Here is a 130811-nt window from a genome sequence, read left to right as displayed (position 1 = left end):
CACGTAAAAAATACTTAAGTAAACAACAAAATTACGTCAAAAAATTTTTGCAAAATTTTTCCTGAAAATCCATGTTTTCTTCTCTAGCTTAGCGCAGCCGTTATATACCGCTTCGCTAATGTGAGCATTTTGACTATGAAAACATAATCTTAAACGATAGCTCACGTGCGGGTGGCAAAGTTGGGCGGGTTGCTTGTTATTGGTGTACACAGAGTTTTAAGAATTCATCTATTTGAATAAAAAAATGCGTCTGGAATTTTTTAAGTATTTTTACTTACTCAGCGTATGCAAAACTATAACCTCCTTTGAGCTTAGTATACCAACAGTGGGACACCCTTTATATTATCGTATATTAACCGTTCGGGGCTCAATGGGTTAAAACGGCAACGGTCGTTCATAAGTGCACCCTTTTACTCACAAAATTCCTTACAAAATTCACATAAACGAGTAAGGCAATTACCTGCCTTTCGTGTATTATAATAATGTGTTTTCATATTTCCCAATTTATGGAACCGTATGAAATCTCCTAAATTTAATACGATCGCATTACCTACTACTAGACTTAGTATATGATATTGTGATTTATTGGAATATACCTGAATTACCTGAATAGTACAAATAAAACACAGTGTGCCGATTATAACATTTCTAGCTTTCTGGTACCGATCGTACTTTGATACAGTCCCAGTCTTGCTTTTTTTAATAAATTGATGACATTTATTTTAGGTTTAACAGCGGGTTAGAAAGAAAAAACGACTTTACGAAGCTAAAATTAATACGACGACGTGTAAGTCTAACGTCAATTTCGAACTTAATTTTAGGACTAAAAAATCGGGAGCATAACCTTTTACTCTCCTCTATGATCGGGAGTTTTGAAAAGCGAAAGAAATTGACATCTGGCAACTCTTGACCAGTTTGGCAGATTATAAGGCTTATTAGACCACCCAATTTTTAGGGACCCTAACCCTAACTAAGAGTGGTGTAATAAGACTTAGGGAGTTAGTGTCCCGATTAAGGGCGATCGGGTCTGCCCGATCTGCCTAGCTCCCTAAGCGCCCTGCAGATTGGGTGATGTAATAACGTTTAGGGCGGTTAGGGAGCTCAGTTGCCGCGCGACTGTTGCGTGGAGTGGCTGCTTTTGTATGTAAGGTGTCACCAAACTTCCCTACTACAGGTTTATATAACTTAAAAGGGAAGTTCCAAATGTTTGTGATCACACCGCCATGTTAACAAATAAATAAATTGTTTAAATCAATTGTTTATTTAATTGTTTTAAAACTCAACAAGTGTTCAAATTGTTCTGCACCTACTCTAATTAATTCATTAAAACTCCCGGTTCAAGCACGCTTAGTATTTGCATATTTGAAAGCTTTTCACGTAACCGCAAATACTCTTTCACCCAGATCTTTCTCTTCTTTTTTAATATTTGTTATTGCGTCAACGGTTGCCACTGCTACAGCAACTTTTTGAAGTTTCGATACTGACGGCGGCATAATGTAAAATGCAACAATACGTTTATCTCTCTAGACATTCGCGTATAAACTGAGTTAGGGCCCAATTCGCAGAGAAGTGTAATAAGCGCCACACTAACTAGGGAACACGCCCACCCTAGATGCAGGGCCCTTCATATCGGGTAGTGTAATAAGCCTTTATGATATGACCCTTAGATCATTAAGTAAATGACCCTATGTTCCCAGGTGGTTCCCAGTGGCTGATGGGGTCACGGAAGAATTCTACCTATACCCGTGGCCCCGTCGTTGATGCGGCTTGACGGAACACAGTGGGGTTTTGGTCGGTAGGAATCCGACATAACCCACGGCCCTTTCCCCGGAGGCCGTGGGTATCTATGCAAGATTTCCCCACTTAAAAAAAAAGGTGGTTCCCAGTGGGAACATAAAAATATTATATTATGATCCGATGATGAATATACAAGTTTGTAAATCGAGATTCCTAAAAAAAAATATGATAATATCCATACTAATATTATAAATGCGAAAGTAGCTCTGTCTGTCTGTTACTCAATCACGCCTTAACTACTGAACCAATTTGCATAAAATTTGGTATACTTAGAGATATTTCGATACCCAAGAAAGGACATAGGATAGGTTTTATCCCGGAAATCCTACGGGAACGGGTTTTTCTTTGAAAACGCGGGCGAAGCCGCGGGCGGAAAGCTAGTTATGTTATAATAATAATTTAGAAGTAGACCTATTTTAGTAGCTTTTCTTTAATATCCTCTCCTTTATTTCAACATCTTTCTTAATATAATATTCTACACAAAAATAAAACAAATTTATATTAATAAAAATTATTTATTTACGATGGTCAAAACGCTACAGGAGCAACGCAACCCGTCATCCGTTGTAAGGCACTAGTCGAAAAACGGACACGCCGAACTATATAATAAATTATTACATAATTAATAATTACATTGCTTGTAACAGATTGTTCATTTAAAATTGTACCTTTGAAAAAACCTGTTTTCAAATAATGTATAATGAACAAACCGGTACTACTTTAAATGAACAATGTGTTACAAGTCCATCCTAATAAATAAGATTTAAACACTACAAAAATAATCTGTTTCCTATTAATCAATACAAATAGATTGTAATTTATAACAAAAGCGACGTTTTGGCATTCAAAGTTCAGTGGGTAGATTCAAAATATACCAAAGCGCATATACAATTTAGCTTGTTTAAATTTTTTCTGTTTTTTTTAAATCTAATCTGATAGCGTAATAGAATATGATACTCAAAATAGTTAAAGAACAATTCGAAGTTAGGAATGATGCCACACTCTTGAGTTTGTGTTTATAATGAGCATAATACAAATCTTATTCTTTTAAATTATTTAAAAATTTAGATACATACAAGATTTGCTGGGTCGTTACATTTGAAAAGTAACGGTTGCGAATCGCGAATACACATTTGTTTTTGTTACTATAAAACTATACAGCCGTACAAATAAAAACTTGCTTATTCAAACCTTATGCAATGCATAGATATGATAAGAATAAATAAAGAATAAGGATGTCATAATTTCTTACAAATAAATTTGGAATAACGTCGATGTATCTATGCTCACGCTATGCAATAGGCGCGAAGCGGCAACGTCGCAATTCATTCACAAAATTATGAAAAACATTGAAATTGTCTATGGTTAAGCCTTGGTGCTGTCATTTTGCTGACGCTCGTTTGACTTCGTCGAATTTGTTGTGAAGTTTCATCGTAGAGGGAGAATGTACTAGAGACGACATCGGCGTATACCCGAACGAGATGGCGAATCCTTACGTCAATGTTGCCAACTATTACAAAAACTTTTTATCCGAAAAACTGGCAAAATATCTATAAATGTTTGGGTATTTTTTTGTAAGATAGGTTTATGAAGAAAAAGACAGATTTGAAAAGATTTTGTTATTTATTAACTTAACTAGCGACCCGCCCCGGCTTCGCACGGGTGCAATGCTGATACTAAATAGTAAATACTCTACAGAAAAACTGTGAACGTTGTATATAAAAACATAGCGGCCCGCTCCGGCTTCGCACGGGTATAAAATATATAGCCGGGCGGCCGGCCGGTACGAGCGCGGATCCAGGGGGGGGGGTCATGACCCCCATGACCCTCCCCTGGATCCGCGCCTGGGCCATGTGCACGACCTAAGTGGACCACTAATTTAATATTAACTTTTGAAATTAACAAAGTAATATTGTTCAACATGATTTTTTATTAACTTTTGAAACATAAAAGTAATATTATAGAACAATAAAATCAATTTCAAACGGAAGAGAATATAGGTAACAAAAATTAGAGGAAAAGTTATTTACGATCGATCTGAGATCGGGATTAAAAAAAACTATAACTGCGGAATAAAGTTTAATGGTAAAGTTGTGGGCATTTAAAATATTTATTACAACTTTTGCTTTTACACTTCTCGCAATTAACCACAAATATCGAAATATCCCAGTTCATATATTTTTTATAAAAAAACAAGGCTAAAGTTTAGATATCATTTCAATCAATGGTAAATAATAATAGAAGATACAGTAAAATTAGTACAAAAAAGGTCAAGTGCGAGTCGGACTCGCGCACCGAGGGCTTCGAACAAACTAATTGTTTTATTATGTTGTATCTTTAAATGTTGCTTGTAGCAATTTTTTCTTTGTCTGTGCTATAGGACGTGGGGAGTACTAATATGCTGCACAGTTCTGCATTCTTTTTCTTTAACCGCCACGCCCTTGTCCTCAATACTGCAATTTTCTTTTTTCTTTGCTCGGCTACACGTTCTTTATTTATTAATTTTTTTCTTAATTTGATTTTTCTCGGTGTTTCCACCTGGAAAAAAAATATTAAGTTATTTTTTGCAAACTTGAAACAGAAATATAGAATAGAAAAAAAATCTTTAATTAAAAAGTATTACAATAATACAGTTTATATATTTGGGGAAATTAAAGCATGTATTAGTTCAAAACTATGTTACAGGCTTTAGATTCCCCTCACAATTTTAGTAGATTTGATACCTTTTCCAACTTAAATAATTTTACAATTTAAAAAAATATAAGACCACACAGATGTACCTAAATAAGACAAAATATACTACTTATACAAATAACTCTAAACAGTTACAGTGCTCCCACGGTAACTTTTCTAAATATATTTTTTGGTCACGCTATAAAACCACGCTGTGGCAACATTTCCTATACGCCATTAAAGATATCACTTCGGCTGTTCTTTAACATTTGCTACGGTTTTAGTTATTGCGCGAGCACTATATAATTTCACAACGGCGGCTCCTGCTCCTGGCTCCGTGATCGGCCACAAGCGCTGTCACCATGCGCTGGCACCGGCGTGATGAAATTATTACTATACTCTACTTCATTGTTTCAGAAATAAATGTACTATTCATTAATTTATTGTTGTACTCTTATGAAATAATGATATACCTCAAAACATGGTTCAGGGGCTTTCGACTGTTTCCTAGTACTAGGTAGCTCAGTAATATCCTGAAAAGATAAAGTTTAACTTCGGTAAACCAGAAAATTCAAATTACATAAATGTACAAAATGTACCCAAATGAAATTATTACTAACTAGCTATGTCCCGCGGTTTCACCCGCATTGCTCCGCTCCTGTTGGTCTGTTGAGATAATATATAGCCTAAAGCCTTCCTCGATAAATGGGCTATCTAACACCGAAAGAAATTCTCAAATTGGACCAGTAGTTCCTGAGATTAGTGCGTTCAAACAAACAAACAAACTCTTCAGCTTTATAATATTAGTATAGATATATATTTCACCATAATTTTATAATATAATCAATTTACCTCAAGACTTGGTTCAGGGGTTTTCGACTGTTCGCTTGTATTAGGTAGCTCAACAACATCCTGAAAAGATTAAGTTAGTTGAATCAGATAATACTAAGAACATCCATGTACAAAATAAAAGGTGTAAAAAAAACCGGTGACTCATCCAGGCTTCACACAGTCATATGAGCCGTGTACACACACAACAACACCACATAAACTTCCTCTCCACGGTATGTCGTGCAGTTCTAAAATAGTGCAGTGTCATTGCTCGTGGGAAAGTGCAATGAAATTATTAATTTACCTTAAGACCTGGTCCATGGATTTTTGATTGTTGGGCAGTACTCAGTCGCTCAACAATAATATCCTAAAAAAATAAAATTTGCTTAAGTAGAAATAGAAAATATACCTCTATAAAAATAAATTAATAACTTGTTTTGTTTATTATGTAGACGTAGCAACAAAATCGGTCTATGAATATTTAAACTACAACATTTAAATCCAAACTAAACGCATCACAAAAATTACTCACTGTTGTAAAAAGTGTTGGAATTGCATTGGGCATCAAATAGGTTTTTTTTTTCGTTTTTCAAAAATAACGCGACTCAAAATGTATAGAACATATTCTGTGACTTTTTCCTGGTAACCAGTTCTTCCTTCCGGTAGCTCGAATCCATCTGTTTAATGTACTTGTTTGTTTTGGAAACCTAAAAAACATATTTAATATTAAAAAAACATTTCACGATTTTGGGGAAAATTTTACCCTGTACTGGTATCCCTCATGTTAATCACATGATTATACCATAAATTTGAAACTACGTAAAAACAAATGGCGTCCTGAACAACAAGAACACTTCGTAATTTAGTCGGATAACACAAAAAAATGTTTACGTCTATTTCGATGAAAATATTATATATTTGTAGATAATTTCACATTAGAGTTAATGAAAATGTATCAACTATATCCAGTTCTATAAAACAATATACTTCAAATAAGTTTACTTACGTGTGAAAGGTAATATTTGGTAATCTTCGTTCCGGCCGATTTTTACATCCAATCACACTACAACGCACCATATTTTCACTTAAAGTCGGATTAAAACAGATCACTGTCAACGTTTATTAAACTTTGAAGTCACTTAACAGCGAGAAAAAACAGAAAACTAGCAAAACAATGGACTGTAGCCGCTTGTTTGGGACAAACTGCCTTTGTCCCCAACAAAAGAAATCGCATAACATGAGAGAAACAAAAAACAATGTTTCTGTCTCGCTTGCTCTTAGCTTTATAGTCATAAGTGTATTTCTCTCACGCATTACTTGTCATTTTAGTGCCTCCTCTAGTTCATTCTCCCTCTACGAGTTTCATCATACGATGTTCTGTTTATTTATTTTTTAAATATTTATTGGAAATAATTTAAATATATCATTAAATATGCAAGCAAATGATAGATAACGCTATCAAATATCTGGAGAACAGAAGATAAACCCACCTTGAGATAGAGAGTTGCCAAATAACTGGTACTCAAAACATACAACTCCAGGCTTAGAAGATTTATATTTTCAACGAAAGTGTATATTATTGTGATAAGTTTAGAAATAAGTTTTATGTATGTATGGTTTGGCGCATTTTGTAAATAAATAAATTATTATAAATATCAAAAGGGTTTTTCATAATTTCGTATATTTTGACATTTCATACAAAATTTTCCATTTCAATAGGTTCGTAATGAAATTATTAATTTGCTCAACTTTTTCTACTTCTCGTATACTCTTATTGCTATTATCTCAAATTTAGATTGAAAATTGCTTCTAAAACTTGTAAAACACAGCACAATGTACTAAAAGATATGTTATAACTCGGTTATGTCAGACTTATACTAGGGTGGTAGCCGTAATAAGGTCGGAATAGCATTAGTATGAATGCTTATTACGAAGTTATACTAGGTTACATTTATTTCGTGTTTATTTGTATGATTTTTCCTTATTCTTAGTTTATTCTTTGCATAAAATGTTATAACTCGTTTATTTGTACGGCTGATAGAGTATAGATTCTACCCTATAGTAATATACCTACTATAGAGCAAACACGAATAACATTCGAATTCGTAGGTGAAATCGTATCGAAGTTTTTATACAGGAAGATGATCATGTTCTTTTACGTACGACAGAGGCAATTTCCATACCTCTCAATGACGATAATAAATAAGAATACTTTTTCGATAGTTTTCGTGCTCGCCCTACTGAAGTATTGTACTAAGTCCTTTGTATATGCGTTGTTATATTTATACAGAACAAATTAGTCGACACTAAGAAAAAATATTTCTAATCAATAAACTACTATAAATATTCTGTAAATACCCAGAGCAGATATGTTACGAACAATTTAATGATATTATATACAATGCAACTACGCATTTGAAAATTTGGTTCTTTTTTTAACAATAACACTACTCAATATTTAAGCACATAGGAAAATACTATTGTCTTATTACTGAATTCCTAATTATCATAAGAAAAGAATCGTCTACTAACATTATTATTACCCCACTTTCCGCTACACCGGTCAATAACCCTATCTTAAATAATGTGTGTATAACAATAAAGATTATCACGAAGCAATAAACAACTTCACATTGGCATTTAGCTCAAAGGATTGTGCAATAAATAGTGATTATTGGCACATGTTTTTCAGCGTTTTAAACAAGGGATAGTTATCCCAATAGTTATTTTATTAAATATTAAAGCAATTCCTGAATTACTTAAATAACTCGTCTCATTAATTTCAATTATTCGAACTGTCCAGAGTACAGATAACATATATCGAAAGAAGTATTATGACACGCAATAAATGTTAAGAGAGGTTCAAATAATGTACCTTTTTAGGGTTTTTAAAATAATACAAAATAATAGTAACTTGGTGCCCAATTCACAGCATTTTTAGGAATTGAATGTTTAAACAATTCAAAATTAAATAAGGCGGATCATTTCAGGTTCCACTTCTTTCTTCCTCGCTTACAAATTATTATTATTTCCTAAGACTGTAAAGCTAAAAGCACATAAGAATTTTATATCACATTTTGAAAAGCCTGTTACGCACTTAATATGTATAAGGAATTTAAATGTTTTGTTGAGCCTTGTATGTGAGATCATTGTGATTGTATGAAAAAATCTACTTTTTGCATCTAATAAATTTAACGTGATTCCAAAAATTGTTTAATCATAAGTACTTATTTAAATAACGTTCTCAATACAGTATAATAAGAATTCAACTATATTACAAATCACAATGTGTATGTTATCAATAAGATTTCGAATGTAAATTGTAATACAAGTATATTCTACTGTATCGCTGTTATTGAAAAACTTTAATTACCTATAAGTGCAATAGTAAAAAAGCATTTTATTTTAATTAATTGTCTATTACTTATTGATTGCGTCAACAATTTTGAAACTTATTTTCCTAAGTCATTTCCTAGTCAGGTAACAAAGTGTTCTTTATACTCTTAAGCGCGTTTCCACCAAAGATCTGCGAAGATCGTAGCGATAGTCGGTTTGTAAAGAACCAATAGTATCACTTCAAACGCAAAATGAAGCGATATGATTGGTTCTCTTTTCTCTAGTGGAAAAGCACCCTTATTGATGTATTTGCAAGTTATAATATACTGCACTTTGAGTAGTGCTTTGTACATCGTTTCATACCATTATACTGATAACAAGGGATCCCCTTATGTTATACTCATGTTAAATTAATCACTTTTTTCTTTACTTTTGGAACCATTGTAGCACAGACTCACTATATTTTCGTCCTCTTTATGTCTTTTTTCTCATTAAGATCTTTGTATAATCTTTCTTTCTATGGAAAGTAAGTGCCAATTTGTATCAGACAGTTTTAAGTACATCAACCCCCCGCCCCCACAATACGTAGTGGAGTAAGTCCAGTCGATCCAGCATCTAGCCATCGCTGGTTTATCGATTACGTTAATTCGTTGTTACGTAATCGAAGTATAGTCGACATATCGACTACGAGAAGCTATCCTGCTCGCACTCGTTATAACTATCACAATCTTAGCCGTAGTCGTAGTTGTAGTCAAGACCTGGACTCGTCCCCACTACCGCAGTCGTAGTCGACATATCGACTACGAGAAGCTATCCTGCTCGCACTCATCCCAGCTATCACAGTCATAGTGATCGCAATCGTAGTCGATATCACACGCCGCATGGCCGGTGGCGTCTGAACTGATGTCGGTTAATGTGTCAGATACCGGCTTCGAAGATATGTCGAGAATCTGGAAATGGTATTGGTTTTTATTATTGCTGTAACTGTGCTTATAGATTTTGACTCTATTGCGTTTTTCAGTTAAAAATCTCGCGTTCAATCTATAAAGCTGAAGAGTTTTTTGTTTGTTTGTTTGAACGCGCTAAACTCAGGAAGTACTGGTCCGATTTGAGAAATTCTTTCAGTGTTAGATAGCTCATTTATCGAGGAAGGCTATAGAGCCTATAGTATAGGCTATATATCATCACGCTAAGACCAACAGGAGCGGAGCAATGCGGGTGAAACTGCGGAGCACAGCTAGTTTTTTATATTTTATGACGTTTGATAAACAACCTGAAATCTGAAACTGAAATTTTTGTATTGAACATTGTGTATATACTAACATCAGCCGAAGAGCGCAGGCTATAGTTGTCGGAGTGCGGGTCGGCGGGCGGCGCGTGCGAGCGGCGCACGGACACGCGCCGCGCGCCCGACACCGCCGCGCACGACGACGCTTGCGAACGCTCTGCGATATAGTGCATTCCATTTATTATAACAATAACAATAAACAAAAATTAAAGACTAACGGTTTTTAAACGCGATTTATTCATTATATTATTTTCTCGACGTTTCGAACACTTCACAGCGAGCGTGGTCACGGGGAGACTGTTCGAAACCTCGGGAAAATAAAATAATGAATAAATCGCGTTTAAAATCCGTTAAAAAGTCTTTAATTTCTAAATAAACAAAAAAATTATTTTACAAAATATTTGATACTGTATGTTTAATTGAAAACCCTTGTTCCCACACTAGGATTCCCTGTGGAATTATATACGTTATGCAGCACAAAATAGCGCAATACACCATATTATGTTATATTATTTTTATAAGTTAAAGCCACGGAGGACACTTGTGAACGCTCTGAAATACGACATATTTTTTTTTAAATAGTTGTGTGAAACCGCGGTATGAGCTTTTCCTGCAAATCTTAATATTCCTATGGAAATATCAGTATTAAGAGCAGTCTAAACTACTTCTTATTACATGAACTATAGTGATTTATATAACTGACAGCTCACTATCAGCAGCTATCAATGAAAGTCCCGTCAGAATGATATATTAATTGGCCTAGCCGTTCCAAAGATCAACCGGCACAAACGAACAGATAAAAAATGTTAAAATTACTATTTTCGATCCATGCAAATGCATTCGCTAAATAATAGTAAATTTTAACATCACGAACAAATAATCCAATTTTATTATTGGTACAGATGAAGATTTTAAGTTGTTCCGTTATTTTTAGCAATAGTGGTTATAAAAAAGGGTATGTTTATATTTTATTTATCATACAAATATTTAGAAATATTTTTCTATTCTTTATAAATTTATATCTAAAAGTAAATTTGAACCTTTGGGGACAGTTGGAGGAGGCCTATACCCTACCATATAAGGGACCAGGACATTTAACCGAATTGCATTATTAATATTTTCATGTACTATGTATCTTTTATTGTAATTTGTATCTAAATGTCATGGAAAATAAGGGCTAAATGAATGAAATTAATGAAATTTAAACCTTTAGCTGCCAGTGATATTGGAGAACCGCTCCTCGGTGATCCCAGACTCCCACTGAAGTACATTTCTGGGTTAGCTTCGTGGCCATCTGCAAAGTATTAGTATAGAATATCTAGCGTCTACTTTAGCCCATATAGAAATTGATTGCTTGTATTCTAATGTTAAAAGAAATTAATAGAAACTTAAGATTCATTGAACTTCATTCATTTATAATTTAGTTTTCAACAAAAAAATGTGTGCGTGTACCAGTGTACACACGTAAGAAGTGAAACTTCTTTATGACCTTATTTTTCAAAAAATAATTTACTATATGCACCTTTACAGAAATACGTCTAATCACGCGTGGTAGGGATAAGAAAAAGATGGCGCGTAACGGAAAAATTTCATGCGTAACGAAAAAATGTTACACTACATTTTTTTACAACCCCGATAAAGAAGTTTCACTTCAATAAGAATTAAAAAAAAAATTATATGATCCACAGACATAAATCTATACACATAAATATAATTCTAGCCACTATACACTGCATTTCCTAGTAAACGACTATATTTAAACCGGTGATTGTCCCGGTGATCATTTACGTGCGCATTTAGCGAGAGATGCTTGAAGCAGGGAGTGGCAATACTGAACGCAAGTGCACATTATCATTATTTGGCTATATAATATAGTGAATAACTAGCGGGCCGCCCCAGCTTCGCCCGTGGTACCTACATGTTTAAACTATCCTATCTCTCAAGTTGGATCGAACTACACATGGTGTGCGAATTTTATTATAATCGCTTAAGTGGTTTAGGAGTCCATTGAGGACAAACATTGTGACACGAGATTTATATATTTATTAAGATTACACTTTACACTACAGTACACTTACCGCAATCAACAATCTCGTGGAACACATAGTGCGTAATGGCTACGGGTTGCCGAATCCACGCGTGCGCCATTAGTTGAGGAACTGTACAACGTTGTGATGGCTCCTTGCATAGCATCCAGCGGAGGAGTTGTTCTAATTCTGGAATTAAAGGTATTAATATTATTGGAAAACTAGCTTCCGCCCACGACTTTGTACGTGCATCCCCGTTTTTCCCCGTTCCCGCAAGAATTTCGAGAAATCCTTTCGTAGCGGATGCCTATGTCTTAACATCTACCTGCATGCCAAATTTCAGCCCGATACGTCCAGTGGTTTGGGCTGTGCGTTGATAGATCACTATATCAGTCACCTTCGAGTTTTATATATATAGATTATATTATTAACATGGACTATCAGAAATATACTCGTGAAGTACAAAAGCTTTTGCAGTCGTCACTTTGGCAGCTGTCGTAACAAAAAAAAAAAAAAAACGAGTGCATACGCTGCACTCGTTTTTTTTTTCGGAAATTGGGACAAACATGTGACTAATTTTATTACATCATAAAAATGGGAATCAAGAACAGGGAAATTTCATTCAGTTCGACGATCTTTATTTATAAAAGACGTGTGGCACTCGGGGACTGCCTATAAAAGTAAAGCTATTGCATGCCTTCAAGCCACACCTCCGTGTCCGTCGGAGTGGGGAGCGTGAGGTTTTTCGTTACGGAATTTCTCGATTCGGTCCCTGAGCTCAAGGCCCGCGATAGAAGCTATGCAATAGCTTAATAATTTCTGGAAGAATTATTGCATGATAAAACTCAAAGAATAATTGTAATATCACTCAATACGTGCCTTCAGATACAAGTTGCGGAAACGTCAGCGGCCCCTGTATAGTGTCCTCGATGTCGGAAAACGGGTTAACGAAGAATGTCAACACATATAGAGTTATTCCCATTGACCACATCTCCAACTCAGGTCCTGCGTACCTAAAATTACATATCATGAATAGTAAAAGTGTTTTCTTAATTTTTAAATGTATTTTATTTTGCACTAATTGACTTAATGCCAACAAAATAATGTCTAAAGTTGAACAGGCATGCTAACCAAGCGGACCGCATTTGCGCTTAACATCAGACGAGATCGCGGTCATATCTGCATTTGGTACAATACTCTTGATTATTTAATTCGTACTGGTATTTAGAAGTTTTTAAAGATCTTTTATTATAGGAAAAAGAAAATACTGGTCATCTTTTCGACAGCTGTGTATAAACTGAAAACCAAACATATCCAGATTAAAAACAAATAGGCCAACACTTACTTATTCCCCGCCAACACTTCAGGACTGCAATACTCTGTGGTACCATAGAACGTAGAAAACAGCGTGTCTTTACTCATAAACGTCGCTGAACCAAAGTCTATGAGTTTTACGTGAAACTTGTTGTCAATTATAATGTTCTCGTCTTTGATATCTCGGTGTAGGATGTTCAGCGAGTGTAAGTATTCTACCGCTTGGCCGATCTGTGAATTAAGGATTATACAATAAGATCTAATTTTAAAAAAAGAGCGTGTGTTTTGAACACATGTGTCAGAAGTGAAACTTCTTTAGCAAGATTCAAAGATACCAAAATCGGCGCCTTGCTCCATGAAGTGACGGTATTGCGATGACGCGACCTTGAAATTTTACACTCAACGCGCCTGAATAAAAAATGCAAAAAAATGGCGCGTGCGGCGAACCGAGCGTACGGAGCGTACGGAGCGTGCGGCGCGTACGGAGCGTACTGAGAGTACGGAGCGTGCGGCGCGTACGGAGCGTACTGAGCGTGCGGCGCGTACTGAGCGTACGGAGCGTGCGGCGCGTACTGAGCGTACGGAGCGTGCGGCGCGTACTGAGCGTACGGAGCGTGCGGCGCGTACTGAGCGTACGGAGCGTGCGGCGCGTACGGAGCGTGCGGCGCGTACGGAGCGTACTGAGAGTACGGAGCGTGCGGCGCGTACGGAGCGTACTGAGCGTGCGGCGCGTACTGAGCGTACGGAGCGTGCGGCGCGTACTGAGCGTACGGAGCGTGCGGCGCGTACGGAGCGTACTGAGCGTACGGAGCGTACTGAGCGTGCGGCGCGTACTGAGCGTACGGAGCGTGCGGCGCGTACGCAGCGTACTGAGCGTACAGATCGTGCGGCGCGTACGGAGCGTACTGAGCGTACGGAGCGTACTGAGCGTACTGAGCGTGCGCCGCGTACTAAGCGTACGGAGCGTGCGGCGCGTACTGAGCGTACGGAGCGTACTGAGCGTGCGGCGCGTACTAAGCGTACGGAGCGTGCGGCGCGTACTGAGCGTACGGAGCGTACTGAGCGTGCGGCGCCTACGGAGCGTGCGGCGCGTACGGATCGAGCAGCGCGTACTGAGCGTGCGGCGCGTACGAATCATCATCATAAGAACAATCACCTGTCTAAATATATAACTGAGCAGCGGTTCGTCCAGGCGCGGTCTCCTCTCGATAAACTCGAACAGATCCATCCCGGCGCCGTGCTTCTCCATCACCATTTGGAAGTACTTGTCGTTCTCGTACACGTCCAATACGCTTACCTTGGGAAAAATAATATGTTATGTGGATAAAAAACTTTTGTACTGTGGTTTGATTGTAGAAAAAGTGGGATATAATTCATTTTAGTAAAATTAAAGAAGATTTAAAAAGATGAAATTTGAAAGAAGTTAAAACCTAATATTGAAAATATATTGTTTTGAGTTGATAAACTGAATAGTAATGACTGTTTAGTGATAATCTTTACAATCAATTTAGAAAAGCCAATCTACTATGCAGAGGATTTTCGTGAAGCTCGCTGATGTCAAGAAATTTCAGTTTTATGCATTTACATTAGTTTTGTATACGTGTTGTGCCAAAAATACGCTAAACAATATCTTACAAGATAATACTTGTTTAAAATAATCATACTCACAATATTAGGATGTTTGAGTGTCATTAACAAACTCAATTCGAGCGGCACTTTCTTGCCCTCTGGTCCATCTACCCAGAACTGTGCGCCGACCTTTTCTTTGAGAATAAACTTAGCTACTGTGAGCAAGCGGTCCGATCTTCTGTATGCCATTTTAACACAACCATAAGCACCTTTACCTGAAAAAAAGTAATATATTATGTAATAACTCAGAAAACATACTTTAGCCTTTACCTTACTGAAATAACATGTATTATTTAGGCAAAGAGAAATTAGGATATCGACAAAATATTACAATTTTAACTTTCATAAATAATTTTTAACTTCTTGAAATATTTAAAGAAAAAAATATACTTACCAATTTGTTTAAGAGTAACATAGTGTTTGCTGTACTCTCCAGCTATCTGTTCCTCGCCACACTGGCTCATCAAAGACATTGATTGGGGTCTACTGCTCACCGATTTATTACCCTGGAAAAGAGGGATTTTCAGAGGAAAACTCAAAATTAAAATTAAACCAGTTTAGACAGCTTTTTGTTTAGGGGCCTTTTTTTATAGTGGGCAAATCTTGCATAGATACCCACGGCTTCCGGGGAAAGAGCCGTGGTTTATGTCGGATTTTTACCGACTAAAGCTGAACGCGCACCTGTCCGCGCCGCTTTCGTCTCAGTACAGCGCGTACGGAGCGTACGGAACGTGCGTTGCGTACGGCACGTACAGAGCGTGCGAATCGTACGGAGCGAGCAGCGTGTACGGAGCGTACGGAGCGTACGGAGCCTGTGGCGCGTGCGGCTCGTTTTCCAGCGAGCCGCTTTAATGACGGGGCCGGGGATATTAGTTGGAATTTTTCCGCGACTTCTGTCTCTTGACGTTAATCTCGTCTCGGCGCATGTTGGGGGGCCCAAGAAGCTTATATCTAATACACTGGAGATTTCAGTATGAACATTAAACCCACCTAACTTGGCAAGTGGGTGTGAAAGGGATAAAAAAACATACAGGCGCCATTCAACGTCATATTTTCTTGTTACAAGTTAATGGTCATAGTGTAATCTCCAGTGAATTAGATATGAGCTCCTTGGGGGGGCCACTCACCAGCACGAGCGAGTTGTCCGCAGTGGAGGCGAGGCTGGAGGCGAGCGTGGCGTGGCGCGGCGCGTCCTCGCGGCGCACGCCCAGCCATACACAGCGCACGCTGCGACCACTTGCCAGCTGCATACTCGACACCGTGTACACCACGTCTGCGGACACGTGGTATGAGATATTAGTTAACCGTCGCGAGCTAAAAACGCGTTCGAAGGGGGCTTTGTCAGTTAGAACGCGATTAATGGGACCACGACGCATTGTGAGATATTTTTTCGCCCAATGAGCATTTTTGGTATTTGAGGCTAAAGTAATTATGTAAACAACAAAAATAAAAACATGCTAATTAAATAAAAACGAAATTTATTTATATGTACTTCAAAAATAAAAAAAGTTGAGCGCGATTATAGTCACGATATTTTTTTTTTATAGGTCAATTATACTCACGCAGTTCAGTGCCATCCTTATGCACCACAACACCGCGGTAGGTGCCGTCCTTGTGCCGGTAGTCCACCGTCTCATAGTCGAGCTTGCTATTTCGCGACGACAATACAAATATTGCTTGTCAATTTATTTTTTGTCCTAACCGTCAATTATACTCACGCAGTTCAGTGCCATCCTTATGCACCACAACACCACGGTAGGTGCCGTCCTTGTGCCGATAGTCCACTGTCTCGTAGTCGAGCTTGCTATTTCGCGAGTGTGTAGGCGTGGACGTGGTTACGTGACTGCGCATCATTCGCTTCGCTACGCATGGTGTTTCGGGTGGTTCATCTGGAAAAAATTAAGAAAATTTTTTAAGACTGAATAGAAGTTTGCCTTTCCAATTTTTAAATTTAAAATAAACAACACTTTTTTTAAAAGTACTACTTTACAGCATGTATTATTGCTAAAAAGAATACCTAGTTCTTTTATTTCTTTTTATTGAAAAATAATGACAATAAGATGCAATCAAGATTGTTTATACATATTAATTTTACTGTTTTGCTATCAAAAGCAAAAATAAAGTTTTATAGGAGTCAAATGCTTTATTTTTCTTTCTCTTCTTGAAAAATTTATAAACAATAATTATATTTACCATCAAACTTCTTTCTAGGAGCTGATTCAGTCTGTGTCTCCAAATCTATGTCATTGCTTAAACTATCTAAGCTTTCGTTGCCATTATGTTTCGGCAGGTCTTCAATCTCACAACCAGATGGCGGCATTTCGTTGATCGGCGTCAGAAAATCAGCGCTCGTTTCATTCGAATCGCAGAAATCCAAAGAAATACTACTCCTATCGTCTTTCCCCTGTTGGTTTGCTTTCATGCCTTTATATTTGCTCGCATCAAAAGACAACCTTAATGCTGGGTCGTTAAGTCTAATTTTTGGGGATGATCCGGTAGGCGTAACTTCTTGGGAATGCTGCGACGTGTAATAGATAGAATCGGATTTTTCTGAAGGTTTTCCGGGGGGTTGTTTTACGAGGTTACTTTGTTCTGATCGCAGAATATTTTCTGACCGCGACTTGGAAATCGAACTCTGGCAGTAATTCTCTTCGTCTATAGACATTCCTGACATTCCGGAAGTGACGTCAGGCAAGGCAGACATTCCTGACATTCCGGAAGTGACGTCAGGTAAAGCTGACATGTCATTCCTCTGTTCTGTGGTACTCAAACTGGAGACCATGTCTTGTGTGGGCGTTGGCGTATGAGTCACTAAGCTGCTGGATTTATCTAGACAGAGAGCACTTGAGGACTTTTCCCTTGTAGTGGACAGAATTGATGGTTGGACGTTGAGGGATATACATGCAGACTTCTGACTTCCGTTAAAAGCGCCACATGAATCTTCATCTGTGTCTGAAACTAAAAAGCAAGATAAATAAATAAATATAAATAAATATTTAGGACAATTTTCACACACGGCACGATCTGATCCCATACTAAGCTTTCGCTTGTGTTATGGAAACCAGATGGCTGATAAACATAAATACTTTTATAGATAATTAACGTCCAGACACGGAGCAAACATCTATGTTCATCACACAAATATTTGCCCCGGGTGGGAATCGAACCCACGAACTCTGGCTTGAAAGGCAGGGCCACTACCAACCAAGCCAAACGGTCAGTCAAGATAAACATTAACTCTTCCAATTACTTTATATACTGATTCTTTTTATTGCAAAATATAATTTTTTCTTTCTTTACCTGAACCATCATCCTCATTATTAACAGGAGATAAAGTCATATTCCTATTATTCTCCTGTTTGACCAAATCGGCTTCCCTACAAAAGTTCTGTATGACATCCTCAATATGATGGCCTATAACTTCTGACTGGGGTTTGCCAAACGTCAGCATGGAGAAATGTTGGTTGCAGGCGGTGATGATACCACCTTCGTCGACTACTAGTAAGCCACTTACGTTGTATGTTACCTGTCGAAATATTTACTGTTAAAATTATTGTCTATTGATACTACCATTACATAGTGGAAATGTCCCCTTTCAAAAAGAACAGACAAGCAAATTGGTCTCATGCTTTTTAAACTTTATATTACCATTAATTAATTAATTAGAAAGACAGAAAGACAATGTTAATTTAATGGCACATAGCCCTTACGAATAGGGCGAATACAATACAAAAACACATTTATACAGTACTAGCGGTCTGCCCCGGCTTCACCCGTGGTACATATTTCGCAATAAAAGGTAGCCTATGTTCTTTCTCAGGGTTATTATCTGTGCCAAATTTCATCAAAATCGGTCCAGTAGTTTATGCGTGAAAACCATACATACATACATACATACAAACCTTTCCTCTTTATAATATTAGTATAGATTAGTATAGATTAAACAATTAATATTTTTTTGCTTACCCTAACATTAACTTCAAATAAAGGTTTTTCTTTATTGCCTTTTATTGTTGTCAAACCAGCCGGTTTGGATAACCACAAACACAAAGGAAAAGAACCACCATCCAACGTTCTACCTGTAAAATTTGATGATCATTATAAATTTTACATTTTATTGAATAAAAAAATTCAATTTTAGCTCTTTGATTCATATTATTAGCGTAAAACATGACTAAAGTAGCAATAGTAAATTTAGGATTTTATTATATACTAGCTTTCCACCCGCGGCTTCGCCCGCTTTATCTAAAACCTAATAAATTATGTACTAAAACCTTCCTCTTGAATCACTCTATCTATTAAAAAAAACCGCATCAAAATCCGTTGCTTACTTTTAAAGATTTAAGCATACATAGGGACAGAGAAAGCGACTTTGTTTTATACTATGTAGTGATGATAATAAGTAACAAACTGCTTTTACCAGTAGCTTTCTGTTTTGACAAGTTCTTTGGTATAGCAGCATCATAGGGTGGCATCTGTATAGAAGGTATGAGAGAAGAGATGGCCAATCCAACCAGTTTGTCTGATGTTTCAGCTTGGAATAATAATCCTGCGTCAGCGCCTTCGCACGAAATTATAGTGCCTGTGTCTGCTTCTACTGTGAACTGTAGGAAAAAAACAATTTAAACAGGATTTGTAAAAAAATATGTGAAAACAAAGTATCTTTCCATTTGTTTTCTATTTAGTATTTAGTATTATATATTTTCTCCTGATTAAAAATATAATCATTTATTTAACACATCACAATTGCTACTATAATCAATGGCTCGATAAATTGGGCTTAACATGAAAAGGGGCAATAGGGCAGAACATTCTCTGCTGGGAGAGCTAGTTTTTTGTATATTAAAAAAAAATTAATCTCATACAAAAGGAAATAACACTCACTAATACATTTTTACAGCTGACAGGCTCAGCAACCACAAGACATGGACCATCACTGTCAAGCTGTCTTATCCATAATGATACTTGAACAGCATTACCATCCTTGGACAGAAGTTCCACCACCTATATAGTACAGGAAAAATTTAAGAAAATCTATACTAATAATAAAAAGCTGAAGAGTTAGTTTGTTTGAATGCGCTAATCTCATAAACTACTGGTCCAATTTGAAAAATTCTTTCGATGTTAGATAGCCCATTTATCAAGGAAGGCTTAGGCGCGGGTCAAACACAAGCGGCGCGGGCGCGGGCGTGCCATAAGCGCACCTCTTGAATCTGTTTTGCACCACGTCCTTCTTATACATTTTGTATGAAAGAATTTTGGACAGGCGTCGAGACGGCACGCCACGGTTGTGCCAAGGTTGCGCCAAGGTTGCGCCTTTCCAAAATTATTTCATACAAAATGCCAATAGCGCACCCGATGCACACCGGCAGCGCGCCCGCGGCGCGCCGGCGGCGCGCTCCCGGCGCGCCCCGCGCCGCTTGTATATGTCCCGCGCCTTATAGGCTATATAGCCAGCTAGTACATAATAATTTGTAAGATGTGAGACCAAGCTGTCAATCATAATGTTAATTTAAAAAAAGTACGCAAACTTCAAAATACTTACTTTTCCACTGAGCAAAACAACAGTACCATCTTCAGATGTATCCCCATCTTCAGCTCCATGCAAATTGAACTTTTTTCGATTTCTGTTATGAAGTAAATCGGAAAAATGCAAATCGCACAACTCGCCAGATGAATAGCCAAGTAGGGAACATGCTTTGTTGTTCACTATTAGAATCTGTAAAAATTACACTTTAAAAAGAGGACATCAAGAACTTTAGAATAAAAAATCAATATACATAATAATCAACTTGAATTCTTTTTTTCCACAAGTATCCACAGCTCTCTCTAAAGACTGATCACTGAAGTGTACTTAAAATTAGGGATTGTGCTTTAAATACCTTTAATAATTCTTTTAATTCAGATAAAGATTAGATGAATGTTGTAGTTAATCAGAACGCACACACATTTCTTTTTTGCTTAATTGTATAGATATATTATTGTGTATAGATATCGCCTAATTTATTATTAATTTCTGTGAATGTAGTGTTCATCTGTAATAGTTGTGCATAATAATGTGTAAATCCTATGTTACTGTTATACATGAATGATACATATGTAACAACTGGTGATGAACCTTTTTAATAAATAAAAAATAAAATGATTCAGAATAACATGTAAATCAAGTTGCTAACAAAAACAGTTAAAGAAAACAGAACATGTTATACCTTAGAACTATTGGGCTCGATAGTGAACACAGCCTTACTATTGATGTTCTGAATGCGGTCAGTTTGTGATGCTGGGGAGCCTGTCACATCACCAGCTGCTAGGGATGTGTTGAATCTGAGACCATTTGGACCATCCACTGGAATAATTGTACAGTTTTTGTTTATAATTTTTAGAGGTGCATAGAATCAAATTGTTTATATGTTACTATTAACTGTATTTGATGAACTTCTTATCAGAACAATTACTATGGGAATTTAGGTCAAATTAACATTTTGATCATCAATAATTTTGAAGAGAAAGTATTTTAATGTACCTAAGTATTAAAATTGCCCATTACCTCTCACTAAATCAACAGACTGTTTGAGTTTAGTGGGTGTTTCTAACTCCATTTTGATGGGTCTCACACGGCGTTTCAGACGTGGAAAACTCTGATTGCCCTCAAAAGAGCAATTGTTCCAAACATTGGTAAATTTCTGTGAAGCTTTGACGGTCCTACAATAAATTATGTAATGTGATGGTGGCAAATTTAATACAAATTAAGAGAAAGTATATAAATTGAATTTTAAACATTAAAAGTTATTTAAATAAGGTATGTACCTGCATTTGTTGTCAATATCCAAGCACTTGATAGGTGTAAAGAAATCACGGTTTTCATTTACAAACACTGCAGCACTGAACTGTGGTTTCTAAAAGGATACAGCTTGTATTATTTTAAAAGATTTATCATATTTATCACAATAAACCAATACTTCAACTTACAGGTTTCGGGGATAAATTGAGATGTTCTGGCGAGTAAATATCCACAAATCTTCTTAATCTAGGCTTTAAAGGAGTAAGCGACGAGCAATCTACGGCACTATGCAATAAAAACATATATTAGCATTAAATGGCTGAGAATTAATCGAATCTGTCTATAAATAGTACAAATAAAACCAAATAGCTGCTTTATGATTTATTTACATCCTTCAAAGTTGTTTTTGAAAGAAAATCGATAAATTACAGCGCGCAGTTTCAAAATAATAGCTTGAATTTTTTGTTACAATATAAATAAATATTACCAGTTTTTGTTTAACATTTGTGCCGTATCCATATCGATTGCTTAGCAAGTGATCTTGTCTTTGTAAGTTTTAAATTGATTAAAACAAACTTTCTCTTCTTTTCTATTCAATCACCGAGTAATAAAATTTAAAACAAAGAATCATTTCAAATATTCAAACCGAAATCAGCTGTCAATGTTTGAATTTTGATTGAGTTGCGTTCATAATAAAAGTGCAAAAAAATAAACTACGTTAAAAATTTATACTAAAAAAACACAGAATACACCAACTTAGACCGTAGCTTATAAAATATAAAATAAAAGAAAATTAAATTATACTCATACTCATTGTATACGTAGTATATTATTATTAGTCTGTGCTCATATTAGTGTTGTGTTTTGTTTTTCGCGCCATCTACAAATCTATTCTATACTTACTATGACTACATTTTTACATTAGTAGGCATCTAAGTTTACATATGTAATACGCTACTCACGGTAAAGTTATAGAAAAAAATTATATATTTAATTTTTTAAATAATCAAACTGTAGAAATGAATAGTGCATAATTGTAAAATTGAATAATAAAATATAAAAAAAACAATACAAAGTATTAAATAATATATAGTTGTTAAATTGATGATAACAAATTGCTATTTGCTATCAAAATCCATTTATGATTTGAACTTGGTGCCTATATTTTTTCAACTGTTTCAAAATTTCGCGGTATACTTCGACTGGGAGCGTGGCGTCTCCTGTAATCCGGCTACTCGGATGTCGGGCTCGGAGGATGGTTTGAGGTCGGGAGTCCTGGTGCTGTGTGGTCCATGTTGACTGGACGTCCACACTAAGCCTGGTATTAATATGGACCCCCCGGAGGAGTCTGGGGGGTGCAGGTTAACTAAGGAGGGGCGAACCGGGCCAGGGGGGAAACCCAGCAGCCAAAAGTCCCCGTATCGGGCAGTAGTGGGATAGCGGCCGGGAGTGGACGCTCAGTATCAGCCCGACCAATACAATCAGACCCGTTCCTTTTGCTTCCATTTAATTTGAAAGTGAAAATATAATGTATTCTGTTTTTTTGTTTCGTTAGTTTTCTTTGTGGTCTTCAATGAAAAACTACAAATATGGCTCGCTTTAATAGAGTACATAATATTATTATAGACTATAGAATATTGGTTTTATTTTTTATTTCAGCACTGGACAGAATTAAAAGAGTTCAACGTGGGATATCAAGAATATTCAACAACAGCGAAATAAATTCTAGAAACTGACAAGATCACAAATGTAGACTTCAGAGACAGGTAAATGCGTTCCGGTTGTATACTTGTGTAGTGCACTTTCAAATCTCAAGGTCCATTTGAAGTCCTTTCAATGTAGGTACTACCACGTACTACGCCCATTTGAGTGGACCCAATTATTTGACCGTTACTACAATGTAAAATCAACCTTCTCAAGATAATATTAAACCTCATTTTAAGGAAACAATAGCTATTGCGGATTGCTACATATGTATTGTATTTATTTGTTAACTTAATACCATAATTAATTATTTTAATGGGATACTATTGTGCTGGACATTGATTTTGATAGCGGGTGGGATTGGTCACGTTTCGGAACATACCTTGTGTTGATAGCGGATTTAGATTTAAGATTTAGGTATAGGAATGACCTTAATTGTATTATATATATCACGTTTTTAAAATGCAAAGTCATGCCTATAGGATTAAATTATTGTTGTTAGTGATTAAAGTCCTTATAAATTTCGTTCAAAGATACTAAACAATTGTTTTCGATCTGGATAAAGGCTAAACTCAGCTAGTATAAAATAATTGAGTAGGTATATTAGGTACCTTGTACCTACTCTTTACTGCGTAACTATCTATATAACTAAAATGACTATACTATAAAATAAAAATTAAAGTCGTAATATTTTGTAATCTATTGTAATACGAGTAAGTATGTAGTTCAATATTGTAAATTAGTTCATACGTATTTGCATGTGAATTATTTATATATTTTTACCACACATTACTTAAATTATGAATATTTAATGCAATTATTAGTTCATTGATGATTTGGTATGCGAAAACAAATACATACATGACTGACCAACATTGTAAATCGTGTGATCTGCGTATTTTTTGAAAGCTTTCCCCGATAGACATAAAAATAGGAATCTCTGTTTAATAATGTTTATTAACCCTTAAATATCGTAACCAGTTTTTTCAATAAACTATGTACAATCAAATATTTATACCTCCTACTTCATTGAATTGCATTTAAGCTTTACAACCAGTTTGAACTGCATTAAAATGACATTTGCGTCATAATCATTACATTAAATAATATTAAAGCCGGTAATGTTAAACGATATTGACCAAAAATAGTGCACTGGTGATAAGAATTACATAATAGCTCCTTTCACGAGCGTTGTGTAAGTATCGACTGCTTAAAGAATAGGTTCCGATATGAAAAGGCTTTCAAATCCTAAACCAGATTTATAATCTGTGGAATATAAATGTCACTTTTTTAAATTATGAAACCTTTGTAATATGTACAATTTGGCGTGCAATTCAATAGCGTATAGACCGGACTCTCAGTGGAGTTTCGTTTGCAAAAATAGCGGACCTAAATCTGACTTCTGATATATATTGTATAGATCCCAGACATCCTATAGACATATGTTGCCAACCAGTTTTGTGGTCCCCCTCTCCCCACCCCGATAATTAAATATGGCATACAAAGAAAAAAATAAAAATTTCCAAAACATGTTGTGTGGGGTATCAAATGAAAGAGCTTATTAAGTAGATCACGAATATATAGCATACTATAACATTTCTTACACTTTCTCTAAGATTTTTTAGAAAATTTACAAAAATGCTCCATTTTTGAGTTAACTTTAAACCACTATAGATTGAAAACTCATGAATATATTTTTTAAATTATTGTTTTAAATAATTAACAATAGTCCATTTTCTTTGTACCTATGCCATATTTAATTACCGGGGTGGGGAGAGGGGGACCACAAAACTGGTTGGCAACATCTGTCTATAGGATGTCTGGGATCTATACAATATATATCAGAAGTCAGATTTAGGTCCGCTATTTTTGCAAACGAACATATCCTTGGAGCCTGCTCTAGTAGGTATTATATAATTTAAAATTTTTTAATTTAATTCTGTACTTCACGATATTCATAGACACTCGTAGTCAATTTTCTTTTAATCAGTTTTAGTATAGCGTTTACAATTTTGATTAGATATCTTATTCTGATGTTATTTTCGATTTATTTCCAAGTTACACAATGTAGGTATTTGGATTTGAAATGTTATGGAAAATACGTCAAAATGAATTAAAATTTCCAACATCTCTTTTGACCTGGGGCCTTAGACAAAGTAACAATTAAAAAACGATAACGAAGTTAGAAAAGGCAAAAATGTATGGGATTGACATACGCCGCGTTAGATCACGTGGTCTATCTAATGTCAATCCCATACATTTTTCATTTTCTAACTTCGTTATCGTTTTTTAATTGTTACTTTGTCTACAGGGCCTGATTTAGATGTTTGCATGTAGCACTGCTAGTAGGGCAACATTTTCATCAGTTTTGTAAAAAAATATGGCAGTTGTAATTAGTCGAAAAAAAATTGTTTGAATAATTAGAGCTTGCTCTACACGTGATCATGCTGCCAACTAAACAAAACACATATACCTAGACCCTTATCCTTCAGTGAGATCTAAGCCTGACCAATACTTTTCGCCTTAACTATTAGGCCGCGCTAACTGCATGTATTGTTTCTTATCTCTCAACACAATAACACCTAATGCATTATTAAAACTAACAATATTATTGCAACACAAAGCTACAGATACATGCGATTACATTGTACCAAAGTTTCGCACTAAATGAGGTGTTATTGTAATTAAAAGGATAACCTTAACTTGAGGTCACCTAAAACTATTCACTTAACCTCGCCACCTATACGCACTCTTACTGTATCCCATTAAAACTTAATACATATTATGTAGACCGGCTATTAAGCGTATTCTTAAAGAACAATTACTTTACATTACTGCTATCTCGCTGTATGGTATGTAATTACTTTGAGGTTGGAGTATTTATTTCTCTAGTTATACTTAGCGATTAATTCATTCCTCTGTAAAGTGGATGGTAAGAAAAGATATGCTTAAAAAAATATTTTTAATATAAAAAATATAAATTTATTGCGGGTACACCCCCTACAGAGATTTGGCCATGGTCTACCACGTTGGCCAAGTCCGGGTTGATGGATGACGCAAATTTTTTGGTTCCACGACTGGCTGGTTTCATCATGATCTCGAAACTCCAAATTTCATTTAAAATTTTTGGCACGTTCGTCTAGCACCGATAGTCGGGGACTTTCTGATTTAAGTCGGAGGCCTTAACGGCTGAGTCACCTGCTCTATTTTTACAGACATCATATCCATACTAATATTATGTATTCGCAAGGCAGTTTGTATGGGCGTTATGTTATTCCGTCTGGACTGCAGAAAATATTGGAGAAGGATATTAATAGAACCGTGAGCCTCGAGGAAATGAAAGAGCGGATGGAAATTCGTATAATCATAACAATTGTTACACGATAGAAAAGGAAAAGAAAAAAAAAGTGTTATTAATAATAAGTAATATGAACCGGATTTCCAATAGATAAAACGACGAAGACAAAATAGTGTCAAATCATTAGTGCACAGAAATTTTATAGGTCACTTAAAAAAAAAAATATCCACTCTATCTCTATAATTATGTGGCATGAAATAAAACAAAACGTTTTATCAATTAACTGATTTGAACACGCGTCCATTACAATATGTATAAGGTTCTAGTTGCATACAATAATGGTAACAACACAGGAACCTTGATATTAATGTCTCAATAAGATTAAGTGTTTTCTATTTCAATTTGTCATATTGCAACAATCACTTATAAAAGTCATGCATCAAAGGTTCTAATGATATTTTTCATTAATTACAAGCCTACTGAGGAGACAAAAGCATGACCTTGATCGATTTAATTTTGACAGAGTCATCGATACAAAATCGAACATTGACACGACGTGTTCGATCAATGTGTAATCGTGATGGAAATGACATTGCCATATTATGTAGGTACGTAAGTACTACATGAATTAAATCGGGGAGTACGCAGCATTATGAAAAATCCAAGGCAAAATCAAAGGGTATTCTGGAAATTTGATTTTATCTGCTAATTTAAGTCATAATTAGATGGTATTTTACATTTGTAGTTTTATATGGGTAAAATTAAAACGATTAGTTTTGCTTCAAACCGTTTATTCCAGAAGTTGCCAAAAGCTATCCATAAGTTCACCTAAATATAAGATCTTACGAGTCAATATAATTCACTTTTTGCACTACAGGGTCTATTAGTAATTAGTATTACTATTCATAAAATCTACTTTGTGGATTATTAGTTTAACAAAATAGACAATCCCACGAATAAGCATAGATTTACTCTTGTACAACTGTACTTCTCAGAAAGTGGAACAACAAATAACTCTAAAAGCGTGCGCATATTTGCAAGCCGAATATTTGATCTGATGTGACCTTTTGATCGATACAGATTTACCATTGAACTTGTGTGACTCTATTTTGCAACTGACATGCCTTTTGTCATTTCCGAACGAAGGCTATCGTTTATCGACGTGAGACATTTTGTTAGCGAATTAGAAGTTAAGTGACAATGCTACACGCAAAAGATGATGATACGGGGTGTCGAAATCAGCCTTCTGTTCAATGAAGGGTTGTGAAATATATGTGTTGGATAATTTTGTTAGCGTGTGTTACCTATTCTTATGTTTTTCTTGTAATGCAGTTTTCATAGATCCGATAATTGACATAACCTTTTCACGCGGGTCATGTTTACAATGTCACGATTTTGTTTCAATTGTTTTTGCCTTCGAATTAAAAATGCGTGTCGCGATTCGGTTATAGGTGTTATTGGTTACATAAATATAGCACGATCGAACTATGTTTTGTTTATTTGAAAAATAAACGTATGTTTTCAGCTCTTGTATGCTGGGTTCATTCGATTTGAGTTATTATCTTATATATTTTATATAAAATTACTCGAGGACAGTCAAATTTTAATAAAAGTAATTACAAAAATTAGTTATTTAATGAAATTTACTCACGAATATAACATTAAGTCAAAGTAATAAAAATCGATTTCCTCATTACAATGGACAGGCATTTGAGATTGCTAAACCGCTTTGAAATTCTATTGTTACTGTCAATATATAAGTTTTTTTCGCATTATGCACAGTTTCCCATATTCGCGTGTATTTCGTACGATGAGGTAATAGTGAAGAATAGGGTATTATCAAATGTTTGTAATAGACGTGTGCTGTCGAAACAACAAATGCACTTTGTTTGGGATTCGTAGAGTTTATCTGCATTGTTAGATATTATCTCTACTAATTAAACGAAATTAATCTTTTTCTTGTAGCGCATAAACGCTGAAACTATATTATGTAGATAATATGTGGGTTTAACGTTAAATTTTATTTAGAAGATATATTTAAAACCGTTGCTTTATATAGTACATACCATGTATTATGTATTGAGAAATTCTTATTTTTTGGTTAAATATATTTCGATGGATAGAATTTGTCGAAAGAACTCTACAGTTGCGAAATAAAGTATTCATATAATTTGATTAGTTAACAATAACCTATAAATATGTTAATATGAATATCTGTCAATAATAAATAACATAGTTTGCACAATTTACTTGTGAATTTATTTGTATGTCGAAATGTCATAAGAAATGTAATTCGTATCAAATGTTTTTGCTAGAGCACAAGCATGGTGACTGGCAGGCCTTGGCCAGGTACCTACTATTGGAGTTATATACAAGTATGCGACTACGCTAAATCTACATAGGTATAAGGGTAAAGATTTTGTAATACAGCCGCTGTTATAATATGATAATGTCATTCGTTAGTACGTCTAATGATCGCTCTAGAAATAGCGATCGAATATGTATTTTTTGCATAAACATATCGGCTAATGATCTGCAATTATACTATTTAAGAAAGAGCTAAAAAATTACTATAACTTTGGTGCTAAAATTTGCAAGTAATTTTATGTGCTAGGTGTGTCTTAATTATTTTTTAACTTAAATAGCCAATTAGTTGTTAGAAGTGAACAAGGAACAACGAAAAATCGATCACTGATCTCATTAGAAATATTTTTTTTATCTAATTCAATTATTTTTCAAGTCGAAATACTTTGAGAGGTTTGAGAAGGAATTACCTATAGTTCCACTATACTATAAAATATTTGGTAACTACGATAAGATAATGGATTCATATGTAAGAAGTTCTAAGTTTTCCCTCATGTTTTCCTCTCAAAATGAATATGATATCTATTCTATGTCTACGTCTACGCCATATCAATTTTATGCAACAGGGAAATGCGGCCGCCTCAAAGAAAAAGCTCTAAGAGTTTCAACCGTATGCATATGTATTTACAATAAATATTCCTGCTTCTGAAATAGTACGTATGTAAACAGGAATCCACTGATGGCATGAAATAAACAGTTAGATTCCACGTATTGAATGCAGTACATTTCCTTAACCGCCGATCAGATAGTGTGTACCTACTACAATATGAACGAATGAATTATGCACATTTCCCAGCGGTGAATGAACAAGGAAACACCCACTGTGAAATGCAAATTCCATTCAATTTCGTATCGGAACGCGATCGAATGTCACTTGATTTCGCAAGTATTAGAATAGCTGATAGTTCGGCACTGCAAACAATGGCACAATGTACCTGACTGCTTGACAGGTTACCAAATAGTATCAGATGGTATGGCTAGATCCTATTGATATAAGGGGACAGGAATCAATATCGAATTTACGTCAGATGATTGAATGATTCCATTCGTTAAGTGGGTGAACTTGCATTATGTCACATTTATATTACTAGGAAGGTATATGTTACTGTTAAAACATACATGTACGAATATGTAAATGAAGTTTATCTGCCTGCCACCACCCCTACACTGGATATCTTGATAAACAATAAACACTACATTTAACTTATAATTTTTGCCTAAAATATTACAGAATCTGAAATACCAATATTTATTGATCATATTATGAAAAATTTATTAACAAATCAGCAATGTATATGAGCAGTCTTAGATCAAGAATGAAGCATTGACTTCATAGTAGTATATTTTATGGCTCTCGTATAAATAATTTTATAATAAATTAAGTCAAGCCCAGCAATTTTCCAAGTAATTTTCTGATTTCAATGCTGTGGGAACTGAGTCTAGAACTTGTTGGAAGCTTGAACGGTAATTATCATAATAAACTAACACTTTGACGACTTTGATTAAAATCAATTACTCTATGTTGTTTTGTTCATTAGATAAAGCAATCCGTAGAGCAAGTAGCTGAAGGCAAACGAGCAAATCGGTCATTGTTTGTTACTTTGTTAATTTGATAATAATTCAAAAAGTACAAAAATTAGTAGCTGTCTGTGGGTAAATTCTAACACAAATTATGAAATAAATCCTACAAAGTAGGTACATTACTTGCATTGTATTAGCCAAAGGTCAGTTTGTCGATAAGAGTCCAGTTGCAATGTAATGGAATGTCCATAACGCCTTGGCATTTGGAAATTGGTTCATATTGTTGACGTAAAGTGAGGCAGGATTTATTTGATAAATTGATCATACTGTCCTTGCTGTTTAGCTTTGGTATTAGACGTTGATTAAGCGGAAATAAATATAATACGTTATAATATAATACGTTAATTTATTAAGGTACAAGGAAATGGTAATTGGAAACGAATTCAATTGAGAGCTTTTATGTAGATAGTGAATAGTGTGAAGGAAGTGTTAAAGAATATCAACGTAATTAGCAAAAGCAAAATAAATAAACATTTTGATTGATGTTTAACGTATTTCAATTAAAGTGGTTATTTAGTAAATTATTCGGCTTTCAATTACATATTGTAAACCACGCTGTGATTAAGTGATTAAATATTTTGTTATGGCATCTACGAACGATTGATCAGTCGCCTTTTCTTTTATAAATTTTCAAATGAATTTTTTTGTGTTTTATTCAGTTGCTTTAAGTTTTGATACAACAAAATATTGATATAATTTATCTAAAATTCATAATGTTTGAATTATTAACATTAATAATGCGATGTACAATATTACTTAGATTGGAGATACGTTGTAGGTACAATACATATTAGATAAAGTAAAGACTAAATAAATATTAATTATTCTATTCTACTATGTATACGTTTTAACCAATATATTGTGTACATCATAATTTATAGATATTTAATTCACACATTTCAACTGTTATAATATATTTTATTCGACGAAACGGTCTAAGGATGTGCAAATTTTAGTTTAACATTAGGTCAATGTCGTGTCAGAAGTCATTAGCCGATGGAACTTGTTACGAAGGCATCTGTTTGACGAACGCGGCTATAGGTATTTCTTAATAAATAAATATTGGTAGTAATATGTAGGATAGGAATATATTAAATTAAAAAATGTATTTTAATTTCTCAGGTTCCCGTGACAAATGGATAATATGAATCTAATCACAACTCTCGAGTAAAAAATTCTACAAATCGTTCACATTGCAGAGTTCGCTAAAGAAATATAATATGAATATAATAATAAAATTATGTACAGTAATCAGTATACCAATCTTTATAGTATACTTTAACATACTTTATTTATATACATATTCTTTTTTTCCGATGATATAAAAACAAAGATTTTGTTACAAGTCTAATAAATTTTATAGTGATTCTAATGAACTAGTTTTGATAATATGGTCAGAAATATTTTGGTTCAATAAAATTAACACTAATTGCTGTGGAATGTATGTAAAATCTACTTTTAACACTTGGAAGCATTGTGCAATGTAAATAAACTTGATTTATTCATCTGAACTTGAATTCTTTATCTGTTGATTTGAATACTTGATTAAAATAAAACGGTGCGTCTTACATCACGTTACTTTGTTAATTAACCTGACCAATATTGTTTTTAATAAAGTTAATTAAATAAAATTAAATACCTAAATTTTACCTTAAAAAAATTAATTCATTGCTCGAAAAGTGCCCACAAAAATGTATATTTATGTAATAATTTGAGTCATGTAAAAGTATATAAATTATTTAATCTCGATAAAAAATACTCCGTTACGGATTGCTAAATATTTGGACTACGACCAAATTATAAAAATAATTATTTTTAAGGCCCGTCTAGACTAATTATGCCATAGCCAACTTTGATTTCCGGTGATAAAAATGTGTTTTTTTTTTCAATCGGCCTTTAAGGTCATCTAGTTTTTAAAGTCTAAGCAGTTTGTAGACTGCGTGATAAAATTAAATAGCAATACTTATAAATTATTTCGCAAATGACTAATCTATATTTTTTAATGTACTACATTCACTTTCGATACAATTTTATAATTAATTATTCGAATTTTTTAAATTACTTCAGACTTGTTTTCTGGGGTAATTATAGCCTTCGGTACATTTGATTAATCGATATTTTTTATTTGATTTAGTTTGCGTGATGGACGCTTGAAGTAATAAATAAATAAATAAATAATTAATATTTCGGGACAATTTTCACACACGGCACGATCTGATCCCATACTAAGCTTTCGCTTGTGTTATGGAAACCAGATATAATATTAAACGTTAGATTATTTTAAAAGCTCGCGTGATTAACTTTGAACAGTATCAGTGGAACAATCTTTTCCCATTCATATTTAATGTTTCTAATTCAAATTGTCCTTCTATTTACTTTTGCATAATTAGCCGTTCCTACTTTTTTAAATAACTAAAGTCTAAACTACCTACTTGACATATGAATCACATTTTTAGAATCTAGGTAATTTGAAGATGATGTAATTTGAAGACTCGAAATAGGAAGAATACAAGAAAAATAACAGTAACTTAATTAGATTCGAAATTGATTCTGAACAGGACATAGAGACATGAGCATGTTTCCTGATAGTATAAACTTGTACTGTAGGAAATTATAAATGACAATTAAAAAGGTTATTTTTTGTCCTACTATAATTATCTTACATTTACGAAATGTCAAGTAATATAATGTTTCCTAATCGGACCTAACGATTTTAATGGCCAGTATCTATAGAAATATCATTCCATAGTGGGTACAAGTTTAATCTCAAAAAGTGTATGCGATTTTAGTTTATATTCCTATGACTTTAAAAAGGTAAACAGCATGTATAATTAATAGCCGTATACAGCGTTAGTATAAAGTTTTATTACCTGCTAAATGTATGTAGAAAACATATGATTATCGATTACGTCGTATAATTATTTATTATTACATAAATTGGTGTTAATTGGACAACTTCTGCTGAACTTTGCGTGGTTAATGTAACTAGATTTTTTTTTGGATTTTATCCTACGTATATAAAATTTATTGTCATATAATATCAATTAAAAATAGGATGAAATCATAGAATAATTAATGAGGTTCTGTCAAAATTTGTTAATAACTTAATAATATTATAAATGTAGAGTCTGTATGTTTAAGGAATTTAATATTTATTAAGTTATACAAATAAGAGAAATTTGACTCGATATCAGCCCCAAATAGTGAAAGACAGAAATAAGTCAAACTGAAGAAAAGCCAAGAGAAAAGCTCATGATCGATTATTGTCACAGCAAATGTGTAATATAAATTATTATCTACTATTTACTTGTACATAGTAAAGATTCAGAAAAGTAGCTCCCATTTACAACTTTTATCATAGATATACATTCATTGTTATTATCAAGTTATTGCTTAACCAAAAGCTCCTATCAAAATGTAACAATACTTATTGTGCATACGATATCCTTATTGCTCTGTATTGTTATAAGTTTTAATTGAATGACGGATCAAATTCTCGATATATTCGATTTCGCGTGTCAATTTATCTTTGATAGTTTTTGAGCAATGTACAGAACTGAAGGTCAGTTTACATCATGATACGTATTGTGTTGAAACATTGTCGTTCTGTCAGTTCATTACCGAGATATTGATTGAGTTCCGATCATGATTGCCTGTGGTTACAATGGGGCTGATTTGTACAATAACATAAAGAAATCGCGGTACAGTAGGCGGTTGTGCAAATGTATTATTTACACGCATTTGTAGGTATACAGGGTGGAAATTTTTAATGGGCTCTGGAAGGAAAGTAAACGGTCGTGTTAGTGCAGATCTGTTTCTTTTTAAAAGGAATGTTTCCTTTCAGAAAATTTTGCTATCTCCAGTATTTCAAGCACTTCTCCCCCCAGTCTAGGAAATTTCCATCCTGTATAATTATGCAATATGCATTATAAGACGCCGAGAAATGAATGGATTAAAGTAATTATCAAGGATTTGCTTTTAAGAATTTCTGAAAATTATTTTTTATTGAAGCGGTAGTTAAATGCTGTGAGATAATTCCGATGGCAATGGGATTAAATATTTCAAAATTTACTAAATTTATTTCCGACTTAATTTATCGAAAAGCTCACATTTAATCCATTTTTTTAATGTGTCTGAAAAATATATAGGTACTTTACACATACCGATATGATTATTATTATTCTAAATTATTTTTGTATGTATTGACTCCGATTTTTAAAAGTAATTTTAGAAGAAGTACATACAATACACATACATCTAGAGCCGTAATTCCTTGTGGAAAATACTAAATACTGATGTATAAAAGTTATCGAGTATTATGATATGAAAACATAATTTTTTTTCTTAACCAGTGGTTAAAAATAACCGAAGGCTAAACAAGTCGCGATATTGATTACAAAAACAACTTTCACCAGTTTTCCATTACAGATTAATGCTTCATAGAATTTTGTTCGCAACTATATTGCCTAAAATGCGACTACATTTTTGTAATAAACGAATTGTTATGCAAATGAATATTTTTGACGAGTCGTATGTGGTAATTGCTATTGCATTTACCACTGCAATTAGACGGATTTTAAATGAGTTTGTTTCAAAAGATTAAGATAATGCTTTTTTTGGTAATTTGTAGGACTAGCCAGTCTTGACCATTATATATTTGTATTTAGCAACATTATACCAAAAATCGTTGGATATTTTGAGATTTTATTAAGATACTAGCTGTGCCCCGCGGTTTTACCAGCATTACTCCGCTCCTGTTGGTTTTAACGTGATGATATAAAGCATATAGCCTTTCTCAATAAATGGACTATTATCTAAAACCAATTCATAAAGAATTTTTCAAATCGGACTAGTAGTTCCTGAGATTAGGGCGTTCAAACAAACAAACACTTTAGAATATTAGTATACATTATGTGTAGTTTGTTTACGTAAATTTTTATGAAATGGATGCTTGAGATACTTTTAAGTTAGAGAAACATAAAAATAAAAATTCATTGCACGGTTTACGAGATAAGCGTAATATCATTTCATCAATGTAGAGTTCGCGCTTCCTCCTAAGATGAGAACTTTACAGATATTTTGTATGTATTTTTAAGGATTATTTTAATGTATTTTAATAAAAACTTAGCAATTTATTTATTTATTTTTGTAATTGCTTGTTATAACATATTTAAGGATAGGAGGATATCTATAGATATAGAGTAGTATCTAATTTTATTCAATAAGGCTTGGTTGCAGTAACTTATTTAAAACTTGTTTTTTATTCGTTCTTACGCTTTCGTGTAATTCCATTTCTATCTCGGTTCCCATAACATTCCATGAGTTAACCACAAAATAAAAGAATATCAAATAATATTTCAACAACAATATAGACGTTTTTTCCTCGCTCCTATGTAATTTTCCTGCAAATATGTAATCTGTAACAAGGTACCTACAACCTTACAATTGCCATTGCCCATAGCACCGGCATGTATCAAGAAATTCGCTTTGGTTGCTCAATCTCGTTATTATTTGAAAATTTATAGCATGTGCAAGACCACAGGCATTCGAGTTTACGACTTTGTGCAATACAATAGCTTTAGTACCTATTTGTTACCAAATGTTTAAAAGTTTACATTGAAAACAGGCGTGATACTGATCAGTATTTGTTTAAGATATTTGGTTTAAAGCTAGATGAATGACTCTAACATTCGCTTTTATAACACACAGTTTGTGAAATAAATTTCCAGGGCTTTGTTTATTGCAAAACATTATATGTAAAGCAGAGACATATTGTATCCCTGTGTTTATTATAGGCTTATAATATTTAAAGTTCTCAACGAGCCTGTTATTAGCATTGCACGATATAATTTATATCTGTTGAGATTGATATAACGTTTCTACGTTTCTTACGTCGCTCCGTTATCTGATAGGGCGTGGTAAAGTAGGCTATCGTAATAGAGATTTTGTTGTTCAAGCTTATTAGATAGTTCACAGATTAATAGATAAAAACAATAACTTACTACGTGCAACATTACTGGAACAATAGTTGCCGTGGTAATCATTACAGTTTCCTTATAAGAATATTCTGTTTAAATGGTTAGAGAACAGTAATTATTCGTACGTTTCTAATTTTCAAGGCTCCCTTACAAGGCTTGCGGTTTCTGGGCAGTCTCACTTGCTTTGTTAGGAGATAATTTGCACTGAAATTGGCATGCAACATAATTGCTACGCTTATGGTTTATTTTTGAAATGTTTAGTCATATTTTAGCGACTAAGGTGTTGTTATAGTTTCTAATTGTGGGAACCGTCTAGTTTAAAATAGTTGTTATAATGTCTAGGATTTCAAAATATCTATAAGAATATTCACATAGGAGTGTGTAAATATTGTTATGTAGTTTAATGTGTGAATATTTTTTTTAAGTGCACAATAATTTTGAAGAGGCATAAGATATAATTTAGTTATTTATCTAACATAGAAAGAACATGCAACTTGTTTGAACAGTAAGTAAAGTACACTTTGAAGAGAAAAAATCCAGTATTTGTCTATTTGTTATTTTATTTTTATACGGTTGGACATATAGGCTAGTTATGTATAAGAAAAGTATACCAAATATGCATACAATCTTACTTAGTTGTTTATTTCAAGGATTTTTAGGCATACGTCTGTGTCCATAATGTTTAATGATGCGCCTGCTATGTACGTAGAATATGTGAACTATTACTAATTAGGTAAATAAAGTCGATGTCACTTATAAGAACGTTCAACCATAAAAGTAGAGATTTAAAGTAAAGATTCCAAAGCCATAAAATTAATATACTTATGAATTTAATACGTATAAGTCAAGATAATATTATACAGGATATGCTGAAGGTATTTTATGCGGACGTCAATATGTGAGACGGAAAAATTGACGCTCTATCATGGGAATGTGTACTCTGATATTACGAGTTAAATGCTAAAATTGATTGTTTTAATTGCTATATAGTCCACTCGAAACCAGGTGATAGTTGAAAGGGTTCAACAGTTGTTGGAAAGGTCGTCGCAAGGTCGTTGCATGTCCGACAGAATGGCGTTACGCAGATTAACATTTTTCGTAATTAATCGTGATTTTATTAATTATTTCTTTAGTTAACGGTTTACGGTATATTTGGGAATTGGTCAATTGTTTGTACATCATATCGGGCAGTTAGATGGAATGATGAAATACAACGATATTTTTTCAATTTGATTGACATTCTATTAATAAATAATCAATTTCTAAACTATCTGTAAATTGGCGTAGAATCTTGTTAATTAGGTATTTACAGTTTGTGAGAAATATATTGTAACAGTTCGTTAAAAGAACTTTATATTTATAACACTTCAATAACTATCTCTACCTTTTGAAGATGTCACAAACATAAAACTTATAACTATCTATAAGATATTTATGAATGAGAACACCAGTGGTAAATACATAGCATATATGAATTCAGGATACAGGTATCCTTACAATAACAAACTCAGCATTATCAATAATCATAAGCCATTCATAAAGAAGAGCACGTTTTCCACTTCCCCATTCAATCTTGTAAACTCCAGTGCAAATAACTAAAATATTTCAAGAATTATTTGCAGATTAAACAAAAGCGAAGTACAATAAACCCAATGCAGTTTGCAATAAATATTTCAGCGCGCGATATTCGACTCGCTGCATATGGTAATAAAAGTCATAGTCGTATGTATTTAGTGTTCAAAGTTAACTGGTGTAAAGCATTCCCGTTCGATTTAATCTGGCGTCACGAGCGTGCGATTCGTGTTACATCGTAAATTTTTGTAAGCGTTCGAATTTCCGCGTGCCTAGCTCCGGGAGTACAATGTGGTCCATGTCTAGAGAGAAGGACTTAAACTTTGAGATAAATCGAGGCAGATTTGTCAAAAATATTTTGAAGTTTAATGTATGAAGAAATTGATGTGTTAGTGTAATGAGGTATTGTAAGAGTTCGGGAAGAGTAGATTAAAGATTGCAAATTATTACTTTATTAAATAATCTCATGGATGTGGTGAGGGTACCAGAATTTAATGTAGAATATTATAATCTTGTATAGCATTTGATTGCTATTTTATGATATTTCTGAATGCTTGCCTAGTTTAAGGTTAAGTCATTTTGAAAACCTAAAAAAATGCATTCCATTTTTCTTTCTGTTAATAAAATTAGTACCTACAATTTGTTGGTTTTTTGCATCTTTAAAACTCACCTTTATTTTGTGTTCAAGAGGTAGCATGTCGTGATTTCCATGAAAAATTAGATATTAAAGTCCTATCTTCGTGCAAGTTCTTACAGTAGATACTATGCTCGTATAAAATATGTATAAGGTGAACCATATTTTTATTTTGTATTTAAATAGAGCTTTGACAGTCAACAACTTCTTTTAAAATATTTATAATCCACCAAAAGTTAACATAGTTTTACTGCCGCATACCAGTACTAGAATAAACATATAAGTTAATCTTTTTCTTCGAGATCTTACTAGAACGTTCAGTCATCAGTGCTCTCGTGACAGAATGTTGCAAATCTAACCCTCGCTATGGGTGACAGTAATAATCAGATGACCTGTCTCCTTCACAAACAAACGCATAAAAAGCACAATAAATCTAAGATAAAACATATCGCCACTCCAGTTAATTTCAGTGTAATATCGTTGCAGAATTTTTTCGTCAAATTGGCACATATTACGTGTTTGGAATCAAGGTTACGTACGATCTTTTTATCGCATATAAATATGACTTTCAGCGCTTGCAGGACCTCCGTTCCGTGTGACCTTCAGGCTCGCTCCCACGGTCTTTCGCGGTAATTATTTTAGTGATTGTGATAAGGGCTTGGTCACGTACACTTTAGAACTCAATTTGCATAGTTTTAGTCCTAGTTGATGCAATGCTCTTAAACGTGTTGGTTGTTGGACACGATAAAATAGACAATTTGAATAAAAATAAACTAGAGTAAATGCATTTAAATTTTAACTTTGTCTAGATCGCGCTCATACATAGCAGCTGACAAGGTAAAATGCGAAACAGTGCGATTTAATTCTAGGCTTTCTTGAAGGCTAATCTAAGATTCAGCCTAATCCAATGTTATAAATTGTCAGTTGAAAAAAGGAGAGATTAAAGTCCTTGTCGTGCCTTTCGACATAAAATAAAGGTCTGGTGTCGTTCTTAATGCTTTAATATTTCTTTGTCACGCATAAAAGTTCGCGCTAAATAAGTGTGTGCATTTTACTTACTTAGTTGCTATTTAAGATATCTCAGACCTTTGCTGGACAATGATGAATAAGATAAACCGTTATATGGAAAAACCTCGTGTATTAAAACAATAGTCATGCATGTCGTTTGTTTTGATAGCAAAATTATATTAGCTGAGAAAAGCTTTTAAACTGATATTTTTATTTACCTATACATTTAATTTTCTGCTTAGCATACAAAGCGAAAATGTCTGCATAATATTGACTTATGTCATTTATAGGTATTTAAAATTGAAAGTGTTAATTGAAATTCAAGTGTCAAGTCAAAAAAACTTATTGATGAATGTACCTATATCTATAAGTTTTAACAAAATGTTGCAAATTTAATTTTGTTTAAATTTTTTCCGGTTGAATTATATAAAATGCGTTGGCTCAATTTTTTGTTACGTTTCTTGCCCAATTTATTTCATTTGGACAAACCAAAATAACGTAAGATTATTGCAAAAAATATTTTCCCTTTATGAATGAAATCACATTTTTAATAGGATTTGTTTGAATTACTGAACAAAGCTTTGGTTCGATTACTTACAAATTTCGTAATAAACACAGAAAGCTGATAACCTTTTTACCTCAAGCAGTAAGTTCAAAAACGAAACTCTCTTATTTCTACAGGGTCTAATACACTATGGAGACGTAGCAGTAACGATTAATTTAAGAGAGACAACTAGTAATAAAATGTGATGGTAAGATTATATCGATAACTTCATAGACTTCATACACATAGGAATGTTTGAACTCTGATATACATACTTAAATCGTTTGAAACAAATCTAGAATTCTGCCTATTGTTAGTGCATGTAGACACAGCTAAAGGCCTCAATAAAAATAAGAACAATACATTTAGATATGATGTAATCCTGTTGCATAATAAGTACTCTATATTTCAAGAAGGTTTCACAAAGTGGGCGAAAGCCGTCCAACCAAAAATTTAAGGTTATCTCCACACGCGTGATCGCATTATTACCACAGTATTACCATCCTACAGTAAGGAATCGCCTTTGATGTCGCGCGATGCCGCCGCCAGCGTAGGTACTTACGCTGCCACACGAAAATACGCTAGGGTTGCAACAAATGGGAAATAAAACAATTTTGATTATTAATATTATGATGAAATCATTTATTCATATGTACATTCAAAATAATTGCGATTATTAAATCTGATGTAATTATTTGTTCATAAATATATAATTACAGATATTGCACTGCTAAATATTATTTACGTGGACACTTTATTTTTGGATGTTCTTAATTGTATATTATACCATTTAACTAAGTAATGCCCACTGCATTGGGATGTACAATCTGATTAGAAAATAATGAGGACAACATAATTATACATAGCTTTGATTTTAATTCAACAGATACAATTAATACAATCTTTCTGAAATATTGTTTCCTTCTGGGATTTCAATGTAGATTTATATCCGTAAACGGAACAGTTTTTGCGCGTCATAATAGAATATGTAAGTACCTATGTATAATAAAATTATTACACAAAAAATACGACTGCGTCGTCCTTTCGCGATAGTTAATGCAAACTCAGCGTGATTGCATTAAGCGGCCCGCGTCGCCCGACCCCCCGCCAGTTCCCCTCCGTTTCTCTGCACAAGTACATTCGTCGCCATACTGTAGGATGGATGGTAATACTGTGTTATTACGCTGTATTCGTCTGCAATATTTAACATGCGCCTTTTTAGTACAGTCGTTACATTAAAAACTATCGCAACTCTGAAACAAAGAGAACAATTATCTGAGCTGATATGAACAGGATTATAAATGATTCTCTTACTTACTTTTAATTAGGTACTTATTGCCAAACTGCGCAGTATTGAATTGTGTTATAGTCAGCCTTTTGTCATATATTTCTATGAGATGTATATCTTCTGGAGGCTTGATTCTTTCTTAAAAACTAATTAATGCTAAACCCGGTTAGCTATTTATTGTTAAATGTTAGATTACACATGTAAGAGAAGGGTGGGTCTTGTAATATCGAGCTAAGTGATAGATGGCTTGATAACAAATTGCTAAATTGTTACCACAACAATAGCCTCTGGTGGTGTTGCCGACATGTCGATTAGTTTGCATATCAAAACCATTTAACATTATAATGAAATTAAATATTTCGAACTTTTTCCTTCTTTTATGAACGCTTGAAGTATGATTTAAACTTCGTTTATATAATTCATTATTATATTGGTCAAATTTAGATTTTATGGCTTTTTATTCTTTAAATTTTGTCATAGTTTCAGATTAAAACAAATAAAAAGTAAAAAGACGTGTGGCACTCGGGGACTGCCGCAGTAAAGCTATTGCATGCTATGCCTTCAAGCCACCCGCCGCAGTGGGGAGCGTGAGGTTTTTTCGTTACGGAATTTCTGGATTCGGTCCCCGCGCTCAAGGCCCACGATAGAAGCTATGCAATAGCTTAGTAATGAAATAAATTATGACAAATCTATAATATCAATCAAAGCTACCGGAAAGATTAGTTGGAATTTTTTTGAGATTAATTACCAATTTTGAGCCGTGTAATAATTATGACCTTGCAAAGATCGCATTTCATGACGGAGATACATGATAATGTAGACATTTATTTTTTTAAATGTATCAATGATATTTTTGGATTCATTTTTATCAATTATGGATTCGAATTTATGCTGAATATCTCAATCGATTCGTAAGTAGTCTTATAAAGAGGTCATACTTTATGATATTAATTTTTGTCTGTTTAAAATAGGTCGAATACCTACTAATGTGGGAGTGAAAATGAACCACTAGCACTTTCTTAAAATCGATGTATAATTACATAAACTCGTACAATACATTTTATGAATGCAATGATCGTAAATAAAGTGCAACATAACACTTATATTATCGTTATGAAATATTCGCTTTATTTTTAATTATCCTTGCTCAATTATGTGAATTTCAAAGTGTTACAGTATTGTTGTAATACACATATTATATAATTCATAGTAATAGTTAACGCATAATGAAGTGAATATATAATTATATAAGCGGGTATGGTATTGTTATATTTAACACATTTAAATTTATAATAGTTTCTTCATTGAGATTTATTTTAATTTGCTTTAATTATTGCCATATAAATTACCCAACTATTTTATGATTGGACTGATTTTCATGTAATTTAAAGTGTTTTTGAATGCATTTCTTATGGATTTTGGTTTAGAAGCGAGATGATGTAGCAATCTATTGAAGTACATAGTGTCGGCTCGAAAAATATTGATAAAATATATGTGAGGTATATAATGTAAAACTATCTAAAAAAATATTGTATAACTTTAAATGCTTTTGTGTTTGCAATTTTGGTGTAAATCATACTTGCACAGGACAGGTTTTTATCATGCCATTTGTTTACTGCATGCCTTTTGTATTACGCCAGAATTATTTGGGACAAGAAAATATATAAGTATGTATCTACTTTTTTGTACATCACAAACTTTAAAATGTTACTTATTTCTCAACAAGTTAAAATCCCGTGTTCATCTGTGGTGCATGCCATGGAGTTCAAATTTGATTTTTTTTTACAAAGAGCCACCGAGACTTCTATTCTTATTTGAATTATGTTTAAACCTTATTAGGAAATAACCAAAATGAAAGAAAAAAATCAAGGGGAAGCCATCCCACATGATCCAAGAATCATTATAGAGCCCTTACTCTAATAAGTAAATATTATAGAGCCCTTGCTCTATAATGATTCTTGGATCATGTGGGATCACCGATCTCAACTACCATATTTGTTGATACTCTTGAACAAATTGAGAGTAAATCTTTATTAGCCAATATCTCTTTACTAGTGGACTTATAGCTGTGCCATATTTGGCTTGTCTTGACAGATATGGGCCGTAGCTGCATAAGTATTTTAATACTGTTAAGTTAAAATAACAATTTTTTGATGATAAAGTAGGCGATAAAAAAAATTTATAACTATTAAGAAATTTTATAAACAATATATGTATTTTTTTTTATTAGAGAATCCATATCCTCTCATGCGATAGTCCAGCATACTAACCACTACGCCAAAGGAGCGATCAAAATAACTCAAACCTAACCTTAATACGTCCACGGTATAAAATTAAAAATATCATTACATTTCGCTATAATTGATCAATATAATTAACTTTTCTAATGTAATTACAATACAATAACACGCTACAGTTATATAACAAAGCAAATAACGTATCAGATTGGCAGGTGTTGATTATCGGATATAATGTGTGTCAGAGTGGCCCAAATAGAAAGTATGTGGCCCACTTCTTTTGGAACATTATGTAATGTGCATTGATGCACTTCGCAAATTCTATGTACGTTGTACGTGGTGTGAAATGTGATCTACATATAATGTATTCATCTATTTAACAATATACACTATAGCATACTAAGTTGTGTTCGTTTCTTAAGTGATTTTGAGGTGTGGTATAATACGGATGTCGATTCTTGATTGGTTTTTCTAGCATGAACTGACGTCCTAAACCTGAAGTATTTCCTGGAAAATTAATACAATTAATACATAATTGTGGTATTTATATTTATTTTCATAAAAATATATTATTTTTTATGAACTGTTAACTACAAAGTAACTATGTACTTTGTGTTTATTTTGTGACAAAGTCTGAAAAAATGACATTTAAGAAATAAAATATTTATCAATAATTATAATTTTACTAGCGGCCCGCCCCGGCTTCGCCCGTGGTACATATGAAAAATAGATGTTGGCCGATTCTCAGACTTACCCGATATGCACAGAAAATTTCATGAGAATCGGTCCACCCGTTTCGGAGGAGTATGCAGACTAACATTGTGACACGAGAATTTTATATATAAGAAGATTTATCTATTATAAACTGACATAATATTAGTTAGAAAATCACATAGCTACTTTAAATTGTAAGATGACAAGAATAATCGAAATTAAAACATCCTCACTGAATTGGATAAGTCAACTAACATGAATTAGAATTAATTGATAAAAGGCCTAATGGACAATTTTTTAGAACTATTATCATTCCTACTGCATTTTTAATTATGTGGAACTAGAAGATATGCGCAAAATGTAGTTTGTAACGTAAATTGGGTAAACATTACATTAATTAGTAATTATTCAAACCACTTGTTCGCATTCTTATTGCGACACTTGTATACTCGAAAGTTATCCTTTGTAATTATTGAAATTAATTTCCTTTGTAATTATTATATTTATTTATTTATTTTTATTTAAATACTTTATTGTACTGCCAACAAAAAAAAATTACAAAAAGAAAACTTATACTAAAAGAAGACACAGCACAGATGGCGGCCTTATCACTTATAAGTGATTTCTTCCAGGCAACCAACTGATGATGGGATAACATAATAGAAAAAAAGGAGGTGGGTAAAAAGTATACGCAATAATTATGTAATATAAAACTAATAGAAAAAAAAATACTAATAAATATACTATAAATAATAAATAGATATAATAATAGATATCATATATATATACATACGTATATACCTATAATTATATATACATACCATGAGTAAAATAAATACATACAATACATATCGTAATACATTTACATAATATAAAATAAAATAATATATATAAAATAATATAGTATAAAAAGGCAAATTACAGCGAAAGAGAGATCATGAGCTAAAATATACTATCCCGAGTCAAAAGCAAGATTCAAGTAATGATTCCTGACAAGGCTTTTGAATGTGGATAGCGTTTGGGCTTGTCTGATATTTATCGGCAAGGCATTCCAGAGTTTAATGGCAGTAACCGCAAAGGAATCGCCATAGAAGTGTGTGCGGTGAAAAGGAATGCCCAGAACAAGCCTATCCAATTATTATTATATTATTATTATTATATTATTTATATACCGAATTAATTTGAACTTTAATTATATGTTTTGTCACTAGTGTAGTCGAAAGTTATCTTTTGTTATTGTTAAAATTAGTTTAATTTATATTTTTGGTTTTATGGCATTCAAATGCTTTATAAATATAAATTTATAAAGAATAGAAAAAATTCGATCACGAGGCGGGACTTGAACCCGCATCCTTCGCGCCATTCCGGGGCGGATGCCTCACCAACTCAGCCACTCGTGACCCGCCCGAGTGATCGAATTTATTCTATTCTTTCAGTTTTATGTGTCTGAAGGGACACACCGTGCGCCATCTATTGAGATGATTAACAACCATTTCAACCAATATGAAGCACTTTTCAGTGAATACAATATTGTAACGATGGAACACGACCTTTTTTGTCGAATTTATATTTTTGGTTTTATGGCATTCAAATGCTTTATAAATATAAATTTATAAAGAATAGAAAAAATTCGATCACGAGGCGGGACTTGAACCCGCATCCTTCGCGCCATTCCGGGGCGGATGCCTCACCAACTCAGCCACTCGTGACCCGCCCGAGTGATCGAATTTATTCTATTCTTTCAGTTTTATGTGTCTGAAGGGACACACCGTGCGCCATCTATTGAGATGATTAACAACCATTTCAACCAATATGAAGCACTTTTCAGTGAATACAATATTGTAACGATGGAACACGACCTTTTTTGTCGAATTTATATTTTTGGTTTTATGGCATTCAAATGCTTTATAAATATAAATTTATAAAGAATAGAGAAAATTCGATCACGAGGCGGGACTTGAACCCGCATCCTTCGCGCCATTCCGGGGCGGATGCCTCACCAACTCAGCCACTCGTGACCCGCCCGAGTGATCGAATTTATTCTATTCTTTCAGTTTTATGTGTCTGAAGGGACACACCGTGCGCCATCTATTGAGATGATTAACAACCATTTCAACCAATATGAAGCACTTTTCAGTGAATACAATATTGTAACGATGGAACACGACCTTTTTTGTCGAATTTATATTTTTGGTTTTATGGCATTCAAATGCTTTATAAATATAAATTTATAAAGAATAGAAAAAATTCGATCACGAGGCGGGACTTGAACCCGCATCCTTCGCGCCATTCCGGGGCGGATGCCTCACCAACTCAGCCACTCGTGACCCGCCCGAGTGATCGAATTTATTCTATTCTTTCAGTTTTATGTGTCTGAAGGGACACACCGTGCGCCATCTATTGAGATGATTAACAACCATTTCAACCAATATGAAGCACTTTTCAGTGAATACAATATTGTAACGATGGAACACGACCTTTTTTGTCGAATTTATATTTTTGGTTTTATGGCATTCAAATGCTTTATAAATATAAATTTATAAAGAATAGAAAAAATTCGATCACGAGGCGGGACTTGAACCCGCATCCTTCGCGCCATTCCGGGGCGGATGCCTCACCAACTCAGCCACTCGTGACCCGCCCGAGTGATCGAATTTATTCTATTCTTTCAGTTTTATGTGTCTGAAGGGACACACCGTGCGCCATCTATTGAGATGATTATTGGATTGGTGTGTCCCTTCAGACACATAAAACTGAAAGAATAGAATAAATTCGATCACTCGGGCGGGTCACGAGTGGCTGAGTTGGTGAGGCATCCGCCCCGGAATGGCGCGAAGGATGCGGGTTCAAGTCCCGCCTCGTGATCGAATTTTTTCTATTCTTTATAAATTTATATTTATAAAGCATTTGAATGCCATAAAACCAAAAATATAAATTCGACAAAAAAGGTCGTGTTCCATCGTTACAATATTGTATTCACTGAAAAGTGCTTCATATTGGTTGAAATGGTTGTTAATCATCTCAATAGATGGCGCACGGTGTGTCCCTTCAGACACATAAAACTGAAAGAATAGAATAAATTCGATCACTCGGGCGGGTCACGAGTGGCTGAGTTGGTGAGGCATCCGCCCCGGAATGGCGCGAAGGATGCGGGTTCAAGTCCCGCCTCGTGATCGAATTTTTTCTATTCTTTATAAATTTATATTTATAAAGCATTTGAATGCCATAAAACCAAAAATATAAATTCGACAAAAAAGGTCGTGTTCCATCGTTACAATATTGTATTCACTGAAAAGTGCTTCATATTGGTTGAAATGGTTGTTAATCATCTCAATAGATGGCGCACGGTGTGTCCCTTCAGACACATAAAACTGAAAGAATAGAATAAATTCGATCACTCGGGCGGGTCACGAGTGGCTGAGTTGGTGAGGCATCCGCCCCGGAATGGCGCGAAGGATGCGGGTTCAAGTCCCGCCTCGTGATCGAATTTTTTCTATTCTTTATAAATTTATATTTATAAAGCATTTGAATGCCATAAAACCAAAAATATAAATTCGACAAAAAAGGTCGTGTTCCATCGTTACAATATTGTATTCACTGAAAAGTGCTTCATATTGGTTGAAATGGTTGTTAATCATCTCAATAGATGGCGCACGGTGTGTCCCTTCAGACACATAAAACTGAAAGAATAGAATAAATTCGATCACTCGGGCGGGTCACGAGTGGCTGAGTTGGTGAGGCATCCGCCCCGGAATGGCGCGAAGGATGCGGGTTCAAGTCCCGCCTCGTGATCGAATTTTTTCTATTCTTTATAAATTTATATAAAATTAGTTTATTTTATGTATAAACCGAATTAATTTGAGCTTTAATTATACAGGGTGTCCCACTTTCGGTATACTAAGCGCAAAGGGACTTGTAGTTTTGCATACGCTGAGTACGTAAAAAATACTTATAAAATTCCAGACGCATTTTTTTTTCAAATAGAGGATTTCTTAAAATTCCATGTGTACACCCCTAAAAAGCAACCCGCCCAACTTGGCCACCCGCACGTGAGCTATCGTTTAAGATTATGTTTTCATAGACAAAATGCTCACATTAGCAAAGCGATATATGCCGGCTGCGCGAAGCTAGAGAAGAATACATGGATTTTAAGGAAAAATTTGGCGAAAAATTTTTCACGTAATTTTGTTATTTGAGTATTTTTTACGTGATCAGTGTATGCAAAACTACAAGTCCCTTCGCGCTTAGTATACCGAAAGTGTGACACCCTGTATATGTTTTTCATTATACATATAGGAAAACCTTCGTACTAACTTCCTTCTCATACTTATACCATCCCAGTTACTCAGTATACCTAATGCCATGATAAAAAACATATAGAATATAATGTACACGAGTCTGTGATAATAATACCTACAACAACAGAGTCAATATAATAATTACTTATGGATAAACAATTTATTATAAAAGCACCTTTCATATCAGGTGCATTTTATTACCTTTACTACTTCCTCGTATTGTTTCTTATATAATATACTTATTTACAATTAAGCACTGGTGGCCTAGTGGTAAGGCTTCAAACGAAAAGTCGGGGGTTCGAGACCAGGCGAGCGTGCTTAAAATATGTTGAGATTGCAATTTATATCCACATTAATTAAGTGTTTGTTAGTAAATCTTTTTTTGCTAAATAAATACAAGTTACTATTTTTATTCATCGTTTAGAGTTCATCCAATATATGTACCTAATAATATAAAATAGTATAAATCTAAGACAATATATTCCAACACCGATCCGATAATAGCATCCATTATTTTAATAATTCCTTGTCAAATACACTTCTTGGTCATATTAAACATATAATATATATAACGTTACATTAAACTAGTTTATATCCGAGATCATTAAACACGATATCCAGCTCACGATTATAGTTTGACGTCCCATAGAATAAATATTTCGGCATAATTACATATCACGACTGTAGGCTGCATTTTAGGGACGGTCTAGTAGCGTTTAGGAGCATATTATAATACTAGCGGCTTGACTCAGCTTTACCTGGTTTGATCTGGAATAAATATAACAAAATATAGAGCTTGTTTTACCTTTGTTATTGTTGCTTTTAATGGGAAATAACTTATAATATCATCGGTTGTTTGGAAAAAATGGCTTCTTGTATTTCCTAACTGTATACCATGAAGAATAAATTAATTAATATCAGTCGACGATTTTTTCAGCTTACTTTATATTTAAAAATAATTATTGACACAATCAGAATCGTCCATTTTTTTGTTATCCACAGCTTAAGGATATAAGAAATCGCATTGCACTTGTGATTATATACGCCCTTTCACATCGCCCCTATTCATGTAACCCATTACATAACATAATTTCAATAGTTACATATGCAATGAGTCTCCATTTAATAGTACACATAGATAACACACTATTACTAGTATAAATTTATAGTACTAGTACATTAGATACGTCACAGGTTCAAAGAAACCGCCAATATCAAGTGTATACAGTGTGCACTAAACGGGCATGTGAAAAATCTTAATGGTTGCACTTCGTGGAATGCTGTGAGAGGATTAATGGTGACAAATGGCTATTGAATACACTAGCTTACTTTATGGGCTCATGCTGGATACACTGAAAGTTCATTGGTAGAAATAGCGATGTTTTGGTTTATGCATGTATATTTCAGAAGGAAAAGGTAAAGGATTTTTTGGAATTTGTTTTTTGAAAATGACTGATTGATGTTCGAAAATTATTAAGGGGATGAATAATTAGAAGAAAGAAAACAATATTTTATAAATTATTTTCCTTTTACTGAATAAGAAGGCTACATGGTTCGACAGTAAACGAGCGCTGAATAACAAAAAATTAAACCATATTTTTGAATACACAATTAATTTACAAGTAGCAATTAAAAGCTATAGGTACATCTTTAATTTGAAATAAAATAAATTTATAATCAGTATAATCAAACTGAGTTATATAGCTTATAAATAAAATGCTATCTACGCGTTTCTGTTTTGTAAAGCTTACGAACGTTATCGCCCTAAGAAAAAACATCAACGCGTCTCTTTACTTAGTTTGTATAGAGCGTACATGTTTTGCGCTATGTTACATTAGATTTTTTTTACTTAGATAATAAATGTGACCATTAAATAGTAAACATATTGTTTTTAGATTTTCACTTGATGTCAATATGTACTTTAATGGAATGTTATATGTATTCATGCTTTCAATTGAATGAACCACGATTTCAGAGTGCGTTTAAAAGTTGAATTACGGAATATAATATTTACTTTATTTATATTACCATAACAGAAAAATAAGATCTTAAACAAGATCGTTTATACTTAGGATACTAATATATTTATTATACTTTAAAAATTTTGTGTGGTTACGAAAAATAAACAACACAATTTTCAAAAATTGAAATTATGTTCATTATTCAGTAGGTATGTTGCAAATATTAAATCATACTAGTAAATAACGTAAAATTCTCTATTCCATCCAAATACCACTTCCCCGAAACCAGCTCTCTTACAATGTTATACCCGCAAGAACGGACCCTAACAACATTACAAAAAGTAACTCCAATACCACAAAACGTAGCATTCAAGATCTGAACAACATCCTGAAAGTACTATCCCTGACATTTGTCCGCCCCACCAAGCCAACGAGGCACAGCCGCGCGACCGGCCACCACAGAGCAAGTAATATACCGGCCACTGTGGTGCGCTGACTTCCCGCGATACAACGCGTGATGCGGTAGTGAGTGAAGTGACTGTGTGTGCTATGGGCTCTTTTACGTACTTCAGCGCAGGCGCGCTGTTCACATTGGTTATATTGACAGGTGAGACAATTTGAACACGAAAGGAAAGATACTTGGAAATTGTTCGGAATTTGAACGTGTTTTCTTTTTTAATTTTCCGTAGCTGTCACATTGTTAGTTGTAAGTTTATTTATTTTTTTATAAAATTTATGTGTTAACAGTATTCTTTTAAAAAAAAAATTTCAATTGAGAATGGAATTAAATCAGCGTTCGATTGTAAGAAGTATGAAGTGACGTTCAAAGGCTGCGGAAATAAATTAATAGGTAGATCGATCAGGGAAAGTTAAATGTTGTTATTAGTATATCACGCATGATAAGTCAATTTGATTGATTGGTATTTTTAAGGAATTCGCATTTTAATTTATCGGTTTATTTAATTTACGATATTCACTAAATATTTAATAATTAATCGCTCCTAAAGAATCGTACAAGGAACAAAAACGAAAGGCTTATATAAGTTAGATAGTTGTAATTAATATGCATACGATAAAAGTTTAAAATAAACGTTTATAGTTGCGAATAATAAGCAGTTTTTGTTTCTAATTATTTTTTCATCAAACATAATACGCGACAAGTCGAATTTCTCATGTCAACAATGTACTTTCTTTCGCTCTTGCGTAATTTGTCTAGCGAAGTTTGGATGTTTTAATTATATTTCACCAAATCATTCTTTTACAAAACGTCTGTGCAAAAAGTCTCAGTTGTTATTATTTATGTAAATGTATGCAACGTTTGATGTTTGTTTATTAAAGATTGTCTGAGTTAACTTGAACCATATTGACACCAAACGAAGCCGAAATAGAAATGCTGTTTGATATTGACGTGATATTTTCTAAACTCGTTTTTTATTTTTATTATGATCGAACTCATAAATGCGATTCGTTTCTTCGTAAGCTTTCCTCTTAATGCAATCGTTAAAAATAAAAGTATGTTTAACTGTAGTGAGGCTTTAAAGTGTATTATGGTGAGACATAATTTCTCCATTAGAAATGTACACAATGAAAAATTCGCACTTTAGAGCTATAAAAAATAAAATGATACAATTTTGAATGACATTGAGAACAATGGAAGTCATAGAAAGGGATACTTGTAATTCACGTTTATTTGGCACTTTTACTAATGCCGTGCTAAACAAAACCCAATTAAGTTCGCTTATCCCATTAATTCTCTTGTCACTTTCGTTCTATGGTCGCACAATGATAGTTATGGGAAAAATCACAGCAAAACACCTTGGTTTTCTCATGCGATTAATTAGCCAAAGTATTTTGAAACACGCACGTTAATTGTTCTATTGCAAGCGGTCAGACATTGAAATTGATGTTGAGTAACAAGCGTTAACGTCTATTTCGGGAATGTGGTAGTTTAATGTGTATTAATAAACTGAGGTTGCTGTAAATATAGATTTAAATTACTGTTGTAAATTTTAAAATTTCATAATTTTAGTTAGGTATAGTTTGGACGTTAACTTGCACTTAAAAATTTTATAATTTTCTTTGTATGAATGTTATATTTAAATGTTAGATTAATTTTTTATTTAGAATAGATATGTACTGATCGCAGGAAAATTTAATTCATCTCTTTATATATTTTGTTATGTTGAATTATTTTACTGACTATTTCAGAATATTTAAGAATGTACATACCATAGAAAATATTATTGCATTTCATTTATTGCTTTATCCAAATAAAACTGACAATGTCGTACTAAATATAAGTTTATGAAATCTTAATTAACATTTTACTCTATCTTAAGTAGAGTTAGCGAACGAGCGTCTTTTAGGTAATAATAAATAAATAATACCTGACTTATTTATCCTGTTAAATTTTGAAATAAATGTGGAAAAGTTTTAATAAGTGTGTAATGTTTTCAAAGTGATAATTATATTCAGTTATCGAAATATAAACATTCATTACACATCTTGTAAATGTCTTTAGGTCATTGCGCGATGTTTAGTCACAATATTGCTGGATGATGGATGATATTTTGCATCTTTATAATATTTAATTAATATTACTAAATAGTCTATAGTAGGCCGCGCCTTCTCGCGTTGAATACTAATCTAGTGGTATAATAGAGTCAGTAGAGTATGGTAAATTAGGATTTTAAATAAGTTCAGATTATGAGGTCAATATGCATTAACATTTATATCTACTTGTGTTACTTGTTTTATAAATCCGAATGTTTTGATGGATGGTTGTATCCAGGATCAGTTTTAGTCAATCACGCCTAAACTATTCATCGGAGTTTATAGAGATTTATTCTGGTGTAGTTTATGTATCAGAATAACGCATAAACTATAGAAAACTTTTGCACGTTGTTTGAGCTTAACAGTGGGCCCAGGAAGTATCGGCAGGAATCGTTAGCTACAGTAAAATATAGGTTGAGATCTAGGATATTAACCAGATCACGAGTATACTCTAAAACTTAGTACTTTGTTACATAAGTATAGAATAAGACATGCATGTATGCAATGTTAGATTAAATATGTAAACTGTAATTTTTATTGTTTATAGATCATAAAAAATATATTTCCTTATTACAATATATTCTTTACTTTTATTATTTGAACACTTTTGTTTTCTAATCTTGTTTCCAGCCTTTGAAGGTCGAAATCGAAATTAATTATAAGTAGTTAAATGTTTATTTAAATAGAATATACATATTGATGTCTTACCGAATTGGGACAAGATTTTTATAGAATATAGATGTGAATGACATTAAGGCTGCAGTCTAGCAAAATTGCGTTTTCAACAAGTTATTTGACAATTTTTTCCCGGCTAATGAAATGATAAACTGAATTTTTTTTTCTTGTTTATCAATTAGTGTTATATACGCAATGCGCGTGAATTTTTTCACATTTATAAAGTTACTTTATGTTACCTTAATCAGGCCTTCAAGATAAGTCTCTTTCCCCCAAAATCATTTCGAGCTAAGTTTGTGCACTCACTACGTTGCAACCGATTACAATTTACACAATCTGATCAGCGCATTATTATCCTTATATAGTCGTTATTAAAAACTGCTGAATACAATTGCCGAAAAACTTATGATTTTCTTAATTAGAGCGTTATAAATTCATTAAATTTCCCATTTTTTGCCTTACAAAATCGATTGATAAATACTGCTAAAAGTTATTTTTTCCATTAATTTATTCGAGTTGGTTGAAGACCAATGAGTATTAATCCTTTAATAATTTTTTTTTTTGAATTTTGATAATTCTTTAAATATTAAAAAAATATTTAAAATAATAAGGAAAAATCCTAGCGAATTTCTTTAGTCGCGCTCCTTGGGCCGGAGCGTTCTGACGTGTGCTCTACGCTCGATTTTCCATCATACCGAAGTGAAAGTTGCTCTACTTCATTAAATTTAATATTTTTGTTAATTGATTATTTTAATCTTAGTTTTGTGCAAATATTCGTATTTTTAAACATTTGATTTCGATATGGAAAATAAACGAAAAAAATACGCGTGTTATGTTGTAGTTAATGAAACCAAATAGATTGCAAAGGTGATTGGCAACAATTTCTTTATTTTACGGGGTGTCAGTAAAGGGATGTATATTTCTTTAAAACTAAAGTAAGCTCATAAATTTTCTTATAATATAATTTTTTTGAAGTTCCAAAAATGTTTATTTTTCGTTTGAGAAATACGAAATATAATATAAACTTGTATTGAGAACTTGAACTTCCCAAGTTCATCCGGGGAAATCCCCATACGGGGAAAATGATTTGTTTACTCCAAAATTGATCCGAGGTGTTTTAATTTCTTCTTCTAGTCATTTTCAACGTAGCGGCATGTTGTTTGATTATTAATTTTGTAACTTAAATACAGGATGTTGGTTTTATATTCTGATCTTACAGACGCGCTGACAAATTTAGTCCACCATTTCTAGTTTAGTCTACCAACTCTAAGTACCAATATTAAAACGAATGGATTATCATCACATCATCAAAATTCAGTGGGGTTGAGAACTAAACAAACAGAAGTAACAGAGACGCGAAGAATAAAAAAAGAGGACGAAAACGATAATTCGTTGATGCTTTCCCTTTTCGACGTATTGTTAGGGTACATCACCAATCTGCAAAAAACAAAACTGATGATTCCCAATTGCTGATTAAAAATGAAAAACAAATAATCGACAACAGTGGTGAAAATTTGCTGATCACTATGAAACATCCTTCAGTGGTAGCAGATTTACTCATTTAAAATGTATCGGTGAACAGCGTAAAGGAGAGGAGGACAGGAAAACATTATGAATGTGGATGGTGGATTGTATACAGGGTATAATCGATAAGTATGTGCAGGCGATTATGACGTTATTATTGCAGGTATCAAAAAACTTAAAACTGATATCGAAATTACTTTACCTAATGAGCAAAATGACAATAATAACTTTTTAAAAGTATAACGAGAAATATCTAAAAAATTTACTTTATACACTCCCATATCAAAAAGGGAAAATGGGACTAGTAGAAGTTAAAATGTCTAATTCCGGCAAAAGACATGAATGCGGAAGATGCGGTTAAAAAAAAATTTAATATTTGAAATACAATGCAAAAAATAACACTTTTGTCATAGATAAGAATCATGACTATTTTTTCCAAATTCAGGGACAACTAAACGTTGCAGAAGCAGAAGTAAGTGTTTGCTGTTTGGACTGGAGTGAATCATTCGTTAAAAATAGAATATATAAAATAGAATATATAAAAAAAGTATGTAACGTTTAGGCAAAATAAAATGATGGACCATTATTGGATTCTACATAAATTGCCTACTGTCAGAATTGATTGATTCGAGACTTCAGCATTCGATGCCCATCAAGGATCCATCCTATATCATTCAAGCGATTGAAAAAAAAGAGATAAATCCAGTGCAACCGATAAAGCATCGGGATGCTAGCAAAAGATTTATGAGGTTTATCAATATAAATCTATATATGTATTATACATAATATAATAAATCTGTAGAAGACGCGAAGACTGACATCCGCGCGGACGGAGTCGCGGGCGGAAGCTAGTCAGAAATAAATATCTTTTGTTTTCATTTGCGTATTTTTCTATTTTATAATTTTTTAACACAAACATTACATTTTTTTTATTAAATACAAAATTTGTTTATCCGTTTTATTAGTTAAACTGAACAACTTTCACTAAGAAACTTAGGTCGAAAAAAATGTATAGAGTTATGCATTTTGTATGGAAAGCTTATTTTTTTTATATTTCGTCCAAATTTCTTTGTAAAAGTTGATCAGTTATATAAACATGAAGTTGAAGATATCAATAGAAAGTATTCGCAAATTTTGTGTACTGATAAAAAAAAATCACCCGGTGTAATTTTCACGAAAATTGTTTCAAATTGTCATTTTTGTACTTATTACGAATATTAAATTATACGAATGATTTAATTTTTAAAAATTAAGTGGAGCAACTTTCCCTTAGTACATTTGTATTATTTACATATAGGATGACAGGATGCATTTGTTTGCACTACTAGACCAAGCCCTTAAGTGGCTTAAGATTTTGTTCCATATGCTATTATCAACAGTAGCTAGTATTAGGTACATGCATTGATATTTATTTTGACGGTAGGTTCTCTAATCTACTCTTGAGTCAAATTATTATGAAGAATATCGACTCATAAGTTAAACAGTTCTAAGATACCATATCATCATTATCATTATCAGCCTATATTTGTCCACTGCTGGACATAGGCCTCAGTCATGGCACGCCACTGAGCCCGGTGGTTTGCTCGTTGTCGCCAGAATAAGATACCATACATTTATATTTAAATACGGTCTTCTTGTAGACACTAAATCTCTATATAGATTGACGATTTTGCAATTTTTTTGGACATTCAGTGAAGTCACGGTTATTGTTACGGATATATATATACAAAGGTAACAATATGTCAACAGTTAGACCAAATCGGGTCGTTTGTAAGCCGTTATTGTTATGCAAACGGTTTTTCAATTTGTATGTGATCGAAATCGTGGCTCGTGCGCGTGAACGCTTTCTATGATTTTGTTATTGTAAATAGTCCTTTTCCTTTCATATTCACTTTTAAAAGTTGTTTAATGGCATAATTTCATGTGAAATTAAAGAAAAATAGTAAGTGTATGTAAGAAACTTTCGGCAAAAGAAATGCTCTACATAAAAACAGTTAGTGAGTTCATAAGACATTCACACGTAGGTATACAAAAAGGAAATTCGACGAACATTGTATGGAGTGAGATAGAACAACATTTTAATGTAATAAATATATAAGTACTGTTTTTCTTGTAAGAAACCTATGTATTACGCTATATATTAAGTTTTACAAAGAATCATGCATTAGCATTATTGAATTTAAAAATACGGTTTACCTTCAACCCTAATTGATTTGTTCACAATTTTGCCACATGAGTAGTTTTCTAAGACAGAAGCTATATTGTTTACTATTTGAGTAAATTAAAAGGTCATGTTTAAAAAAGGTCGTTTATTTTATAGGTATCGCAATTGAGTATAATTGCAGATTGAAGAAATTAAACGACATAAAATATAATACAATATTATATTTTAGCGGAAAGGTATAATGAGGTTATAAATTACATACTTATGTACTTTAAGGTCATATATATAAGTACATTTAGTTTTAATTGGCATCACTCTATCTATATTATATATCGTATCGGAATGTATCGTATATACGTAAGATATAGTTCTTAGAGATATAATTTACAAATAATTGGTTCTAAAGCAAAACGAATGAAAAATGTCGGCCAAGGCTTTACTATTTCACAAGAACATTATATATTCTGTCCGTGTCCGCTGTCAGTTAGGTCTTAGAACAAAAGATCTAGGTATTTGTGACGAAACTAAATACAAATGTGTTCAATTCTTAAACTACCTTATTGATTACGAAAGCGCTTAATTGACTTCCAAGGTCATTGAATTTTTTTTTCTTTTGATATCTGTATTACCTTTATGCTGATGTTTTTAAAATAATAAGAGGGCAGGCATTTTATCCTGATTACGCCTGATGATACCGAAGTATAGAAAGTTCAGCATGCTTGCCTAGAGAGATAGAGCATATTTGATTTTGTCTTAAAATGGCCCAAATAATGATTACAGATATAGGAAATTCCATTCTATCGTACACTGAATCAAAAATGTTATGTTTTGTTTTCAATTTCTGAGAAGTAACTTTAATATATACAATTTTGGATAAAATATTCGTTATAATTTATTCGCAACTTTATTTAAATTTATCTTAAACAAATAGACCAGCAAATAATGCTAATTTACTTATTAATTTATCTATTTTCTCGCATAAATTACTATTGCTATGAATTATTATAATTTACATTCTAATTAGGCTAATTCAAATACAGTAGCTGATCATTTTATAATGTGATTATAATGCTGTAGTTGTTAAGCCTTGACCAACAGAACATATTCCGTACATATTCATCACTAGCTTTCCACCCGCAGCTTCGCCCGCGCAGTCAAAGAAAAACCCGCATAGTTCCCGTTCCCGTGGAATATCCGGGATAAAAACCTATCCTATTTCCCGGGGTAAAAAGTAGCCTATGTCCTTTCTCGGGTATCAAAATATCTCTATACCAAATTTCACGCAAATTAGTTCAGTAGTTAAGGCGTGATTGAGTAACAGACAGACAGACAGAGTTACTTTAGAATTTATAATATTAGTATGGATAGCTATCGCGATAATTTCCTATAGTACGTAGTTTTTAAAATAACAGCATGCACATTTTTTCTGAATGCACTATTAAGTTAAATCAAAGTTTACTTTATATTATAATAATATTTATGAGAACATAAATAGCATCACATTAAAAACGAAGGCTTTATCGTATTTCATGCATGCAGTGACATTGTGATATTAAATTTAAAATTTTAATTTGATTGACATACTCTTCGCTCATGGCTTAGCGGATTATCCGATTATGTTGCTATTGGATTACTATAAACGACTCCTAATGTGATTTAACATAATAATATAATATAGCCTTTTATTCCTAAACATAGGGTTACAAGAGGTCCCTAAGTTCGGTGTGCCTTTTGGCATAGGCCTCCTCCAATTCTTTCCAATGTAACCTGTCCCTTGCTACTCTCATCCAAAATGGTCCCGCAGTCTGTTTCAAGTCATCTTCCCATCTTCTGACTTGACGACCCCTGCTTCTTTTGCCGTCTCTTGGTAGCCAGAGAGTGACTTGTTTGCTCCATTTGTTAATAGGATGGCGTAGCAAATGACCTGTCCATCTCCATTTTTGGGTGTCTATCCGGGTAAGTATATCTGTGAGCTTTGTTTTTTTCCTTATGTCTGTGTTCCTGACTCTGTCTTTAATTTTCAACCCTAGCATGCTTCGTTCCATGGCACGTTGACATTTTATAAGCTTCTCTCTGTGGTAGTGTGTTGTCGACCAGGTTTCGCAGCCATAAGAGAGAACTGGGAGAATACAGGTGTCGAACGTTTTCTTTTTTATATGATTGTCCAGTACCCTACTTTTCATTATTTCCTTCATCGACCAGTATTTTCTCCATCCTTGGGCTATTCGTCTGTTAATTTCTTTTGTCATATCATCTGAAGGGGAAATTATCTGTCCTAAGTAAATATATTCTTTGACATATTCAATCCTTTTGCCATCTACCATAACGTCTAGTTCACTAGAGTTTGACATTAATTTTGTTTTACTGGCATTGATTTCCAGGCCAACTTCTCTGCTTGCATCTGCAAGGCTCTGCATCATTAGTTGCAATGTTTCAGGGTCTTCTTCTATAAGCACCAGATCATCGGCGAATCTTAGGTGATTTAGGCGAGCTCCATTAATATTCACACCTAAGTGGTCCCAGTTAAGCTGTCTAAAGATGTGCTCGAGTACAGCGTTAAATAACGTAGGAGAGAGAGGGTCGCCTTGTCGCACGCCCTTTTGAATAGGGAATGGTTCTCCTGTAGATTCCAGTTTAATACAGGCCTTGCTAGATGTGTATAAACTGTTAAGCAATTCTATGTAACTGCTCTGGACCCCTTGTTGTTCAAGGCTGCGCCAAATGTAGTGGTGCCTGAGGCTGTCGAATGCCTTTGAGTAGTCTATAAATGCCAAGTACAGTTGTTTGTTGTATTCGTTATACTTTTGTAGCAGCTGCTTTAGTGTGTGTATGTGATCCAATGTGCTGAATTTCCCCCTAAATCCCGCCTGCTCCACAGGTTGGCTCTCGTTCAGCGTTGGTGATATCCTTTCCAGGATGACTTTAGCAAACACCTTGTATATGCTGGATATAAGAGAGATAGGCCTGTAATTCTCAATCTCGTCTCTAGGGCCTTTTTTATGTAAAAGAATTATGTGACACTTGGTCCATTCTTCCGGGATTTGTCTTGTTTGTAGTATTTCATTGAAAAGTTTTGCCAGCACAGGACTAATTTCCTCTAATGTTCCCTTGAGTAATTCGTTAGGGATCTTGTCCGGCCCTGGGGCTTTCTCGAGTTTTTGGGAATTTATTGCCTTGGTTACCTCTGAGGCCAGTATTTCTGGTACTTCGTCAACTGTATTTCCGTTTGTTTCTTTTGCTTCTAGTATTGGGTCTTTCCCTGGATCAGTATACAGTCGGCGGTAATAGTCCGAAGCTAGTTTTTGTATTGAGAGTCGATTAGTTAAATGAGATTCGCGTTGCTTTAATTTAGGTATCCATTCTTTGCCGTGTTCACTTAGTTGTTTCATAGCCTTTTTTGCTCCTCCTGTTCTTTTTATATTTTCTTCCAAGACTCTATTTCTTTGTTTCTTGCGGTCATCCCTCATATTTTCCTTTATTTTCTTGCTAAGATTCGAAATTTTTTGGCGTCTATCCCTGTCCCCCTTATTTGATATTAGTGCTCTTCTTTCATCTAATAGTTCCATTGTTTCTTTGCTTAAGTAGCTTTCCTTACGCTTTGGTTTGCTGATTAGCATGTCTTTCAGTTTGTTTTGCAATCTCTCGTATTTAATACCAGTTTCTGCGTCAGAAGTAATGATTTCATTGAACGATTCTGTTGTGCGGGGATTGTTATGGTGACTGATTTCAGATATTTTGAGCGGCTCATCATTATTGGCGAGGTTTTTCCTGGATCTTTTGGGTTGGTTTAAACTTAGGCAGCTCCTAACCATACGATGGTCTGTGTTGAAGTTGAGGTTTTTGACTATGTTGGTATCTGAGAACGCACTTGCTTTGTTTGTTAAAATAAAGTCAATTTCAGTTTTGAATTTAGCACCTGGAGAGCACCACGTCCATTTACTTTTAGGATTTTTGAGGAAGCGTGAGTTCATTAGAAAAAGGTTATTTTCCATCATGAATTCTACTAGTTTCTGTCCGTTTTGGCTTCTTTTTCCGTGACCAAACCTTCCGATTACGAATAACTACATACATACTAATAACAATAATTCAATGGGTCACCGTTGATTTAGTTAATATCAGTCTTATATAATAGGTCGAAGTTTACACAATTGTACACATTAACGTCAAACTACAAGGCTGTAATAATGTGGGCGTATATTAAATTTATGGTGTTCTTTAGAATTTTCGAAATAATTGAGAAAGGATTTGTCAATGAGCTTGATATAATAATAAAATAGGAAAACCATTTTGCATTTTTACCGCGGAGTGACAGCCGAAGGATATATTAAATTATGGTAGATTGCAACAAAACTTGATATAAAAATTCAACATACCTACGCAAACTCAATTCGATGACTACAATTTTGTACAAAATATAAATTTTAACATTTGAATTTAATCGCTTATAGTTTATTTTTAATGCGTCGTAAATATTAGAATTATCTTAAAATATTTGTTACGCATGAAATATTAATTTATTATTCCATATTTGTCACCAAGCTTAATACACAAATAACGCCTATTCTTATTCTAATCGTATACGCTCAATTGATCGCAGACGTAACATCACTAAAACTATCGATAGATGTTTCTTTATTTTAATCACCGAGGTATAAAGTTGTTTACAAAATCTTTAATCAGACTGGAGCCGGCCAATTGCATCGAGTTAATTGCTTTTATCGTTCAACTTACGCAACGCGGATTACGGAATAAGTTTTTTCATTGTTTTAACTGACTTTCACGGTCATGAATAGTGGGTGCACTTTCTTCGTGTTCATTGTTTGTAACTGGTCATTAGGCGGTCAGTGACGTAACTGAGGTGTTATTTTGGCAAATCAACTCGGCGACTTTTTGTCTCGAACCGGATGGTTCGATGCTATGCTAATTATTGTTTTTGTAATTTTGCAACGTCACTTTTATGCTTTTAATATCCGTGAATGATTTGAAAAGCTGGGTTGTCCAACCGCGGATATTGTTTACGTTTAAATTGCAGTATAAGAAGCGTGATAAATTCTTTGCATTTATCTGTCTGGTCAATTCGAAGTATATATTTTTGCGGTTTCCATTTTTTTGCAACACGTTTTTTGAGTACCTAGTGACAAAATTAACAAAGTCCACAATACAATGATTAGCAAATAAAACAGATATCCTTAACATTTAATTAGCACTAATGTGAGATTTTTTACCGCACATACGAAACGATTCTTTATTAATACACGAGTATACCGTATAGGTCGTAAAAATTAAATACATACTTATAATCACCAAATACAGACGATGAAGATGATAAAAATAGGTTCTTGAGAACAGTTATTTTTTGCTATAGAGCTCATTAGATTTTGTGAATAATAAGACATATAATTTCCAATTATAATTTATAACTCTTAAAAATGTCATAAATATGTTACTACCATTAAATAAGAATTGTAAGATAAAATTAAACATTACCATTCTATGATAAGACAAAGTTTTTTCAACATCCACAACCGGATGGGCTAGTTGCTATAAAAACAGTGAAACTGAAAGTGTCAAAGTATTTAAAGTGTGTTTAAAAACAAACGTTTCCCTCGTAAATAATATCATAAAGTCCAATATAAGCCATTGCTAATACTTCCACTTGAAGCGAGTGAAAACTGCGCGGCACACACATACATCGGAGAACGTTATGTGTAATTAGTATGTGTGTGTGCGTTAGCTCTCATTTCTGCATAGCAAGACAGTTTGATTGCACTTCTTTGTTTTTTGTACTTCCTTTTAAAAAGTAATGAATTTTCTTTTTGAAATACTGCCCGTGACCACGCTTCTGTTCGAATTATACAAAAGAAAATATGCTCTTGTTTATCTACTTGTTCTTATTACCTATAATAGTACTTTTTCATTCATTGTAATACTTGGAATGAGTAAGGCAAACGTTTCATAAAAAGACGGTGAAATATTATAGTCAGACATTTTTTAGTACTAATTTGAGTCTTATACTGTCTTCAAAGTTACTTTTTTATGACTAAGTTATACACATGTATACTTACTCACACTCTTTCTTATTAAATCGAATGATTATTACGAATGTTGTCCAGTGAACGGCATGGTTTTTACAATTCTGTCAAACTTTCTTTTACATAACATAGGAAATTGGTGAGATTACATCAAAACAAAAGTCATCAATGATAACCGTTAATTATAATTTTAACTTGTCTTTTAACTTTATGGACTATAATTTCTTTATAATTTCATAATACGTTGTATCTTTTCTTTATTTTTAACTCGGTTTTCTTTATGAGTTAATTTTCATAACAAAAAACATAAACGCTGGATTATATAAGTAGTGGCTTAGCCAAACAAAAGAAAAAATACACTTATTCAATGAGTTTATATGGAATTTGTATTAATTATGTACATAAGAGATGATTTAATTTAATATGAATCTCCGTGTTAAATTTTAATATAACCACTTTTTATTTTTGGTTACATTGAAATATTCCGCGTTCAATAAATTCCACTCAAAAACCACTCTATTTAGAACTTTGCATTCATTCATGAATCTTCAAATCGTAGGTCAAGTTATACCAGTGAACGTTTACGATAATCAGATTGCGTAATTTGTTGAGATACGAAAGTCCATTTCTCCGATACATACGAAATGTTGGCGAAACGCGATTTCTACGACATGGCATGGTTGTGTCGAAGTTACGCTTAACATAACCGATCGATAAATCCAAAATATGAAAGGGGAAATTAAAATGAATTCAACAGTTCATTACTTGCAGATCGTGTGTATTACGTTGCATAATGGAGAACTTTTTATTCATATTTTGTTGAGCACGTGCTAGAATATCGTCTTTTTAAATTACAAGCTTTAACCAATCACTATCACTACATAGTATAAAACAAAGTCACTTTCTCTGTAGATATGTCCCTTTGTATGCTTAAATCTTTCAAACTACGCAACGGATTTTGATGCAGTTTTTTTTAATAGATAGAGTGATTCAAGAGGAAGGTTTTAGTATATGATTTATTAGGTTTAAGTCAAAGCGGGCGAAGCCGCGGGCGGTAATCTAGTTGCATATAAAAGCATGTAATTGCAATATCCTTAAAGGACATGGAACTGTAGGTGTTTCTTTGTTAGGAAACTTGTATTGTATGAAAAATATATTTTGGAATTATAGCGTTGCTCTACCGTTAGGAAAATTGTAGCGGAACAACAAACACATTATTCAGAATTTATAGGTTAAACGATTCTAGTCTAATATTGTGTGTCATTGTAATGATATTATTTATACTACTACCTACATAATGTTAGCAGTTATGTGAAATCAGGTTTGTTTTATAAAATTTCTTATGATTTTTTTGTATTTATATATAAAAACTGAAAATATACCGGTTCATTAATTTTTGCAAAGGAAGTAAATAATTAATGATGTATTAAAATTCGTTATTATGGTAATTAAGACAAATAAATATTTCAGAACTCATATACTTACCTGTGGAAATGTAAATTTTTAATTCAGCTAATTTTTAATATGCATTTCTCTCAATGGTCTTCTTAATAGATCGAAATAAAAAAAATATATGTACATTATCTTTAGAATAAAAATAGTTTAATATGAGAAAGTGGCTGTTATTAAAGTAATATATCGAAACCGTAAGTCAATACGTATTAAATTATATTTAAGTGGAAACCAGGCTACTGAAAGTGAGTAATCAATTAGATCGTTACAACAGCGGTTGCGAATGCTTCCATTTCTCACAGACTATGTCTATTTGTACACAGCATTGAAGACTCTGTGGGAATATGCAGATTTATAACCATCTTTTTTGAGAGTAAACGAAGGCTGACTGATGTAATATAAAGATAGGTAGAAAACTGGGATCTGTCACTTTAATAGTTGTCTATGTGAAATACCACAAAACCAGATTAAAGAGAACCCACGCTTAAAGTTAAACCCTGTCTAAAGTTTTTTGTGGTAAGACAGAGTCTTTATGGTTTTTTGAAAATTGAATCCAAAAATGCTAATTCAATTTATAAATAAAAAAGAAAGTTATTTGTCACGTGCCATTTATAAATAAACATTTGTATATTCTTAACATACATTAGTTTCATCAAAGCAAATTAGAAATTAAATTTATTTTGGTCCTTGATAAATTTAATAGATCCTTTTACATTGATATTGAAAATCATGAAAAAGGGAGAATCTCCACTATAAGCTTAGATAGAATAGAAGATATTTTGAATTGTGATGTTCAGTAAATAATAATTACACATACATACAAATAACAAAAACATGTTCATAATACAAATAACAAATGCGGATAAGGTATTGCGGTTAATAGTAAATGAAAGTAAAATTATTATAACTAGCTCTGGATGGAATGACAGTAAATCTTGATATATTAGTGATTTACCTACGTCGTATAAGAACATCCTACAAGATTTATAGTTATTGATATCCAGATGTATTTAAATTGTAATTTTATTTTGAAATATTGATACAAATTGTCCATGTTCTATTTTTTATCTGTATCTGTTTTTTACGCGGGACTTTAATCTGTGCTGTCATTTGGAACGATGTTTAAAAAATTAAAGAAAAAAGTTTCCAATTGTATAACTAATTTGTTTTTTTATTGTTTCAGGTATGTAATCAGCAATATCATAATTAAAAATTACAATAGCAAGGAAGGTTGGGTGCAGAGGATACACGTTATTTCTCACGTCAGAAACCTTCAATTTTGTGTTCATTGTACATAGGCAGTATTCACACAAATGAGTTTATTTTGTAACTCGACTGTTGGCACATTTTCTCAGGCGAAAGGTTAATGGTTTAATTCATGTTTAGATTATCGCTGGGAGACGTTAAGGCGGTTATATTTTTGTTATGAAAGATGGTTTATAGATTTGGTTACATTTTCTTCTGCAGTTATATAGTTTTTTAATGTCTCTTACTTGTGTTGCGCAATTCTAAAACGTTTGTAAAAATTGACTATGAGTAGATAGCGGCTGAATTACGGCTTGTAGTAAATAATGGGTATGTCTATATCAAAACTAAATAATAACAAAAATGATTAAAAATAAATAATAAACATGATTATAAACTTGTTTTCCCTTAAATAAAAAAAAAACTTTGTAATATTAATATATTGTTTATATGGAGAATCGTTCAACAAACTAATATGTGACATCATACTACTAATTTATTCGATGTTTTACCTTATTATTTGCTATTTTACATGGGTAGGTTTTGAATTTATTGGTCTATCAACGAAAATGCTATAAAATTACAGTTTTCTAACTGTATTTTGTGTCATTGTCCTTGTAAAGGATTTGAATGATTTATGAAGTAATTAATTATATGTTATTACTAGCTTTCCACCCGCGGCATCGCCCGCGCAGTCAAAGAAAAACCCGCATAGTCCCGTTCCCGTGGGATTTCCGGGATAAAACCTATCCTATGTCCTTTCTTGGATATCAAAATATCTCTATACCAAATTTCATGCAAATTGGTTCAGTAGTTAAAGCGTGATTGAGTAACAGACAGACAGACAGACAGAGTTACTTTCGCATTTATAATAATATTAGTATGGATTCAGATGTAAAATTTACTAAAATGTAGAGTCGACTTATTACGAATGGTTAGTCTAAATTCTTAAAAAATTAAAGTATGGTTATTTGATATTTTAGTTTGTGTACTCTTATTTATTAATCAAATATTAAATTATTGGTAAGATTGATTCTACCTTAATAGTTATAGTCTGACAATGAATTTTTAGTTAATAGTTACTTATTTCGCCTTTGTTGCAAAAACTAATAGAGGCTGTATTTGATTATAATAATTTGTCAATGGATTGCAATATGGTGCGAATAAATGACAACACAGTTATATGTTTGTGCAAGGTGGTGTCTGGTTTAACGCGGTCATAGCGAGATTAATGATTTATCTTTATTTTAACCCATTGAGCCCCGAACGGCCCGATCGGTCCACGACACAATAGATTTTCTATTGTGTCTGTGATTCCGGGGCCTGAGTTATTAATTATAAATTAAATAAGAGTTAATCTTGTTTTAATCACAAAATATAGAGTAATTTTGATATTAAAATTTTACCAATATTTTTCGGTGGTTGTGAGGTAATCGGGATTTTCTGAGATGAAAAAATGTAGATGAATCAATTTATCGTTAAGTTTATTTTGGTAACTGAACATTTCAACCTGAAAACTACTTATTGGAATTAATGGCGATTTTAATAGTTTGATATTTTTACCTGAATTCCTTTTACATCTAAGCTATCTAATGTTTTCCAATAAACATGTTTCGATTTTTTAATTTAAATTGCAATTAGAATAATCAAAGAGCTAATCGTTTCAAGGCTTAATCACATTAACATAGACACAAAACACATGTACATTGCATATTCTGTATTGTTTGCAAGCTATTAGCCCAACTGTTACACAATAACAAAGGTTCAGAGTGTATGTGATAGCTATATCTTGTAGTTTAGCACTTACATTAGCGTATAATTTACACCAAGAAGTGTCAAGTCAATTTTAAACAGCTACTAAGTATACATTCTTGACAGAGGTCATATCTATTCACAAATACGTTTCCCCTTTTTATGATAAATCAAGTTTGGAACAAAAAAGAAAAAATAATGATCTAATCAGCTGTGTACGACTAAAAACTTGTTGATAAATGTATAATCCTTATAAGTTTTGTTGGAAATATAAATATTGTTAATACATTATAAAGGTAGGTAGGTACCTAAATTCACGTTCTTAGAAAATACTTCACGTATCAAAGTTCATCTATCTACCTATATGATTATCGATGTTTCAATGTTTTTGATTGATCTTTATAGGGAATTCGATCAGTTAAATCTACTCGTAAGAAAATAAACCAACCCACTGTTCATCACTTTAATTCGCAGTAAAGTAAAAGTAACCAATTAATTAGGTAAATGTAAATGACTTGACTTGCCTTGGTTGTATATGGTCAGTCCATTTATAAGTGCCTACATAAGGTTAGTACCGATAAGTTGCTCGTCTTCTCAGTTTCAGGGGCCAAGGTCGATACAAAGAAGGTGTTAGCTGCTGTGACATCATCGTTTGCACAAGCGTGCATATTAACTAGGCAAAAATTCAAATTCCTATATAATATGTGAGGACAAGTTTGCGGTTACTAAACATTGATTTTGGTGGGATTTCGTGGTTCTGTGAAGGCGAGTTATTTTTGATCGTGGTTATGTCGATCGATACTTAAGATTTTGGGATTCCTGCTAATTGATACTGGTTTATATTTTGTTTGCCATTGACTTTATTTAGGAACTCATAACTGTACAGTTAATGTGTAGGTTTATGAATACATGGTAGAGATCCACACATAAGACTATCATCATTCATCACTCTTCATTATATATATGCCTCAAAAAGGCGTATATAAAATGTAGTTATTTTTTGAAGGATTATTTTTACGATTTTATGTAGTATAGCACTGTTTTTATATCACCTTCAGAAATTATAAAACAAGACGTTGTTTGATGATATTCATTCATACAGGAGCTTTCAATGGTTTCGTCTTGTTAAGAACAACATATTGTATGCAAATCTCATTTGTTATTCTATTATTGTAACCAATTTCAACAGGTTATGAAAATTAACATCATTATTTGTATTATTATGATTGTAACGTAATTTTTTCATATAATAGAGTTGTACACATTTGACGATGATGATGGTGATAATGATTTTTACTTTTTCAATAAAATAAATGGTTAATCTTCCTTCATCACAACGTTATCATTTACAGGTTATTACATATTATTAACAGAATAGGCATAACATAGGAAATCTGCATACGAGAGTAAAAGTATTCCACAGAATGACTGTTCTCGCGTCACAAAAAACATAATTACAATAAATACATCCTTTTATTATCACATTATGATTGTAAAAAGCGTGAAATGAAGTTCCCGATCAGTTTGTTCATGTAACTATACTTCAATGCATTTCTCAGCCCATTATCTGTATTGTCTATCTTCCGACTTTGAATCTGGGTAAAGCTTCCTGTTTTTTTCCTTTTATTTCCCTGTTTATCTAATGACAGTTAAGGTATTAAGCTAATTTGGTTTGGTTAATTTGTATAACAGTTCCGTTGATTGAATTCATATTGACAGTCAGCAGACAGCAGTTGAAACTATGGTCTTACCCTACGAAGAATTTGTTGTCGCAGATACTCAATTACCTATGTACTTAACTTTGTATTGAATTATTAGTATGTATTTAGAATTGATTCCCAGCGTCTTGCAGATTATATTATACACGATTAAAGTTCTACGTTGATGGATGCAGTTTTGTGCAATATTGAGATTATAGCAGTTATGAGCTATCTTCAAGTTGATATTCTAAGTTTTTTAATTATTCCTCATGCCTTAGACAATGTAAACGTACCAGCAATTTTATTTAGCAAATTATTGAATACATTATTGCAGTATTCCAGTGAGGCATGTAAAGTGCATTGCAATGTGTACATGCTATAAACTTGTTTCAACAGTAATTAAATGTGGACATATGAATGACTTCCTTTCATCCACTGCGAATTAAGTGTTTTTGTCGCTATGGTTAGCAATTAATCATTGAAAGGCGATTTCCTTTGAGACAGCGTTTTACTTTTATGAAATATACATACATGAGTTCCTTCGTATTTTAGAAGATTTCATGATTTAAATTGATTCTCAATGTTCTGCCTAGTCAAGTTGTTTAAAATTGTATATCGGAATGCATAATACTCTGAGACGACCTGTGCAACATTCTAGCATGATTAACGTGAAAAGATTCCAGAATTTATCTTGACTCCCAATGTTCTGCCTAGTCATGTCGTTTAAAATTGTATATCGGAATGCATAATGGTCTGAGACGAGCCGTGCAACATTCTTGTGAATCAGGAACATCAAGTGTAATCATTATCTTCAATTAATATATTACCAGGATAATCTATAAGTTAAATGTCATTGAGCTCGATAAACGCGAGAATGATTAATTTCTAAAGAGCGACTAAATCAACTCAATTGATGAATTTATTACTAATGCTTTTGATACAGAAAAAGAGACGTGCGCTATCATCGCCAATAAATTTGCGAATGAATTCAGAAACGCAGTTAAAAAAATCTTACCCTCCTGTCCGAATAATCTTCTAAATGATAAACATTACATCAGACCAACCAACGTTAGCTTCTACTTTAAAAAAGCCAACCCTAAAACTATAAAAAAGATTATTTTGAATCTTAATAGCCGAAAGGCGCCTGGTAGCGATGGCATTAGAGTAATAGACGTTAAAAGTATCTCAAGTAAAATAGCAGCTGCCATTTCACATCTTATCAACACTAGTTTTCTGTCAGGAATATATCCTAATGAGTTGAAGCAAAGCTGCGTTCGTCCTATATACAAAAAAGGAAAACAAGCCGACGTAACCAACTATCGACCAATATCCCTTTTGTCGTCTATAGATAAAATCATTGAGAAATTTATAAGTGATCAAATACATCTGTTCTATTCTAAAAATAACGTAATCTGTAATAATCAATATGGTTTTCAACCACGTAAAAGCACCACTTCTCTGCTATCAGATTTTTCGGACACCGTGAACATACACCTGGATAACAAAAAACATGTTTTAGCTCTTTTCATAGACTTTTCTAGGGCTTTTGACACCTTAAATCATAAGTGTCTTATAGCAAAGTTAGAGTCCTCTGGGATCAGGGGTCCAATGTTAAAATGGTGCGAAAATTACGTCAATGATCGATCTTTCTACGTAAAAATCGACGATTCTGTGAGTCGTGTGTTACCTGTTACTGAAGGAACAGCCCAAGGGTCGGTGATCGGTCCCCTCCACTTTATCACTTACGTAAATGACATGAATAACGTTCTTAAGCACTGTACTTCCTACCAATATGCGGATGATACTTGTTTGCTAGTTGCAAATCATAATGTTGAAAATGCTCTTGTTAATCTACAACAGGATTTTGACCGTATAAATAAATGGTGCCACGATAATGGACTTGTTCTTAATGCAGATAAAACCAAACTAGTACATATTCACTCTCCGTATAATAAAACATTGTTCGATGCGAACAATGTGATAATAGCTCATAATCATTATTGTTTGCATCAACATAATGTGCGCAATTGTAACTGTCCAAAAATTGAAACTGTAAGTAGTCATACGTATCTGGGACTTATAATTGACAGAAAGTTTAACTGGCAGCCACATATCAACTCTGTTTGTGATCGACTCCGAGCTATTCTAGCTAATATAAAAATTATTAAAAATAAAATGCCTTTTAAAATTTTGCTAATGCTATATAACGCCCTAGTTAATAATGTTATAAGCTACGGTATAAGTAGCTACGCCCGAACCTTTAAAAGCTATTTGAAGAACATTGAATCACTACAACTAAGAATATTAAAACAAATAGTATCTCCTAAGATTAAAAAATTATGTAAAAAAAGTAATGAAAATCTCTTTCACCATTGTAAAGTTTTGCCGGTAGAATCTTTGTTCCATTACACAATATTAAAAGAACAATTCTTTAACTTTGACCTGCAGAAAAAAATTGATAACGTAATCATTACCCGTCAACAAACTAACCAACGCTTAATCATTCCAAAAATAATTAACATTTATGGTAAAAGAACAACTCGATATTTAGTTCCTCAATTACTAAATAATCTTGATTTGAACCTAAAAAAAAGCATAAATAATAATAATATTAAATCTAAATTAAAATTGCATTTTGTAAACAACCTGTATATTGTATAATGTCATATAATAATTGTCTGTAACTTGTCGCGTGCACACGAGCGCGCTGTGTATTTGTCGTGGATAGATTGCTTTGCATGCCGGACAAATCTTTGTGGTTTTTGGCATGTTCAATTATGTAAAATGTATTTGTTATTGATAAATAAATAAATAAAAAAAAAAATAATAAAAAAATTAAAGTTTTTAATGATAGGCATATCTTGCAGGTGTGTGATATTGACGGAAACCTCGGTTTCGCGTGCATATCACATATTTCTCTAATCACGCAATTACAAGTGAATGTACGGAGGTAGGGCTGCCAAGATAAAATAATATTAATCTAATAGGATTTCATGGTGATTTAACTCCAATATAACAAAAAATTCTAGCATACCGTAAGTGATATTCGCCGTATTTCAGCTACGATCGGATGTTCGTGAGCAAGCATTCGGTACATTTAACACGTACCTAATTAGATTTATTTAAATCCCGTATAAAATACATTCATGTTCCCTGTAATGTAATTAATATTGAAGAAATAAGTATGTTTATTTTCACATAATATATTACATGTTTAACAAAATAATATAAAATTGCCAACCCTATACATAGCACGTGCGTACAATACGCAAGCGATTATGACATTTAAAAGTGTAATAATAAGATCGATTACAGGACAAAGTGCTGACTCTTACTACTAATGAGATGTAATTATTTTATATCTTTTCCTAATCATAAATTGTACTTTATACGAGCGCGTTTTAATAACAAATAACGGTTCAATAATCGCTTCAGTACTTTTAACAATATTAAGGTTAGCTACCTGTATGTATGTTGATATAACTTGGTAAGTTGTACATATAAATATAATCAAATAATATGTTAATATTCTTCATATAAATTGGTTGAAATTATTGTTATTTCCTAAGTACCGGCATTAACAGTTTTACCAATGCTTCTTATTGTTACTAATAATCATTCCTATTAAATATCCTTAAATAATTTCGGATGCATGTAGTATTTCTCTGTAGGTATATTATTATTTACATTTTCAAGTCACACACAGTACCCACATAAGTATTTATTAAAGCTTACATATTCTATGAACTTAATTGAGTAACTAATGTTCAGACATACAGGATATTTACATGACATAACAACATAAGTATGTGTCGCAAAAACTATGATAATGTCAAGACTGCTAAAGGTTGGATCCTTGTGATGTACTATGATATAATATGTTTATTTTGTCGTTATAATATATTCAAAGTTAGTCAAATGCGAGGGTAATTTCATATTTTTTGTGAACGACAAATGTTGCTATTTGAGATATATAATATGCTGTTATTACCGAACAATTTAGGAGACAGTAAAGATAAGAGATTTTATTGACATAAATACGAATGATTTTCTCTTCTTAATTATTATTATACTTGAAATAGCTTCAAAAACAGCTACATAAATATATAAGATATAATTTAATAAAAAAGATAATAATCTCTACGATAATTGTTGAAATATTCCATTGTTCTTTAACTTTATTTGGAGGTTATGTAGAGCTTCAATATACCAGGTAGAAATATTTCTTTGATTTGTGCACCAAGAGTTTATTAATTTATTATAAATTATACACAAGGATATCGATGAGTCAATACATATTTATATTTAAATGATGTGCTTATTCGATAACGTGCCACAACTTTGTAAAAAGATAATAATTAGTAAATTATAATGAAATGCTACCATAAAAATGAGATTTATGAGCCGAGTAGATAATTAGATATAATATCTATATAATAGCAAAATAGCCAATTATATTTTTATTTAAAAACATATTTTTATAGTAAATATTAAAAAAAAGTTTAATTAAACAATCGCCCATAAGAATTTTGCTCTATCTTGCTAAAACATCTGCGTTAGGATGAAATGGGTACAAAAATAATTTGTAAATTCGATTTTTACACAATTTTTATTATGAAGTGAAATATAACTGAAGGTAAAAGTATAAACAAATGACGGTTTGTCATATACATATTAAAATTAGTACTAACTTGTTTTGTATTGTCATTTGTTCATCTAAATTGACGTAATGAATAGACAATGTAATAGCAATAAACCTTTAGTAAATTATACATGCCCTATGTAGTAATGAGGTAAGCTTGAAAGCATAGAAATATTATGTTGCAATACGACCCTTAGAAGTTGTCTAAGCTATGTAAATGATTCGATATCATCTCCTTTATTTAAAGGCAATAAAGTTTACTTTCGGATGCTTTTAAATGATTTATTTGATTTTAAATAAATATTTACGAATGTAAAAGTTTCAATTCTTTGTAAGCTAATATCCAAAAACCCATTTAAGGGTGAATGACTTTACCCTTTGGAATGATATCATCAAGCCAAAAAGGGCTTAGTGCAAGTAAGTATAAAAAGATTAAATTTCTTTTAGTGTCAATAAATTAAAAACTGTTGGTTCAGTCACAGATATTATAATAAGTTCAGTGAATTTGTTGTTCAGTTAATTAATTCAAATCAACGTTTATTTTGTAATAGCTTTTTCGGTATTTTGTAAGGATATTCATTTACACTAACTTAGACAAACAGATTTGATGTCACAATTCATCACTCGTGGCCTCGCTAGTCGCTACCGAACAAATCGAATAACACAGAGGTTTGCCTTTATCTATTTTTTTGCTTATTTTAAACCGTAAATAATCCATGACATATTGAAAAATCTTAATACTATTATAAAGGCGAAAGTTTGTAAGGATGTATGGATGTATGGATATATGGATGTTTGTTACTCTTTCACGTAAAAACTACTGAACCGATTACAATGAAATTTAGCACACATATAGAGGGTAACTTGGATTAACACATAGGATAGGTTTTATCTCGGAAATCCCACGGGAACGGGAACTATGCGGGTTTTCCTTTGAAAACGCGGGCGAAGCCGCGGGCGGAAATCTAGTGTTTACTAATGTACGTATGTAACTCTTTTGTTAAAACTCTTATTACAAACATAATAAAAACAATAAGGATTTTTTATATATTTTAAGCAGGTACCTAATAAAATTAAGGACTGTTAATCTATACTAATATTATAAAGAGGAAAGGTTTGTATGTATGTATCTATGTATGTATGTATGGTTTTCACGCATAAACTACTGGACCGATGTTGATGAAATTTGGCACAGATAATCCTTAGACCCTGAGAAAGAACATAGGCTACCTTTTATTGCGAAATATGTACCACGGGCGAAGCCGGGGCGGACCGCTAGTTATCTAAATAAAGAAATAATTCACCAATTAAAAATAAATGAAATAGAAATCCCGTAGACAGCTGGTATGACACATGCAATAATATCTAAATGTTGTTGAACTCTATAAAATCCAGTTTGACGAAAACCTGCCATACCTGTGATACCAGTCTGTTTTGGTGAATCGTACGAAAATCACGTGAAGGAAAACGAAAGTGATTCCCGATCATTGCTTTCAATTTCATTTAAGTTTACAATTACGCGTAATAGCGGCTATTTACAAGTTTGCATGACTTGCAAATATTCTATTAAAGGTTAACAAGTAACTAGATGACCACAATCCAGAAAAATATTATCGATTATTCGTTGATGTCTCATATAAATGTTTTCCCTAAATAGTATACTTAGGTACCTACTTAAGATAGGTACAGCATTGATTTGGTATGCGATTATCTTATAATTGTTTATCGCAAATATGCCTTCCTCTACCTACAGGACACAAATATTATGCATATCGGAATAACGACAGTTCGTCGCCCTATGTTGATTTTAAAAACATTATAAGGACAATTCTTATTTTGCGGTCATTATCCTCGCAATGAGATCATTTTTAGAAGGAAGTTGATTGTGTTTTTATATATTTTGATTTGTAAAAATACATTTTATGTACTCAAAATAGATATCCAACAGTATCGCAGTATAATTTAAGATCTTTTATTTAAAAAAATGTGTGACAGTGTGCGTGTACTAGTGTACACACGTAAGAAGTGAAACTTCTTTATGACCTTATTTTTCAAAAAATAATTTACTATATGCAACTTTACAGAAATACGTCGAATCACGCGTGGTAGGGATAAGAAAAAGATGGCGCGTAACGGAAAAATGTTACGCGTAACGAGAAAATGTTACACTAAATTTTTTTTAAACCCCGATAAAGAAGTTTCACTTCAAAAATATAATAAAATGATAGAATAAAATATACGTAACATTATAAAAAACATTAGGTAGAGTTATGTATGAATAGAAAAGTTTGAATAAGGAAATTATATGAATTCATTGCCATAGCAAGGATTTCCTCACCACCATGTATGGAGGCATATTATAATGCATTGTGTTACTTAGGTCTGTATTCACAGTTCACATCCGCTCGCGTAATCAAACCAGAGACTGATTAATTACCTTATTAATAACTCTTCCCGCCAAACGGCCATTGTTCCGCCATCTTGAATTGCAGTTGTCATCAGAGAAAACAGATTATGTAACGCTATAATCTCCACCGTAAATATTTTGATAATGTAAATGAACTAGTTTTTTCTCGCTTATTGCGCTATGTCATAAAAATATTATTACATTTATCGTGGAATTTTGGTTGAAGGTGTGATGAAAGCGGCCGTATAAAGGGCTTGATGTGTCTACTTTTATGTATACTGACGAATAATTGCACACCGTAATAGCATATAAATGTTTGTTTTTATTTTTTAACACATATTTCACGCCTTTATCGTTGAATACTTTCGTTTTAATATTTCAACATTATGTAGTTAAGTAGTAAGGAAATGAAGAAAACATTCAAAGTTACGCTTAACTCAAGATAAGCGTCACTTTGAATACGTCCCTTCAGCCGCGGCAGTACACATTAAGCTTTTACATTAACCTTAATTATTAATTAAGTTAATAAATATCTTTGAAATCATATTTGATTCCCATTTAACCAATTATTGTACGGTTATTCGCCATATTACTCATACAACCGTTATAAAAGGAAACATATTGATATATGAACACCAGTTAGCCAAGAACCAATACAGAATCGCTCTTTTTAACCCAACCATGACCTCTCGGTATTTATTACCATGCATACATCTACATAATTGATAGATAGAGAAATAGTCTCTATATCATTCGTCATTAAGTAAGAATTAGCATAACATAGTTAAAGCATTATTCGCCAATGCCACTGTCAAATTTCCCATATGTAACTGTCTTGAAAACTTTTAAATTATGGAGTTCAAAGAGAAATGTATGCAATAAAAATCTAATTTTTATATTCTTGCATATATCCTTGAGGTGGCTTTGAATTTGATTTTTAAGTTGGTATACATATTTATACGTTCTTTTAGAAATAGCTTCTGACCAAGAATTCTACACATTTATGAAGATTGGTTGAGCTTTAATGTTCTTCTTATGGACATTTAATTAAGTTACGTATTTAGTATGAGTTTCTTGAATTAACTACAAATATGGATAATTATTCGACACTACCAGTTAACGTGAATTTAAGTAGCATTTAAAATAAGATTTTTAAATAGGTAGGATTAGTATTAGTAGTTTAGTTTTGACTCTACATTTCAGTCTTTCACCTTTGGTTTATATGTTTTTTATTTTACTTTTATATATTTTATGCGTAGGTATATTTAATTTCTCGTAATAGAAAAATATTAATTAAATGAGTATACAGCAAGAATCCCTTGAGAAGTAATCTAGTAGGGCAAGTAAAAGCTGTCTATCGCCCCATATAACTTTCTACATTGTCTTCCGCGATAACTAACGATTATAATATAGTTTATTAGGTTTAAGAAATACTATTAGATAATATAATAACTATATTAATATGATGTTTCCTTGTGCGTAATGGTGGACCTTACGTAAACCGTTTAATAATTATTGACTGTGACTTTACGAAAATTAATTTTACTTTCTTCAAAGTGTAGTTTCGCCGCGACACATGCTCATGGAAATGTATAGATGTTTTTTCAAACATTCATCAATGAAAAGTCAAAACTGTGAATAATATAATTTTAATATAAATAGTTAGATCAAAATTCAATAAAATATCAGCTACCAATAAAATTAACTATTTTAACGTCCTTCATATAAAAACAAATTGGGTAACATCTACTATATACGACTGTCGCCTTGTATAATAAATTACTTCGATCAGATCGAGTGTGGAGAGTAAATGAATAATTAAACGATTAATCGGTAAAGATTGCGTTATCGGGGTCAAATTATCGCACCGACTTCAAGTGTAACGCGAAACTGGTGCAGTGACCACTTTTTACATAATATTTGTGGGTCACTAAAGCAATTGTTACATCTCAATCGGCTTTATAATCGAGAGGAACAAATCGATTCGAGTTCAACGAGTGAATCGATTTAACCATGAACCAGGTCAAAAGCTTTTTTAAATAGGTTATGTTTATGGTAGGGTTTTAGATGTCACAACAAAACTTTCTTGTTGGATGTTAATTTGAGGAATGTCATATTCGTTTTCCAAGTTTAACTATATTAATTATTAACTAATATGATTTAAAAATTTCGTAAGCAGTACTTCACGCCTTTCGTTTTAAATAATTCTCAGGTAAATTGTACCTTATTTCTCCAATGGTTAAATTTAAATCCCTTTGCAGTATTCACAGTGAATGCAATGAACACTAAAGGTTAACCCTTCAATCACAAATGTTGCGAATTATTTGTACTTTAAAGCGGGTGTGGTTTAACGAATATTTGCAAAATATATTAGAATAGACAATTATTGTTTGGTATTCGGATTCAAAGATAAAGGCTACATTTCAATTCTAATAATATTATACTGTAACTGTATCGCACGTGATCTAGCCTATTAGGATAGGTTTAAACCTATATCTTTTGTAAGAAGCCCAGAGACAAGAAATCTTTATTAGTACTTACTTACTTACTGCTATGTAGGTATTGCGTAACGTAATTTTTTAAAGCATTTTCATTATTAAATGTAACGAAAAATTATTTATTTCCACAAGATCTATACAAATATTATAAAGAGGAAAGGTTTGATTTTTTGTTTGTTTGTTTGTATGAATTGAATAGGCTCCGAAACTACTTGGCAGATTTGAAAAATTCTTTCACTGTTGGAAAGCTACATGATTTCTGAGTGACATAGGCTAGGTTTTATCCCGGAAATCCCACGGGAACGGGAACTATGTGGGTTTTTTTTTTGAAAACGCGGGCGAAGCCGCAGGCGGAATGCTAGTATATAATAAAACCGAAAAGGAAAAGTTAATACCTACCGTCGAAATACTGTCATGTTAAGATATCATTACTTATGCAAGAATAATTGCGGTAACTCTAAACTAATCTGTATTTTAAAAGCTCTGTCCCACAATCGCAATTGAAAGTAAAACATTAACGGTGTCACGATCTATCATTTTGTGAGAACATTATCACTACAAGCAGCATGCGTGGGCATAAACGTCGAGCCAATTGTTTTTTAATGTTCAAAGTGCAACGATTTGCAAGATTTATTTTATATGTGTTTCTTTTTATAGTTTTTTTTAATACAAATGACATTAGATATGGTTAAAAGTAAACTGAGGTCTTGTATTATTGCCAACCTTAAAAAGTAATACAGGGCCAACTATATTATTGTGTACTTATACGTAGAGATAATTTTTTATCCATAATTCATGAATTATAATTTTTTATGAATTATTAAAAAATATAAAGCCTATTGTTGTGATAAATCCTTGACCTAATGTCGGGAAAAACTCGTTTTCGAACGTATTTCAGAATTCAGGCAACAGTGTCACGGTTTTCGGGTTGCCCTTTCTTTTTTATTTTTAAACGTAATTTGTTAAATGTTCTTTTTTATGTTTCAGGTAATAAATTTAAATGCGAGCACACGTAAAGGTCATATTAATTTATTTGTAAGTATAATTTATACGTTTAAAATTAATAAAGAGATCTATCAGCGTGTATGATTGAAAATAATGCTATTAAATACCTACAAATTGTCTTCTTACTAATTAGAATATGTCTCAGCTTTTTTGTTTCGTAATAAAACCAAAGATCAATTTTTTACAATCAGATTCATTAAGCATATCAATCAAATATGTTTTATCGCTTTATTGTTTGTGTTTATTGAAATATCAACGAACCAATTAAGCGTGAATAAACATGCATTTTAATAAATTTAAAAGTGCCTTTGTTATTTTGATAATAAACTTCATACGTAAGTAGAACGAACATTTAACCTTTATGGGTATCTAGAAATTCTATATCATGAAATGTAGACATCAAGTAATATATAGCTTTGGCCCAATCTAATAATTATCGAATTACATTTTAGGTATCGGCGAAATAACTTGTTTCGTAGGTTTCAAGAGACTGGTTGATACATTGCACTTGCTTTGATCGTAGGCTCAGTGACACTTGAGATTCGATTTCGATATAACTGGCTATGTTGAAATGTGATAGATAGCGTACGTGTAATGGACAATTTATATATACAAGATCTAATTGAGTTTAACGTAGTTGTATGTGGAGTAGTTGAGTTGGTTTGAGAAATAGTGAATTTAGTTTGGTCTTAAGAAATGAGGATAAAATAGAATATTAATGAGTAAAATTTGTTCTTTTATTATTAAGACTAAACATTATATTAAAATCCTTTCATTTAAAATTATTTTTAACACTTTCCATTTAAAACGTGAAGGTTGGATAAAAATGGATTTTAAAAAATAATATGATAAGTATCAATATACACAAATACTGAATTTACGTAGATGATTAGTATTATTTAGATAATGCATCGTTATATTATAAACTCTAGCCAAGGTTCTCATCAAATATCACTTATATTGTTAGTGATTCAACCTTGCAAGCGCATTGCACTCTTAGAAATCTAATACGTAATATAATAACCGATCTTTGAAAGTAAACAAATATTATAATATACAATAACATATTTCATAAGAATATTGCAATTCCATTGTGCGCTTTATATGTTTAAAGTCACGAATTTGTTTAGTAGCTGCCAAATAAATAATAGTATTTTTCGACTACTGAATATTTTATAATATTACTAGATTTCCGCCCGCGGCTTCGCCCGCGTTTGCAAAGGAAAACCCGCATATTTCCCGTTCCCGTGGGATTTCCGGGATAAAAACTATCCTTTGTGTTAATCCAGGTTACCCTCTTTAAGTGTGCTAAATTTCATTATAATCGATTCAGTAGTTTTTACGTGAAAGAGTAACAAACATCCATACATCCTTACAAACTTTCGCCTTTATAGGTAATATAAATATAAATATTAGAAGTATAATAAGTACTATACAAGATTTATTTATTTTAATGCAATTTTATAGTAGCAGTTTCGTTAACTAGAGTTTTTGTCAGTAATGTCAAATATAGTTTTAAGACAACCTGTACAAACTATATTGCGAATCGTGAAAGCAAAAAGCAATGTCCTTTACAGTAAAGTTGCCACAGCGAAGGAGCATTCCTCAACTGTACTTAGTACATACTTATGTAAGTTCGAAACTAGAGCGGTTGCAATATATTTCAAATACATTACAGTCGTATCTTTGAAATAATGATTTGACATGTTTCTCTTTATTGACAGATAAATAAGAGAACAAGGTAACAAGTCTTGTGTTAGTAAATATGCCGCGAGAGAAGGGTAGGACACCTGAGAGATAAACGTCAAAACTAACTGATTTTTATCACTTTCTTGATTTATGAAGCGAATGTACCTACGAGCCTTTAAAACTGTAAGCAATGAAAAATGTATATACGTGGGTGAAGCAGAACAATAAACAATTTTAGGTATTTAAGAATGCATAGAGTAAGTAATCTGTGTGCATAGTGATAGCAAAAATCCTCTGTTCAATATGTATATACGTGGGTGTAAGCAGAACAATAAACAATTTTATGCATTTAAGAATGCATAGAGTAAGTAATCTGTGTGCATAGTGATAGCAAAAATTCTATGTTCAATGTCATATTGTGTAGATTTTATTATCCCAAATAAGTCGGAACAATAAATACTTTCGGTATTCTATTGACATTGAAATAACAATTTAGCAACATATAAATTGATTATACGTCTATAGATACAATATAAATTTGCCTATTAAGAAAATGTCAAACAAATCGCAGACCAATTTAATCACAGATAATAATACGGTAATATAAATTAAGGAGCAAGTGTAGGATGTGATAAGTTAAATGTTGTATTGTGAGTCATTTACTTTTACGGTATTGGTATTTCAGTAGGACATTAGATTAATTTAGACAATATTAACATAATGAAGGTGGTTCCTGCCACTTGTCTAGACCGTGAGTCACTTTACGATTTTAACCTTTCATCTTTGGGTTATAAAATACCTTGGATTGACAGTAAGTATACTCAATCGCATAAAAATATAACTTTGTTTAATTTTGAACTTGAATAATTTTAAATTTAAAGGTTTTGTTGCTTATTTCATAAAGTATAAACAATTTGATTATTAAAATTATTAATTAATTAAAAACTGAGCACTCTCGAAAATAAATTTAATATGGAAAATACAATAAAATTTCAACAAAACAAAATTAACTGTTAATTATCTAACTTAAATTTGTGCTCTTAAAGCTGTCCTTTACCGAGAATATGTATATTACAGTCTCTAAGTAGCAGTCATTTAACAGTGTCATATAATGTAGGTGGCTTGATAAAATTATTGTTATAAGTGCCGCAGTTTTCGCAATGTCACTCCCGCGCAAGATAATTGTACGATCGACCAGTTATCTCATACGTATTGCAAAACTGTCTGCACGGTTAAATGGGAAGGCATATTTACGACTTTGCATATAGTTAAATATTTCTTATAGAGAATGCTGTCACGACTTTCCTAATTTCACATTATGTTTTTGTAAAGTCTATATTGTGCAAAGAAGGATATTTGTTCAATGTTCTTTTGGGTCTATCGAGAAAGTTTAAGTCAGTATATTTTTCTTAAAATATATTATTGTCTGATTGAACCAGGTCATTTTTGTGGGATTTTCTTGTCCATCTGATCTTGATCACTAGGTGTCCTTAAAATTATGATGTATAATATACCATAACATTCTAGAAGTTATAAGAGAAAATAACATTTTGTGATATACCATGTTGATTTCCAGTAATTTCTGTTTCGCTTCTCCTCTTCCGTATCGATTGAGTGAAACTATTATTGCTTTATTCTCGGTAAATTCTTTTCTAAATAAATATTTGGGAAACTTTCTTATACATGTAGTATTAATATTATAATATTATAAAATTTAAATAAAAAAGGATTAGTTAAATATAAAATCTATTTTTTTATACACGACTCATGATATTACGTTTTCTTATACTAGGAGTAGTAAACTAACCATACATATCTAATTCTTTTGAATATACATATTCCAATATCTAATTATAAAAAAAAAATGTGTGCGTGTACTATTGTAGGTACACACGTAAAAAGTGAAACTTCTTTATGACCTTATTTTTCAAAAAAAAAATAACTATATTCAACTTTACAGAAATACGTCGAATCACGCGTGGTAGGGATAAGAAAAAGATGGCGCGTAACGGAAAATGTCACGCGTAACGAAAAAATGTTACACTAAATTTTTTTCCAACCCCGATAAAGAAGTTTCACTTAAAAAAAAAACATTAATTTCAGCAACCAATTCCCCATAAAATACTTACTTTCATTAACATAGATTTATAGCCTATTTGTAGATCAAACTCACATTCTCTCGAGTGCATCGATCCGCTTTCCGCCTCCGTTATCAGGAATGCATCAGTTTTCACTGCTGTATCTCAACACCGGTCTTCCGTGCTGTTGATGCTCTTCCGATCTTTCTAGTTCTTTGCCAATGTTATAATAGTTTTTTTTTGCTCTAACACAGACAAAAAATATATGAATTTGAAAGAATCATGATACTAATTAGTAATTACATATGGTTTATTGCTAGTCTTGTGACTGGTTAATCATTTTGAAAAGATAAGTTTCAAGTCTAATTATGAGTATTAAAAAGTAGGAAGACAATAAAATAATTATTTTCCTATTAATTCGTAATCAAGGTTATACAAAAGTTGAATGGATGGTCATCTTTTAAACTCTAATCTATGATTTCAAATATGCCCAATGACACGTGATTATTTAAATACATTCGCGTTAAATTTAAAATCGCAGTAATTTAAATAAATAGTAGCAAAAATATACAAAAAGGACAATTTATAACATGTCATTTAAATTTAAAAGTCTTATCTAATAAACTATTGATTACTTTATTGCGCATCAAAAATAACAGTTCCTCGATGATTTTGATTGCTGAATCACGACATGATGTCTCCACTAATAAGGTTATTTATTATGTCAGGCAATGGAAAATATACCATATACGTTTGATACAAGGTTTTTATTGGTGCGAATATGATTTTGCAAAATTGATGTTCACAACATAATAGTTATTGGCCACTCAATTTGTTCCATTATAATCGTAAGCTTCTTTGCAATTTGATGTGATTGTTATTGAGTGAATTAAAAAGGTGTTTGATCTAGATTTCAGGTGATGTCGGTACTTTGTAGAGATTATAGTTTCTTACATGTTTATTTTTGCCTTAATTCTTTAAGGGCTGATTTATCAATCTAATACCAAAAACTACCATTTTAAAACGTATTCTAATTTCCCGTATTTGAAAGTTTACGTGACATTTTAATATTATCGTGTAATACTTTATTGGACGGATAAGTTTTATCCAAGCATTGAAAAATCGGCCCTAAAACGTTTTGGAAGCTTTAAGCTGTCAGTATATAATCATTAATCATATCAAAATTGTACAGTGTCTGTGCGTGTAAGAATTAATCCTGCATAAATTCTGCCCGGCGTTTTTGATGAACATGTGATTTTATTTATCGTTTTATTTTTTTCTTTGTATTTTTGCATGTTTACTTTTCGTGTAAGTATATTTATGAAAAAAAAAAAAACATAAAATTCATTCTATCAAATAAACATGTTATTTATGCTGTTTTATAAATCTAGTAAGTACCTATTACTATAATAGTTGAGGTAATACATTTCCCACGCAGATGCCATTTATAATTAACTGTACGCACGTAAGGAACGCTAAATTAAATTGATTGCTCGGACCGCATGTCAAATATGTACCGAATTCTCATTAATTATTTATAAAACTGTGTTTTATACGGATAGAAAACGTGTCACAAGTTTTTATATTCGCCTTACATAGTGTACTTAATTGATGTCCAAAAACATCTAAGACTTACAATGCAAGTATTTAATCTGTTTGGACTCATTTCAAGTGGGTAAATACTAAATTACTAATTTTACAGACTCATTATTAGTTTTAAATTTAAATTTCAGACTTGACTAACGTTAGAATATGTAAATTTTAATTTGGCTTACAATAGAGTTTAGGAACGTTTTATATTGTTACTTGAATTCTTAATTACCTGTGATCTAACTTCCTAAATTTATTACAAACATTAGATAAAGTCGTTGTGGAAACATTTATGTGGTAACTGAATTTTGGTGTCGGAAGTACATAATAATGAAATCCCTTGCGAAAGATCAAATTTAATTATAATTTACTTAATAGCTGACAAATTTTGTAAGAAAATAAAATTAAAAATGCAATTGGTAAAAAATATATAGAGCAGATCAAAAATGTAAGCGTTTTATGTAATAATTCAGTAGGCCGCTCTATTACACTTTCATAATCGTCAAATATTTGTTAATTGTGACTGGTAATCGAAATCAGAGCAATTATCTCTGTGGCGGCTTACAAGAAAAATTCTATGAATTAATGGCGTTAAATTAAAAAAATCAACTGCAATTAGAAACTTTTACGAAAATACATATGTTTATTTTATACAATTAAGGTGTTTTAATAGACTTTTATACAATCAAAAGTTTTAATCGGGTGATGTGAGACTTGAGAGTTCCATATCATTTATTGTATTGTGTCATTGTAGTTATGTTTTCTAAAGATAAACTGAAAATTTAAATGTTAAAACTTTTGTAATTTAATTTTAAGGTCCACAATTTCAAAAATACCTAATTTAACACGTTTTATAAACAAAGAGCCGTATAAAATCTATTACGTATTACGCTTACATTATGTAGGAGGATTATATTATAAATCGAGCTTTTCACCTTCATAAGTTTTAGTTTAACCTTTATGAATAAAAATAAATCTTATCTCAAAGGGGCGGGCTGCAAGCGGATTTATAATCGTAAAACAACAACTTCGTGAAGTTTTGTTTAGTTGATACTAATATAATGTATCCGGAAGCTTAGACGGACATAGCCTTGTGTTATTTTAATGTATGTTTTCGATGTAAGAGGCTCATTAATTTATCTGCTTCTAGAAATGAAGGAACGGTTTTCTGAAGTAGGTAATAATTTTTAAGGTTCTTAACAAATAGGGATCTAGACTCACTAGGTATGTTGATATTTTTCGTATCAAATAAAAAAGAATGGAATTTGGAATGCCTCTAATAGATACCTAAACAAGTGACCGTGGCGGAATGTGTAAAAATAGTTTTAACAAACTGTTTATTATGCAAGTTGCTTTGTTTGCTTTTGTAGGGTATATCAGGTACTGAACTTTTTAAATATCAGAGAACTATTATTTATTGATTGTGTTTATCATAATCCTAAATTCAACATCTATGCATCACCTTTATTTTAATTCACGATCTGAACAAGAAACGAAACATCCGTTTGGCTTTTGAACTTTTGACATCATCACGTTACGTGTTTTCAGTAATAAGATGTAACTTTCGACCTTCCAAGGACGCCATCTTGAAAAGCTATGACAAATCAGCGCAAAGCAAGGTCGGTGCACCGGTTTACGAACTAGAGCTCTTATAAATCAGGCTATTATGCAAACTTGACACTTATAACAATCTACTTTAAACTAGATTTCGTTATCTTACTATGTAGACTTGTTTTTAAATTGAATAGGTGTGCAATATAAGTTTTATGAATGAATGTTGTCTGAAATTAATAATTGTCACTGTATTTTTAATGTAGGCAATAAATAATTTTGTTGTTCATTTGTTATGTTATTAATACTAAGTATCAGTTTACGCAAAATGTTGTATTTGGTATAAATATTTTTTGCTAAAATCGAGTTTAGTGAACACTTATAAATTATTGGAATGTGAAAATATTTATTTTATATAGGATTAGTCTCGTGCGAAATTGAATGGTTGAAATTGGGTTGAAATAAACGGGTTGGAACTTCGAAGTACTGTTCAGAGTATCTCGTTTTATATCTTTTGTATAGATTTTACACGTTTTGTATTGTTTTTGATGGATAATATAAACAAAGACCTTAAAAATAACACAGTAAGAAAAACAACAGATTTTTTTCCGAGAAATAAGGATAAATATTCACAAAGTTCTCTATGTAATATTTGTGTGACTGAATACTGTGGTATATTTTTGAAAGAGCACGGATAAAAAGGAAATGTATGAGGTAACAACATTACCTTTGCTACTCAATACAAAACTATATTCTAGTATGAATCCTTACTCTATGTAACAGACAGAAACGTGCTTCCCATACACGTGATGATTCCATGTGAGGCGCCGCGTTTTTGACCCACAAACAAAAATAAATTTAGCCTCTATGCCATTGAAATAAGGGTCAAGAAAGATCTGGGAGTACGCCTGCGTCACGTAAGGACGTATGCAGTAAGAGCGTATGAGAAGACTACATAAACACGGCCTACATACGCAAATGTCAACATCGTGTTTGCAACGTATAATGTTAATATCTTTGTTTCAGGTAATTGACACTGCTATGATGGATCGAGTTGCTTGTGGTAAATTACTTTGAAGCGCGTTCGTTGGTTGTTTATGGCGGCTCTTTTTTAAAGCACGTTAACCGCAATATATGTTGTAGGTAATTTTTTACGATAAAATATACATGTAACAGAAGTATGCACTTCCTGAAACAGATTTTTTTACAAGAAATACGTATCTATAGTTTGGTAATTTTATCTGAAACCAATCGAGTTGAATAATAAATACTATTAGAATATTTTATTTTATTTATAAAAATTTGTATGTACAAAAAAATTTTGAACTACCTACGCGACCTGAAAAAATGCCCTATTAAAAAAATTGTCATAGCTAGCTAATAGATCAATGTAAATCTTTGCCAAAAAAATGAAATGATTGATGTCGTTTTTTTGGCCCAATTTTATAATTAGTAGAGATAAAAAAAAATCAAATTATTAATGATTAATAATTTATGTTAGTAAACTTGAAGTTGAATTAATATACATTAGCTCCATAAACAACGATAATTTATTGTTTGTCATGTCATATGTTTTTTTCAATAATTGCCCATATCCTGGTCATATAATCAATTGATATAGTTATATCAATTATAATTCATAAAAAATAATACGGAACCAAGCACGGATATGGATTATGGAATTCACTTGCATATAACCTTCATGCAACGAAGGTTACACTAGTTCTTAATGAGCCTTTCACCTAAAACTCAAGGCGTGGCAATGAAAACTATAAAACATAGTATTATTTATTATCTTATGCAATCCATAATCCATACTAATATTATAAATGCGAAAGTAACTCTGTCTGTCTGTCTGTTACTCAATCACGCCTAAACTACTGAAACAATTTTCATGAAATTGGGTATGGAGATATTTTGATACCCGAGAAAGGACATAGGCTACTTTTTATCCCGGGAAAATGACGCAATCCCGGAAATCCCACGGGAACGGGAACTATGCGGGTTTTTCTTTGACTGCGCGGGCAAAGCCGCGGGCGGAAAGCTAGTCTATGATAAATTGATACATATTCCTATAACATTAGTTGTCTATGAAATTCATTATATATTATTACTAGACAAAAGATAAGCATCAAAACCAGAAATAAAATGGCATAGTAAAAGCCTAATAATAGAGCAGCAAATGCGAATTTGTAACAGAACAGAGTTGCCCCATGCAAAAAATAGCTAAATTAGTTGCGGAGCTTTTTGTCCAGGGACATATAAGTGTTCTAATTATGTGTAGGTTTGGACCAGTTTTTTCAAAAGTTTCCGCATGGCAACCCTCTTAAGGCGTGTCTTGGCAAGGCCGACTACGTTCACTCGAGCTAGCCCAGTTATACATCGCCTAAGGTATTTATTGGTAATGCTGCATTTTATTCCATGTACCAATCGCAATTAGAATGGGCTTCTAGAAATTTCTGTGACACTATTATTGTAGAGCTCGCTCTATATTTTTTTTATTACATATTTTGTAAATTCTTTAATACTTTTTGTTGCTTATAACATTATAATTTATGAGCTATGCAAATAGAAAACAAAACTGTTTATAGCAGTTTATATTTATAGCTAAAGTAGCTATTTCAAAGATGAAACAATGAACTAAATCATCAAAATTGTTAACTATACAATCAAAATTGTATAAAAATTGTTTAAGGGGTCAGATGGGCGACAGTGGTTTCCATACTAATTATGACATTATAACACTTCTAGGGCCTTGTTATTTAGATTTCTATGGGGGTCAGAAAGGTAGTTAGGAACATAAAGAAAATCAGCCGGGTTAATGTCCACACTGACTGGTCCAAATGAAAGGTCAATCTCAAATAAACCAAGAGTGCAATGAGGAAGTCAATATAAACTGGATTCCATCGACATACGAGTAATTACCAGAGTTATTACTCGAAATGTTATGGTTTTTTACCCGGACGTCGCTGCGTTTTATTGTGTGTATATGGATGATAAAATTGTAACGTATTAATAATTTAAATTTATGTTTTTGTTGCTTTTTAATTATGTGACAGCTTTTTTTACAAATTTGTAAGAATGTGTCTGCTGTTTAAGTTCTTAATTAAGTGTTATTTATTGATTCAGACTGCAGAAAAGGGGCAATGATTCATAACTTATAAACAAAAACTTTCTACTACACATAAATAATAAGCAGTTTTGTTTAACCACTGTATTTTACATCAAATATTTACCTCATTAAAAGCTTATTATATCTATTTCAACTGCTCTACATTGCGACATAATACTAATAGTATTAAAATTGACTTTTAATCATAGTTCAAATAATATAATGATACTCGTGCGTTATGTAATGACGATCTAAGGTCACTTTCACTGCGAACTTGACACTGAGTTCCTATACAACTGAGCAGCATTTGCATAGGTGCTTAGGGTTAAAAAGTCACATCATAAATTCATGTCTAGCTTTCGATTTTATCTTGAATACGTGTGGGTTTTTTATATTTAATCTTTGCGTTATAAAATAATAATTTTTAGCAGTATTTTAATGCTATATGTTTTAGTAATGATATCAAGTATTGGTTAAAAAATATTAAAAGATACCTTCGGATAACACTTGCATATTTAAATGGAAGGATTGCATCAAAATTATGTATTATTTAATTGATATAATCAATGCATATTAATTTAAAATTTCGCAAGAGTGATTTCTAAATGTGCATATTAAAAACATCGATATGTATTGGATGTCTTCAAACAGCAATTTAAATGGAAATTTAATAGAATTCGATGTTTCTTAATAGACGCTATTTGGATGAAGGGTAAGGATGGATGCGTAGGCGCATATCCTTGTAGCAAGCGCGTAGGCTTCTACACATGAGAGGCGGATGTTCGAAATAACATTTAGTAAGGATTTATCATTGTTGCATAAATATAGTTTTATAGATCGTGAAAATTGTTAAGAGACAAGAGAAAATCATGTTTCTATGTTATTTTTGTTTTTTGATAATGTCTAGCTTTGATCCTTTATTCTATAGCTTTGCATCGTTATTTTCCCTTTTGCGTTGCTTATTAGTATAGATTCTATTATCATTCACAGCATTTTTATGCCAATGAAATTGTAGTGTTTTAAAAACAAAACTCGTTATATATTTTCTTAGAATGTTTGTTGACTATATTCGTAGCACATACATTTCGATGAGAATTGTCATGCATTATTATGCATGTTTTTTTATAATTTACACATTTTTTTTTCTTGTCTAAAATTAGATAGAAAATAAAAGTATCTAAAATAATACAAGTCTCCTATTCTTGTACACCGTCAAGCAGAAGCCGTCGATTTCAATCGATTGTTATGAGTTTTTACAATAATATTTTATACAATATCAATTTCTCAAACACCATTTTTTCTTTACCGTCACTTAATATTATTGGACATTTGCACAATATCTGACCTATTCTATTGCATTTGTTTTTTGATTCGTTCTGCTTCACTTATATTTCAGTCTAACTTATCTATAGATAATCTATAGATTCAAATGTTGTATCAGACACATTTAATCTAGTCTATATTTGAAAGCTTAAGGTCAGAAGAGACAACATTGAAATATAAATATCACCTTGTCAATAATTTAGTGCCTTGGAAAAGTTTTTGCGGCTTGCATTCAAATATAATGTGGGACAAAACTATTATATATGTTATTGTCTATGAAGACATTTTTTGCCTTCAAGTAAAAATGGTTTTAGTTACAACAATTTGAACTGACTTGTTGCGGTTAACTTGTCGCTTCAAATCAATAAGGATGTATAAATTAATGATTAAACAAAGCAGTTTAGCAGCAGCTGGTTGGAACATAGTATTTAAATGTCCTATATTATTTATCAACATTAAAAAGGTCCGATAGCTTTCAACTTCCTGGTTATATAAGCTGTAATTGTTAAATTCGACATTCAAACTAACATTTAAAGAACGATATAATAATTCTATGATGATAGTGTTATGATATTTAAGATCGGATCTATTATACAACAGACGCGCGTTGAATTAGAAAATCGTCAAATATTTTATCTGACATTGCGAGGAGATTGCCCGCACCTGCTCTTACACAACAAACGCACTAACGAGCTATTGTCTCAAAAAGAAGGGATATTATTAGCCACTTCCGTCTTCACAGTTGTATTTCACTTGTATTTATTCCATTATAGACTGTTTGGCTGATTGTTTTGCATTGTTTGGGAAATAAATTGACGACGCGTCATGGCACGGGGCATTCAATCGGACCAAGGTTTAGATGGCCGTTGCTTCCTTCAGTATTCTTCGTCGGACAGCACAATGGGCGGCGGCCTTTGTTACGATGTTCTATGGCCAATAAAGTGTTATCTCAATGTCATCAGAATACGCCAATCAATCCCATAGCTTGGACCGAGAGATTTATGACCGGAACGCGGTGGTATCATGACAAAATACCTCTTGATAGATGTTGAATATCTTTTATGCAAAATAAAGATTGCAAATCTCTTTGAAGAGAAGCAAATGATCGTGACTTGAAGCGTGACAATCAAGTTAATGTACAAAGCGGAGAGTTTCAGATCAGATGTAATGGATTTTAGATGATAAATGCTTTAAGATGCGCCAAGAGGGATTCGCATAATCATTGATATATATATATAGATAATCATTGATATAGATATATAGATAAAATGCATGGAGCAAGAATTCATAACATTTAAATAAATATCTGAATACATTCCTTACAAACTGTTGTTCTTATTTTCTGATGTAAATTATTTTTCAATGTGCCGATGTCCTATATGATTTTGGCATCGTTTTTGATGCTTCTGAATTATTCAATATGTGTCCTTCATACTATTGACATGTTTGTCTCGATTTACCGTTAATATTTGTGCAAATTCCTCTTGTCATTATTCTGGAATGTACGAAAAATAAATGAACAGGATTCCTCAAGCTGGTTCCATTTTTTTGGCGTTGACGTTAAAGGTTGTAGAGACGTAATTGGTTGTTTCATACTTTGGTGAACATCGTGTTATGTCTTATGAAGTACATACACTACTTTTGAAATAACTGTAAATTCGCAAATACATACCAAAACTAATCATTATGGCTCTGCTTACAACTTAAATAAATTAAAGCTTGTCCAAACAGTTCGACAGATTTATTTGACAAAAACACGCAAATTCACGAGAAACGATTTACAAGTGGGACAAATAAAACATCGCGCTATATGAATACAAACTTCCTGGTGTGAATAAACTTTGGGATAGTTATTTAGGTTCCTCCAAGGATATTCCGCGAATCAATTGTTTACATTTCGTGATAAATTTATTTATCCCTTCTTATATTAAAAACTGAAGAGGTTATTTGTATGTTTGTGTTTTGAAGGCGTGAATAGTCCATTTATCGATGAAGGCATTGGCTATAATATTATAATAATATAGTCACGCTTAGACCTAGAACAAGAGCAATGCGAGTAAAACCGTGGGGCACACCACACTTTGCATTACCTCGTATCGTATCTTTACAAACTGATAATGTTCTAACTACATAACTTATTTCATTATAGCACAACAAAGTGCATCGTAATGCACTTACTGGATAATAGAACTTCAATAAGTGCATTTCATTATAAAATAGATTTCCAGTATGATTCAACAGGTGATACAGATTTCGACATCCCACAAATCGAATTACGTTAGGCAACGGCTATACAAATCCTAGTCAAGTTAAATTGGTATAAAAAGTGCAAGAAATAGTCATTACTTCCAGGCTATAAGAACTTTCACTCGATTGAGGCTTCGGCATACACAAAGATAGTGATTTCAAGACACATGTATGAGTATTGGTAATTTTGTAGAACAACATTAATCAAATATTGAGGTTGTTTTTAATAGCATTGCTTTTATAGTTAACTAGGTTTCCGCCCGCGGCTTCGCCCGCGTTTGCAAAGGAAAACCCGCATAGTTCCCGTTCCCGTGGGATTTCCGGGATAAAAACTTAAAATTAAACTTAACTTAAACTTAAAAATCTTATGTGTTAATCCAAGTTACCCTCTATATGTGTGCTAAATTTCATTGTAATCGGTTCAGTAGTTTTTACGTGAAAGAGTAACAAACATCCATACATCCATACATCCTTACAAACTTTCGCCTTTATAATATATATTAGAATATTAGAATAATAGATATTAGATAAATCTGTTTCTATTTAAATAACAACATGATTTAAAACCATGCCATTTTTATAACATGTACCTATGTAATTTTCCCATTAATTACGTTCACTAATTACAAGAAACAATGACAAAAAAATATTTGTCCTTCGTAATTAATTAATCATGACACGATCACCAATATATGTACTTAGAAACGTGTATAAAGCATTGAACACACGAGTACATTTTGTTTAGTACAGATAGTATAGAATTATATTATCTCTGGTACAGATAATATAGCACCCAGCTGTGAAGTGGCGATGGCGTGTGATAAGCAAACCGACAGCCTCGACCTTGCTTTCTATTATGTAAGGGTAGTTGACACTGACGGAGTCTAGCTTATAAATGTTAGTATCAAGGTCCCAAGGAATTTAGGACAATGTTTTGATGTAGAAAGCAGTTTAGCTTAAACTGGTAGGGTTTTATGTTTGTTATAGCTTAGAGTTTTTGACAAGGGATTCGGGAAAATGTTAAGATGTAGGTAGGTACTAGTTTTGGAAAGGGCTTTTAGACTTATTTGAGTAGTATAGAGGTGCTGCTAATTGCAATTTGTAGAAGGATTGGATACCAGTTTTTGGCAGTAGGTATATTTATTATGATAGCTATTAGTTGATTAGGCTGTAAAAATTAATAAAGTCATAATAATAAGGATTAATTTGTTTAGATCTCTTTCCCATTATCATCCTATTTAAAAGTAGATATTCCACTTAAAAAATTTGTAATAAACTTTGGCTAGAAAAATATACTTAAAAAATAATAAAGTACAAAGCCACCATCTGTCGATGCTTATTTATATCTAAGATCTATTATTATAAAGCTATATTGCCCTCGATCTGGACTTATACGGTTTGAGATAACGTGGCCGTGTGGTCACTTATTGTGATAGCTAAGGTCACACTTTAGATTAATACGATTAACTCTTTGTTCTTGTTACTAGCAAGCTTTGAACGAATATATCAAACACGTGTGAAGCCTTATTAGGTAAAATTGTAGGAACTAGTACAGTACAAAAATATACACATTTTTATAATGTATTTAAGCAATTGCATACGAATAATGAATATGCAGTATTGTTTTAAACTTACCGATGCGTGTTCTTGTGTCAATCAAAAATAATTGATTGACCGGTGACCCGTTATAAAATCGGTGTTAACATTTTTTCTATGTTTATGATCAATAGTTTTTTAGTAAATCCATTTCATATGAACGATTAATAATATATGATTTATGCAACACTACCTACTGACCTTTTGTTTTAAGATATTTACATTATTAAGAATTCGCATACTTAATATGAGGAAAGAAAGCATGACTCTAGTTGTGATAGGTTATACATTTTTGTTATTTTCTGTTTGGTAATAATTCAGCTTCCGTACTTTCCTCCGCATAGCTAACGATTAACGATTAGTGTGTATTTAATCGTAAACAAAAATCGTATTTCCGTGCATATCGATCGAAATGATAAATGATGAGCACAAAAATGCATGCATCAGATACAAGTTTGGATATGTTTTATTACCGACTGTGATATAAATCAAATTGTAATAAATTTATAATGAATGGACAAGATCTTGATGCAACCGCGAATCGTTTACGAGTGCGATGAACTATCGATGATGGACTGGTATCGATTCGATAATTCGAACCGATTATTCGATTGTTTGAGAGATTATGTTTGTGAAATCTGTATACAAGGTCATTGCAGTATTAACAATAGATAATTTAGGTATAATGAAATACTTTAACCTTAGTACATGCGATATTTAAGTGAAGATATTTGATAATTATAAATTCAAACTAAATAACATAATTAAGTTATTAGTAATATGCAACAAACATTCATTTAAGTTTAAATAGCATCATTAGCTTAAAATCTTTACTGCCTTCCTCCAAAAGGATGCTAATTTTATTTTGCAGCTAAATAATTCTTGGTGTAATTTATAAAATATATTTCACGCAAATAGTGCCAAGAATAATTAATTATTATAGATCCCATGAGAAAAATAAAATACGACAACGTTTTCTTCACTAAAAAATAATATGGTCAGCATAACAATACACAAATTAAGAGGCTCGTTATTTACAAGTAAGGTTAGCATATGTAAATATCCATTGTTTATATCGTTTTTGTCTATCTGATTAATAATTATGTAAGTACTAAGCTAGGTCTTTAGTGAGGTCTGACGGTGAACGGCACTAAAACGTGCAAGGCTGTCTCAAATACTCATTTCTATTTTCTTCATTTTCTTCATTGTACTATTTGCTTCAAATTGGCTATTGAGTGCACTGTTTGAGCACATTTTTTGGAAAATAGACTTGCATTAGTTCAGAATTGGTTATATACGAAGTTTGTTAGATGTATGTAATTAAAAAATAATATTATGATAATAATATTAACCCAACAATTTTGATAAGAATTGCGTTAACGTAATTGGCGCATTAAATAATTAAGGTTTATTGTGAAATTGTCAGCTTTAACCAAACACTTAAAATAACTGAAAATATCGTAAGAAACTAGTGTTAACTTCGAATATTTTATGCTCGAAGACAGACCGGGACTAGAAATCTTAAGAAACATTAATTAGCATAAATTTATCAATACCTACTAACGTTATAACCAACGTCAACGAGCATTTATTTCAAAATATTAAGAAATTTGGAATTTCAATCAGCTATTTTACATAATATTCTATGTTCCATCTCAAGCTGAGTTAGCTGTCAATCAAAGATACCGGTCGTTGACTCGTCGGTTGCATCGAGATCATCTCCCGATGTATCGATATAAACAAGGCTTATTATAATATATAAGTTATTGACGTTAGTGTTGCCGATTTAAAGCTACTGAAAAATAGTAAATTTCGTAAGTATAGTTAGATACTTTTACGTACTTAAAGGCACTTAGTTCAAAATCAAAGTTTAGGTTGGATACAAGGGCTAAAATGTATTATGGCATACGTTCCGTTCGTTACATCTATAGGTGTAGATTAATGCCGTGTAGTGTGAAGGTATTTCAAAAAATTATCATAATATTACGCTCTTGTCATAGATCATTATCTGAGGTATTTATTACATATTTCACGCTGTTATAAAATAAAAGAATGTTAAATATGATCCAAAAATAACTGGAGTATGAAGACGAGTACGTTCACTTACGTAATCGATTTTATAAAAGGCACAGTTATCGCCTTGTTAACTTTTAATACAATACGTTAAAAGATTGAAATGGTACATTTAATAAATTGCGAAATATCTACGGCTTAATTACCCACATTGCATTGTCAAACGCACTGGTTCTGGTCCAAAGCTTGAGTAACTTCCGTCAAGTGCCGTAGGGTTTATGTCGATAGTATCAACACTCTCTAATTATGTAGTCTTGTTTCAACACTATAGTACGCAGTGTAATCATGTGTAAACGTTTTGTAAGAATAAATGCAATGTATTAACACATTTGAAAGGATTCTTAATTCTGTTTGTTCGCAAGGACGCTATATTGAACTCTATTTGACTAGGAAATATATTCATTACAATTGCATAACACGCAGATCGATTTCCATATTGCAATCGACCCGTGAAAGCGAGCGTGGTTTTCCACTAGCGAAGTTGCATAGAAGGTGAAAATTGTCCCGTTATCCGCTAGAGGGCGTTCGTCAAGGTCGCGCGCATTTTTTGTAAAAATATATTGCGTGTGGAATCGTGAGCGATATTTTAAATTGCGAAACCGTGTTACGGAATAAGGTCGTAGATTTTGTGATTTTAGCACGAGATTAAATCTATTAGTCGAAGCTGCGTGCTGAGCATTGTTACAATTGTGCGGTTTACGACACATTACGCTGTACGCTTTGAAGATCGACATGATAACCTCAGATTTGGAGCAGGCGTACACGTCAAGTTCATAACATTTTGGCTTTGATTCAGTAGATAAGGCTTGTCTTACATACTAAGATTAATAACAATAAAAACCGGCCAAGTGCGAGTCGGGCTCGCGCACAAAGGGTTCCGTAGCAGCAAATATAATAAATTACAGTTAAATCAACCTATCTCAAAAACTATAAGAGATACTTTGATCAAACCAAAAATCGTTGAAAGAGTTAATTAGCATGCATCACCTCTATTTTTTTTAGAATTTTATACCCCGTAGTTATAAAAATAGAGGGGGGGGGACATACTTTTTACGACTTTGAGAGCTGATATCTCAAAAACCGTTCACTTTAAGAAAAATGTTTTTTAGAAAACTTTATATCATTTTAAAAGACCTTTCCATTGATACCCCACACGGGTATGTACATCGAAAAAAAAAATTTCATCCCTCAGTTACATGTATGGGGGGCCCCACCCCCAATTCTTTTTTTTACTATTTAGTGTCATATTTTTGTAGCGGTTCATACAACACATATTCCCATCAAATTTCATCACTGTAGTACTTATAGTTTCCGAGTAAATCGGCTGTGACAGACGGACAGACGGACAGACGGACAGACGGACATGACGAAACTATAAGGGTTCCGTTTTTGCCATTTTGGCTACGGAACCCTAAAAACGTGGGCAACGAACTCGCTCTACGACGTATCGTTGAGTAAGCAATAATCTACGTTTGGAATGAAAGTTTAGACCTAATTGGGACCTGTGGCGGTACCTGTAAATGAAAATATGCCGTTCGCTCGGTTAGTTTTCATGTCAAAGACCCCGAGAAAAGCTGTTGGATTTCCTCGTGATATTAACATAATAGCTGAGACGTTATTACTAAAAGTGTCTTTACTTACAAATTCGCTTTCAATATGCAATTACTATTGCAGATAAGATTACTCAATATACATTTCGTATTCAGAAACGAAATACATATATTGTCCATGTATAAACTCGTTTATCGGAATGGGCGACTGTCTCCTCGATTGATTTCAACTTTATCAAGACTTTATAAATAAAAACCTCTATAATTAATTCGGGCAATTAGTGTAATTGTTTGTAAAACTTATGTTACGTACGGTTGTAAATTAAATAATCACTGAATACGCAAACAGGAGCACGCAAGCATCAATTCGGAAGTCAGGTATTTCGGCCACCGTGACGCACACACACACCCCTGTGTCGTGACGCAATACATTTGTGTGTGTGTGTGTAATGCAACTTTGTGGCTCGACCTGCTAAAGTCACATTTACATTATGAAATTGATATAATAATTAATTAGCGGTTATTTAATAGATGATAGATTAATAATCCAGTTTTTATTTAAATTGCGCAAAACAAATTATTGTTGGTCTCGTGCCGATAATAGAGCATGATTAATTAAAAAAAAAGTTTTGTAGAACGTTACACATAACATGACATAGAGTCAAAATGTAGGGCTCTCTTTTAATGATATTTTATTTAATATACACAATTGTTGTCTCACTGACTGAAAAATTAATCTGTAAACATACAAAAATCTTCAGTGCCTACAACTGCAATAAAATGTAATAACCAATATAACAAACAAGTTATTTTAATTACACATGCATAGAAAAACTAATCTTGTCGTGTAGCAAGTTGACGGCTTTCCCCGACGGTCAATGCCGCGTATGAATCTTGTTCTTGAGCCACGATATTACCATACTTACGCAACCTCAATCAAAACACGGAGTAAACGAGTACAAATTACTTTGGAATATAATCAACACGATTTTCGGTCTTGAAAATTATTGTGTGCTTTGGATTGATGAACTGTGTGAGAATCTCGGTGGGTTAGGTACGAGTTAAAATGAGAGCTTTTTGAAGTAAATTGGATAGAAGGATTAAAATCTAGTGTCATTTGTAATTGAAGTAAATTTGAAGTGTCAAATGAAAAAAAACTATTTTTGCATAATTTCATCAAAATAAAAAATGTAAGTTTGTCTAAGTACCTACATGTGTTTGCTTCAACAAACCAACCAATAAATTGATTTCTATTCGGCTTCAATATTCATGCATTTAATGATCTTGCATAATATTATAAGTACTGCAATATAATATATTAACCCAGAATATTATCTGAAATTAAATAGTAGGTATCATTAATCCTATCTAGGTACAATTTCTAAGTCGGTCAATTAAAAGGGACAGTCGATTCAAAGGTCCATGTCACACGGGACACCCGATACACAAATTGCATAATTTATATCACAGACGTAATATCCAGTATCAACATTCAAAGTACCGTCAGCAACTTTCACTGTTCATTAATTCCGGTGCGGTACCGATGGCAACGGCAACCGTGAATTGAATCAAATAACAAGTAGAGCGGAAATTCAGTAACGAATCTATTATCTGAATAAGACCAAATTGTATTGAGAAACTGTTTTTAATAATTGTAGTGTTTTTTTATCTAAAGCCTCAATTCGTATACAATGAGCATTGTTAGTTTTATGTAATTATAAGTGTTATTGTTATTTTATCGTCGCATCTGCTATTCGATAATAGCTTTTGTATTGATAATATCGTTTCCTGTATTTCGGCAGGTATTTGATCTTGTTTATTGTTTTTGTTTTTTTTTCTAATTACGTACGTGCATGAAGTTTTGTTGGTACGTTCTACAGTCACTTAGTTGTTATCTTGTTTCGGATAATTTTATTGCAAGTGTAACATATAGATATTTATTAATTTTACCCATTAAAAATATTTCAGAACATAATTAGAAATAGCGCATGAACCATTAAAAATATGCATTCAAAATTATTTTGTATAACGTATGCTTATAGTCTAAAGGGAACCAAGGCAAGTCAATAAACGAATAAAATTAATTATACATCGAAACGTGCTCCGCCATGCTTATCAGATCGACTTGCATCTCACTTTCTACAATAAAACGCATAATGCTATTAGATGTGATTAAGAATCAATAATGAGAGCACACATTACATAATCGAACTGCAAAACAAATTGGTCTTAATCACGATCGCACAAGGTGCACAATACATCAATGAACTGTAACAGTTGCGTCGTATTACATAAGGCAGGATTAACACGCAAATTATGCCCAGCGTGCACGCTAGATCTGTCCGTCCTTCCGTTCGCTTTCGCTGTACGTGAGCGAAATTATAACTTGCCACCTATATAGAATGTGTTGCAATTGTGTACTCTATTTCCCTTGAGATAGAGGACATTGTTACGTCGTATGTTGCCCAATTATGACGGTCATATGAGATTATAATTTTAAGTGGAGCAGTGTGCGCATTCTTGTAATTTTGTGTAAAGAGGACCAGTTTGCCATCCGAAATTGTTGTAGTTAAAGTCGAATTCCGAAGTAATATTGTTACACAATTTTATAAAGAGACCAGAATATTTAAATTGAAAATTTTTATGTTATTATACAACTCTAAACATTTTTTTTTATTTATTTATATATACCACAATAATACAATTCATTATAAATTAAATTAAACTGGCACAAACATAATCTCTTTAGAGATTTACCGCGCGCCAGCGCCGTCGACATAGAAAACAAAGATTCGATATAATATTGACAAACAAAAATACATATATTAGTTATTACATACATTCATTCACAAAACTAACAAAAATATCCCGCAACATCTAAGTACATCTTTTATTTAATTATCATAAGAAATAACAATCGTGGGTAGAAATAAAAAAATAATCTACATCTTATCGCAACTGCGGTCTGCACTCTGCACCTACAGGGTGTTGATTTTCGTTTACAGAATTAATTAATTGATATACATTTTTTACACAATTATATGTCAGTAGATAATGTATGTGTGTATTTTATGTTTATATACACATATTCAAATACAAATTATGGAGTTAGTCTAAGATAAGTATACTTACTAATTCTTACTAAACATTATAAATTACTAGCTTTTCGCCCGCGGCTTCGCCCGCGCAGTCAAAGAAAAACCCGCATAGTTCCCGTTCCCGTGGGATTTCCGGGATAAAACCTATCCTATGTCCCGGGGTAAAAAGTAGCCTATGTCCTTTATCGGGTATCAAAGTATCTCTATACCAAATTTCATGCAAATTGGTTCAGTAGTTAAGGCGTGATTAAGTAACAGACAGACAGACAGAGTTACTTTCGCATTTATAATATTAGTATGGATGAATATAAACGTTCAATCATAAACAAACACTTATCCAATAAACTAACACAAGCATTAATAAATAATATTGATTGAACAATTTCCGTCAATATTACCATGAATATGCTAATGTGTTACATAAGAACTGTAACAGTGAAATGTTCCCACCAGATATTAGCCGCTAACCGCAGATCTGTTAGAATTGTATCTATTTGTGTAATAGAGTAGTATTTCTTAACTTAAGTAAGTCAAGTAACTAGGTACCTACTTTTAATAAATACTAGTTTATATTGATTTGCATATCTTTATCTTACATACATAATATAGAGCTTTGACTTCAATACATAGTTGGCATAGTGAAAATATATTTCAACTAGCAATGCCCCGCGTTTATACCCGCGTGGCTCCGCTCCTGTTGGCCTTACCGTAATGATATATAGCCTAGCCTTCCTCGATAAATGGCCTTTCTAACATCGAAAGAATTTTTCAAATCGGACTAGTAGTTCCTGAGATAAGCGCGTTCAAACAAACAAACTCTTCAGCTTTATAATGTTACTAGTCCTATAGATATAAATCTGTGTGTTACACTCATACCATCCAATATTTTCTACATTACTTACCCACCATATTTCCTACTATCAATTTCTTTATCCGCCATTAAGCGTAAATATCTGGAAACAATAAACGTCTAGCCGAACGATTAATCCACATTTACCTTATGTATCGTACTCACGAGTGGATTGTGAAGCCAGACATTGCGAAACTCAGTCTAGTTAGAGCTAGGTGCTATCGACTGAGCCCATAAATATACAGGTGTTGTTACGACTTACGAGGAATTGAAAGTATTTTCGCTGGAGAATAAACTTTGTTGGGAATGGATAAGTATAATTTATGTGTGTTTAATTGTAGCCTTATTTTTCAGCTTATGTTGTTGAAAGTATAATGAAGCTTTTTTTTTATTATTTGTCTTTTTGCAGTTCTGAAATTGAATACTTTATTGGAATGCTAACTTTTGCGTCAGGTTTTTAAGTTTTAAATTACATATTCAGGTGCACATATTCAGGATGGGCTTGTTATGCATAAATTGCGTATCTAGTAATAACAACTTGTTCTAAATAGTACAAACATTAATACTATAAGCTCAACGTTCGGATTATTGTCTCCTCACCTTTTTCTTATTGTTTTTACTTACAGGGCATTCGAGAATCAATATATTTTCCCCTTACCTTAGAGTTGTTAAGAGCGCGTGTCAGGGAACACGTTAGGCTGTTATCACTAGATCGCTAGCCAGCTTACATGTTGGCTTTAATGGCCTCTAATACTAACCTGACTTTATTTCTCTCGTTTAGACCTTTTATATTACCTTATAGGCAGTAAATACGAATGTAGAGCCAGATAGCACGGATTCTTTACGTGCCTTAACATGACAAATAGTGTTTATTTTTGTTTGAACATTGAACCTTATAGTACAATTTAACTTTAAGTGTAGAGAAAAACTTAAGTTCAAAACAAGAGTTTTGCTATTAAAATACAATTCTTCACTTTTGAAAATTTTCAAGTCTTACAAAGATTTTACTCAAATATACATTGAAATTATATTTTTTAACGTGTAAATTATATGTTAAATCCGAAGATCCTTAAGCACATTTAAATTATTTAATAAAGGATTAAGGATACATTAAGGCAAATTACGACACTATGACGTCACGTTACAATCATTGTACAATGTAATGTATTATGCAACAAACTTAGTAAGTAATAATAGCTGTTTGCCGAAATGTTTCGTAAATTTATATTTATTAGGTAATTTACAAAATTTGCACAACAGTAGGCATTAATTATATATTATATAGTATACCTAATGTACATTCAAAGTATTCTACCTGTGTATATCAAGGTTGATAAATAATAAGATACTTTCAGACCATGTTATATAATTTATTTGCTGTTATTTTTTCAAGATCACAGTTTAAATTTTTTTTCTACTAAAAATCATTATACATATATTCGCCATTGTATTAAAGGATAGTGTAACTTTTTATATTCTATATAGGTATTAATTTTTTTATTGTATTAATGCAATGCAATGTTTCGATCTAGAATTTAGTACACTAACACTCATTTAAATTCGTTTGTAAACATTGTGCAATAAACTGCGATTACAATTAGGCTTCAATGAAGCAGTACCATGTGATTTGCATTACGTAGTTGCACATAACACTGCTGTTACGGTATATCGGAACTGGGAAGGATAATTGTCTAGTATTTCGCGCTCTGCTAGTTTCTATTACTTAAGAACTGTACCATGGTAGTTAAATCCGTTTTTGGAACGTAAAACTTTGGAAGAATATAGTAGAAAAACAATACCATATCCATTGTAATATGAGAAAGTTTGGTAATTGCTAGTTGAGTTGCTAGTTGAAAATTTTAAAGTAGCTAAAGTTAATTTTTCTACTGAGTATTACTTAAAAAATGGTGTAAAGTTGGTTAAGAATAGATTGTCTTTAAACTAAGCTCACGTTGACAGATTGTGAGGTAAACTTTTTCCAGTATCCAGATCGATTGAATCTCGATACTGAAAGTATTAGTCCGGGATACATCGCCCATTTTTGCAAGTGATTACTATCAAGCTAATTTTTCGTGAGTAGCTTTATTTTGATGAGATGCCCAATAATTTCATGTACGAAACTCTCGATTGTGGTAGCTTACAGAGGTAACAAGGATAAAAATTTTTGATTTGACGGTTCTCAAATATTTATTACGCAATTTGTAGGACAATATGTCTGTTGAATTATATAAGTATTAAATAAGTGAAAATAAAAAAATCAGCTGGTTAGTAATCATTTATGATGACTTCGTTATCGATACACATTGGAAAGGGGGACTCTTTGATCAAACCATAGATTTTGTAGGACAAATATTTTTTCGAATAATTTAGATAATTATCTTGAGATTGAACAAAAAAAACATTCAGTTAGTAATTAATATTTGAGAACCATCAAATCAAAATATTTTATCCTTGTTTCCTCTGGTAGCTACCACAATCGAGAGTTTTGTACATGAAATTATTGGGCATCTCATCAAAATAAAGCTACTCACGAAAAATTAGCTTGATAGTAATCACTTGCAAAAATGGGCGATGTATCCCGGACTATATGGTTTTTAACTTATAAAAACTGTGTATATGTTGTCTTTCACATGTTGTAACCTTTCATTACAAAGAGTTGATCATAACTCAAGATTATCTGAGGAATTTGAACCCTCATGATTCAGCAGTCAGCACTTACTAATACATTAATCACTACTCATTCCTTAAAATAATTGCACCAAGCTCAGACAGCATTTACGAAACTGCAACGCAATCCACATCTTAAATAATTTCGGATCATCTGTCCCCAAGAATGTGTAATGTCGAAATATTTCACGCATGATACATAAATGTTCTATAGCAATTCGCCGCGGATCCGGCTGTCTCGGTTGCTTTGTAAAATCGTGAACAAACCATTCGAAAGGCGGTTACAAATTAAATGTATTAAGTTTGTCTATCACGCCGTGTCCTACATTTATAACGAGTGTGTAATTAAATATAATTGTTTTTGTTGCAGGTAAGGTTTGCTTATTGCTATATCATGACCGATAGAATAAGAAAATCACGGGGCCCTCTGAAGGGCGTATCTGTAAGTTTATTTGTAGCTGATCGCACCAGAAGAAGAGGTATATTTTAAGAGTATATTTAATAGTATATTGTGTCTTAAATCTTGAAACTGATGTATAAACTGATGTATAATATACTTGGTATTTTATGTGCTTTTGTATGTAGTAAAGACAGCTTGATGGATTGGAGATCTTTTGAATTTTTACATCTCTGACGCACGCTCTACATATGTTGTTCATGTAAATAAATACTGGTATGTCAATATACAACATTTTATTTAAATTAACAGATATTTATACAGAAGCTACTGCATAATGCGTTTAATTGAATACAAAATAATATAATCGAGATATAATTGTTTTAAATTATTTGTTGACTTGATATAATAATAGTTCGTCGTTCAATAAAATAAACATGATTAATGTTCATTGCCTCCATTAGGAACAATATAATGATCAGTAATATGTCTTTTTTCGTTTATACAGGTAGTCATTATTGTTTTATGCGAGAATGTTAGTTAAATATTGTTTGAGCATCCACTAATTAATAGCATTTAAACCTAAATTATTATAAATTAAATTGAAGTATTTATCTATTAATTTCCAATATTAAGTTATTCTAGGTCAGTCTAAAGAAAAAAAATTAATATATGCACCAATTTATGCGCCTCCGACACTTGATCTTACACCGTCGTTTCCCGTGTGAATTTATATGATAGTGATTTCAATTACATATTATATTGCTTCACTGTCCTAGTATAAGTTTGTCGTAGAATAAATAAGTTTGTTTTCCCACTTGGTTAAGCCGGCTACTCACGTACCTGCCGCAGGGGTAATATTGGAACAATCTCGGTGGTCGGAGCAAATTCATCTGTTATCAAAATTGTCCCAGCTTGCCTAACACACATCATAATTATTAAGGGTGCAATTCCAATATTGCCCCTGCTGCAGGTAGGTGTAGCCGGTTTTATGTCAAATCAGTCCCAAGGCTATCCATGATTTATTGTTTCTGTAATGTTGGTGAATGCCAGAGAATTATCTTATTTTCGAGTTAATGACGGTTTATTTGCGTTTGTTTTAGCGCATTAATGTTCGTTTAGGCGTTGCATTGTTTACAATGATGATTACCGTTTAATGTATTTGTTTGTTGATGGAGGTTTGCGGGATTGTACAATGTTTTTTGTAGTTATTTTTTACTTGTAGTAGCTACTTCATAGCCTTAAATCTTGTGAATATACATTAGAACTTGAAGTTGTAATGGAGAAAAACGGCCCTAATTTCAATTGTTATTGTCATGGTAGAGTAGAGTCGTAGTAGTAAACTCGAATTAAGTCTTTCATGCATCTCTTTATTACGATGACGTTTTTTTTGTACATCAATACAAAACTTGAAAGTACTACTATCTACAGTAGTTACATAGATCTATGAGTAAGAATTTTTTCCCAATTGGAATGAACTATACTAATATGAAGTTAACAAGTGAATTGTAGATAAAGTCCTATTCAATCAATGTTTGATGTGACTGCTTTGGTTATTTCTACCTCAGTGAAATAATTGACAGAACATATAAAATTAATCAATGTAATATCTTTACAAGTAGAGGCAGAGGCTAGGGTCAAAAGACAATGAACTTTTAAACTAACAACAAACGAGTAGGTTTTACTTGCAAAATAAGAAATCTTAATTGCCCTTTAGCTATGTATTTAAAATACTACATCATGTTATTATATAATTTCTTATAGTGAAAATCTATTTGATTTGTTATAAGAAAGAAGATATCGTTTAGTATTGATTGACGTCGACATTTAGATAAATAGGATTGTAGGTAACAGGTCAAATATGTATGGTGGCATATTAAATAATATTTTAAATGGTTACTATATTATGTTAGCTAATTATAATTGTCAATTTAATGATAGAAGATAATACTGTATATTGTTTAAATTCGCAATTTCATTTGTCTTGATACTTTTATTGCAGAATCTTTTGTTTTAAAAATTACATCTATTTTTGTTGTTTCGATATTTGACTTTGTGTAACTTTTTCTTCAGGTATAAAGATGGCGCCTTCATTTATTGCAATGTTTACTTTATTTTTCATTTGTGAATAATTGAATAAAACTTCTTTCGAAATTATACGATTTATTGCTTATATTTTAGGGAAACATACAATAATTAGTTACGAATTTCTAAACAGGCATACTTAAAGTAAACACTTTTTTAGTTTAAGGCCATAAACTTAATGTCACTTAGAGGTTAACTTGATGAGCAATGATGAGATTAATCGGTCAATAAGTCGTAGGTCAAGTTAACTTATGTAATAATTACACAACTTTACATAAAATTGTTACAAGCATGTATTTACGTCTAAGTACTTTGAACATGTTCATAATACAAATATCTCATAAATTTTGTTACGTCTTTTTGAGATAAGATAATCAGATTTTGAGAGGATAAATATAAAATATAATAAAATAGGATAATATTACAAGTGTATTTTAATTTAATCCTACAAAAAATGGGTTGCAAATTAAGAACCTTTTGTGAACGTCACTAATAAAGCTCCTGTAATAAACTGTATTGTTTAATAATTTACGTAAACATAGATTGGTTACCACGCTAGTGAAGTCAACTTATGCTAATGTGCATACCATAATATAATATAGCCTTCAATGCCTCAATTAGCAAATAAGATTTATGTTTGCATAATCTTGTTGAGACCGATATCGTCCATATTGTATCATATTGTCCAGAGAAACTGAATACACATACCTACTGCTGCTACGAATTTTTTATTGTATTATCGATCTCATTAAAATTATATATTATAGAGCTATTCAGATCTATATTATTATTGATTCGAAGCTTTAATTTAATAATATTTTCCTTTAATCTAATACCATAACAACATGTATTAGTGATTAGTCAGTGAATACTGCAATCGTTTTGAAGGAAAACGGGTTGAGATTTGCACTTCTAATACAAACATCTAGTTTTACGTCAACGAAACAAGACTTAAGGTGCTTACTATTTGCAAATGCAGTAAGAAATGTAGGTAACCGAAGTAAACCTATTACTTATCGAATATACCAATTACGTATAGTGCAAGAGTATAATCTGGACCGATTTATATAATTTGAAAGCGATCCATTTCACTGCAAATTCGTTTCTAGTCACGATTAAGTCGCTCGTGACAGCTAACAACTAGTTGTATTCTAATTAGAACAGATAAGTGCAAATTATCTCCGTGTCTTACGTATTTGATGTAATACAGCGTAATAGTACCTAATAGTGTTTAAGCCAGGGTAGGGTTAGGCAATGGCTGTAAAATAGCGCTTTCTGATGCATGGATTTATAGGTGACTCAAGGGAGGAGCTTTAGCTCCAGTGCAGACTTACAGAGAAGTTAAATATAGAGCACAATATTTTATAAAATATGTTGCATTGATCTATAGTTTAATTCGATAGGAATCACAGTTGGCTAAATAAGTGGGATGAGGAAAAGTGCATTTCAATTATTGCAAATGTTAAAAATAGAAATCAACCTGACGCAAAAATACCTTCTGTTGAAACTTAACTTCCGTCTCTAAAATATAGGTCAGTCTAGCCGGAACAATTGCATAATTTGATAAGCGTTTTGTTTATTTGTCACTGAAGTGGACCGATTGTTTGGGCATTGCGTTAGTCACGATTCCGAATGGTTTCACCGGCAGGAGTCAGGTTGGCCACTGCGCCTGCGCCCACTTGTCAATGGCGTAATATTGTGGCATTTAGTGTTGCAAGTTGGGGTTATTATTAAGCTTTGTAAAGTATAAACAATGATAGAATGCTATGATAATAATAATAAACAATGATAGAGGTGTATATAGTGTTACTCATTGATTTTGTAAAGTCGATTGCTTTTCTGTCTGTAGCACAATTTGATGCTGATAATAATTAGTGGTTATTCATGCACACTGTTGTAGGAGCTTTTATGCTTAATAAATGACCTAATAGTAATTAATCAGAGTCTTTTCAATATTGTGAAGGAACTTTTATCGCCTTTATTGGTACACACTTATAACTTTCAGACGTTTTATGTACGATTGCATAATTGCGTTTATTGCGTCATGAATTTGTTCTGTTGTCGTTTACCTTAAGAGCAATTAAAATAATTTATATAAATGTATTATAAAAATAATCAAGATTAAAATACAAACCCACTTTACCGGAATCCCTTCGTTCATAAACTTCAATGGATAGTGTAATTGCAGTACATAAGATAATGGAAGTAAAATGTCAAGGATTTCGAGTTTCAAGTGATCTATATAATAACGAACTCATATAATAAATTTAACTGCCCAGGATACTATTTACCACATAATCTTACCTCGGGAAGTACTTAGCATTTAAAAATGAAATAAAAAATAAAGTACTACCTGTTAAAAGTAATTATGATGTAAATGAGCATTTATGTGGTTTTTCTATCAAGGTTAATCTTAATATTAATTTTAATATGTTAAACATTGCTGTTATTGAATGGTTCAGATATGAGCATGTTGGTTCAATTGTCAAGGTAACAAAGAATTTAATAATAAATAAAAACCGGCCAAGTGCGAGTCGGGCTCGCGCACAAAGGGTTCCGTAGCAGCAAATATAATAAATTACAGTTAAATCAACCTATCTCAAAAACTATAAGAGATACTTTGATCAAACCAAAAATCGTTGAAAGAGTTAATTAGCATGCATCACCTCTATTTTTTTTAGAATTTTATACCCCGTAGTTATAAAAATAGAGGGGGGGGGACATACTTTTTACGACTTTGAGAGCTGATATCTCAAAAACCGTTCACTTTAAGAAAAATGTTTTTTAGAAAACTTTATATCATTTTAAAAGACCTTTCCATTGATACCCCACACGGGTATGTACATCGAAAAAAAAAATTTCATCCCTCAGTTACATGTATGGGGGGCCCCACCCCCAATTCTTTTTTTTACTATTTAGTGTCATATTTTTGTAGCGGTTCATACAACACATATTCCCATCAAATTTCATCACTGTAGTACTTATAGTTTCCGAGTAAATCGGCTGTGACAGACGGACAGACGGACAGACGGACAGACGGACATGACGAAACTATAAGGGTTCCGTTTTTGCCATTTTGGCTACGGAACCCTAAAAAGGATCATAATATACCTTCAATATATTAAACACTTTCATGCACTATACAGTACATTTTTATTTATTAAATAACTAAAATTATTTTTAAATAGGTTCAAACTGCAATGCATACGTCATTAGGCAAGAGAATGCTTTTAAAATTGCCTAGCTTTTACAAGACTTTTGAATGTCACTGCATTATTTTTTATAGCATTTATATAGACCTTTTCCTTGCAGTATTTGAAAACATTATCAATTAACTAACTTCTAAATCCTTATCTTTATGCACCAGACACGGAACAGCTCAATTTCGCAAATGTTTATTGTAGACATAATAGATGTTTATATAATAATAACATCGGTATTTCTCATTTTCTACGAAATTGCCAATTATATTTTCCGCTATTTATTAAGGAAAACGGAAAGGGGAACGGATATTTGGAAATATACCTATTACCTATACCTACTAATTAGTCGCAAATTAATGCAAACAACTTCATACAAGTCGATACACTTCATTGGTTCAATTACCTATTTTATATTAAGCAAATCACATTGAAATCCTACTTGTTAATGCAAGTTTCACATATTTCTACTAGCTCTACCGTATCTTAGTTAGTAAAAATCTGGTCATTTTCCTTGCAAACGAGCAGATTTACGAATAAGATCACTAGAATGTAGTTTTATTATAATCAACAAAAGCAAATCATATGTTACCAACTGAATGATAGAAACAAATGGTCTTATAAAAATAAACATTCTAATTTGACCACTGGCATGTAGATACCTATTTGTTATCATATCTCATCTCACCTTTCAAACGAATTCACTTTTTCTATAAAAATAACATAGAATACGTACTCTGTTTTTAACATTTGATATAAAAGCTTCAGCAAATGCCCTTCGCTATGTTGTAATAATTATCATTGCAAATAGGGAACATAAATGTCATCAAGTCTTACATTACGTCAGTTGATCTTAAGGTGGGAAAGATCATTTTCAATCACTGCCATATTCTTGACACGTATGATACTAAAATGTTATGTGCTAAGAGGGTAATTATGGATCTAGTGTGTACCTATTAGACGAAAGATTGGAGCAATTTTGTACAATTTAGAGCGTAATTTAACAAAATGTTAGAACGATGTGTGGCAAAATTTAATGCTACGTTTAACGCCACGACAATATATGAAAGCTCATACATTTACTTAATTGTATCAAAGTAATCATGACTTTTGACAACACATAATTCGGAAAAAGTCGTGGTATGAAATAGAACAATAGTTTTTTCCTTCCAACTAGAAAGTCACCAAAAAATATTCTATGAACACGAGAAGATCAACCCTCCTCCAATTTATTATCAAATCTATATTTAGTTCAAGTGAATACTTTGTTCTAGAACATTCACGAACGTTCGATTCAGAAATGCACCCGCGAATGTTATTAATAATTTATTGGAGCAGAAATCAAGGCTATTTTTGACGTATCATTATAGGTATTGTAAACTGCAAATAGGCATTGCATTCAATGATACGGGTGTTAGATAGGTTTCAGCTAAAGGTCAGCGAGACACGCCTAGTCTGCACGTTTTGATTGTTGTTATAATGATCTTGAGCAATATTTGACAATATCATGCAAAAGGTGCACTTAAATTTAATGCTTGTGTATTAATATAATATATAATGAACCAAAGAATGGTATTATTCGCACGGAATATTATTCGAGCAAATGTGTAACGTTTCGTAGAAACTATTGAAAATTAATACTAATTTTAATACGATTTTTAATTAATTTGCATCCTTCCTTGAGAATAATTAGATCAGAATTCAGGTTTCCCTTATTCAAGGGTGGAGAAGATACATTCATCTGTTTCACTGATAATTGGCTCAAGAGCCTTCTAAGTTCTGCAAGAAGTTAGTCCCCAACGAAATCAACCCGAAGTCAACGGTCTAACTCACGCTATAACCACTGTACGAAGGGGGCCGTCACCTTTAAAATATATTTGCTTATGAAAAATGTATTTGTTAATAAATAAGGCGTTATATAGCAATGCGTGTTGCACGTTAGCCTGTATAAAATATAAATCATAATGTAATAGTGGCTGTCATCGCCTACTCCGCACTGTGTATCCTAAAGGCTACCTCGCCTACACTACTACGCTTTTAACGACCTATAAATTACTGTTATTTACTATTAGAATGGACGCAAATAATGTATTGGATATATTTTCATACAAGTCTTTTAGCACAGACTAATAATAATATACTACGTATTTAGTAATTTTTAATTCAAAACAGTATTGCTATTAATATTATGAAGAAATTTGTTTAGTGGATATGAACACCCAATTGTGAAAAGGAAAAATACATACTTTTTTATACGGTTGTCAAATAAGTAAAGACCTCAGCTGAAACTAATCTAGTCGTTACCTACACTTGGTTGGTGTTCTTGAGGTGTAAAAACCATTTTCTAAAGTTAATTCATTCATAATACACATAAGGTCTAAATAATTATATAATAGAATACATTGAAACTTAAAGAGTATCTACAGTACAGCTGCACCAGTAATAAATTGATTAAACTAATGAGCATTCGACCGGAATTTATATTGTTTACAATTTCGAATGCCTTTTCATCCATAAAAGGTTCCAATAAGGTTTGTTTTAATTCCAATGAAAAAGTAACAACCTATCAATTCCAATGTTTAGGACTTCTCGATAATTGTTGGCGTATTTATGTAAAAGTAAAGAGTAAAGCATTCGAGGTCTAAAGGAATGCAAATTACGAGCAATACCGGCCAAATCACTTTTTGCTGCCCACAACAAAATAGTTAAACCTTTTTTACTTCAAATAGAATACGACTTAAACAGATTTACGCAAAGTAAATAAAGTCAATGCTCTTATGAGTGGTTATATGCTAATTTAGCAACATATATTTGATATTAAAAAATAAAAAATCCTTGAACAAATCGTAGAAATTATAATAACATATTAGAATCATTATGCATGCAATTTCATTGATAAACTTTGTAAAATGTCACAACAAACAAACTCATGTTTCGTTTTTTCATTTATGAAGCATATTCATTATTAAAGATTAAGACTCTATGCATTTTTATTTTCTTACAAAACCTACCCATTATTTTCAATGAAGGCCTCAAAAATGCCTGAGGATATTGCGTCATAATGTAGCCAAATAACCCTCCATTTTCCATACAATCATTATGGGCATGTTATAGTTATGAAGAGAACTTTGAATACTTACGCCCTAAGTCACGTTCATCGAATTAGTTGATTGATTTCGATATTGACGTTGCAACAGCTCTATCGATTTCTTTGTTCGATAATTGGTGTTACAGCGCGCTTGTTAGTATGCAAATAGGTGTGTTTATGTTTAGTAACCTCTTTTTTGTTACTCTGTCTTAATACGAGGTATCCTCGTACTTCGCTATGGCTTTACTGATAAAAACTTCTAGGCATTTAGAAAATGTGCGACATGTATGTAACTAATACTTTCACTTACAAACACTATTAAATAATACAAGACACACCAATAATTGTTTAATATTTAGACATTCGTGTGAGAGCGATTCCACCAAAAAAGGTAGAGCAAGACTAAGCACAACAACTCCACTTCGGTTGCAGTGCTGATTTTCAGTCCATATTATTGTCATCAATGTTTTGTTTTGTTAAAATATTAAATTTGCCTGGAAGAGATCACTCTTAAGTGATAAGGCCGCCTTCTGTGCTGGACTAGTTTTAAGTTTTAATTTTAAGAATTTATTTGTATGCCAGCACAATAAAGTGTTAATAAATAAATAATTAAATAAATAAATCAAAAATTTGTGACGATCGTTACCTGTTTTGTTGTTATTCTTGTTTCTTTCTATACGACAATGTATCTGCAAATTTGAGCTTGGTTATAAAATATATAATGCATTATGCAAGTATGTATTGAATGTGGTATTTAATCAAGTTTTTGCAACCGTCATCTTAAACTTTTATAAAATGTCACATTACCTTAAATGCCTTAAGTAATTTCCTGCGTAAGAAGCATTAATTATTCATAATATCATGTGCTAATTTACAGATATAATATACATTTACATTTTATTAAGAAACACAATCAAAAATATAAAACACCAACCAGAAAATAAAACGTAAACGTTCAAGGAAGTGCATAATACATACGATTAAATAAATGAAACGTAAATAAAAAAAATGTATAAGAAATTATTTAAACCTCACTTTTTTTATTTTAATAACTGAATTAGTGTGTCAGAATCTGTACAGATCTGAATAAAGTCAAAATACATTTTGATGGCAGTAATATCTTAGTTGTTCCCGCAACAACTAAATTAATGATTTTGAATTGATGTAGAGATTTGCTTACAATATTTCAAAGTCATTTTATTACACATTCTTTTCTCATACAAGCGACAAACTAAAGCTGTATAAAGGACGTTTACACGTAATTTCCCGCGTGAATGTATAATACGTGAGATGTGACGTCGTTCCAAATCCCACCGTTGTGATTGCGACAACGTGACACTTCCCAAACGTGATAACTAATGTACATCCCTCATTTGATGTGAGATAAACTCTAATTGCGAATGTCGCTTTCCCTTATGCTGTAAAATGTGTCTTCACTTGCATTGTAATTAGATTGAAAAAGTGCGGTTTTAGTCTCATAGCTCAGCGCCTATTTATCTTAGCGTGATGTTATTTAACCTATATGTGTCCTCGATAAATGGGCGGAAAGGCTTTATTACACCGGTCCCCTAATTCCTGAGATGAGCACGTTCGTCGTTCAACCAAACAAAGTCTTCAGCTTAATAATATTAGTATAGATTTGTGACGATCTTGTGATCTCCATTTAGATTTGACCGAACAAATAGTCATGTCCAAAGAGATATTAGGATTTGTAAATCTCTGTATCTTAGGATTATTTATTTAAAATAGAGAGCTAAATAACGCAATAGCTGCAAGGCCGGAAAATGCAATAGTGGAGCATTATCAAGATCTAATTAGATTAGGGAAGACTTTTAATTACACGCTTACAACATTTTGTCGGATTATCATGAAGTGTAAATGTTGAAAAATTACTCAATTTTCTATTTAGTAGCTAAATTGTAAGCAATTTATCTTAATATAGGATAACTTTAATATTTTAGTCCGCTTTTCCTCCTTGATATAAGTCGATATGTATATTGTATAAGTAGTGCGAGCTTCAGTAATAAATTAATGTTGATACTTGTAACTTTTTCCTTCCTTATACCTTTCTACTGTACGTGTCCAAAATATACACAATTTGCCAGTGTTCTGAAACAATTTTATTAACTTCCAGAATGTTTTGGGGCACACGACCGTTCCCGGCAGCGCTCTGGCCCGATCAGGAGCGTTCCGGTCGCGGCAAGCATCAAAAGGGAGGTAGACTTCGATTGCCCCGAGGAGTTCGGCTACTACCCTCACCCTACCGACTGTACCCTGTACTATGTGTGCGTGTTTGGTGGCGCGCTGCTTGAATCTTGCACTGGTGGTCTGATGTACAGGTGAGCGCAATAAAGTTAATGTGTACCAGCTAACTTAAATAACACGCCATTAAACAGCAGTATTCTCTTTGTATCATAACATGTTTTCGAGGTTAAAAATAATTTGTCTTCCAATTTGTTTTCCCCTCGTAGATATTACAGGAGCATCCTATTTATTGGATTTTTTTTAATCTGTGCTCCAATCACTTCCAGCCACGAACTCCAAACATGTGATTGGCCGCGCAACGTCGGTTGCGACGCCACTGGCTCGGTGGTAGCCGAAGACTTGGAGCGACTGAACGAGAGAGAGCCACCCCCGCCTCCCCCGCCCCGCCGCAATCCCCCGCCGCCGCCGCGAGTTCAGCCCAACCCTATTGTCACTTCACGAGGCCAGCCTAAGTACAGCCGCCGAGAAGAATACGAAAAAGTGAGATTACTAATTCATAGTGATTAGTGAGAAATACTATCACTTTCTAATCAAATGACGATATACTCTGCCACCTAATTGTTGTAGTAATATTATAAATTACCTTGTCCTGCTTTATGGTCATCATTTTAGGATTTTCATAACTTTCAACTATTAATTCATAACAGATAAAATTTGAAACTTTAACTTACAAATTAAACATAAATTTACAGCAACAACAATTATATGCCGAGGTAGAAGATCAACTTCCACCAGTCGAAGAAATCGAGACCGACAGACAACAGAGAGTATATAGAGGACAACCCTCTACTATAGGACAGGTTCAAAAGGATAGAGACGGCTACGCAGCGCAACCTATTTCCTCTGGACGAACACTGAACGCAAACATTATTCCCGCTTCAATAAATCAGAACAGTAAAATCGGATCATTTTCATTTGGCACTCAGGTTGACGAAAGAAGAGCGCAAACCGCCACCCCTGCACCTCAAACTTACAGGTATATAAATCACTAATTGACAAGTTTTAATTGCATATTTACCAAGATTCATATAAAAACTAAACATTTAATGACTAAATAAAATAATTATGATAATTTCAGTGGACCTACTCACGAAAACGTGACTGAAACTTCTGACAGACTTGTTGACTTCATGACTAACGAAATTGAAACTGATGAAATAAGAGAAAAGATTCATTCTAGGCGAAAGCGTGATATTGTTGATAGTGCTTCAGATTCTAGCTCTAAAAACAATTCTTATATTGTTGATAGAAATGATAACGATCAAACGATGGAATATATTGAAGTTTATACCGAATCTATACTGGATTACAATGACGAGCAACTTGAAGAAAATGAGAGAGGGAAGAGACAAGTTAGATATTACTCAAAAAATGGTTATAAAAATCCTATCAAAAGTTGGCCGAATACGAAACAGATAAAATATGTTGATTTGCAGCAGTATAACCCCAATTATAATCCAAATATTCAAAGTTCTCGATACCAACAAGTTTACAATAATGACGACTTAAGTAACGTTCAGCGTACTCCATCTGCGCCGAGTAATTATTTTCCAACAGGCAATTCATACCTTTCATATCAGACCGATAATTTTCAATCCCAACGACCGTTTAAACCTAGTTTACCGGATATACCAAAGCAAAAACAATCTCCAACAAATATAAACACTCAAATTATTACAAAAAGTCCACCAATTTCATCACTTCATAACAATGATAATCCATTTTCGTCTTTATCGGGTGGTTTCTACAATAATAACCAGAATAATCAAAATAAGCATCATAATTTTAATCCGAACGGACAGTACTTATATCAAACAGTAACACCAAAATACCCTTCTTATTCTGACTCTTCTCAGTTATCCAGTACATTAGTTACTGGAAAACCTGTACACGCTTCTTCAACGATCGCCCCTGGTAAATATCATTCGAATTATCAAATCGCTAATGGTCAACAAAATAAATTTAATAATGCAAATGACCAAAATACTGTTAATATCAGGCCTCCTAAGGCTGATGAAGAGTACGATGATGAAGATGAAGAATCAGACGAAGATGAAGATGAATCAGAAGAAGTTTCAAATGATAAAATAACAAATTTTAGACCAATATCTTCTCAAATACCCCATGAGTATAAACACCCTAAACATAAGTATGCTAATATTGACAATCCATTCGCCAGTCCTGATTTTAATTTTGACGACTTTCTTACGAAACTGAGAGAGAGCCACTATTCTGTCGTGGGAATAACAACAAACAAACCTAAAATTTTGTACACTGATGGATTTTCTTCTACTCCTTCGCAAGGCCAAAGGTTAACATTTCCGGCATCTCCTACATATAAAGTAATCAGCACTCCAAAGCCATTTACACCTTCAACGCATTTAGGCGTTGTTCACTCTTCGACACCTCAACAATTTCAACTAACCTCCAATTCGCAAAATAATCAACATGTGAAAATAAAGCCACCGAATTTTAAAGATGATCGTCAATTGCCTTTGACTCACAACTTTGATACGCCATTTCAAAATATCAATGAATCACGAAGTACTTCACCGAAGATTCAAGCACAATATTTACAAGAGGTTACCCAAAAACCATTCTTTACCGTAACAAATAACGCACTCATCTCTAGTACAAGGAATACAAATTTCTTAAATCATCCTTCGCCTTTCGTTTCTAGTGAAAATCCCTTTGTATCGTCAACGATAAAGCCTCATCATCCGTTTGTTTTTACGTATAAGCAGTCAACTCCTAAACCTTCTACAACATTAGCTAGTCAACAATTAGCTGCTCTTCAGCAGTATTGGAATAACCCGTCTACGGAGTATTCACAATTTTTAAAATCTACTCTTAGACCCAATTATGTTTCCGATATACCAAATTTAGAAAGTTTGTTTAAACAAAGTTTTCGTCCTTCTCCGCAAGTAATAACGAGGGCACCAGAAACAGTAAGAAATCCAGTTATTACTACAACTTCAACAACCACGACTACCACAACCGTTGCGCCGCCTAAACGTAAACCTATTCCAAAGCCATCACCAGAAATGATTGATTACTACTATGACGACGAAGACGATCAGTATTATTATGAACCCGTTGTTAAACCTAAATATATGCCAAGTTCTGAAGTTAAGCCGCAACGACCACCAATGGCTCAAAATTACGAAGAATATGACGATTTAAATGAAAACAAAGTAAATGCACAGACTACAGTACTCTCTCGACCTCCACCACGTAGACCGATAAATTATAATTCATATCAGCACGACAGTGTGACTAAAAACTATAATGACGTATCTGATATAACTAAGACACCTTTTAAACAATCATTAAAAAATATTAATGGTAAAATACCTGTTCCTGTTATGATGGATTATGTGACACCTAATGGTGTGCGTCCCGAACTTAACGATATTGCAATGATACATCACGTTTCACGTAATCGTACTGTTCATATTCGAAAACCAATTAATAACGAAAATCCTTATACATTAAGACCACCGAAATACTTAAATCAAACAACATTGAGGCCTTATACAGTAAGGCATAGATTAGCTAAGCCAACCACTGTTAAAGATGCATCAAGTCAAACTGACGACACGAGACAAATCAGAGGTAAAATACGTCACCACAACATTGTAGCAGAAATGAAATCAACAACTCCATCTGACAGCTTACGACAAGAAACACGATATACAAAGACTGGTCACGATGACAAAACAAACAGGTAAAAATTGACGACTGTATGAGCAGTGTATAAATTATTTAAGAGTACATTTAAAAAGGTTTGAGCCGCACTGACACTAACTTAATATATTTCTTATTATAATAACACTCACCACGTGTAATACTTCTTCCTTGTAACTATGACCAATGACATGGTGACTAGACTATATTAACATGACGTTATTTATCTATAAGCTTTGTACATACTTTGGCAACTTTAAGGGTGCACTCACACACATCAGTCACCGTCACGGCACGTCACCGGACAGGATTAAAAAAAAATATGTATCAATAGTTCTAGTATGACTCTGTTCCCACACGACAGTCGCCGGCACGAAATCTATCAGTGACGTCCCCGGTCAGGCACGTCAAATAATCTTTCCATACATGTATCATACTTTTATCCCCACTCACCCGGTGCCGTCACGTCTCAGTTCAGTCAGCGTCGTGCTACCGTCAATTGCTACATGTTCTCTAGCGTGACACACGTCTAATCACTCACTAACCTGATGTATGTGTTCAATGATTCAGTCAAACCGGCGACGTGACTGACGGACAACATGACGGTGACTGGTGTTTGTGGATACGTACACAAACCGTCACCGATCAGTCATCGGTGACTTGACGGTGACTGATGTGTGTGAGTGCACCCTAATAAGTTCGAACAAAGTGTACGACTTGAAAATCGTTTACAGCCTGGAGCCAACGGAAAGTGTTACACCATCCTCATATTCCGCTAGCCCACGACCAAAAATGCTATACAATGGTTCTCAAGCTTACATACCTGACCAATACGATCCATATTATGCTGTGTACGATGAAGATGGTGAATTGTACAAAGACACAGGTAAGAAATGAGTTTATTTCGAGGGCACACATTTAATTTAATTTATAAAGAAAAGTAAAAATGTATAGATTGCCATAATATCTACTCTGCATTTAGCACGAGTCACGTAAATATAGGTAGGTACGTGGTATTTAATAATGATAATGGGTTTTAAAATACTAATAAGATATGTTTCATATCTTAAAACAATAACCTTATAATTGTAGTAAATCGAGATATATGTAAATATTAGACATGTAAATATAACATGATATTAATGGGTATCTTCGACTACCTATCTTAAATCTAAGGACATATTGTCACAATTCACAATAACTGTTTTATACTATACTATACTATACTGGATATTAATAGGCTACTTATCTCAAGTATCTATCACTTTACACATTGTAAAATGGAAAAATGTACATACAAAAACATCCTAGCTACCTAATTTTACCTATCCCACCTACGCACCACGTCACTTCCCTTCCACATCCATAACACATTTTTAAAAGCAATGGTTTGGGCACTTACGCAATAACGGGAGGACGGTACGGTGTTGGCAGATTATGAGCAGTTATATAACCCAGCCTCGCTCCGCCCGGCAGTGCAGCAAACGTACCGCGGCACGCCGCCGCCCGCGCCGGCTCGCCGACCTGTTGAGACATACACGCCGAGACCTGTGCTCCCTGACGACTACGATGATGCTTTAATACAAGGACAGGTAAGGATTTGATTTCTGTATGGAATTCAATATCCTTTTATTACAAGTTTCATATTGAAAGGTATTCGTACAAAACATGTTAAGCAAGGAAGCTGTAACTTTTTATTTGTGAAAGTAATAAAGAATAATATTATATTATGAGATATTCCATACCGTCTCCTGCGTATTAAAAGGTATTCAATACGAATTTTAATCAAGGAAGTTGTAACTTTTTTATGAAATGACCATAAAGAATAATATTCCATACCAGTCTTTTATTTATAAAGTAACCTGATTTCTGTCTATTTAAAGCTTATATTTACCAAGTAATTGTTCCACAGATATCCAACCAAAACCAGTATCAACCTTCAATTAGACAACAGACAAGGTAATGTTTTAAACAACTTAACAAATGCTTTTATTTATCATACGAATACCAAATAAAAAAGAAACAATATTTACAATTCCCTATTAATACAAATATCAATAATCTAGGGGCGATGGTAACGAATTGGGCTATGATCATATTCCAAGCAGCGTGAGAACGACTATTTATGAAGCTAGTTCCTTAAGCACAACTCCCACAACGACTAGCACTACCACTACCACGACCACTACTACTACCACGACTACTACCACAAAACGTCCAACCACTGCACCTTTCACAGAAGCTATAACAGTGTCTCGTTACAGCCCCAGGTACAAAAGATGTTCCAAGTTACAGAATTATATTCATCGGCTTCATCATTGAAAATGTCATCATCATTGTTACATTCATCAGCTAACAAATTGTAGTTAAAATAGAACAGATACTACCACATACATTTACTCCTTCAAATTAATCAATCTTTGTACCTGATTGACACTTTATATACTTATTAACATTTAAAACTAACCAAATGGTTTAAAGGTAACAAACATAACGCCTGTATTGTTTTTCTCTGCTGTGTATGATATCTAGTGCGCAATGTGTTTTATATTTGCTTATGTGGTATCTTTTGTGTGTTTAATAACTTAACAAAAATAGTATATAGTAAAGTTGAAATTTAATATTTGATTAGTTCACGTATTAAATTTAACCGTCCCCGTCGTTTTCTGTTAGAGTTGAACTAATATAGAACAGAAATTAGAAAGGTTTGTTTTCCTATTCAACAGATCGTCTACTGATGAAAATTCGTTTCGCGAATCCGATCCCAGTGAAAGTTATAAATCTTTCAATGAATCCCAATCAACCGTCCCTCCAACATTATCCCCTGTCATAAACTTGTCATCCCTTGCAAAACCCTTTGAAAAGACTGGTAACTCAAACAGGTTAAGTAATGACGCATTTTCTACTACTACTAATTTACCGACTCGAAGGACATCATCAAGAGCACCTGCAAGCAATAATAACAACTTTGAACTCGTACACTCGGATTCTAAGAAGACAAATAAAAAAATGATATCATTAACAACTGGTTTTTCTATTCGTCGAAATATTAATGATACAAATAATCCATATACTGTAACAATGCATACCCAGCCTTTTGTTTCTGATAGAAGACCTCAAAATAGTAGAAATAGCGATACTAAAAAACACGACATTCAAAGATATTATTATTATGATTTAAACAAAAATAGCGATACTTTGAAAAAGGAGGATGATGTATTCAAAAACGATCAAAGCCCTACAACACGACGAAATGATGCTAGTCTAGATGTTGAGGAAGTAACTAAATATAAAAAGCCATTTATCAAAGTAACATCTACCTCAAAACCAACAATTCGAATAAATACTACACCCCCACCCACAGATTCTACCAAGTACTATTTGAAAACTATATTAAAGCGCCCAGCTCTACAACTTAATAAATTTGTAAATATTGATCAATCTACCGAAAATAATATTAAGACCGATGAACCAGTTGAATCCGAATTAGAAGATATTAAAAATGATTATATTTTTAGTCCTTTAGAATCAAGTACGGAGAAAATTAATGATCAACTATATACCGCTAATAATAGACAATGGGACGAGCCTATAATATCACCGTATGAAACATTAAATAATTTACGAAACAAAGACACAGAACAAGATATAGATTACATATCAACAAGTTCTTCTACCAGTACCACAACAACAACAATAGCACCAAGGCAATATTTAGACAGATATGTAACAGAAAAACACTCACCCCGTAAGTCGTCTTACTATACATACCGAGTCGCAGACGACGATGTTTTAGATCAAACAACGGAAATGTTCAACGGAAGAGTTAAAAATATAATTAAAACATTTTTCAATAGTTTACAAAGCACACCGAGTATAGAAACATCTTCACCTTTTTCATCTTCTCCCCGCAATGAAGAAACTGTTAATATAGGATTCCAAAAAAAGAAAGTTAAATATTCAGACGAAAAACCAGTTCGAAATAATATCAAATATGTTCAAATAATTACAGAACCGGTAACTTTAGCAGAAATTGCTCCTACTTATACGACTGTTGCAGAAGTAGTAAAAGAAGCAGAAGATCCATTTATAACAACATCAACGTTAAATCCTGCAACAACATTAGTTCAATTACCACAAGACCAACAAACGCCACCGACTATATTAGAGAGTTCAACAGTAAATGATATTGTAAATATACAAAAACCTACAACTTACGAATCTAAATTTAGTAAGCTTGTGACTAATAAGCCACATACAGAAAAGACACATAAATATTCAAAAATAATTACTAAAGAACCTACTACTGTATACCCAAATAGCTCGCCTTCGAATGAATATGAACCTACATCCGAACTAAATAAGCCAACTGATATTTCTAGTACGACACCTGACGACCTTCAACCTATTGTTGTAAGTGACATTGCTTCGACTACTAGTACGACTAAATCGACAACGACTATTAAAACTGAGTACGACTTGACGTCGACCAAGTCGACTTTACCTTTCCCAACACGGGTTTCGCGAGTCAATCCCGCCATAAAGTTAGCTGCGAAAAACCTCGGAGGTGGGCGCAGGAGTTATCAATCGTCGAATTGCTCAACAGACAACCGTCTGCAAGCGAATCCAAAATGCAACGAAATCAAATATCAGAGGTATACTGCTTCCCGGCCAGTATTCTTACAGCCTGATGATCTTATCATACTTACATGTGGACGGTGGAGGCTTCTTTCTAAAGTCCTGCAAAGTGACGTAACTTTCTGCAGCCCGATGTAACTAGCATGAAAATAAACCTTTCCAAAAATCTCTAAATAGCACCTGTAGCTGAAAACTATCGCTTAGCATTTTCTCTTCTTTCATTGGGGGACTTCCAGTCGGTTGAGTTGAATTTTAGCATTGTTAACTCCTGACGCGTACTTTCCATTTCCTACTCATTTGCACCGACAAAACACTACATTGTAGTTCTATGAAACCGTTTTATTAGAAAAGAAAGTTCCTCAATGTAGCTAATGCACAATTTATGTACTTCATCGCAACTCATCATCAGCACACCAATCATTGCGTTATATCATAATTATTTCATACCAATCTGCATGAATTGTACAACGTAAGTTATTTTATGTTAATTGTTTGATTTAACTATAAAAATATTAATATTTTAATGTTGTGAAAGAAATGCTTAAATTAACTATTGACGATAATAACAATAAGTTCAAAAAGTAGCTTAAAACTTATTCACGCATACTAATGTTAACATATTTATGAAATATGTATTTTATTAATCGTAATTGTTTACAGACCAAGCAGTACCCGCGGACGTGGTTCCGCACATTACTCTACTTCGGGTGGATCTGAACAAACACCTCAACAAACACCTAACAGAGGAACTCCACCAACGTTAGAAATAAACAAATTATTTATCACGCTTTTCATATTTGTAAATTTGAAGTCATCAATTAATTGCTTATAACCATTTTAATTATATTGTTATCTGTAAATATCTATTGTTCAAATTAGCATTTCTTTTTTTCCTTCTTTGATGTAATATGTTCTATTCAGAAATGGAAGTAATAATAACACTATTCTATTTTTAGACGGAGTCGTCCTACATTGAAACCATCGACTGCTATTGTTTCTAAAACTGCAGAAGGTCCCGATATTTACACTAACCCCCCTAGAAGACCAGCACCAGTCTACCCTCAACCTACACCTGATAAAACTGCAGCCAAATGTAGAAAGGACGTATGCCTTCTACCAGATTGCTTCTGTGGTGGAAAAGATGTACCCGGTAAGTCTAAACATCACTCGACTAATTATGTATGAAATTTTTAACACCAGATCGGGAAGGCATTATACCGTCGCTTCGCCTGGTAGAAACCGAAAGCATAATTTAGGATGCAATACGCTTCGACAAAAATGTAATAATAATTTATTTGCTGCCACTTTTACATTTAATCAGTTTGCTGAATATCTCAGGAAATTTACCCGCCGACGAAGCACCACAAATTGTACTTATAACTTTCGACGATGCCGTGAACGATTTAAATAAAATGTATTATGAAGAGCTTTTTGAGAGAGGACGAGTTAATCCTAACGGTTGTCCCATTACCGCTACTTTTTACGTATCTCACGAATGGACAGATTATAGTCAAATACAGAATTTATATGCAGATGGTCACGAATTCGCCTCCCACACTATATCGTAAGTTTAAAGTTTTGAAGAATATCTCTTCGCTGGGATGAACTCTTTTTGGTGAACTAATGAGGAAAACGAACGGGGAAAATAATCGAACTCTCTTGTTTAAAATTAACCCGTCTTTATTCTTGGCCATCTAGTGTTAGTATATCTACATTGGGTAATATTATATACTAATTAATATTTTTTTCTTTCTTCCTTTCTTCTAATCCCACCTATATTTTACCACTTTATAACCTGACTCGCCTTATACCTTTCTTAACCTTCTTCTTTTCCTTTTCCTGGCACAAATGACACAAATCCAAAATTCACATGCACAATTGCCGTCCGATTCCTACAACAAACAGGAGAAATGCCCATCGAGAGCATTCCGCAAATTGTTCTGCTCACGTTCGACGACTCGGTAAACGACCTCAATAAGGTTTTGTACGCGGACCTGTTCGATAAGGGCCGTGTTAACCCTAATGGCTGTCCAATCTCCGCGACATTCTATGTATCACACGAATGGACCGATTACAGCCAAGTACAGAACCTATATTCTGCTGGACACGAGATGGCGTCGCATACTATATCGTAAGTCTTAACAGCTATTACACACAACATACACACTGCACGCACACTGGTTTGATTTTAAATTGATAGTCTTCTTCACACTATCACTTCTATTTATTTTAATTAATTCTTTAGATCACTAGTTTTAATTTTCAATTAATATATTTAGTGTAGTTTAGACTCTATCAAGGGAATTATGGTATTCTATATACTTATAATAGAATTTTATACTATTTCTTGGTGTTTCGGTAATGTATTTGTAGAAAAATCTTACTTAATCACAATAATAATATGGTTTATTCAATACTCTGCTGCTACAGTATTATACAAACATATTTTAATTTAACCGCTCTAATTTACAGTCATAGTTTTGGTGAGCAATTTTCTCAAAAGAAATGGAACAGAGAAGTAGGTGGACAAAGGGAAATCTTGGCCGCATACGGTGGAGTGAAATTGGAGGATGTAAGAGGCATGAGAGCACCTTTCCTCTCTGTTGGTGGTAATAAGATGTTCAAAATGTTGTATGACTCCAACTTCACGTATGATTCATCGCTACCAGTGTATGAAAACAGACCACCCAGCTGGCCATACACTCTTGATTATAAATTGTTCCACGACTGCATGATTCCACCTTGCCCAACTAAGTCTTATCCAGGTTAGTTATATTCTACTATCTCATCTAAATCGTTTTTATTTTCGCACAAGTGTAAATCACAGGACCTCTCTGTTCTAAGCTTTTTATTTTACCAACATTTAAGTTATCTCTAAGCCTATGAATACTTAGAGAAAACAGGCGACATATCAACAGAATATATTTTTAACTTCAACTAATTAAAACACAATTTATAAACTTCAGGTGTTTGGGAAGTGCCTATGGTAATGTGGCAAGATCTTAACGGTGGCAGATGCTCAATGGGTGACGCCTGCGCCAATCCTCCGGACGCTGAAGGAGTCTATAAAATGATATTGAAGAACTTTGACAGACATTACCAAACTAACAGGTAAGCTAAACGAACAAAGAAGTTATTATAGAACAAAACAATGGCTATTATTTTGTAACGCAAAATTCTAAATTAATATCGAAATTGTAATGTACTGTTTAACAACAACTTATTGCTAAAGTTTGAGACAACGTCGAGGTCTAATTGAATACCTATGGTGGTTGTCATATCACAACACAAATATCACTAACCATATTTTTTTATTTTTTTCAGAGCACCATTTGGTTTGTTCTACCACGCCGCTTGGTTCACACAACCTCATCACAAGGAAGGTTTCATCATGTTCCTAGATTTCATCAATAAAATGAAGGACGTTTGGATTGTCACAAACTGGCAAGCCATCCAGTGGGTCCGTGACCCGACACCAATATCAAGGCTGAATAACTTCCAGCCCTTCCAGTGCAATTACCAGGTTAGCTTATTTATATTTAATTCCTTTTACATTTAATGGTGAAGTGAAAGAAGTCTAAATAAACGCTGTTTATAAATAATTATTTGTACCTATTCAAATTCAAGTCAGTTCTTTCATAAGTATTTTGGGACCAATATGCTTTGACGGAATTAGATTTTATTCTCCTCAATTTATTAATTCCTATTATTTTCAATTTCAGGATCGTCCCAAGAAATGTAACAATCCAAAAGTATGCAATCTCTGGCACAAATCCGGAGTGAGATACATGAGGACATGCCAACCGTGTCCGGAAATCTACCCCTGGACAGGGAAGACCGGCATCAGATCCTCGCGCATCGACAACGAAATAGAAGAGAAATAAATGTTAACTAGTAGAAGATCTCGTATCCATCTTTGATAGTGATCCTGTGAGATTTGTAAAAACGATTTTGTAGCCAATGAGGCAAGGATCATTTCACTAGACATTTAGTAGAAATTGTGTTGTCACCAACTAGAAGAGTGCCATGTAGGTTTTGATGGTCACAAACAAAACGACAGTAAACAATTTCGTTGAAGATGTGATTCGATATTTTTAGTAAATACACTAATTATTATTGATGATAGTAAATGCGTATTGTATTGGAAACTGTGATATTGTATGTTTTCAATCATCTAGGATGAGAAATACTTCGAAAACTACCTAAAATATAATTATTTAAGTATTTGGTATTGTAGAATTAATACTTGGTGCAATGATTGTTTGCAATACTTGTATTTTCATATTTACGTCTATTCAAAATCCTTTAATTATAGATGCCAATATTTTTACAAGAAAAAATCTGAATTCAATTTTTACCAATCAATTTTATGTTTTCCGATAATTTTATACAAGAGCCATATTAAAATTTAGACGGTCTTAATCTTGCCAGCTTTGTGGTTGACACTGCCTTTTTTATAATGAATAATTGTAAATATAATGTTAGTGTTTTATATTAGGGTAAGTATTTTAGACTTTTTTAGAACGATGACAATATTATCTATCGTGAAATTGGATCTTTAGGGAAAATAATGGAAAATTCTGTTGCGCAGACGTCTGACTTCATCGATTTGAGATGAAGCACATGTCTCTGCGACTGAATTGACAAAATTTCACTTTTATCCATTCGTTTTCGTAGAATATCAAATTCAACATTACGATGTAAGTTTATATCAAATTAGATTAACGCTTTTGTCTGCTAAAATGCAAATTAGAAGGCGCTTGCTATAAATTTATTATACAGAAGTAATATTTATAAGTATTATTGTAAATATAGGATTAGTATTTAAAATTGGTAGTACCATTTTGTACGATGAATTTATTTGATTGTGTATTTTATATTTTTACTCACCGGCAATTTCATTATATCTCGGATCTAAGACATTGGAATATTTAATATTATAATTAGTTTCCATTTGTACTCTGGTAAACTTACTTGTGTAGAAATGTGATTGAATGTCATGTGCTGAAAATAAAATTTATTTAATTTAATCAAAGCATTTTTATTTAAAAACTCCTCATTGAAAACCCACTGTAGTTGTTTATGACAATGGTTAACATAAAGTTTATATTTTCTTTCATTACTTACTACAACATCGAATATGAAGTTATGAAATAATATAGGAAAAATTAAAAATTAATGACCTATTACCTGATTGATTTGTTTATAATGTCTTATTTGTATAATTTTTCCTTAAACATTCTCAAAGAGGATTTAAAAATAACAATAAATGAATACCTGATAGATATATTGAATTTATTTATTATACAATACCTACATCAGTTAGAACACGATGATTTCATTCATTTATTAATATACTAGCTTACCGCTCGCGGCTTCGCCCGCTTTGTCTAAAACCTAATAAATTATATACTAAAACCTTCTTCTTGAATCACTCTCTATTACAAAAAACCACATCAAAATCCGTTGCGTAGTTCTAAAGATTTAAGCATACATCCCTATGTGTATAATTATACATCCC

The 130811-nt window shown here is 32.8% G+C and overlaps 2 protein-coding genes, 1 long non-coding RNA gene and 1 other non-coding gene across 7 annotated transcripts; 2 read left to right on the top strand and 2 right to left on the bottom strand.

Moving 5' to 3' along the window:
* Positions 1 to 3935: 3935 nt before the first annotated feature.
* LOC149907549 (uncharacterized) lies at positions 3936 to 6663 on the bottom strand. The gene is made up of 3 exons (XR_016456853.1): positions 6308 to 6663; positions 5834 to 6008; positions 3936 to 4335 (listed from the first exon to the last, which is right to left on the bottom strand). It is a non-coding gene; the product is annotated as an uncharacterized LOC149907549 (long non-coding RNA).
* Positions 6664 to 9312: 2649 nt separating this feature from the next.
* Positions 9313 to 22289, bottom strand: Pask (PAS domain containing serine/threonine kinase). The gene is made up of 22 exons (XM_090103345.1): positions 22164 to 22289; positions 21865 to 21961; positions 21703 to 21791; positions 21443 to 21597; positions 21105 to 21241; positions 20441 to 20614; positions 19780 to 19899; positions 19316 to 19499; positions 18862 to 18974; positions 18196 to 18421; positions 17089 to 17853; positions 16614 to 16784; positions 16023 to 16168; positions 15290 to 15401; positions 14935 to 15110; positions 14423 to 14563; positions 13298 to 13497; positions 12832 to 12965; positions 12004 to 12141; positions 11133 to 11219; positions 9961 to 10082; positions 9313 to 9587 (listed from the first exon to the last, which is right to left on the bottom strand). Exons 1-22 carry the CDS (start codon positions 22193 to 22195, stop codon positions 9438 to 9440), a joined length of 3669 nt encoding a protein of 1222 aa, XP_089959471.1. The 5' UTR covers positions 22196 to 22289; the 3' UTR covers positions 9313 to 9437.
* A 588-nt stretch (positions 22290 to 22877) lies between these two features.
* Positions 22878 to 23173, top strand: LOC149907547 (signal recognition particle RNA). Its single transcript, XR_016456878.1, has one exon.
* Positions 23174 to 51305: 28132 nt separating this feature from the next.
* On the top strand, positions 51306 to 130325 carry Cda5 (Chitin deacetylase-like 5). 4 transcript variants are annotated; one of them, XM_090102558.1, is made up of 17 exons: positions 51306 to 51464; positions 116835 to 117039; positions 117232 to 117445; positions 117658 to 117941; positions 118044 to 120692; positions 121387 to 121538; positions 122087 to 122244; positions 122565 to 122611; positions 122719 to 122922; positions 123379 to 125307; positions 125951 to 126049; positions 126247 to 126440; positions 127196 to 127421; positions 127763 to 128055; positions 128257 to 128401; positions 128615 to 128813; positions 129013 to 130325. In XM_090102558.1, the coding sequence occupies exons 1-17, from the start codon at positions 51407 to 51409 to the stop codon at positions 129172 to 129174; spliced, it is 7218 nt and encodes a 2405-aa protein (XP_089958684.1). In that variant the 5' UTR covers positions 51306 to 51406; the 3' UTR covers positions 129175 to 130325. The 4 variants fall into 4 exon arrangements, with proteins under 4 accessions (XP_089958684.1, XP_089958683.1, XP_089958681.1 ...); XM_090102557.1 differs by lacking the exon at positions 122719 to 122922 and having other exon boundaries at positions 122129 to 122244; XM_090102555.1 differs by lacking the exon at positions 122719 to 122922.
* Positions 130326 to 130811: the final 486 nt, after the last annotated feature.

Source organism: Colias eurytheme, chromosome 6 (genome assembly GCF_061535395.1).
Source record: "Colias eurytheme isolate Ceu_HAF_F1 chromosome 6, ilColEury1 Martin Lab GWU primary, whole genome shotgun sequence".
Taxonomy (NCBI): domain Eukaryota; kingdom Metazoa; phylum Arthropoda; class Insecta; order Lepidoptera; family Pieridae; genus Colias; species Colias eurytheme.
This window is presented reverse-complemented; position numbering and strand designations above follow the sequence as displayed.

What these genes read in the sequence shown, in the direction of transcription:
- Pask (XM_090103345.1), bottom strand. Translation starts at nt 22,195, where the DNA reads ATGGATACGGCACAAATGTTAAACAAAAACTG. An exon ending in TAATGAGGATGATGGTTCAG is followed by an intron (nt 17,854 to 18,195) that starts GTAAAGAAAGAA and finishes CTTGCTTTTTAG; the next exon opens with TTTCAGACACAGATGAAGAT. An exon ending in AATATCACTGGCAGCTAAAG is followed by an intron (nt 10,083 to 11,132) that starts GTTTAAATTTCA and finishes ACTATATCGCAG; the next exon opens with AGCGTTCGCAAGCGTCGTCG.
- Cda5 (XM_090102558.1), top strand. Translation starts at nt 51,407, where the DNA reads ATGGGCTCTTTTACGTACTTCAGCGCAGGCGCGCTGTTCACATTGGTT. An exon ending in ACTGGTGGTCTGATGTACAG is followed by an intron (nt 117,040 to 117,231) that starts GTGAGCGCAATA and finishes AATCACTTCCAG; the next exon opens with CCACGAACTCCAAACATGTG. An exon ending in CCTTCCAGTGCAATTACCAG is followed by an intron (nt 128,814 to 129,012) that starts GTTAGCTTATTT and finishes TTTCAATTTCAG; the next exon opens with GATCGTCCCAAGAAATGTAA.